The 126161-nt window shown below is 49.5% G+C and overlaps 3 protein-coding genes and 1 long non-coding RNA gene across 11 annotated transcripts; 2 read left to right on the top strand and 2 right to left on the bottom strand.

The window, feature by feature from the left end:
• The first annotated feature begins 49519 nt into the window (after positions 1-49519).
• EIF4B (eukaryotic translation initiation factor 4B) lies at positions 49520-82287 on the top strand. 2 transcript variants are annotated; one of them, XM_003252075.4, is made up of 15 exons: positions 49520-49858; positions 59853-59990; positions 62207-62415; positions 63335-63451; positions 65241-65295; positions 65926-66060; positions 71269-71394; positions 71488-71661; positions 74198-74426; positions 75004-75101; positions 77547-77760; positions 78499-78554; positions 79388-79493; positions 79784-79856; positions 80224-82287. In XM_003252075.4, exons 1-15 carry the CDS (start codon positions 49846-49848, stop codon positions 80302-80304), a joined length of 1824 nt encoding a protein of 607 aa, XP_003252123.1. In that variant the 5' UTR covers positions 49520-49845; the 3' UTR covers positions 80305-82287. The 2 variants fall into 2 exon arrangements, with proteins under 2 accessions (XP_003252123.1, XP_012365787.1); XM_012510333.2 differs by having other exon boundaries at positions 75004-75116.
• A 3562-nt stretch (positions 82288-85849) lies between these two features.
• TNS2 (tensin 2) lies at positions 85850-106065 on the top strand. 4 transcript variants are annotated; one of them, XM_030822599.1, is made up of 29 exons: positions 85850-86050; positions 93238-93346; positions 93838-93875; positions 94783-94821; positions 95141-95179; positions 95332-95381; positions 95637-95808; positions 96578-96628; positions 96957-97079; positions 97168-97232; positions 98711-98794; positions 99265-99377; positions 99471-99531; positions 99725-99800; positions 100014-100143; positions 100259-100324; positions 100401-100514; positions 100736-101947; positions 102094-102244; positions 102364-102953; positions 103069-103158; positions 103505-103630; positions 103845-103937; positions 104067-104144; positions 104311-104388; positions 104780-104948; positions 105040-105108; positions 105249-105278; positions 105430-106065. In XM_030822599.1, exons 1-29 carry the CDS (start codon positions 85976-85978, stop codon positions 105566-105568), a joined length of 4230 nt encoding a protein of 1409 aa, XP_030678459.1. In that variant the 5' UTR covers positions 85850-85975; the 3' UTR covers positions 105569-106065. The 4 variants fall into 4 exon arrangements, with proteins under 4 accessions (XP_030678459.1, XP_030678458.1, XP_030678456.1 ...); XM_030822598.1 differs by lacking the exon at positions 85850-86050 and adding an exon at positions 88614-88770; XM_030822596.1 differs by lacking the exon at positions 85850-86050 and adding an exon at positions 90041-90641 and having other exon boundaries at positions 105430-106058.
• LOC105740454 lies at positions 86098-95772 on the bottom strand. Of its 3 annotated transcripts, XR_004032310.1 has the most exons (4): positions 95688-95772; positions 94768-94946; positions 87358-87458; positions 86098-86584 (listed from the first exon to the last, which is right to left on the bottom strand). It is a non-coding gene; the product is annotated as an uncharacterized LOC105740454 (long non-coding RNA). The 3 variants fall into 3 exon arrangements; XR_004032309.1 differs by lacking the exon at positions 95688-95772 and having other exon boundaries at positions 94768-95177; XR_004032311.1 differs by lacking the exons at positions 94768-94946; positions 95688-95772 and adding an exon at positions 88071-88486.
• Positions 106066-121079, bottom strand: SPRYD3 (SPRY domain containing 3). 2 transcript variants are annotated; one of them, XM_030822600.1, is made up of 11 exons: positions 120976-121079; positions 118781-118927; positions 117432-117507; positions 116793-116917; positions 116346-116481; positions 115295-115480; positions 109865-110014; positions 109353-109410; positions 108263-108382; positions 108003-108175; positions 106066-107655 (listed from the first exon to the last, which is right to left on the bottom strand). In XM_030822600.1, the coding sequence occupies exons 1-11, from the start codon at positions 120996-120998 to the stop codon at positions 107521-107523; spliced, it is 1329 nt and encodes a 442-aa protein (XP_030678460.1). In that variant the 5' UTR covers positions 120999-121079; the 3' UTR covers positions 106066-107520. The 2 variants fall into 2 exon arrangements, with proteins under 2 accessions (XP_030678460.1, XP_030678461.1); XM_030822601.1 differs by lacking the exon at positions 115295-115480 and having other exon boundaries at positions 106305-107655.
• Positions 121080-126161: the final 5082 nt, after the last annotated feature.

The following is a 126161-nucleotide window of genomic DNA, read 5'->3' as shown; positions in this document are numbered from 1 at the left end:
TCTCAAAAAAAAAAATACATCTTGGACACCTTTCTGAATCAATATACATAGACCTGCCCCATTCATTTGAGTAGCTGCTTAGTACTCTACTGCGTGGAGTACAAATTAATTAACCTAACCTAGGTCTTCAAGTAATGGATGTCTTTCTTGATCTTTTTTTTTTTTTTTTTTTTTTTTTGAGACAGAATCTCACTCTGTCGCCCAGGCTGGAGTACAGTGGTACGATCTCAGCTCACTGCAACCTCTCCCTCCTGGGTTCAAGCAATTCTCCTGGCTCAGCCTCCCGAGTAGCTGGGACTACAGGTGCATGCCACCATGCCCAGCTAATTTTTAGTATTTTAGTAGAGACAGGGTTTCATCGTGTTGCCAAGGCTGGCCTCGGACTCCTGAGCTCAGGCAATCCACCAGCCTTGGCTCCCAAAGTGCTGGGATTACAGGCATGAGCAACCACGCCCAGCCTAAAAGCTTTTTCTTTTCTTTTCTTTTTTTTTTTTTTTTTTGACAGAGTCTTGCCCTGTCGCTCAGGCTGGAGTGCAATGGCATGATCTTGGCTCACTGCAACCTCTGCCTCCCGGGTTCAAGCGATTCTCCTGCCTTGGCCTCCTGAGTATTTGGGATTACATGCACCCTCCACCATGTCTGGCTAATTTTTTGTATCTTTTAATAGAGACGGGGTTTCACCATGTTGGTTAGGCTGGTCTTGAACTCCTGACCTCATGATCCACCTGCCTCGGCCTCCCAAAGTGCTTGGATTATAGGTGTGAGCCACCGTGCCCGGCCATCTTGATCTTTAGTAGTTTTGTTTTTGCAAAAAATAGACACCAGCCAACGTTATAGGATGCGCAGCTGACTGAAGGTAAAACAGGAAGTCCCTGGGGAGCCTGAGCAGTACTTGCAGCTGAGTCAAGTTGATCAGAGTAATCCAAGACGACGCACCTGATACGATTAGCCCTCCCATTAGACAATGTCTCACAGTTCCCAGGGTGCTTATGCATTTGATCCTCATTACAATCCTCTGAGGTATGCAAGGCAGTGGGTATTATTGGCTCTGGCTCTGAGAGTTGGATACTGAGGTCCACAGGCATCATGCGACTTGTCTGAGGTCACAGAGCTGGAAGTTTAAAGCAGGAACCGTATCTCCAGGTTCCCAGTCTGCAGGTCTTTCCTCTGTGTGCTATAACTGAATGGCGCGGGCTGCACATTAGACTCCCTGGGAAGCTTTACAAACAATACTGAGGCCCGGGTCCCAGCACCAGAGATTCTGATTCAGGTGTTTGGAGGGCAGGACTCAGGGCAAATGTTTGAAAAGCTCCCTAGGTGACTCCAATAAGCAGGCAAGGTTGGGGGCCAGACCCAAGCTGTACCTGGGGTTTGCAGCATAACATTCCTTCCTGATTCAGGTTATGGTTGTGTCTGATTTATTTATTTATTTATTTATTTATTTATTTATTTATTTATTTACTTATTTATGAAACAGAGTCTCGCTCTGTCACCCAGGCTGGAATGCAGTGGCGCGATCTTGGCTCACTGCAACCTCCGCCTCCTGGGTTCAAGTGATTCTCAAACCTCAGCCTCCCAAGTAGCTGGGATTACAGGTGCATGCCACCACGCCTGGCTAATTTTTGTATTTTTAGTAGAGACAGGGTTTCACCATGTTGGTCAGGCTGGTCTCGAACTCCTGACCTCATGATCCACTCGCCTCAGCCTCCCAAAGTGCTGAGATTACAGGTATGAGCCACTGTGCCAGGCTGGCTGTGCCTGTTTTAAACAGCGCACTGCTGGAAAATCCCGAGGCCTCTGGAACAATCCTACTCATTCCCCAGCATGGGAAGATGACTGAGGGGCAGCCTATTTTGTCCCCCAAGCACCAAAAGGAAAAATTATCAATCCCAAGGTTATAATATAGAGTAATCTGTTCCATATTATGTCAGTCCTATTTTATCCATTCCCTATCTAAGTGCAACCCAACCCAGATAAGAAAATTAATAAATGGTACTGGAAGATACAGAATGGCATATAGTGTCATTTGCGGGGAAAAAAGCAACTCATATGTATATACCCTTGTGCATACAAAGATCTCTACAAGGAGACAGGAAATTGGAATTCGTGATTGCCTCCGGGGAGAGAAATTGGTAGTGGGGAAGGGAGACTTACTTTACATTGTGTGTCCTTTTATACCTTCTGAATTACTTATTACTAATTACAAAGAAAGCAGGGAAGGATTGTTAACTTTTCAACGGTACAGGAATCTACAGCTTTCCAGGGAAGGAAATGTTGCTACTGTCTTTGTTCCATTCTTTTTTCTTTTTTCTCTTTTTTTTTTTTTTTTTTTTGAGACAAGTCTTGCTCTGTCACCCAGGCTGGAGTACAATAGCACGATCTCAGCTCACTGCAACCTCCACCTCCCAATTCTCATGCCTCAGCCTCCCAAGTAGCTGGGATTGCAGGTGTACACTACGCCTGGCTAATTTTTTGTATTTTTAGTAGAGGCGCCATGCCTGGCTCCACCATATTCTTTCAATCAGTCATTCGATAAGTATTTATTGAGCACCTACTGTGTACTAAGACCCGTTCTAAGTCCAGAGAATACAGTGGTGAATAAAACAGACCAAAAAAATCCCTGTTCTTGTGGAGTTTACATTCTAGCAGATAGAGACATAATAAATGATAATTTAGCAAGTAAATTATAGAGTATGTTAGAAAGAGTATGTGTTATGGGAAAAGATAGAGCAAGGTATGAGGACTCAGCAGTTGGTGGGGTGGGAGTATATTAGTTTCCTATTACTGCTCTAACAAATTACCATAAACTTAGTGACTTAAAACAATATACATGTTATCGGCGTGGTGGCTCACACCTGTAATCCCAGCACTTTGGGAGGCTGAGGTGGCAGGATCACAAGGTCAGGAGATCGAGACCATCCTGGCTAACACGGTGAAACCCCATCTCTACTAAAAATACAAAAAAATTAGCCGGGCATGGTGGCGGGCGCCTGTAGTCCCAGCTACTCAGGAGGCTGAGGCAGGAGAATGGAGTGAACCTGGGAGGCGGAGCTTGCAGTGAGCGGAGATTGCACCACTGCACTCCAGCCTGGGCGACAGAGTGAGACTCAAAAAACAACAACAACAACAAAAACAACGTACACGTTATCTTACAGTTTGTTATCTTACAGTTTGGTGTATCAGAAGCCCTATCAGGTTGTCTGCAGAGCTATTTTCCTTCTACAGGTTGTAGGTGGAACTGGTTTCCTCGTCTTTTCCAGCTTCTAGAGGTCACCTACATTCCTTGACTTGGTCCCATCTGCCATCTTTAAAGCCAGTATCTTCAAATCTCTCCCCACTTCCCTCTCTCCCGACTTCTGCTTCCATTATCCTCACATCTCCTTTCTCTGACCCTTCTGCCTCCTTCTTATAAGGATCCTTTGATGACATTACATTTACCCAGACAATGAGCATAATCTCCCCAACTTAAGATCCTTGATTTACATGGCAAGGTCTCTGTTGCTGTATAAGGAAACTCACAGGCAAAGAGAGGGGCAGTTAAGATACGGACATCTTGGGATGGGAGGGGACCATTATTTAGCCTACCATAGGAAGGGGGAAGCAGATTGCAGGTTTGTTTTTGTTTTTTTCTTTTGAGATGGAGTTTCATTCTTGTTGCTCGGGCTGGAGTGCAATGGCTCGATCTCGGCTCACTGCAACCTCCGCCTCCCCGGTTCAAGCGATTCTCATGCCTCAGCCTCCCAAGTAGCTGGGATTACAGGCATGCGCCACCATGCCTGGCTAATTTTGTATTTTTAGTAGAGATGGGGGTTTCTCCATGTTGATCAGGCTGGTCTCGAAATCCCGACCTCAGGTGATCTGCCTGCCTCAGCCTCCCAAAGTGCTGGGATTACAGGCGTGAGCCACCGCGCCTGGCCAGCAGATTGCAGTTTTAAGTAGGGCAGCCTGGGCAGGAAGTGACATTGGGCCAAGACTGAAGGAGATGAGGGACCTAGCCTGGCATATATTGGGGATCAGCAGTGAGGACGGGTCCTGGGCGTATGAGCAGCATCTCTCAGCCCCCCACCTGCACATTCAGGTTTGCCGTTGTATGTGCCCTTAGATCTCCTCGGGGCCCACAGGGCATTGGGAAAGGGTAGACTGCCAACGTACCTTACCCCAAAGCTCCTCCTCATCCCCCCTGCACCCTGCCACTGAAGACACTCACAGACCACCAGTCTGAGTCCAGCAGCCTCCCCTGTCTCCTCATCTTTTTCAGCCTCTGCAGCACTTGACCCTGATGCCCTTCTGCTCTTGACCTGCACACCACTGCGCTCCGCAGTCCTCTCACCTCTGCCTGCTGCGCTTCATCCATTTGCCCTTTAAACACGGGGCTTGCAGACTGTCCTCAGCGTTTTCTCTTCCTGGGATTTTTTTTTTTTTTTTTTGGAGATGGACTCTCACTCTGTCGCCCAGGCTAGAGTGCAGTGGCATGCACTGCAACCTCCACCTTCAGGGTTCAAGCGATTCTTCTACCTCAGCCTCCAAAGTAGCTGGCATTACAGGCGCCCACCACCAGGCCCAGCTAATTTTTTGTATTTTTAGTAGAGATGGGGATTCACCATGTTGGCCAGGCTGGTCTTGGATTCTTGACCTCAAGTGATCCAACCACCTCAGCCTCCCAAAGTGCTGGGATTACAAGTGTGAGCCACCATGCTGGCCACGGACAATCTTATTTTTATTCCCTGACTCTATTGCTACCTCTGAGCTGGTATCTCAATGTTTATCTCCAGCCCTAGCCTCTCTTGAGCTTCAGAACCATGCCATATTTTCCAACTGCCTTTGTTTCATTTCATCATGTGGCATACTTAGCTATTTATGTCATCTTCCCCATGAGACTGGAAATGCCTTGAAGACAGGTACCCTATTTTTCTGTTTGTTTGGTTTGTGTTATTGTTTTTTGTTTGTTTGCTTTGTTTTGTTTTGAGACAGAGTTTCACTCTTGTTGCCAAGGCCGGAGTGCAATGGCGTGATCTCAGCTCACTGCAACCTCTACCTACTGGGTTCAAGTGATTCCCCTGCCTCAGCCTCCCAAGTAGCTGGGACTACAGGCATGCGCCACCACGCCCAACCATTTTTGTATGTTTAGTAGAGATGGGGGTTTCACCATGTTGGCCAGACTGGTCTCAAACTCCAGGTGATCCACCCACCTTGGCCTCTGAAAGTGTTGGGATTCCAGGCGTGAGCCACATCACCCGGCCTACCCTGTTTTATTCATCCTGGTGTCATCCTGGATTGGTCATATAAAAATGGCAATTATCATAATAACCAGTATTTTTTTTTTTTGAGACAGAGTTTCACTCTTGTCACCCAGGCTGGAGTGCAATGGCAGGAACTCAGCTCACTGCAACCTCTGCCTCCCAGGTTCAAGCGATTCTCCTGCTTCAGCCTCCCAAGTAGGTGGGATTACAGGCATGCACCACCACGCCTGGCTAATTTTTGTATTTTTAGTAGAGATGGGGTTTCACCATGTTGGCCAAGCTAGTCTCAAACTCCTGACCTCAGGTGATCCACCCGCCTTGGCCTCCCAAATTGCTGGGATTACAGGCATGAGCCACCACACCCGGCCAGTAACCAGTATTTACTGAGCACTTTCTATGTGTCAGGCACTGTACTAAGCACATTACGTATATTAATTCACTTAATCCTAACAACAACCCTATGAGACGGATAGTATCCTCATTTTACAGGGGAAGAAACTGAGGCTCAGAAAGGTAAACTACCTTCCTTAAGGTCTCACAGCTAAATAATGGCAAAGCCAGAATTCAAACCCAGGCAGTATGGCTGCAAAATCCAAAGGCAGTAGTTGGAATGGATTGGCATTCAGCTCCATTCCAAATTGGTACCTTTCTGCTTCAGAAACCAAAGAGCTAAAAAGTGCATTTCCCAGATGTCCTTGCAGCTAGGAAGTGAATTATATTGCACTAATTAGATGCAGATGAATACGATTTGGAAAGTGGAAGTGAGGTGAAGACCCTCCTCTGCTGCTTTGATTGTTCCTGCTAGCACATCTGGTCATGAGGCTGTGGGATTTTTCTGGAGCAGTGTCCAGTGTCCAGTCATTTGCTTTGTAGGTATTGAGTATTGTGAGACAGTTGAACCACGAGGAGCAGTAGTGGTTTCCTGATCCATGGATCACAGCTGCAATTTGTGTTCATAGGTTCAGTCAGCTTTAGGATCCCCACCAGCTAGAGTAGTTTATTTCCTGCAACTAGAATTCAGGATGATACCTTCAAGGCAGGGATCTGAGAGTGGATATCTGAAGTCCCAGTTATCACATGTAATGACAAAATGAAAAATTAATTTACTACCTGGGGTCACCAGGAATGACTGGCCTATTGAAGGTAAGGCTTTGGCAGGCTACACACTGTTGAGATTAAATCGTTATGGTGGGGAAAGGAAATCAAAGGCCCTGGTGTGGTCTGGCTGCTTAACTGCACAGGTGAGCTTAAAGAAGAAAAAAAAAAGGCCGAGCGTGGTGGCTCACATCTGTAATCCCAGCACTTTGGGAGGCTGAGGTGGGCGGATCACCAGGTCAAGAGTTTGAGACCAGCCTGGCCAACATGGTGAAACCCTGTCTGTACTAAAAATACAAAAATTAGCTGGGTATGGTGGCACATGGTACTCGGGAAGCTGAGGCAGGAGGATCACTTGAACCCAGGAGGCAGAGGTTTCAGTGAGGTGAGATCATGCCACTGCACTCCAGCCTGGGTAACACAGTGAGACTCTGTCTCAAAAAAAAAAAAAAAAAAAAACCAAGAAAAAAAAAGAAGAAAAAAATGGCCAGGGGCTGGGCACGGTGGCTCACGCCTGTAATCCCAGCACTTTGGGAGGCCGAGGCGGGCGGATCACGAGGTCAGGAGATCGAGACCATCCTGGCTAACACAGTGAAACCCCGTCTCTACTAAAATTACAAAAAATTAGCCGGGCGAGGTAGCGGGCGCCTGTAGTCCCAGCTACTCGGGAGGCTGAGGCAGGAGAATGGCGTGAACCCCAGGGGGCAGAGCCTGCAGTGAGCTGAGATCGCGCCATTGCACTCCAGCCTGGGTGATAGCAAGACTCTGTCTCAAAAAAAAAAAAAAAAAAATGGCCAGGTGAGGTGGCTCACGCCTGTAATCCCAGCACTTTGGGAGACCAAAGTGGGCAGATCACGAGGTCAGGAGTTCAAGACCAGCCTGGCCAACATAGTGAAACCCCATCTCTACTAAAAATACAAAAATTAGGCAGGTGTGGTGGTGCACACCTGTAATCCCAGCTACTTAAGAAGCTGAGGCAGGAGAATCGCTTGCACTTAGGAGGTGGAGGTTAGAGTGAGTTGAGATCATGCCATTGCACTCCAGCCTGAGCAACAGAGAGAGACTCCGTCTCAAAAAAAATAAAAAATAAAAAATTCATTTAAGTTGGCCCAGGAATTTGGGTGGCTGAGGCAAGCAGATCACTGGAGGGCAGTTCAAGACCAGCCTGGCCAAAATGGCAAAACCCTGTCTCTCCTAAGAATACAATAAATGAGCCGAGGGAGGTGGTGCTCAGGAGGTGCTGAGGAGATACTCAGGAGGCTGAGGCACAAGAATCGCTTGAACCTGGGAGGCAGAGGTTGCAGTGAGTGGAGATGGTGCCACTGCACTCCAGCCTGGGTGAGACAGTGAGACCCTGTCTCCAAAAGTAAATACATAAATAAACAAAGATTCATCTGTGTTGTTGCATGTAACAGTAGTTCCTTCCTTTTTTTGTTGAGTTATATTCCATTGTGTGCATGTACTGCCATCTGTTTATCTATTCGCCAGCTGAAAAAATGTTTAGACTGTTTCCGATTTGAGGCATTTATGAATAAAGTTGCAAAAACACTCAATGTATGGATTTTTGTGTTTTCATTTCATTTTTCGTTGTTGTTGTTGTTGTTTTGAGACGGAGTCTCGCTCAGTTGCCCAGGCTGGAGTGCAGTGGCACGATCTCGGTTCACTGCAAGCTCTGCCTCCCTGGTTCACACCATTCTCCTGCCTGAGCCTCCCAAGTAGCTGGGATTACAGGCGCCCGCCACCACGCCCGGCTAATTTTTTGTACTTTTAGTAGAGACGGGGTTTCACCGTGTTAGCCAGGATGGTCTCGATCTCCTGACCTCATGATCCGTCTGCCTCGGCCTCCCAAAGTGCTGGGATTACAGGCGTGAGCCACCGCGCCCAGCTTCATTTCATTTTTCTTGAGTCGTTTTCATTTCTCTTGGGTCCTATGAGTGAGATTGCTGTGTCATGTGGTAAGTGGTTGTTTTTTGTTTGTTTGCTTGTTTGTTTGAGATGGAGTCTCGCTCTGTCACCCAGGCTGGAGTACAGTGGCTTGGTCTCAGCTCACTGCAACCTCCGCCTCCCGTGTTCAGGCAATTCTCCCACCTCAGCCTCCCGAGTAGCTGGGATTACAGGCATGCACCACCACGCCTGGCTAATTTTTTAGTGTTGGGATTACAGGCGTGAGCCACTGCGCCCGGCCAAGAGTATCTTTTATGTACAACTATTATGTACCCATAAAAATATTTTTAAAGGGCCGGGCGCGGTGGCTCACGCTTGTAATCCCAGCGCTTTGGGAGGCCGAGGCGGGCGGATCACGAGGTCAGGAGATCGAGACCACGGTGAAACCCTGTCTCTACTAAAAAATACAAAAAATTAGCCGGGCGTGGTGGCGGGCGCCTGTAGTCCCAGCTACTTGGAGAGGCTGAGGCAGGAGAATGGCGTGAACCCGGGAGGCGGAGCTTGCAGTGAGCCAAGATCGTGCCACTGCACTCCAGCCTAGGGGACAGAGTGAGACTCTGTCTCAAAAAAAATAATAATAATAATAATATTTTTAAAGGAATATATTTATTTTACTCGTAAAAAAACTGAGCCCAGAGGGTGACTGACTCAAGGTCACAGAGATAGTGACAGGGCTGGGATAAGGATTCAGACTGTAGAGCTTCTCAGCTTTTCTCACTCTGGTGGCTGACCCAGACCAGGTGCGATGGGAATGTTCCTGACTTCATCCTCCTTCATCAAGAGTTGCTGGGGCTTCCTCAAGGGCTGGGAGTGGAGAGAGGCCGCAGGCTAGGGCCAGGGACTGGGTGGAGCTAGGAGTGAGTGTCTGTGCACGACCCTTCTCATCTCTGGTGAGCATAACCAGATTGGGACAGGCCTTCAGAGAAGGAAGGGGCAGGGGCAGTCGTGGCACCTGGGAAGAGGACACTGGAATTCTGTGCTCAGCTTACAATAATATCAAACCTTATGTAGCACTTACCCTGGGCCAGATAGGGTCCTAAAAGCTTGACATATATTAATTCATTTAATCCTCCCAACAGTTCCAAGAATGCACTCTCTTTAGCCCTATTTTAGGAGCGAGGAAATGAAGGAGCTGTGAGGTTAACGGACTTGCCCAGGAATTTCAGTTCTCCAGTGGCTTGCCAGGGATTTGAGCCTGGAGAGTCTCACTCCCTGTCCTCATCTCAGACGCGCTGGTCTCGGCCACACGTGGGTCCATAGGCGGGTCCTCCCTCACGAGTGGTCTCCGCGAGCCCCTGGCCCCTGGAGCGCCCTCCTCCCAGCCACCAGACCCTCTGAGGCCTGACTCCCGGCTAGGCGGGGCTAAGGGGCGAGGAGAGCTGGGGGAGAAAGCCCCTTTATGTCGGGGTGGGATTCCCCTTAAAGCCACTGCCAAGGTGGAACAGGATGGGGGGCAGAGAGGGACTAGGGGAAGGCGCCAAAGCCCGGGACCGAGGGGGAGCGGGGAGGAGCTGGACTCTACTCCAGGGAGGATCCGAGGGCCGGCAGGCGGGACCCTCCTCCTTAAAGAACTCGCAGTGCGGTTAGGGAGCTGCTCCCCGGCTCTGGGAAGCCGCTATCCTGCCCGCACCCTCCTTTCTCTCCTCGCTCCCGCGCGCTCCCAATGGGTGGTGCCTCGGTGTCCCCGGCTCGGCAGCTGCGGCTGCTTCCCAGCCCCGGGGTCTCAGGGCCGTCCCGCCGGTCCCAGGGCACCGCTCCTGTGCCCCCCGCCGCCGCTTTCCCAGTCGCCCCCTGACTGCAAGAGTCTCCTGGTTTTCGGCTTGTCCTGGGACTCCTGGGAGAGCCCACCGAGAGTTCTGGGGCACCCGCAACCTCCCTTGTCTCCTAAGAGGGTGGGGGAGTTGTTTTCTAAATATCGTAAACCTCGAGGGGAAAAACCAAGGGGTGTATGCGTGCACGTTTGGGGTAATATTTGAGTATTAAAAAACAACCTTCCTACCAAAATAAATAAATGAATAGTAAAAAATTAGCCTGCCTTGGCCGGGCGCAGTGGCTCACGCCTGTAATCCCAGCACTTTGGGAGGCTGAGGTGGGCGGATCACGAGGTCAGAAGATGGAGACCATCCTGGCTAACACGGTGAAGCCCCGTCTCTACTAAAAATACAAAAATTTAGCCAGGCGTGGTGGCGGGCGCCTGTAGTCCCAGCTACTCAGGAGGCTGAGGCAGGAGAATGGCGTGAACCCGGCAGGCGGAGCTTGCAGTGAGCCGAGATAGCGCCACTGCACTTCAGCCTGGGCGACAGAGCGAGACTGCGTCTCAAAATAAATAAATTAATTAATTAAATTAAATTAAAAAATTTTTTAAAAATTAGCCTGCCTTGGTGGTGCGCACCTGTTATCCCAGCAACTCGGGAGGCTGAGGCAGAAGGACTGCTTGAGACCAGGGGTTGAAGAACAGGCTGGGCAACAAAGTGAGACTCCATCTCTACAAAATTTTTTAAAATTCACCTGGCAAGGTCGCGCGTGCCTTTGGTCCCAGCTACACAAGAGGCCCAGACGGGAGGATTGCCCGAGCCCCGGAGGTTGAGGCTGCAGTGAGCCATGTTTGCACCACTGCACTCCAGCCTGGGTGACAGAGTGAGATCCTGTCACAAAGATAAATAAATAAGTAGAATGCAGAGCAATGAAACCCTCATATGTTGCTGGTGGGAATACAAAACGTGTACAACTACTTTGGAAAACAGTTGGGCCGTTTTTTCTAAGTTTAAAAATACACCTCCCAGCGCAGTGGCTCACGCCTGTAATCCCAACACTTTGGGAGGCTGAGGCAGGCGGATCACGAGGTCACGAGTTCAAGACCAGCCTGGCCAATATGGTGAAACCCTGTCTCTACTAAAAATACAAAAAAAAAAAAAAATTAGCCAGGCGTGGTGGCATGTGCCTGTATTCCCAGCTACTTGGGAGGTTGAGGCAGAAGAATCGCTTGAACCCGGGAGGCGGAGTTTGCAGTGAGCTGAAATCATGCCATTGCACTCTAGCCTTGGGCAACAGAGCAAGACTCTGTCTCAAAAAAAAAAAAAGTAATAAAAATAAAAATACACTTACCAGCTGGGTGTGGTAGCTCACAACTGTGATCCCAGCACTTTGGGAGGCTGAGGTGGGTGGATCACCTGAGGTCAAGAGTTCGAGACCAGCCTGACCAACAGAGAAACCCCATCTCTACTAAAAATACAAAATTAGCCAGGCGTGGTGGTGCATGTGCCTGTAATCCTAGCTACTTGGGAGGCTGAGGCAAAAGAATCACTTGAACCCGGGAGGTGGAGGTTGCAGTGAGCCGAGTTTGTGCCATTGCACTCCAGCCTGGGTGACAAGAGTGAAACTCCGTTCTCAAAAAAATAAATAAATAAAATAAAATAAATAAACAGATGGTTCAAGTTTGGCCTCTCCCCGTAGGAATCCTCTTTGTGGCCTTCCTAACATCTGGCCTCTGTATGAAGAATTTATGACAGTATAGCCCCTGTTGGATAATAATTGTATAGTTACTGGAACATTATTGTTCCTTCTACTGGGCTGAAATCTGCCTCCTACTAACCTTCTAAACTCAGCTCTGCCCACGAGAGTTACACAGAACTCCCTCTTCCACTAGATTTCAGGCATAAGTGATTATTCTTCCCCTAACCTGTATAAAAGCAGCCCCAGTCACGGTGTAAGGATTTAGCTGCACTGCTGGCCTCAACCTCACCTGCCTGAATGACTTGGAAAATAATTATCTACACAGAAACAGCCCAAGGAATTAGAATGATAGTGATGCTCAGATCTGGGGAGGCTGTGTCCCCCTGAAGGCCCTGGTCAGATCCTGGTGAAGTGGATGGTGCTGCCACAGGAGGGATGTAGGGTAAACGTCTCAGAGACTCAGGGCACTCCAATGATCTGGGCCCAAAGCACACAGTTCTTTTTCCTCTCCCCACGATCCACGCTGGAGCAGCAGGCTCTAGTGGGCCCCTCCCAGTCTGGCAGAACTTTCCTTATCACCCACTCCTCAGAAGCAAAAAAAGTTTAAAAAGCACCAGCCTAGGGCAGGGCGCAGTGGCTCATGCCTGTAATCCCAGCACTTTGGGAGGCTGAGGCGGGCAGATCACAAGGTCAGGAGTTCAAGACATGCCTGACCAACATGGTAAAACCCCGTCTCCACTAAAAATACAAAAATTAGCCGGGCATGGTGGTGCATGCCTGTAATCCCAGCTACTCGGGAGGCTGAGGCAGGGCAATTGCTTGAACCCGAGAGGCAGAGGTTGCAGTGAGCCAAGATCATGCCATTGCACTCCAGCCTGGGCAACAGAGCAAGACTCCATCTCAAAAAAAATAAATTATTGTATATTTAAAAATAACTAAAAGATGCCAGGCGCAGTGGCTCACGCCTGTAATCCCAGCACTTTGGGAGGCCGAGGCGGGTGGATCACCTGAGGTCAGGAGTTCAAGACCAGCCTCAACATGGAGAAACCCTGTCTCTGCTAAAAATACAAAAATTAGCCGGGCGTGGTGGTGCATGCCTGTAATCCCAGCTACTTGGGAGGCTGAGGCAGGAGAATTGCTTCAACCTGGGAGGCGGAGGTTGTGGTGAGCTGAGATCGTGCCATTGCACTCCAGCCTGGGCAACAAGAGTGAAACTCTGTCTCAAAAAAAAAAAAAATAACTAAAAGAGTATAATTGGATTGTTTGTAACATAAAGGATAAATGCTTGAGGTGATGGATGCCCTGATGAGATTATTATGCATTGTATACCTGTATCAAAATATCTCATGTACCCTAAAATAGATACACATACTATGTGCCCACAAAAATTAAAAACTTTTTTTTGTTTTTTAGACGGAGTTTCACTCTTGTTGCCCAGGCTGGAGTGCACTGGCTCAATCTCAGCTCACTGCAACCTCCGCCTCCCAGGTTCAAGTGATTCTCCTGCCTCAGCTTTCTGAGTAGTTGGGATTACAGGCGCCCACCACCACACCTGGCTATTTTTTTTTTTTTTTTTTTGTATTTTTAGTAGAGACGGGGTTTTGCCATGTTGGCCAGGCTGGTCTCGAACTCCTAACCTCAGATGATCCACCTGTCTTGGCCTCCCAAAGTGCTGGGATTACAGGCGTGAGCCACCAGACTCAGCCAAAATTAAAAACTTTAAAAAATAAATTAATAACCACAGCAGTAGCTAGTAGCTAATGGCTACCAGATTGGACAGGACAGTGCAGCACCAGACTGTAAGCTCCCTTTGGGCAGAGACTGGACTATCTTGTTCACTCTTATGCCCTGATACATAACACAATTCCAACACATAAACAGCAGGTTGTTATTTTCTTTTTTAAACACAAAAATTTGAAATTGTAATTTTTATTAAATTGTAAATAAAATGTTATTTTATTTTATTTAATAACCTATAGCATTTGCCAATATCCAAGGTGTAAATACTGCCGCCATGGTTGATTTAAAATGGTTTAAATCTGGGAAGCAAAATTTTCAAATTTAACAATCTTCTCTTACTAGCTTTTGAACGAATAAGCAAATGAATGAACAAATAAATGAGCAAATAACCGACCAAGCGGAGTCTCTGCATGCCTCACCCAAGGAAAAGAGGACCAAGGAGAGTAGAAGAATATTTCAAGATGCCAGCAGTCCTCTCACTCTCTTTGCAGGTCCTCTTTGTTCCAGGAAAGAGAACCTAGTGGGAGAACTTCCTCAGCCTCACTTCACGTACACACCCAGCTTTAAGAAAGCCCAGGGAGAATTTTTTTTTTTTTTTTTGAGACAGAGTCTCGCTCTGTCACCCAGGCTGGTGTGCAGTGGCGTGGTCTCAGCTTCTCAGCTCACCGCAACCTCCACCTCCCAGATTCAAGTGATTCTCCCACCTCAGCCTCTCCAGTAGCTGGGATTACAGGCGTGCACAACCACACCCAGGTAATTTTCATATTAGTAGAGACAAGGATTTCACCACGTTGGCCAGGCTCGTCTCGAACGCCTGACCTCAAATGATCCACCCACCTCGGCCTCCCAAAGTTCTGGGATTACAGACATGAGCCACCTTGCCTAGCCTTTTTTTTCTTTTTAAGGAAAAAAAGAAAAATAAAATCTCATCTTAATCTGCTCCATTTTTTTTTTCTTTTTAAAGAAACTTTCCCAAGTCACTTAAACAGTCTTCATAAAGGGAAGGCACTCAAACTATAAATCTCCCTGTCATTTAGGAATGCTCGGTGCAAATGTTTATAGAACCCAGGCACCACTTTCAACCTCTCCTTTGAAGAAGGGCTTTGTAATCCTCCTCTGGGGTCACTCCTACATTCCAAAAATGTTCAGGAAAGGAGGGGAAGGTGCCCACTAGTGGGACAGCTTAGACCCAGGTCCCAACCCTCAGGTTCAGCCCTAAGTGATTCAAAACACAGAGCATTCAAATAGTAATTCAAGCAACAAAACATAAAGATACAAGAAAGGTCACGAGGTTAATTCAAAGCCAAGGAATGTCATGGCAGTAAATGCTGCAGGTGTTCACAGGGAGGATGATGGCCATGATTTGTGGCAGAAGTGAAACCTGAGGGATGCTAAGACTTGTGCAGTGGGAAAGGTGAAAAAATAATGAGATCAAAGTCCCCAAGGTTTGGCTGCATGCCTGGCAGCTAGTAGGTACTGCACAGATACAAGTTCATTGGCTTTCCTTGAGTTGTCTGGCTGGGGTCCCAGAGACTGAACCTTTGCTCTCAGCTGCAGCAGGGGCAAGATCGCAGGGGTGGGTACATGCCAAGCCCCAGGCAGCACATCACCAGGGAGATAACCTTGAGCTGGTGGGAGCAGCCAGGCATGCAGTGGGGCTGAGCTGAGCCAAAGCACAAAACAAAAAGGTCTCATCCCTGTGGCTATAATCAAGGATGCCAACCCTCCAGCTGCCCCAAGACCCCAAGCCTAGATAAGGAGATAGCATCCTGCCTGAAGAGTGTGGCTCTGTCCAGCCAGGGTCTCAAAGGCCTACTGCCCACTTTGGTGCTGTCTTTAGCCCTGTCCAGCACCAGACCCAGCCACAAGGAGCACCTCAGGACTATGGCATCCTTCTGTTGACCGGATGGTCACAGCCCTGGCCAAATCAAAGCCTTCTTGGGGTTCCCCGGAGCTGTCACTCATCTGCCACAACTTTCAGGCCTCTGTCACCCTAACCCAGCCCTTCAACACAAGTTCTCTGGCTTCTTCAAGCTCTTATCAGGTAATACAAAATCACCCTTAAAAGGCTCTATAGGATTGTTCAATTCCTTATCTAATACTTTCAAACCCCAAAAAACTCTGAAAACCAAAAGTTCTTCATAACTCGCTTACATGCAAAACCTAACATGAAGTTATTTATACTTTTTACTTTTTTTTTTTTTTTTTTGAGATGAAGTTTCACTCTTGTTGCCCAGGCTGGAGCACAATGGCACGATCTCTGCTCACCGCAACCTCCGCCTCCTGGGTTCAAGCAATTCTCCTGCCTCAGCCTCCCAAGTAGCTGGGATTACAGGCATGCACCACCGTGCCTAGCTAATTTTGTATTTTTAGTAGAGATGGGGTTTCTCCATGTTGGTCAGGCTGGTCTTGAACTCCCGACCTTAGGTGATCCGCCCACCCGGGCCTCCCAAAGTGCTGGGATTAGAGGCGTGAGCCACCGCACTCAGCCTATTTATACTTTTTATATATTCCATTTAGTGTGAATATTCATACGTTTCACTGCAGCAATATTGATAAGACTGAGTCCATGATTACACGTGCCACAGATCCCCCCCTCCCCACTGTGGTTTTCCTTAGTATACATTTTATGTACCACATTTCCTTTGTAAAATCTGAAAGATTCTGAATCCTGAGAGTCATCTGGACCTACAGGTTAGGTTAAGTGACTGTGGGCCTGCAGCATAAGCTCAAGTTTAGAGTGAAAGAATTCCAAGCTGAAATGCCTACTCCCCCAATAGATGCACAGGCCCCTGCCAGGCAGAACAGACAGGGCCTTAGAGCTGATGGTGGGAGGGCTCCCAGGAAGACAAGGCAGGGTAGGGGGCTTGGATAGCTCAGGGCAGTGCCTCTTCGCCAGCTGGGGCACAAGCGCAGTGTTTTAGGCTTTCACAACCACGCAGCAGCCCAGGGTGTGCCTGCTGCTCACCGAGGTGACTCCACTTCTTCCATCACCCAGAGCTTGAGCAACAACTTATCTCCCCACCTGGGCTTCTTCATCATTGCAAGGAACCCACCTGGGAGCCCTGGGTGGGGACGAAAGGAATTAAGGCATGCAGCACACTTAAGGAACTCAGCGGGGGTCGGCTACTTTGATTGTTCCTTTATTCAGTGTTTCTTGACCACCTTGTACCATGGTAGACCCCTGTGGGCAAGACAATGTATAAATTACCATGTTAACTCAAGGACGGACAGAAAGTACACAAATAATTAAAAGCAAAATAGAACTGAGCAGATTAAAGTGAGATTTCAGAAGAGAGTTTGGCCTGGAGAAAAGAAGCTTGGGAGGAAAGAATGCTGCCTGGAGCGTCAGGAGCCCTGGGTTAGGTCGGGCTGACTCATTTCGGTGACTTTCACAAGGTTCTTCTTCTCTGGGCTCAGTTTTCCTCATCAGCAAAATATAGATTTAGCCTTAGATCTCCTCTAAGATTCCTTCCATTTTCTTTCTTTCTTTTTTTTTTTTTTGAGACAGAGTTTCGCTCTTGTTGCCCAGGCTGGAGTGAAGTGGCACAATCTAGGCTCACCGAAACCTCTGCCTCCTGGGTTTAAGTGATTCTCCTGCCTCAGCCTCCTGAGTAGCTGGGATTACAGGCGCACACCACCACGCCCAGCTAATTTTTGTATTTTTAGTAGAGACGGGGTTTCTCCATGTTGGTCAGGTTAGTCTCAAACTCCTGACCTCAGGTGATCCACCCGCCTTGGCCTCCCAAAGTGCTGGGATTACAGGGGTGAGCCACTGTGCCCGGCACATTTTTTTTTTTTTTTTTTGAGACAGAGTCTTGCTTGATCACAGCTCACTGCAACCTTGACCTCCCATGCTCACGCAATCTCCTGCTTCAACTTCCCAAATAGCTGGGACTACAGACACGCACCACCACGCCCAGCTAATTTTTTTTTATTTTTAGTAGAGACTAGGTCTTATCGTGTTGCCCAGGCTGATCTCAAACTCTTGAGCTCAAGCGATCCTCCTGCCTTGGCCTCTCAAAATGCTGGGATTACAGGCATGAGCCACAGAACTTGGCCTCCCTTCCATGATGCCAGATATCGAAGGTCTGTCATTTAGGAGAAGATAAATTATACCTGCTTTCTGTGATTCCCAGGGGTACAACCGGACAGAAGTGTGGAAGCCAAAGGAGGCAGGCTTGCTGAGATGAAGGACTTTCTGAGGTGCTCTCCTGCACTCAGAAGGCCACCTCCTCCTCAACCCAGTGCAGCAGGCTGGGGTTTGTAAATTAGGTAGAGAGTCAGAGTGGGGGGCCACACAGTCCTCTCCCTCCACAAGTCCATAAACTCAACCTTAAGAACGGCTTTGGGTTTGCAGAGCATTTGCCAATTTACCAAGCAAGTCTGATTTCATCCTGGGAGCAGATCTAAAAGACAGCAGGGCAAGAACTCAAGGAGTCTTCAAGGAGGCAGGGGGGACGAGGACCCTGGGAATGGGCAAGGGAATAGCACCTGGATATGATGTGAGTTACACATTAAGGGAGATGTTGGCTTATGGCTGCAATTCCAGCACTTTGGGAGGCCTAAGTGGGCAGATTACCTAAGGTCAGGAGTTCAGCCTGGCCAACCTGGTGAAGCCCCATCTCTAGGCCTGGCGCGGTGGCTCACACCTGTAATCCTAGCACTTTGGGAGGCCGAGGAGGGCGGATCAAGAGGTCAGGAGTTCAAGACCAGTCTGGCCAACATAGTGAAACCCCATCTCTATTAAAAATACAAAAAATTAGCCAGGTGTTGTGATGTGTGCCTGTAATCCCAGCTACTCGGGAGGCTAAAGCAGGAGAATTCCATGAATCCAGGAGGTGGAGGTTGTACTGAGCCGAGATCATGCCATTGCACTCCAGCCCGGGTGACATTATGAGACTCCATCTCAAAAAGAAAGAAAGAGAGAAAGAAAGAGAGAGAGAGGGAGGGAGGGAGGGAGGGAGGGAGGGAGGAAGGAAGGAAGGAAGGAAGGAAGGAAGGAAGGAAGGAAGGAAGGAAGGAAGGAAACAAATCCTGTCTGTACTAAAAATACAAAAAAATTAGCCAGGCGTGGTTGCAGCCGCCTGTAGTCTCAGCTACTAGGGAAGCTGAGGCAGGAACCCGGCAGGCAGAAGTTGCAATGAGCCAAGATCGAGCCACTGCACTCCAGCCTGGGCAACAGAGCAAGACTCTGTCTCAAAAAAAAAAAAAAGTATTTTTTTATTTTAAAAATTTAAAAGGGAAGGGAAGGCCAGGCGCGGTGGCTCATGCCTGTACTTTGGGAGGCCAAGGTAGGTGGATCACCTGAGGTCAGGAGTTCGAGACCAGCCTGGCCAACATGGTGAAACCCCATCTCTACTAAAAGTACAAAAAAATGGCTGGGCGTAGTGGCAGGTGCCTGTAATCCCAGCTACTCAGGAGGCTGAGAATCGCTTGAACCTGGGAGGCAGAGGTTGCAGTGAGCCAAGATAGCACCACTGCACTCCAACCTGGGTGACAGAGCAGCAAGACTCTATCTCAAAAAAAAAAGGGGTCGGGGGAACCTACAGTCATCTATGCATATAATACACAAAATGCAAATTATACACCAAATAGCAGAATATAATCAGTATGGGGTTAGTGGCAACAAGGGCTGGCAGGGGCTGCGGGAGGAGTTTGTGTCCTCACTCTGCCCTCCCCTCTCCAGCTGGGTATTTCTGCCCCTGCCCCTGTTCTCTCTCTGTTTTCTCTCTGTCTCTCTCCCTCTCTCTCTATCTCTGTGTGTGTGTGTGTGTGTGTGTGTGTGTGTGTGTCTTTCTCTGTTTCTCTCTCTCTTTCTCTCTCTATTCCTCTTTCTCACTCCTCACACTGGCTCCCACCCTCCTCAACCATGGCCAGATGGCACCGAGGAGGAGACGCAGCCCCTGTCCTTGAAAGCTGTACGGTGCGGCTGGGCAAACACCAGGCCAACCCATCCACAGGAAACCCCGCGGGGCCAAGGCCCAGCAGAGTCCTCTCTGTTTTGGCACCAGAGACAAAGGATTGTTCCAAGGATTACAGAGAAGGAGCCAGGCTGGCTGGCTGGGAGGAGAAGGAGCAGGGAGAGGGGCTTCCTGAAGGGGTGGGCGTCACACTGGTAAACAAGAATGAATGGACTGTTCCTGAGCTGCAGAGGGGCCAGATGACCCCCCTCAAGACTGAAGGGCTCAGATAGCACTCCTACAGCAAGCTCAGAGACACATCCAGCGTCCTCCACCTTTCCAGTCCTGTCCAGCAGAAGTGGGGTGGGCGGGGATCCAGGACATGAAGAAAGGCACGTAGCCTGCCTGCAGGCAGAGAGGTGTGAAGAAAGCTCCAGGGGCTAGGATCCTAACACTCCTGCTGAATTTTATCTCCCCTCCTGTAATAGCTGCTCCAATGGCCCTGTCCCAGCTGCACAGAGAGATATCCCTGGACAGAAGTCAAACAGCCACAGTGGAATAATCCCAGAGAGGTCACTGCCCCTATCCTTCTGTCTGCGTTCTCTGAGACCCCCAGGAAGCAGTGCAGGACTGCACTCTGGTGCTTTTATCTTCCCAGGACATGACTTCTGTGGGGGAGAGGGGCCAAGGCAGTGAGGCCTGGGACTGGGGATCACAGGAGAGAAAGGAGACACTCTGGGGAACCTCTGTGGGTGGACTGAACCTCTGGGATGTCCCCATGGGCCCATAAGCTTCAGACCAGCCCCCTTGCTCTCGAATTATGGCCCACCCGCTTCTCCATTCCCCACACCCACTGTCCTGGGTTGGGCTGAGGTGCGAGCATGGAGAAGCCACATGGCACGCAGTGTACGGAATCCTTCCCTGGACTGTGCCAGGCCCTCTGGCCCAGAAAGGTTCATCTTGTCCTGTGCTACCTGGGAGGCAGGGAGGGACTGAGGTCCAAGCCCTACTGTGGACCGAGCCCCTGGCCAAGCATAGACACAGGGCCCCAAGAATCCCAGGAGAAGGAGGGTCTCATGGCTCCCCCATCCCACCCATCCTGCATCTTCATCAAGGTACTTCTGGGCCCCTTGGGACAGTGGCGGCAGCTGAAGGTGAGGAGTCGGGGGATAAGAGAGCATGAGACCTTCACCTCTCTACCCCGCACCTCTCTAATTTGCTTCCAGAAGTATCTTTAAATCCACATTGTTCCCATATCACCACTCCCCCCTGAAACACCTGTGATGGCCTCTCACTGTAGAAAGCATAAAATCTGATCTTCCCCCTGCATTCCATCTCCCATATCCACCTCCCTACTCAAGTGCCCCGTCTCCCCTTCACTAAACCTACTGTTCCACCTGAACTGATCTCAAACAACGTTTCCCAAACTGCCTCCTGCCAGGAGTTCTCCCCACCCTTCCTCGTCCTGCATCCCATGCTTTCCTCAAGGCTCAGTGCAAATCACGCCTCCTCCCTGAAGACTTCCCCGTAACTCGGCCGCCACCCTCTGGCTGCCTGCCAGTGCTGTCTCCTTCTCTGACACCTCTTATGAGCACCACTCATCAAGATGATCCCTTTAGTACTTGGGGTGCCTGGCCCCACATGTTGGCTGGCATTGTTTATTTGAATGAACATTGCCTTGATACAATGATGGAGCCTGCTCTACCCTCCTAGAAGAGATGGGAGAGAGAAGCCTATAGCAAGGGTCAAAAACTCCCAGCCTGAACCTGGGAGATGTCCATATACTGATGAAATGAGAGGTTCCCCTCTGGGTTCCGACGCACAGGCCCTGTACCAGATGAAGAAACTATAAGGGATGCAGAGAGAGACCCAAAGACAGAGACAAGGGCTGAGGGAGGGGGGAAGGAAAGAACTGGGGAGCCAAAGACAGCAGTGGGGAAAGAATGCAGTGTCCATCCTAAAAGAAGGAAAACGGAAGTTTCCTGGGGAGGAGGGTGCCTGATCTTATCCGCTGTTTACATTCCAGAGAGCCCCTGCTTCTGCTTCTCATCTTAATTAGAGAATACCTGAGAAGCCCTGCACCATGCAGGGAGAAAGGAATGCAGGCACCCCCAACCCCACCACAAAACCCCGGCCTGCCCCCCTCACCCCTGACCTCCTGCTGGCTATGTGGTGGGACTGACGGGAGCCTGAGTTCTGGATCCATTTTCTGTTTTCTATTTTTTTGTCTACAGTGGGCTGATTCATTAAGCTGGATTCCTTGAGAGATTGTGTGAGAGGGTCTGGGAACTGTCAGGGCTCCATTCCGGCAGGAAACAAACAAACAAACAAAAAAAAATTAAAAAGTATTAGAAAGAGCCACTGAGAGGAACAGCTGAGATTCTCTCAGTCAGTCTGCCACTCACCCCCTCAAACATCACCCTCACTCCACCACCATAATGTCCAGGCAGGGTGCTGACACTTCGCCATTCACTGCCCACCCTGCCCCGGCTGTCCTCCAAATGTGTGTGAGACACAGTGCTGGGGGACTTATACTTCTGTCATAGTCTCTGTCTTCAGTAGTATATGGTAAGAGCCAGGATCCGCTATTAAACATGCTGTGAGTGGGTAGAGACAAAGTCTTGTCTTGTAGGGTGAGCAGGCAGTGAGGTCAGGAAGGGCATCACAGGCAGAGGAAAAAGCATGGGCAGAGGTCTGGACCCCAGCCCCTCTTCATACCACCCACTGACCTTTTCCCCTCCCCCCTACATCAGATTTCTCTCCCTCTCTTCTCTCTTCTCTTCCTCAACAATTCCAGGGTTGCCCACCTGAAGACAAGCTCCCTGGACCACCTTCCCTTGCAGCTCTCTGTTCATTCTCTTTTTTTTTTTTTTTTTTTTTTTTTGAGACGGAGTCTCACTCTGTCAACCAGGCTGGAGTGCAATGGTGTGATCTCGGCTCACTGCAACTTCTGCCTCCTGGGTTCAAGTGATTCTCCTACCTCAGCCTCACAAGTAGCTGGAATTACAGGTGCCCACCACCACATCCAGCTAATTTTTGTATTTTTACTAGAGATGGGGTTTCACCACATTGGCCAGGCTGGTCTCGAACTCCCGACCTCAGGTGATCCACCTGCCTCAGCCTTCCAAAGTGCTGGGATTACAGGTATGAGCCACTGCGCCTGGCCAGCTCTCTGTTCCTTCTCACAGCTAAGCATCTTACATCATTCTCTCTCGTTTTGTTTTTGTTGTTTTTGTTGTTGTTGTTGTTGTTTGAGACAGAGTTTTGCTCTTGTTGTCCAGGCTGGAGTGCAATCGCACGATCTCGGCTCACTGCAAACTCCACCTCCAGGGTTCAAGTGATTCTCCTGCCTCAGCCTTCCAAGTAGCTGGGATTATAGGCATGCGCCACCACACCTGGCTAATTTTGTATTTTTAGTAGAGACGGGGTTTTATCATGTTGGTCAGGCTGGTCTCAAACTCCTGACCTCAGGTGATCCACCTGCCTCGGCTTCCCAAAGTGCTGAGATTACAGGTGTGAGTCATTGCATCTGGCCTTACATTATTCTCAAAAGAGGTCTACACACAGGCTTTCCTCTTCCTCACCCAGTTCACCCTTCAGCCCCTCTAGGCTGGCTCAGCTCCCATGGCTCCTCAGAAGCTGCACTAGCCAAGGTTCCCAGAGACCTCCATGTTGTCGAAATCGATGGACACTTGACATTCTTATTGTTCCTTGACCACTTAGCTTCCAGCAGCTGCATGCTCCCTCCTTCTTTTTTTTTTTCTTTTGAGACGGAGTTTCACTCTTGTTGCCCAAGCTGGAGTCCAGTGGCACGATCTTGGCTCACTACAACCTCCACCTCCCAGGTTCAAGCGATTCTCTTGCCTCAGCCTTCCAAGTAGCTAGGATTACAGGAGCCTGTCACCACGCCCAGCTAATTTTTTGTATTTTTAGTAGAGACGGGGTTTCACCATGTTAGCCAAGCTGGTCTCAAACTCCTGACCTCAGGTGATCCACCTGCTTCGGCCTCCCAAAGTGCTGGGATTACAGGCGTGAGCCACCGCGCCCGGCCTCTCCCTCCTTCTTGAAACACTCTCCTTCCTAGTCTCCCAGACACCTCGTGCCAGGCTTTTCCCTAGTTATAGTTTCTCGGTCCCTTTTCCCCACTCATCCTCCTTGGCATGGTCTGTAACTATAAATTGACCTGATATAAAGTTGATGTTCCTCAGGGCTGGGTCCTGGCCCCTATTCTCTTATTAATAGGGACTATTTTCCTGAATCATCTCATACCTTGCCCTGGTTCTAATTGCATCTTCTATAGACCAAAGACTTCCAGATTCTGATGTCCAACCAGACCTTTCTTGTGAGCTCCAGAGCAGCCTATGGAATATTCTACTTAATGCTTCCTTTTAGATGACTCTTAGGCATCTCAAATTTAACCTGTTCAATATTTAACCTTAGCTCCCACCAGCTGCTTCATAATTCTTGTTCATCTTAGTAAATGACACACCATCCGTCCAATTGCTTGTGCCAGAAACCTGGGAATCATATTGGACACCTCCTTCTCTCTTGGTCTACCCTATAGATCTAATAAATTAATAACCCTACTTCCACAATATGTCCAAATCTATTCCTTTCTCCCCATCCACACCCCGCATCCAGGCTGTAGGCATCTGTCCTCTGTACTATCACTGCAACATCTTCCTAACAGAAAGTCTTCTCATGGCCACCAGTAACCACTCAGCCTTCCTCCACACAGCAGCCAACATGGTCTTCTTTAAAAATAAATCTCGGCCAGGCTTGGTGGCTCACACCTGTAATCCCAGCACTTTGGGACGACAAAGTGGGAGGATCACCTGAGGTTAGGAGTTCAAAACCAGCCGGGCCAATGTGGCAAAACCCCATCTCTACCAAAAAAAAAAAAAAATTAGCCGGGCATGGTGGCAAGTGCCCATAGTCCCAGCTACTTAGGAGGCTGAGGCAGGAGAATCACTTGAACCCAAGAGGCGGAGGGTGCAGTGAACCAAGATGGTGCCACTACACTCCAGCCTGGGCGACAGAGCAAGACTCCATCATAAATAAATACATGAATAAATAAATAAATATAAAAATAAATCTGTGCCGGGCCCAGTGGTCCCAGCTACTTGAGAGGCTGAGGTGGGAGAATCACTTGAGCCCAGAAGTTTGAGACCAGCCTGGGCAACATAACAAGACCACTTCTAAAAAATATATAAATAAATAATAAATAGATAAAACTAGATCTCATAATATCCCTCACCTACTTAAAACCCTTCAGTGACCTAGGAAGTGCCCAGACTCCATGGCCAGTGCCGTGGCTCCCTCCAGCTCCTCCTTTTGCAGTCTCCCCTGCTGACCAGCATCCAGCCACACCATCCACTCCACACACACACCCCTCCCTTAGCTCCCTCCCACCTCCTCATCGGCGATCTCTTCCCTCACCTTCTGAGGCTCTGGCTAAATGCTCTGGTATACAGAAGGAGCTTGATGAGTATGGGGAAGGTACGGGGACAGAGGAAGGGAGGAAAAGGCATGGTGACAGGGTGACGCTTATAGCAACAAGTTGTATGGTGAGGGGGGCAGGTTAAGGGATGAGGCTGCAGAGCTCCCTTGAACTACCCCTTTAAGCATTTCATAATGACTCCTATCCCTTTAAGCATTTCATAGCAAGATCTGCACCTGTTTTTGAGTTATTCTGTTTTATTTCTGGCACTGCATCATTATAGCCATCTGTTTTATTAAATGACGCTGATGGCATTTTTTTTTTTGAGATGGAGTCTTGATCTGTCACCCAAGCTGGAGTGCAATGGCGCGATCTCAGCTCACTGCAACCTCCACCTCTTGAATTGAAGCTATTCTCCTGCCTCAGCCTCCCGAGGTATGCACCACCACGCCCCAGTAATTTCTTGTATTTTTAGTAGAGGCAGGCTTTCACCCAGTTGGCCAGGCTGGTCTTGAACTCCTGACCTCAAGCCTCGGCCTCCCAAAGTGCTGAGATTACACGTGTGAGCCACCGCGTCCGGCACTGATGGCCTTTTTGACTGGTGACTCCAGCTGGCCCTGAGAAAAGCAGTCTTGCCTCCCTCTGCCCCCTGGTGGCCCTCTAGGTACAGAGCCCATTGTTCCAGTCTAACCCTGGCTACTAGAATGTGCTTTGATTTTCTGGCTTATAGCACCACCATTTGGCCAAATTTGCTAATAGGCGGCTGTTCCATCCACATTCGCCTCCAATTTCTTTTCAACCTTCTCACTGGCAGAGTTCATGGAATCAGAGCCTCTTGGAGCTTAAACAACGTCAATGGATGTAAGTGCTCTCCAGAGCCTCAAGCAAGCTTGCAGTTCATTCTGGAGGGCCATGCTAGAGGCGCAGACAGAATGGCAGTGATCGTGGTGCAGGAGTTGAGGAACTGGCCCTGTGAATGTCAGGCATGTGTCCCCCTGGGTTTCCTGGTCCTTCCCTATTTGCCCTCACCCTGACACACCTCTCATCCTCCTTCATGCTGCCTCCTACACAATGCTTCTCCAGATTGGCTCAGTCCTATTTACACAGTCTTTGATCTGGTGTTTATGTCTTTTTTTTTTTTTTTTTTTTGAGACTGGTCTCGAACTCCTGACCTTGTGATCTGCCCGCCTCAGCCTCCCAAAATGCTGGGATTACAGGTGTGAGCCACTGTGCCCAACCTATGTCTTTATATTTTTTTTATTTTTTTTGAGACTGAGTCTTGCTCTGTCGCCCAGGTTGGAGTGCAGTGGCACGATGTTGGCTCACTGCAAGCTCTGCCTTCCGGGTTCATGCCATTCTCCTGCGTCAGCCTCCCAAAGTGCTAGGATTACATGCGTGAGCCACCGCGCCTGGCCTATGAACTATTTTATACAGAACTACCACTCTTCGAGTGCTTACTGTGTGCCAGGTACTGTGCTAAGAATTTGAAATAAATGATCCCTAAGCTTTCCAAGATAGGTAAGTATAAGTGGTCCCATGTTATGAAAAAGGAAACTGCCCAGCGTGGTGGCTCACGCCTGTAATCCCAGCACTTTGGGAGGCTGAGGAGGGTGGATCACCTGAGATCAGGAATTGGAGACCAGCCTGGCCAGCATGGCGAAACCCTATCTCTACTAAAAAAATACAAAAATTAGCCGGGCGTGGTGGCGGGTGCCTGTAATCCCAGCTTCTCAGGCGCTTGAGGCAGGAGAATTGCTTGAACCCGGGAGGTGGAGATTGCAGTGAGCCAAGATTGTGCCATTGCATTCCAGCCTGGGAGATAGAATGAGACTCCATCTCAAGGGAAAAAAAAAAAAAAAAAAGAGGCTGGGTACAGTGGCTCAGGCCTGTAATCCCAGCACTTTGGGAGGGCGAGGCAGGCGGATCACAAGGTCAGGAGTTCAAGACCAGCCTGGCCAACATAGTGAAACCCCCATCTCTACTAAAAATACAAAAATTTGCCGGGCATAGTGGTGCATGCCTGTAGTCCCAGCTACTCAGGAGACGAGGCGGGAGAACTGCTTGAACCCAGGAGGCGGAGGTTGCAGTGAGTTGAGATCGCACCACTGCACTCCCAGCCTGGGCAACAGAGTGAGACACTGTCTCAAAAAAAAGAAAAAGGGAACTGGGGTTTCGGACAAGACCAAATGACATAGTAGAAAAAGCTTTGAAGTCAGACCAGATCCAAGTTTGAATTATTTGTTTGTTGTGAGTATCACAAACTGTCAGTTCACTCCCTGGATAAAAATTGCATGTGAACACCTCTAGCCAGGGCATGCACTCCTCAATCTTCCATAGTCTGCTCCACTCCCAGTGACCTATACCACTTCGCACACTTGCCTATCTGAACCCTGACAGTATTTGAATTTGAGACCCTTAAAAATATTATTCCACTTGATCTTTAACAAGGGCTTTGTAAGGAAGGCAGTAGCATAACAAAGGTAGGAGGGTAGGAGGATTCCACCCTGAGTCAGGCAAGAACGGATGTTTAGTGCATAACAAATTTTATTTTATTTTATATTTTATTTATTTTATTTTATTTTTTGAGGCTGAGTCTCCCTCTGTCACCCAAGTTGGAGTGCAGTGGAGCAGTCTCGGCTCACTGTAACCTCTGCCTCCCCAGTTCAAGTGATTCTCCTGCCTCAGCCTCCTGACTAGCTGGGATTACAGGTACATGCCACCATGCCCAGCTAATTTTTTTTTTTTTTTTTGAGACAGAGTTTCACTCTTGTTGCCCCAGCTAGAGTACAATGGCACGATCTTGGGTCACCACAACCTCCACCTCCCGGGTTCAAGAGATTCTCCTGCCTCAGCCTCCGGAGTAGCTGGTATTACAGGCGTGAGCCACCACGCCTGGCTAATTTTGTATTTTTAGTAGAGATGGGGTTTCTCCATGTTGGTCAGGCTGGTCTTGAACTCCCAACCTCAGGTATTCTGCCTGCCTTGGCCCCCCAAAGTGCTGGGAATACAGGCGTGAGCCATTGCACCGGCAATTTTTGTATTTTAATTAGTATTATTAGTGAATTAATAATATCTGCCCTATGATTATAAAATTGAGCAGTATAAAGATATACAATGAAAAGAAAGTCTTCCTCCTACCCAGCACCCAGCCCGACAACCCACTCCAGAGGCAACCATTATTTACAGTTTTTTAATGTATAGGTGGATAACATTTTAACCTCATTTTACAAATGAGGAAACTGAGGCTTAGAGAGGTTGAGTGGCTGGCCTGAGATCACACGTCTGATGGAGCTAACAGAGATGATATCAGATCTTGTCCTTGACACTGCATTGCCACCCTGACGTCATCCTGCTTCACACGTACATCCTGGGTATGCATCCTGGACTGAGAGTCCTCAGAGGGCAGGAGTTGCCCATGGAACCTGCTAGGGGCAGTAGTCAGCACTGGGCCACTGGGTGCTAAAGCAGGAGGCCTGGGATCTGCCCCATGATTAAGCTGCTGTGTGATGTTGAGCAAATCTCTTGATTTCCTCACTTGCCTTTCTTACTCACTAGGCTATATTGAGATTTAAACAGGCCAAGTAGAAAGATGATTGGAGAGTAAAGATGTCATACAGGTTCAAGGAAGGGTGAAGACAGATATTTAGTATAGGGTTAACTTTGTACTTTCCTTGGAGCACACGTGTCCACCTTCAGATACTTTACAGATACTTTAACTTGAGCACATGTGTCCTTGTTCAGTTCCTTGAAAAGTTTTGCTTGTTCACTGCCTTTCTTCTTCTTCTTCTTCTTTTTTTTTTTTTTTTGAGACAGAGTCTTGCTCTGTCACTCAGGCTGGAGTGCAGTGGCGCGATCTCAGCTCACTGCAACCTCCACCTCCTGGGTTCAAGTGATTCTTCTGCCTCAGCCTCCCAAGTAGCTGGGACTGCAGGCTCGTGCCACCACACCCAGCTATTTTTTGTATTTTTAGTAGGGACAGGGTTTCACTGTGTTAGCCAGGATAGTCTTGATCTCATGACGTCATGATCCACCCACCTCGGCCTCCCAAAGTGCTGGGATTACAGGCGTGAGCCACCGTGCCCGGTGCCTTTCTTCTTTTTTTTAGACAGGATCTCGCTCTGTCACCCTTGCTGGAGTGCAGTGGCACAGTCACCACTCACTGCACACTTGACATCCTAGGGCCAAATGATCCTCCCACCTCAGCCTCCTGAGTAGCTGAGACTACAGGTGTGCACCACCATGCCAAACTAATTTTTTATTTTTTGTAGACATGGAGTCTCACCATATTTCCCAGGCTGGTCTCAAACTCCTGGGCTCAAGGGATCCTCCCCCTTGGCCTCCCAAAGCACCGGGACCACAGGCACATGCCACCATGCCTAGCTAATTTGTTTTTGTTCGTGGTTGGTTTCTGTAGAGATTGGGATCTCACTATGGTTGGTCTCAAATTCCTGAGTTCAAACCATACTCCTGCCTTGGCCTCCAAAAGCACTGGGACTACAGGTGTGAACCACTGTGCCCAGCCTTCTGCCTTTTTTCCTTTTTGTGTGTGTGACGGGGTTTCGCTCTTATTGCCCAAGCTGGAGTACAATGGTGTGATCTCAGTTCACTGCAACCTCGCCTCCCAGGTTCAAGTGATTCCCTGCCTCAGTCTCCCAAGTAGCTGGGATTACAGGCATGCACCACCATGCCCGGATAATTTTATATTTTTAGTATAGACAGGGTTTCACCATGTTGGCCAGGCTGGTCTCGAACTCCTGACCTCAGGTGATCCACCCGCCTCCGCCTCCTGAAGTGCTGGGATTACAGGTGTGAACCGCCGTGACTGGCCTTCTGCCTCTCTTCTTTGGAAGAGGGTTGACTTCCATTTCTCTATAAGCTTCAAGCCCAGTACAGGTAATAAGCCCATCAAATCGGCTGCACAGCCACCTAGAAGGTTTGGGGCCAAGCCACATACCCAAGTAGTGACACTTCTTTCAGGGAGCAGCACAGGGCTCCCAACCCAGTTGGGATGCAGGAGAGCTGAGACAGAAAATTCAATCGTGGTAGACAGCGTATCTCTCCAAAGAAGAAACACTTGTCTTCTGCCTCCAGCTGACATTCTGTGACTGCACAGATAGCACTTTGTCAATTTAGCTATTACCGCATAACAAACCACCTCAAGACTTAGAGGCTTAAAACAATAATTAGCTCACAACTCTGCAATTTTAGCTGGGCTCAGCTGAGCAGTTCTGTTCATCTCACTGTGAGTTGCTTAAGTGGCTGCAGTCATATGGACCAGGATGGTCTACAACGGCCTCACTCACATAACTGGCAGTTAGCTGGGATTGTCAGCCAAAGCACCTCACTTCTCCTGCATGTGGCTCTCCAGCAGAATAGCCTGGGTTCTTTGCCTGTTATCAGCAGGTTCCAAGAGAGTAAAAGTGGAAGTCACAAAATCTTCCAAAGTCTAGGCTCCAGAAGTCACATATTGTCACTTCTGACACATTTGTTAGCCAAAGCAAGTCACAAGGCAATGCCAAATTCAAAAAGTAGGAAAGAGTCTACCTTTTGATGAAGACACTGCAAAATATTTTGGTCATGCTTTTCAATCTATCACACGCTTTCTAAGCCATCATTCAATAATTCTCCAATCAACTAGCCTGTACTTATTGAATACCTAACATGCCTAACACCTAAATATTGTGCTAGATGGCAAAATACAGAAGAACACTAAGACCAAGTCTTTGCTGGAAAAATTTTAAAAGCTCTTAAAATGAGCTAAAGATTACTGGGTACCTTTTTGATGGAATGCTGGGCTTTGTATAGAGAACTTTCAGTGTTATTTGATTCTGTAGTGGTGTCTTTATGTTTTTTTGTTGTTGTTTCTTTCTAATTTTATAAAAATAGTTTGTTTCAAAGACTCAATAGTCCTTCGACTTCTTTTTTTTTTTCTTTTTTCTTTTTCAGACGGAGTTTTACTCTTGTTACCCAGGCTGCGGTGCAATGGCGTGGTCTAGACTCACTGCAACCTCCACCTCCCAGGTTCAAGCGATTCTCCTGCCTCAGCCTCCCTAGTAGCTGGGATTATAGGCGCCCACCACCACGCCCGGCTAATTTTTGTATTTTTAATAGAGATGGGGTTTCACCATGTTGGCCAGGCTAGTCTCGAACTCCTGATCTCAGGCAATCTGCTCACATCAGCCTCCCAAAGTGCTAGGATTACAGGCATGAGCCACTGCACCCAGCCCCTTCAACTTCTTATTTTTGGATATACCAAGAAGATAATCAATGTGCTCAATATAATTTTTGACTGCTTTTGACTACACTCTTATAGCTCTGTAAGTTAAAAAAAAAAAACTGATGGTAGGCCAGGTGCAGTGGCTCATGCCTATAATCCCAGCACTTTGGGAGGCCAAGGTGCGAGGATCACCTGAGGATAGGAGTTCAAGACCAGCCCGGCCAACATGGCAAAACCCCATCTCTACTAAAAATACAAAAATTAGCTGGGAGTGGTGATGCACGGCTGTAACCCCAGTTACTCAGGAGGCTGAGGCAGGAGAATCTCTTGAACCTGGCAGGCAGAGGGTGCAGTGAGCCAAGATTGCACCACTGCACTCCAGCCTGGGCGACAGAGCAAGACTTCATCTCAAACTAAAAAAAAAAAAAAAATTAGCCAGGCATGGTGGCAGGCACCTGTAATCCCAGCTACTCGGGAGGCTGAAGCAGGAGAGTTGCTTGAACCCGGGAGGTGGAGGTTGCAGTGAGCCGAGATCGTGCCCCTACACTCCAGCCTGGGTGACAGAGTGAGACTCCATCTCAGGAAAAAAAAAGAAAGAGAAGGAAAGAAGGAAGGAAGGAAGGAAGGAAGGAAGGAAGGAAGGAAGGAAGGAGGAGGGAGGGAGGGAGGGAGGGAGGGAGGGAGGGAGGGAGGGAGGGAGGGAGGGAAAGGAAGGAAGGAAGGAAAGAAAGAAATTGTAGGTCAGGCGCGGTGGCTCACGCCTGTAATCCTAGCACTTTGAGAGGCTGAGGTGGTGAGGTGGGTGGGTCATCTGAAGTCAGGAGTTCGAGACCAGCCTGGCCAACATGGTGAAACTCTATCTCTACTAAAACTACAAAAATTAGGCTGGGTGCGGTGGCTCACACCTGTAATCCCAGCACTTTAGGAGGCCGAGGTGGGTGGATCACCTGAGGTCAGGAGTTCAAGACTAGCCTGGCAAACCTGGTGAAACCCCGTCTAAAAATATAAAAATTAGCCAAGTGTGGTGGTGGATCCCTGTAGTCCCAGCTACTCTGGAGGGCTGAGGCAGGAGAATTGCTTAAACCTGGGAAGTAGAGGTTGCAGTGAGTTGAGATTGCACCAGCCACTGCATTCCAGCCTGGGCGACAGAGCGAGACTCCATCTCAAAAACAAAAAAGAAATATTTGTTGTTTAAGCCATCTCATCTATAGTAATTTGTACAGCAGAACTGACTAAGACAGACACAAGATCAAGGTGGGAAAAAGTGTAACTTGACCCAGCTCTGTGATGAGTTTATCCCTAGCTCCTTCCTCTATTACATTTACCTTTGATTTGTCTATTAGAGAATACTCCACTATTTATATATTCATTACTCATTTATCCACAGATATACAATAAAAACATTAATCAGGTGAATTACTTTCTTATCAATACCTGCCAAGAAAACACCACAACTAACTATAAATTTGTAATAAACTCCCGAGGGGCAGAGGTTGGGTTTTTAGTTGCTTCTCAAACACACCCCAGAAAATCTGAACTGGAAAGTAAGAAGGAAAAGAAGGAGAACTTTAGCTAGTGTCAAACAAGCCTGTCCTAAGAAGCAACCCCAAACTGCTCTCCTGTCTGGGTCCAGAATTGGGTTTGGTTTTGAAATACCACATGGGAAATCTCTAGCCAAAGTCCTCACCAGTTCCTCCTTTGACTAACAATCTCCAACCCAGGAAGTGGGAACTACAGCCTCTTTGGTAGAGGTGGTTGGATTTACTCAAGAAAAAGCCCCACCTGAACTCCCCAAGCAGAAATCTTCATTAGAAAAAAAAACAAAATGGCCAGGCGTGGTGGCTCATGCCTGTAATCCCAGCACCTTGGGAGGCCGAGGCAGACAGATCATGAGGTCAAGAGATCGAGACCATCCTGGCCAACATGGTGAAACCCCGTCTCCACCAAGAATACAAAAATTAGCTGGGCGTGGTGGTACACGCCTGTAGTTCCAGCTACTTGGGAAGCTGAGGCAGGAGAATCGCCTGAACCCGGGAGGCGGAGGTTGCAGTGAGCTGAGATCACACCACTGCACTCCAGCCCAGTGACAGAGCAAGACTCTGTCTCCAAAAAAAAAAAAAAAAAAAAAGTAGAAGAACATTAAAAAAAACAGGTTTAGGCTGGGTGCAGTGGCTCACACCTGTAATCCCAGTGCTCTGAGAGACCAAGGCAGAAGTATCACTTGAGGCCAGGAGCTTGAGATCAGCCTGGGCAACATAGCAAGACACCCATCTCTACAAAAATTTTAGAAGTTAACTGGGTGTGGTGGTGCACGCCTGTAGTCCAGCTACTCAGGAGGCTGAGGCAGGAAGATTGCTTGAGCCCAGGAGTTCAAGGTTGCAGTGAGCCATGATTGCACCACTGCACCCTAGTATGGGCAACAGAGAAAGACTCTGACTCTAAAAAACAACAACAACAGCTGGGCGTGGTGGCTCATGCCTGTAATCCCAGCACTTTGGGAGGCCGAGATAAGTGGATCACCTGAGGTCAGGAGTTCGAGACCAGCCTGACCAACATGGCGAAACCCCCTCTCTACTAAAAATACAAAAATTAGCCAGGCATGGTGGTACACGCCTGTAGTCTTAGCTACTTGGGAGGCTGAGGCAGGAGAATTGCTTGAACCCAGGAGGTGCAGGTTGCAGTGAGCCAAGGTCGCACCATTTCACCTCAGCCTGGGCAACAGAGCAAGACTCTGTCTCAAAAAAAAAACGCAAAAAACAAAAAACAAACAAACAAACAAAAAAAATAGAAATGAGGTTTATGGCCGGGCGCGGTGGCTCATGCCTATAATCCCAGCACTTTGGGAGGACGAGGCGGGCGGATCATGAGGTCAGGAGATTGAGACCATCCTGGATAACACGGTGAAACCCCATCTCTACTAAAAATACAAAAAAATAGCCGGGCGTGGTGGCGGGCGCCTGTAGTCCCAGCTACTTGGGAGGCTGAGGCAGGAGAATGGCGTGAACCCGGGAGGCGGAGCTTGCGGTGAGCCAAGATTGCGCCACTGCACTCCAGCCTGGGTGACAGAGCGAGACTCCGTCTCAAAAAAAAAAAAGAAACAAGGTTTACATGTTACAAGGCCCTGGAGAAGAGGAAAAAAAAGTGTATAAAATAAAAATACCACCTGGATAAAATAAGCCAGATACACAACTAAATAGGAGACCAGGCCAACAGGATGTCTTGGGAAGATGTCTTGAAGTAGGAGAGGCTTCTCCTGCAAAGGATTTGGCAAGACTAAGAGGGAGCAGGCATTCTAGATGAAGAGAATGATGAGTAACATGGGAAAACCCAGCGTCCACTCCGGGCCAGGCAGAAGTTGAGGTGACAGATATAGTAGGAAAAGCAAGCTGAGGGCAGTTCATGCAGAGCTTTCAATGCTGGAGAGTAGGGCCTCGGAAAGAGATGTGGTAACATGGTAAGAGCACTCTTTCAGGAAGATTTATCCAGGAACTATGTGCTAGGTGGATGGGTGGAGATGAACTCAAGTGGGACAATTCCTGAAGCAGCCCAGAGGGGAAAGGAAAGTCATAGTTAGAGCGGAGTTCATGGGGATGGAGGAGAAGGGAAGGATAGGAACCTCTACTACCTTCTCCCTTACTCACCAAGTTCCAGCTACAACAGTCTCCTTGGGCTGCAAACATGCCAGGCACCACCTCAGGGTCCTCGCCTGCCAAGAACACACTTTGCCTTTGCAACACTCTTCCCCAGATATCACTAGGCCTTGCTCTCACATCTCTACTTCCTTCACCTCTACTTCAGTCCCTCTGGCACCTGACCACTAAATATAAAATACAACTCTTCCCCCATGGCGTGTTCTCTAGCTCTCTGGCTTTCTATTTCTCCATGGCACTTATCGTCATCTGACCTATCATACATATATATATATAATTATTATTTTTTTTTTTTTGAGATGGAGTCTCACTCTGTCACCCAGGTTGGAGTACAATGGCGTGATCTCGGCTCACTGCAACCTCTACCTCCCAGGTTCAAGCAATTCTCCTGCCTCAGCCTCCCGAGTACTGGGATAACAGGCGCCCACCACCACGCCTGGCTAATTTTTGTATTTTAGTAGAGACAGGGTTTCACCACGTTGGCCAGGCTGGTCTCAAACTCCTGACCTCAGGTGATCCACCCGCCTTGGCCTCCCAAAGTGTTGGGATTACAGGCATGAGCCACCGTGCCCAGCCAACCTATTATATATTTGTTTGTCTGTTCATGCCCAATATAATGTAAGCTCCATGAGGATACAGACTTTTTTTAGTTTGTCATTGTCTATTCAGTGCCTAGAACAGGGCACATGGTAGGGAGTCAATGAATAATTGGCTTGGCTTTGGATGGAGAGATTAATATGATACCAAGGGTTTGAGACTATGACTTGGAAGATAGCAGTACCGTTAACAGCAATAGGGAAGCTGGAATAGAAAGATGAACCTTTCCACTTGAGACATGTTGAATGTGAAATGTGTAAGAGACGAACTGAAAACTCAGGACTAGTTCAGGGCAAACCCACAGGGCAGTGGAAGGCAGAATCCAAATCTCCAAAGAGTAAAAAACTGAGGGGAAAACATTTAATCAGAGGAGCAAGACTGAGTGTCAGGTCCAAAGGGCAATGTAAGGCCATAACTGGGAAAGTAAATTACTGGGTCAGAACCTAACAAAGAAATGTCAATGTTGAATAGGAAATGTGTGAAGAAAAGGAGATAGAGTCAAGCCATGAGAAAGAATCATTAGAGCCCAGCACAATGGCATATGCCTATTGTTCTAGCTACTTGGAAGGCTGAGGCTAGAGGATTGCTTGAGCCCAGGAGCTCCAGCCTGGGCAACATAGCAAGACCCATCTCTTAAAAAAGAAAAGAAAAGGCCAGGCGCGGTGGCTCACGCCTGTAATCCCAGCACTTTGGGAGGCCGAGGCGGGCAGATCACGAGGTCAAGAGATCAAGACCATCCTGGCCAACAAGGTGAAACCCCATCTCTACTAAAAATACAAAAATTACCTGGGCATACTGGCAGGCACCCATAATCCCAGCTACTTGGGAGGCTGAGGCAGGAGAATCGCTTGAACCCAGGAGGCAGAGGTTGCAGTGAGCTGAGATCGTGCCACTGCACTCTAGCCTGGCGACAGAGCAAGACTCCATCTAAAAAGAAAGAAAGAAAGAAAGAAAGAAAGAAAGAAAGAAAGAAAGAAAGAAAGAAAGAAAGAAAGAGAGAGAGAGAAAGAGAAAGAAAGAAAGAAAGAAAGAAAGAGAGGAAAAGAAAGAAAGAAAAAGAAAAAAGAAAGAAGGAAAGAAGGAGCCATTAGGCCCCTAACAGTGTGCACTTATGCTGTCGGGGGACAGGTAGGACTGACAGCTTAAAGAACATTCTGAGGCTGGGCACGGTGGCTCATGCCTGTAATCCCAGCACTTTAGGAGGCCGAGGCAGGCAGATCACCTTAGGTCAGGAGTTTGAGACCAGCCTGGTCAACATGGCAAAACCCTGTTTGTCTCTACTAAAAATACAAAAATTAGCCAGTCATGGTGGTGGGCACCTGTAATGCCAGCTGCTTGGGGGAGGCTGAGGTTTGAGAATCACTTGAACCCAGGAGGTGGAGGTTGCAGTGAGCCGAGATCATGCCACTGCACTCCAGCATGGGGGATGGAGCGAGACTGCCTCAAAAAAAAGAAAAAAAAAAGAACGTGCTGGGGCTACACTCCAGCATTTAAGCTAAAGCTAGAAATACATGGTTGAAGGGTTGAAGGCATTCACTGAGCTCACCAGGAGCTTTGACACATAGGGTCTTCGCCCCCACCTGAACAGGAGTGACGACAGAAGCTTTGGGAATTGATGAGTCGCTAAGGAAAACAGGGCAGGGCACAAGTTGCAACTGGTGGCCCATGGGCTAAATTGGCCCCAGGTGTGCTTTATTTGGGCTACACAGGGTCCTGATCTTTTGAATTAACTATTCACTTTTAAATGTTGGACTATTTCGCCAAAAAAAAATCTATATATCTAGTTTATCTTGAAAAACTGGAAGATCTGGTAACGTTGGGCCCTATTTCACTTGCCAATGAGAGTCAGGGTTGAGTTGTGACTGTCACCTTTAAAGAAAGTACATAGAGTAGGCTAGGCCACAGTGACAAAATACCAGCGACTTCACACAATGAAGACTTGTTTCTTGTTCAAGCAAAGTCCAGGGTTAATCAGGCAACTCTCCAGGGTAGCTTTCTTCCTTGCAATGACTCAGGGATCCAGGCTGCGCACATCTTATGACTCTGCTATTCCAATTTACACTCTAGATGATCCCATCAGGGAGCCGGAGCTGGAGGGCTGCTTTGTGGTGCTTACATGCTTCCAATACAAAGTGAAATGGTACTTGAACTAACTGTCCATGTGCCAAAACTAGTCCCAGGACCCTCACTGGGGGCCTGAGAAATGTGGGGCAGCTCATGGATATTGGGTGAACAATAAATGTCTCTGCCACATGGAACATGTGCTCTGCAGTTTGCCACGTTTGCCAGGCTGCTTAAATCATTCACATCATCTACCTGGCTCCTGGAGACACTGGCATTTGTAGCCTTTGGTACAAAAAGAGAGGAGTGCTGAGGAGAGAACCTTGTGGAATGCTACCAGGGAGCAGCCATCACAACAGAACCCTACACTAGCCCAGTGTTTCATGCCAAGGTTCTGTCTGTAAGTGACAGAACCTACCCCTGAGAGGTGACCTGGCCATATCTTTTATATCTCCTGGTCACACTGCTGAGGGGGTGCCTGCTGCTTCTCCACAGATGAAGATTCAAAATGTTCTTGTGTTACAACCTTTGCATATTTCAAATTCCTTATAGTCAAAAAGCCTCTTCTGAATTCTACCTACTTTCCTTCCCCCTATATTGCATTTCTTCTCTTTACTCTTGTTCTGCATAGCTCCTAAAGACTGAACTGGAGCAAAAACGTGCACACTAGGCTCTGGATAGTACCGGTTCCCATGTAAAATGTTCAGGAAGACCAATTTATGTGTTTTTCCTGAAAAGTGTTTGTTTTATTTTTATTTATTTATTTATTTATTTTTTGAGATGGAGTCTCGCTCTGTCGCCCAGGCTGGAGTGCAGTGGCGCGATCTCAGCTTACTGCAAGCTCCGCCTGCCGGGTTCACACCAGTCTCCTGCCTCAGCCTCCCGAGTAGCTGGGACTACAGGCAAGCACCACCACGCCCGGCTAATTTTTTGTATTTTTAGTAGAGACGGGGTTTCACTGTGTTAGCCAGGATGGTCTCGATCTCCTGACCTCGTGATCCGCCCGCCTTGGCCTCCCAAAGTGCTGGGGTTACAGGCGTGAGCCACCGCACCTGGCCTTAGTGAAGGAGATTTTCTCTGGTGGTATGATTTAATTTCTCAGTTTTTATTTTTTGTGTATCCATTATATATTTTTTGCTTTAAGGTTACCATGAGGTTCACAAACAATACCTTATAACCCATTATCTTAAGCTGATAATAACACTGCTTGCATAAACAAACAAGCAAAAAGAAAACAAATACACTTTATCCCTCTGCTTTTTAGATTTTTGTTGTTTCTTTTGTTGTTGTTGTTTGTTTTTGTTTTCAGAGTCTCACTCTGTTTCCCAGGCTGGAGTCCAATGGTGTGATCATAGCTCACTGCAGCCCCCTGCAATCCACCAGCCTCAGCATCCCAAGTAGGTAGAAGTATAGGCACACACCACTGCACCCAGCTTTTTTTTTTTTTTTTTTTTTTTTTTGAGACAGAGTCTTGCTCTGTCAACCAGACTGGAGTGCAATGGTGCCGTCTCGGCTCACTGCAACCTCTGCCTCCCGGGTTCAAGCGACTCTCCTGCTTTAGCCTCCTGAGTAGCTGGGACAACAGGTGCATGCCATCACACCCAGCTAATTTTTGTATTTTTTCAGTTGAGACAGAGTTTCACTATGTTGGCCAGGCTGGTCTCAAACTCCTGAGCTCAGGCAATCCACCTGCCTGGGCCTCCCAAAGTGCTGGGATTACAGGTGTGAGCCACCATGCCCAGCCCACTGCACCCAGCTTTAATTGACTGAAAAATTTTGAATTGACTATACCAAGTGTCAGCAAGTATGTGGGGCAACTAGAATTCTCACACATTGTTAGCAGGAATGTCAAACAACATAGAGACTGTATTCTTACAAAATCAAATATACACTTAACTACTGGACTAGAGCAATCCTCCCACCTCAGCCTTATGAGTAGTTGGAACTATATGTTGCCACCAGATTTCTTATCTTTTCATTCATTACAAGTATATTTTACTTTACTTCAATAAGCACAGTTATAATAGCTGCATTAAAGTCCTTGTCTGATAATTTCAGCATTGGGGTTATCTTGAGGTTGACCTCTGATGTCTTGTCCCTTGAGAATGGGTCACATTTTCCACATTCTTCATATGTTGAATAATTTTGATTGTATCCTGGACACTGTGGGTTTTTTGTTCGTTTGTTTTTTGTTTTTTTTGAGACGGAGTGTTGCTCTGTCGCCTGGGCTGGAGTGCAGTGGTGCGATCTCCGCTCACTGCAACCTCCGCCTTCCGGGTTCAAGTGATCCTCCTTGCCTCAGCCTCCCAAGTAGCTGGGATTACAGGTGCGCCCACCACCATGCCCAGCTAATTTATTTGTATCGTAAGTAGAGACGGGGTTTCACTATGTTGGCCAGGCTGGTCTCAAACTCCTGACCTCATGATCCACCCGCCTCAGCCTCCCAAAGTGCTAGGATTACAGGCATGAGCCACCGCGCCTGGCCCGTATCCTGGACATTGTGAATGCTACATTGTAGAGACTTTAGATTCTGTTATATCCTTTTGTGGTTATATCCTCCCAAAGATGTCCAAATCTAAATCCCTGGAACTTTTGAATACGTCATGTTACATGGCCAAGGGGAATTAAGGGTGTAAATGGAACTAAGTTTGCTAACCAGATTTTTTTTTTTTTTTTTGAGACGAAGTCTTGCTCTGTCACCCAGGCTGGAGTGCAGTGGCGTGATCTCAGCTCACTGCAACCTCTGCCTCCCGGGTTCATGCAACTCGCGTGCCTCAGCATCCGTAGCTGGGATTACAGGCACCTGCCACCACACCAGGCTAATTTTGTATTTTTAGTAGAGATGGGGTTTCGCCATGTTGGCCAGGCTGGTCTCAAACTCATGACCTCAGGCAATGCGCCCACCTTTGCATCCCAAAGTGTAGGGATTACAGGCGTAAACCACCGCACCTGGCCTGCTAACCAGATGATTTTAAGATAGAGAGATTGGCTGGGTGCAGTGGCTCATGCCTGTAATCCCAGCACTTTGGGAGGCCAAAGTGGGTGCATCTCCTGAGGTCATGAGTTCGAGACCAGCCTGCCCAACATGGCAAAATCCCGTCTCTACTAAAAATGCAAATATTAGCTAGGTGTGGTGGCAGGCACCTGTAATCCCAGCTACTCGGGAGGCTGAGGCAGGAGAATTGCTTGAACGCAGGAGGTGGAGGTTGCAGTGAGCCAAGATCGCACCATTGCACTTCAGCCTGGGCGACAAAGTGAGACTTCGTCTCAAAAAAATAAAAAATAAAAAAAAAGGAGATTATACTGGATTATCCAAGTGGGCCTGATGTATCACAGAGGTCCTTAAAAGTGAAAGAGGGGAAAAGCAGAAGAAAAGAGTCAAAGTGATTCAATGTAAGAAAGATTCAAACCTATCTTGCTGCCTTTGAATATGGAGGAAGGGGACCATGAGTCAAGGAACGTAGGCAGTCTATAAAAGCTGCAAAAGGCAAAAAACAAAACAAAAACCTTGGATTTTCCCCTAAAGCCTCCAGAAGGAACACAGTTTTTTTTTTTTGTTTTTTTTCTGAGACGAAGTTTCGCTCTTGTTGCCCAGGCTGGAGTCCAGTGACACGATCTCAGCTCACTGCAACCTCTGCCTCCCGGGTTCAAGTGATTCTCCTGTCTCAGCCTCCTGAGTAGCTGCGATTACAGGCATGCACCACCACACCCAGCTAATTTTGTATTTTTAGTAGAGACAGGGTTTCTCCATGTTGGTCAGACTGGTCTCGAACTCCCGACCTCAGGTGATCCACCCACTCTTGGCCTCCAAAAGTGCTGGGATTACAGGTATAAGCCACAGCGTTCGGCCAAAGGAACACAGTCTGTCAACACCTTTATTTTAGCCCAGTGAAACCCATTTCAGACTCTGACCTCCAGAATTGTAAAAGAATAAATCTGTGTGTTTTTTGTGGGTTTTTTTTGTTTTTTTTTGAGATGGAGTCTCACTCTGTCGCCCAGGCTGGAGTGCAATGGCGCGATCTCAGCTCATTGCAAGGTCTGCCTCCCAGGTTCACGCCATTCTCCTGCCTCAGCCTCCTGAGTAGCTGGGACTACAGGCACCCGCCGTGGCACCCGGCTAATTTTTTTTTTTCTTGTATTTTTAGTAGAGACAGGGTTTCACCGTGTTAGCCAGGATGGTCTCGATCTCCTGACCTCGTGATCCACCCGCCTCGGCCTCCCAAAGTGCTGGGATTACAAGCGTGAGCCACCGCGCCCGGCCACAATCTATGTTGTTGTTGTTGTTGTTTTTTTTTGGAGACGGAGTCTCGCTCTGTCACCCAGGCTGGAGTGCAGTGGCGCGATCTCGACTCACTGCAAGCTCTGCCTCCCGGGTTCACGCCATTCTCCTGCCTCAGCCTCTCTGAGTAGCTGGGACTACAGGCGCCCGCCACCACGCCCAGCTAATTTTTTGTATTTTTAGTAGAGACGGGTTTCACCGTGGTCTCGATCTCCTGACCTCGTGATCCGCCCGCCTCGGCCTCCCAAAGTGCTGGGATTACAAGCGTGAGCCACTGCGCCCGGCCAATCTATGTTGTTTTAAGCCACTAAATTTCTTTTTTTTTTGGGGGGGAATCTTTTTTTTTTTTTAATTTTTTTGCACACAAAAACAATAAACATTTTCTAAAAATACATACAAACAAAAAGATGTGTATCAAACATATTAGGAAGGTTACACATGGGAAGTCGGGGAATAGAAATGGGGGGTGGGAGTTAAAATAAATGAGAGAGGGACTTTATATGGATCAGTGATAATAACTCAATCCTCTATTTGACAAAGAAGAGGGAGAAGGAAGAGGAAGAAAAAGAAAGTGGGATAAAGGATCAGAAAGGGAGGAAAATAGAAAAAATTAGAGTATGACTCCAGGGTAGACCTGTTTTGTTGTCACTGAGTTGGTTGGTTGGTTTGTCTGTTGTATTTTTCATGTTTCGCCAAGTTGGCCAGACTGGTCTCGAACTCCTAGCCCGAAGTGATCAACCCGCCTCGCCCCCCCGAGTGCCGGGACCACAGGCGTGAGCCACCACGTCCAGCCCCCACATTGCTTCTGGCCTCCGTGGTAGACCTCCCAGACGGAGCGGCCGGGCAGAGGCGCTCCGCACTTCTTCCCAGACACGGGGCAGCCGGGCAGAGGCGCTCCTCACTTCCCAGACGGGGCGGCCAGGCAGAGACGCTCCTCACTTCTTCCCAGACGATAGGTGGCCGGGCAGAGGCGCTCCTCACTTCCCAGACGGGGCGGCCAGGCAGAGACGCTCCTCACTTCTTCCCAGACGATAGGTGGCCGGGCAGAGGCGCCCCTCATTTCCCAGACGATGGGTGGCCGGGCAGAGGCGCTCCTCACTTCCCAGACGGGGCGGCCGGGCAGAGGCGCTCCTCACTTCCCAGACGGGGTGGCCGGGCAGAGGCGCTCCTCACTTCCCAGACGATAGGTGGCCGGGCAGAGGCGCTCCTCACTTCCCAGACGATAGGTGGCCGGGCAGAGGCGCTCCTCACTTCCCAGACGATGGGTGGCCGGGAAGAGGCTCTCCTCATTTCCCAGACGGGGCGGCCGGGCAGAGGCGCTCCTCACTTCTTCCCGGATGGGGCGGCCGGGCAGAGGCGCTCCTCACTTCCCAGACGGGGCGGCCGGGCAAAGGCGCTCCTCACTTCCCAGATGATGGGTGGCCGGGCAGAGGCTCTCCTCACTTCCCAGACGGGGCGGCCGGGCAGAGGCGCTCCTCACTTCTTCCCGGACGGGGCGGCCGGGCAGAGGCGCTCCTCACTTCTTCCCGGACGGGGCGGCCGGGCAGAGGCGCTCCTCACTTCCTCCCGGACGGGGCGGCCGGGCAGAGGCGCTCCTCACTTCCTCCCAGACGGGGCGGCCGGGCAGAGGCACTCCTCACCTCCCAGACGATAGGTGGCCGGGCAGAGGCGCTCCTCACTTCCCAGACGATGGGTGGCCGGGCAGAGGCGCTCCTCACTTCCCAGACGGGGCGGCCGGACAGAGGCGCTCCTCACTTCCCAGACAGGGTGGCCGGGCAGAGGCGCTCCTCACTTCCCAGATGGTGGGTGGCCGGGCAGAGGCGCTCCTCACTTCCCAGATGGTGGGTGGCCGGGCAGAGGCGCTCCTCACTTCCCAGACGGGGCGGCCGGGCAGAGGCGCTCCTCATTTCCCAGACGGGGCGGCCGGGCAGAGGCGCTCCTCACTTCCCAGACGATGGGTGGCCGGGCAGAGGCGCTCCTCACTTCTTCCCGGACGGGGCGGCCGGGCAGAGGCGCTCCTCACTTCCTCCCGGACGGGGCGGCCGGGCAGAGGCGCTCCTCACCTCCCAGACGGGGCGGCCGGGCAGAGGCGCTCCTCACCTCCCAGACGATAGGTGGCCGGGCAGAGGCGCTCCTCATTTCCCAGATGGGGCAGCCGGGCAGAGGCGCTCCTCACTTCCCAGACGGGGCGGCCGGGCAGAGGCGCTCCTCACTTCCCAGACGATGGTAAGCCACTAAATTTCTGTTCATTTATTACTTCAAGAACAGGAAACTAATATGCCCTCCAAAGATGTTGATGTTTTTATTTTAGCAGGATATTAAATTGGTTAGACTCAAACTACAAACTCACTCACTTGAAATAGACAGCAGCTGGGATCTCAGTTCAAGTCTTTATTATTGTTTTCCTTAGCTGAACTGTTTGTACCCTGCTCTATGAATGCATGGTTCAAGGACCAGCCAGATTTGGGCAGTCTGAACATAGAACTCTGGCTCTCTTCTGTACAAGATTCCCCCCTCACTTTCTGGTAGTTGAGAATGTCTTGGGCAATGCCTTCCTCATGACACAAATGTGACACAGACTTCAGCCCGACACCCCACTATTCCACCCCAGTTCAGCACCTGCCTTCAAGTTTCAACTCCCCTCCAAAACTGCTTGCCTTTGTGCATTCTCCACAGCTTTCAGATAATTGTGGGTTTTCTCATTTTTGTTCAGAGATTATCATTATCTATGACAGGACTGATCTGCTGGGAACTTATTTACTAAACCAGAAACAGAACCCATACATAATACTCATATATATTTAAAATTAACCTCACACATTCGAAACTCAGCAATAAAAAATATTTTATTCTGCAGAAATACACATCTTTAAAGTAGTGATATATTTTGCTTGGATTGTGGGGAGAGAAAACAGAAAACAATAATATATCCATTATTTTAGCTACCTAACTTTAACAAAATAGAAGTGAGTGGAATAGGCCAGGCGCAGCTGCTCAAGCCTGTAATCCCAGAACTTTGGGAGGCCAAGGCAGGCAGATTGCCTGAGCTCAGGAGTTCAAGACCAGCCTGGGCAACATGATGAGACCTCGTCTCTACTAAAATACAAAAACTTGGCTGGGAGTGGCAGCGTGCGCCTGTAGTCCCAGCTACTCACGAGGCTGAGGCAGGAGAACTGCTTGAACCTGGGAGGCGGAGGTTGCAGTGAGCCAAGATCGCACCACTGCACTCCAGCCTGGTGACAGAGCGAGACTACATCTCATAAAAAAAAAAAAAAAAAAAAAAAAAATTTCCTCACCTGGCATAATGTCCTCCAGGTTCATTCATGCTATCAAAAATGGCAGGATTTTTTTTTCTTTTTCTTGAGATGGGAGTCTCACTCTGTCGTCCAGGATGGAGTACAGTGGCTTGATCTCGGTTCACTGCAACCTCTGCCTCCCCTCCAAAGTAGTTGGGATTACAGGTGCCTGCCACCACACCCGCCTAATTTTTGTATTTTATTTATTTATTTATCTATTTTTGAGATGGAGTTTCGCTCTTGTTGCCCAGGGTAGAGTGCAATGGTGCTATCTCAGCTCACCACAACCTCCACCTCCCAGGTTCAAGCAATTCTCCTGCCTCAGCCTCCCTAGTAGCTGGGATTACAGGCATGTGCCACCACCTCTGGCTACTTTTGTGTTTTTAGTACAGACAGTGTTTCTCCATGTTGATTAGGCTGGTCTCCAACTCCCAACCTCAGGTGATCCGCCCACCTCGGCCTCCCAAAGTGCTGAGATTACAGGGGTGAGCCACTGTGCCTGGCCTATTTTTTTTTTTTTTTTTTCAGTAGAGATGGGGTTTCACCATGTTGGCCAGGCTGGTCTCGAACTCCTGACCTCAAGTGATCCGCCCATCTCGGCCTCCCAAAGTGCTGGGATTACAGGCATGAGCCTCCGCGCCTGGTTGATACTTCTTGTTTCTGAATCTTGCTGTCATTAACTAAAAATGAGATTAATCTCATCAACCTTGTAGGGCCACTGTGAAGACTAAATAAGCTAATTCATTAAGTGCCATAACACTGGGATATTTTAAATGCTCAGTAACTAGAAGTCTCTCCCTACCCAACACATCCCTATTTTATTTGGCTTTTCTCTGAACCTTCTGAAATCTACTGCCTCCAACAGTCAACTTAATTCTTAAGTTAATGGTCTTAATTCTCAGATTTCATTCCATTTTAATGATCCAAACCACAAAAAATAGAGAATCTCAAGCTTCATCTCAGTCCCACTGAATTGGAATCTGACTTAAAAGTTAAAACAAATTCTCCAGGTGATTGGTAAACATTAAAATCTGAGAAGCACTCGACTAGTACATATCACAAACATAGCAGGGCCAAAACAGGGCCCACACGCCCTCTCCAAACCTGTTCCACCCAGGCTTTACCATCTAAGTAAAAGGCATCGCCCAGCAGCTCATGCCAAAATCTTAGGAGTTATCTTCGATAACTATTATAGTTATTTAGGCAAAAGTGCCTTCAGCCCATGAAAAGTTATGTGGCCTGGGCAGCAACAACCATTTTTTTCTCTAGGGATAGGGTCTGTCTCGCTCTATTGCCCAGGCTGGAGTGTAATGCTGTGATTATAGCTCACTGCAGCCTCAAACTCCTAGCCCGAAGCAATCCTTCCACCTCAGCCTCTCTAGTAGTTAGGGTTACAGGCAGGAGCCATAGCTCCTAGCTAGCAACATTTTTTTTTTTTTTTTTTTGAGACAGAGTCTCGCTCTGTCACCCAGGCTGAAGTGCAGTGGCACGACCTCGGCTCACTGCAACCTCTGCCTGCTAGGCTCAAGTAATTCTCCTGCCTCAGCCTCCCTGAGTAGGTGGGATTATAGGCATGAGCATTTAGGGAGGCCGAGGCGGGCGGATCACGAGGTCAGGAGATCGAGACCATCCTAGCCAACATGGTGAAACCCTGTCCCTACTAAAATACAAAAAATTCGCCAGGCATGGTGGCGCGTGTCTGTAGTTCCAGCTACTCAGGAGGCTGAGGCAGGAGAATCGCTTGAACCCAGGAGGTGGAGGTTGCAGTGAGCCGAGATAGCACCACTGCACTCCAGCCTGGTGAGAGAGCAAGACTCCATCTCAAAAAAAAAAAAAAAATTGTACTTTTAGTACAGACAGGGTTTCGCCATGTTGGCCTCGCTGGTCTTGAACTCCTGATCTCAGGTGATCTGCTAGCCTCGGCCTCCCAAAGTGCAGGTGTGAGCCACCACACCTAGCGGAGCAACAACCCTTTAACTGGACCTTCTCTTCCATTATTGTATTACCAGAAAGGGGTCCAGATCCAGGCCCTAAGAGAGGGTTCTTGGACCTCATGCAAGAAAGAATTCTGGGCAAGTCCATAAAGTGAAAGTAAGTTTATTCGGAAAGCAAAGGAATAAAAGAATTGGCCAGGCGTGGTGGCTCACATCCATGATCCCAGCACTTTGGGTGGCTGGGGCAGGCAGATCACTTGAGCTCAGGAGTTCAAGACCAGCCTGGGCAACATGGGGAAAACCCATCTCTACAAAAAAATACAAACACTAGCTGGGCATGATGGCACATGCCATTGGTCTGGGCTTCTCGGGAGGCTAAGGTAGGAGGACTGCTTTAGCCCGGGATGTGGAGGTTGCAGTGAGCCATGATCTCACCACTACACTCCAGCCTGGGTAACAAAGTGAGACCCTGTCTCAAAAAAAAAAAAAAAAAGAAAAAGAAAAAGGAATAAAAGAATGGCTACTCCATAGGCAGAGAGCAGCAGCATGGGCTGCTTGACTAAGCATACTTATAGTTATTTCTTGATTATATGCGAAACAAGGGGTGGATTATTCATGTTTTCTCCAGAAAGAGGAGGGCAATTCCCGAACTGAGGGTTCCTCCCCCTTCCTCACATTGCCATGGCATCTGTAAACTGTCATGGCCTGGTGGGAGTATCTTTTACCATGCTAACGCATTATATTTGGCATATAATCAGCAGTGAGGAGGGGTCAATTTAGTCGCCATCTTGGTTTTGATGGGATTTGGCTGGCTTCTTTACTGCATGCTGTTTTATCAGCAAGGTCTTCGTGACCCATAACTTGTGTTGACCTCCTATCTCATCCTGTGATTAAGAATGCCTAACCTTCTGGGAATGCAGCCCAGTAGGTCTCAGACTTATTTCACCCAGCCCTATTCAAGGAGTTGCTCTGGTTCAAACACCTCTGAAAATTGCACTCTCCATTCAGTAGCCTGAGTAATCTTTTTTTCTAATTAACGCATGACTTACATAAAGTACACAAATCTTAAGTATTCACAAATCTTAAGCATACGAATTCTAGATATACCCATTGTAACCACCACTCACATCAGGATACTAAGTAACCCTTTTTAAAATTTTATTTCAACTCATGACATTTCTCTGCTTTAAATCATTCCACACTTTCCCAATCCCCTCGAGATAAAATCCAAACACCTCCTAAACCTGGTTATACAGCCTCACATGATCCAGCCCCTATCTCTCAAGATTCATCCTGTACCACTCTTCCCTCCCCTGCCCTCACCATATTGCAGCAATCCCAACTGCGCATCCTGTCTTCTCCTAAACCGCCTCAGAAGACATTCCCAGGGCTGGCAGCTTGTAATTTAGACCTCCGTCTGAATGTCACTTCCTCAGAGGTCTCCTCTGACAGGCAATCTAAAGTTGCACCTAATAACTTTTTATTACACCACCTTGTTTTAATTACTCACAGAATACTTGTTGTAATATTTTATTTATTAGTTGCTTATTATCTGTCCTTCCCCCACTAGGATATAACCTCTTTTGGGACAGTTCTATTCCATGTTGTACCCACAAGTGTCTGTGCCTGGCACACGGTGGGCAACACAAATTTTCACTGAATGAATGAAATGGAACATCAGCTAGGGGAAGCATGAATAGCCCTAGTCTCAGAAATCCTAAAGGCCTAAGTTGGACTAAACCTAGTCAGTAAATTGGACCATTAAATGAGGTAAAAGCCCATGGCAATTAAGTGTTCAGCATTTGTTACCTTCTTATTCCGTCTAAACATGCCTCATTAAAACCATTCTTACACAAGACGTTCGATTTGTTTTGCCTTTACAAAAAGTAATTTGAAAACAAACAGTGACTCATGCCTGTAATTCCGGCACTGTGGGAGGCCTCGGAGGGAGGAATGCTTGAGCCCAGGAGTTCGAGACCAGCCCAGGCGACATAGGGAGACACACCGCCCCCCCAAGCCCGCCACTTCGTCTCCACACAAAGACTTTTTTTTAATTAGCTGGTCCTGGAGGCGCTCGCCTGTGGTCCCAGCTACTCGGGAGGCTGAGGTGGAAGAACTGCTTGAGCCCCGGAGGTTGAGGCTGCAGTGAGCCGAGATCGCGCCACTGCACTCCAGCATGGGCGACAGGGCGAGACCCCGTCTCAAAAAATAAAAATAAAAAAAATAAAATCAGTAATTTCTGATGTGGCTTTTAAAAACTAGGCCGGACGCAGTGGCTCACGCCTATAATCCCAGCACTTTGGGAGGCCGAGGCGGGTGGATAGCCTGAGGCCAGGAGTTCAAGACCAGCATGGCCAATATGGTGAAATATCCCGTTTCTACTAAAAATACAAAAAACTAGCAGTGAATGGTGGTGGGCGCCTGCAATCCCAGCTACTCCAGAGGCTGAGGCAGGAGAATCGCCTGAACTCTAGAGGCGGGGGTTGCAGTGAGCCGAGGTCGCGCGCGCCATTGCACTCCAGCCTGGGCAACAAGAGCGAAACTCCGCCTCAAAAAAAAAGTACATTAAACTCAGAATCTTCCCTCTCAGAACATCCACTTCGCCACATCCATCACCGGCTCCGCGCAGAGTAAGCGGAACCAGCAGCGAAGCCCCGCCCTTCCCGCCACTCTTCCGGCAGGAAGTCTGTGCGTCAGGAGGCCGGCCAGGACTCAGCTCCAGCCCCGCGCCCGCGTGTAGCCCTACGTAAAGCGTGAGGGGTTTCGCGACGACCCAGGCCCCACCCCTTTGGCCACATGTCGCGTATGTCTTCCCGTCGGACGCCGTGCCACCTCGCCGCGCAGCTTTACGAACCTAGAGCAGCTCCGCCCCGCCTCCTGTCTCCGTCCTCACCTCCCCGCCCCCTCCCAGCTTCGCGTCTCCTAGCTCGACGCGCCCGCTATAATCACGTGATTGCCTCATCCGGGTCCTTTGCGTTCTCTCTCCCTCTCCCAACATGGCGGCCTCAGGTGAGCGAGCAGCCGAGCGCGGCCAAGGACTGGTCTCTGAAACCCCCCTCCGAGCGTGATCCACTGATTTCCTGAAGTCGGGGAATTGCTGGCACCGGTTCCTTTCTGAATTGAGGGCTGCGGCAGGTTGGCGGCGGGGCCATGTTAGGTTACTGCCTCGGGATGTTTGGGGGGGAGGGGAAGGACACCTTCCCCTCCCCCTCACACTCTTTTCACCCTTTTTGCGCGAGATTGGAATAGGCAGTAATGGTGGACTCTGGCTTGAATTGGAGAAGGAGGCGCAGAAAGGTGTGCGGGTGGTGCGAGGCCTTTTCGTAGACGTGAAGCACCGTGCCTGCGTGAAGGCGTGGAGGAAGGAAGGAGGCGGTTGCTGCGCGGACGAGTGCACATTAGACTACGTCTCCAAGGCGCGAGGCTGTAGCGGACCAGAGTCGGGGGCAGGGGAATAAGTGTGGGGGGGGCGGGGGGGAGCAGTTGGAACGCGAGCGCGTGTCGGTGGAGGGGCGGGGGAAGGCAGCGGTGCGCGTGCGCGGTAGGAGACACGCGGGTAGTAGAGACGGGCGCGCCTTCACTGCGTGCGCTGGAACCCAGATGGGAAGCTTTTAAGGCGCCTGTGTTGCGCTCTTATGTCCTTTTAGGTTGTCTCTTCCCTTTCTAGAGTGTGGCCCTGTGCCTGTATTCTTCCAAGGGTGTGTGTGTTAGGCTTGGAGGTTGGTGCTGTTGGAGTTAGATGGGGGTGGGGAACCCAGTGTGGCGCGCCCACGTGTTGGAGAAGCACGGGTGTGCACCTAGATTTCTTTCTAGGCTTTTTTCTCATACTCAATTGGAGGCATTTTTTACTCAGCGCAGCTATATGCCAGGATCAAGTTTCTCTTTTGGCGCTTCCATGTTGGTTGAACTTGGATAGCTCCAATGGTAGATTTCAGCTTTTTTTTTTTTTTTTTTTAAGGTAACTGCAACTACCAGCAGGTACTTTTAAAATAGTGCTTACTAGTGGCTGGAGTTGCTTACTTCTTTAGACAACCTTGGAGGGGAATATCAGTGCCTTGCAAGTCTGCTTACATTTAGCATTGATTTTAGTTGGGGGAATATAGTTTGTTTTCTCTGGCATGACCTTGCATTCTTCAAAACATTATTTGAACTTCTATCTCTGGGTGCTCATTTCTTACCTAGTAATTCATCATCTCTATTACAAAGAAGCTAAGGGTTATGGTTGGCTTTGGAAAATTGAGGTGCGTTTGAACATCTTTCATTGGTGTAACGCTTGACAGTTGACCAAGCACTTTTGTGCACGTTGTCTCCTTCCATCCTGAGGTACTGCAGAAAGCTAGCGGTATTTCCCAGCTGAGGAATATTATTTAAGGCCATACTGCTCTCAGCTGACAGAGCAAGGTCATAATCTTTGAGACTCCTTAGCAACTTAAAAGTATCAAGGTAGTCATCATCAGTTTAGGACGCTGGCTGAAAGCATCTGAAGTTTACAAAAATGTTCATTTTTTTTCTTCAGTGGGCTAGTAAAAGTCCTAAATATATTTTAAACTAACTATTGCTTAAAGTACTTACTTGGTCTGGATTTGCCACCTTAACAGTTTAGTATCGTAATTTAGTGAAGAAAATCTGTGTTCTCTTTAACTTTTGTGTAATTTTTAGAGGCGGAAGATATGACAACAATTCATGTCCTTCGTTTTACCGAGTTGAGGGAAATCCAGACTAATAAAAGGGTTTTACTCTGACGTCCCATTCTCTTTTTCTTCCATATTTACTCTACCCCCTTGAAAACCCTCATCTCCTTTAATTCACTTCAGTAAATCTTTTTAGCTGGTACTGGTATCTGAGCACAAGTCACATCTTTCAGTCTGTTCTTGAGGAATCTGGGGTTTATCGGATTGTTTCCCCACTCCTCTTTTCGGTCACATTGGCTTTGTGAAGTAACCAGTATTCCCTGATGTGGGAAATGGATGTTAGGTATTCTGTGTGAAAATACGTAAAACAACTTCGTACGTCTCTTACTGTTAAATGAGACCAAAAAATTCTTTGCAGCAATACCAGTTTCCAGTGTGATCCATTATTGACCTTCAAGAACTAAGGTAGGTCTCAGAACTAACTATAGAATGAGGATAGTTTGAATTCCTAGAAACTTGATACATTGAGCCAGTACACTTAATTCCTTGCTTTAATTCTTAAAGGCCGGGCGCGGTGGCTCACGCCTGTAATCCCAGCACTTTGGGAGGCCGAGGCGGGCGGATCACTAGGTCAGGAGTTGGAGACCAACCTGACCAACATGGTGAAACTCTGTCTCTACTAAAAATATAAAAATTAGCCGGGCGTGGTGGCGCGTGCCTGTAATCCCAGCTACTCTGGAGGCTGAGGCAGGAGAATCGCCTCAATCTGGGAGGGGGAGGTTACAGTGAACCGAGGTTGTGCCATTGCACTCCAGCCTGGGCAAAAGAGCAAGACTCCATTTCAAAAAAAAAAAAAAAACTTAAAAATACGAAGTTTTTCATTTTTCTTAAATTTTCATTGTGACTACTTTAGTAGACTTGCCAGTAATAAGCCAGTTACCACTTGAATCTCAGTTTCTTTATCTGGAAAGTGGTCATTATTTATCTGCTGTCCCCTTACCTAGAGGGAATCAAATGTGTTTGATACAGGTTAACATTTAAAATGCTTTCAAATTGGGCAGGGTGCAGTGGCTCATGGCTGTAATCCCAGCACTTGGGGAAGCTGAGGTGGGTGAAACACCTGAGAACAGGAGTTCAAGACCAGTCTGGCCAACATGGTGAAACCCAGTCTCCACTAAAAATACAAAAATTAGCCAGGTGTTGGGCTGGGCGCGGTGGCTCCTGCCTGTAACCCAGGAGGCAGAGGTTGCAGTGAATTGAGATTGCACCATTGCCCTCCAGCCTGGGTGACAGAGCAAGACTCCGTCTCAAAAAAAAAAAAAACAGAAAACTTTAAAATTGGAAATAACATATGTAAGCTCATGCACAGGCCTTTCATTTCCATAATGCTTCAAAATGCCGTCCTGTGTGACATCTCATTTGATTATCTTTATAGGGAGAAGATGCTCTGCAGTGGTTGTTTTCATACACTGCTGACTCTCACAGTGAAATGGTTTTAAGGGTTGCCATTATATATTGCTTACAGATTCCCTAGTTTCAAATTCCATCCTCTATCATGTATATGTTATTCTGTGAGTAAGATACCCAGAAGGCCAAAACTAAAACTCTTTGAAAGTTTAAATACAAATACAGAATAGTGTCAATTAAGATAAAGCAGTGTTTCTAAGTAATGTCATTGAAAAAGAGGTATATTTCATCTCAAAACATTCCGGAATTCTCTTTTCGTGATGGTAGAGGAAATAACTGAACTTGAGTATGGTATTTTAAGTAATTATTTGTAATTAGGTTTGCCTTATGTACATTTATGAGCCAGGTTCTTAAATTTGTAATAGATACAGCTATGGTCCCGATGGTGGGAAGGTACCAAATCAAGAAGTTTAACTTGAATTTGTGTACCTCCTGTCTCCCATTTTGTGTAATGGTTAGCATGGCATGCATTGGGCACTTTTGTTTGATTATGTATATGATCAAATTGAGTATTCCTGGAGGGATAAGGAAAAGGTAGTATGGCATCTTCTTGTGTCAAAATGAAATAATTGGGCACAGAGAGGTCGTGTAACCGAACCCGTACGGGGGTCAAGATGGTGGAGCTTATGAGTTTTGAATCAGTCATTATCTCTACTATGCTAAACTTACCCAATCCCCAACTAAATCAAAGGGTGGCTTGCATTGGGATCTTTTTAACTTTACAATGGGTTTATCTGGATAGTAAATGCATTTTTTACTTGAGAAGGGTTTATCCTGACAGTCTCGTCATAAGTCAGGGAGCATCTATATAGTGCAGTAAAGGTGAAGGTGAAATATTACATTACATTGCATGAAATGTCTTTTCATGGCTGGGCTGTAAACACCATTGTAATTAGTCTAATTCTAGGCACTCTGGGTAGATTGATTGTGTTTATACAATGTTGTTGGTTTAGGGAAACATTTGTTAATCATTAATTCATTATTTAAAGTAGCTTTTTTTTGTTTGTTTGTTTTTGTTTTGAAACAGAGTCTCACTCTATGGCTCAGGCTGGAGTGCAGTGGCGTGGTCTTGGCTCACTGCAATCTCCACCTCCTGGGTTCAAGCGGTGCTTGTAGAGACGGAGTTTCACCGTGTTGGCCAGGCTGGTCTCGAGCTCCCGACCTCAGGTGATCCTCCCACCTTGGCCTCCCAGAGTGCTGGGATTACAGGCATGAGCCACCACACCTGGCCTAAAGTAGCTTTTAATTATGGAGAATGTGGCAGAACTCACTTTTAATAACAGCTTTATTCGATGTAATTTGTATACCGTAAAATTTACCCTTTTAAAGTATACAGTTTGGACCGTGTGCAGTGGCTCACACCTGTAATCCCAGCACTTTGGGATGCCAAGGCAGGAGGATCACTTAAGCTCAGGAATTCAAGACCAGCCTAAGTAACATGGTGAGACCACGTCTCTACAAAAAAAATTTTAAAAATGAGCCAGGGGTGGTGGCATGTACCTGTGGCCCCAGCTACTTGGGAGGCTGCGGTGGGAGGATTGCTTAAGCCGTGGAGGTCAAGGCTGCGGTGAGCCATTATCTCACTACTGTACTCCAGCCTGGGTGGCAGAGCAAGACCCTATATGATTTGGTGGGGTTTAGTATATTCAGAGATGTTCAGCCATCATTATTATCTAATTTCAGAACCTTTTTATCACCCCCAAAGAAAAGTCCTTTATATAGGACTAACATTTCCTTTTCATTTATCTTTTTATTTATTGAAGTGAAACATCACTTAGAACATGGTTCTCAACTAAGGGACAGTGTTTTCATCCCAAACCCCCATCCCACCCCAGAGCATTTGGCAGTGTCCAGAGACGCTTTTGGTTGTCACAGTGGAATGGGGGTCGGGGGTTGCTATTGGCATCTAATGAGCAGAGTCAGAGATAACTGCTAAAGATCCCCCCATGACAAGAAGTTACCTAAGCTAAAATATCAGCAGTGCTGAAATAGAGAAACTCTGAGTTAAGAAGTAGGCTGTATTTATTTTAGTATCTATTACAACAAATCCTGTTTATTAAGAAAACCATGGATGTGTTGTCTCTTGTTTAAGGGCTTCTGGACTTAGCAATATTTCCGTTTTTAAGATCTTTTATTAAACCTGTATGGGTATATAAAGAGCTGGAGGTGTGTGTTCCCCACTGTAGACCGTGTATAAATAATTGGGACACGTTTTGTTTTGTGAGGTGATTGATTTGTTAACTTTTTAACCAGTTCACATAAGATTTAGAGAAAACTAAAGAATTGGACCAGTTCATTGTTGAATTGCAAAGGATTGATAAACCTGGAGCATTAAACAGGGCTTTACTTATAAAGCAGAGGGAACACTGTTGAAATCTAAACACGTAATGGGCCTAGGTATTGAGGGAGCAAAGGGCATGGAGGATTTAGATAACATCTTTTCTCAGTTATTGGAATGAAATGGAGTGGAACAAACACGGGCACCTACTTTAGGTTTATTGATTTTGCTTTCCAAGGGCTAATTCCTTTAAACCTGCTGCTTATATTGTGACTGAGTCAGTGCTGCTGCTACAGTTAAATAAGTTAAAGATCTTGTAAGGAATTTTAGCCTGTTTTTTTTAAGACTCATCTAACAGGTGGGGCACAGTGGCTCACGCCTGTAATCCCAGCACTTTGGGAGACAGAGGCGGGCAGATGACCTGGGGTTGGGAGTTGGAGACCAGCCTGACCAACATGGAGAAACCCCATCTCTATTAAAAATACAAAATTAGCCAGGTGTGGTGGTGCATTCCTGTAATCCTAGCTACTTGGGAGGCTGAGGCAGGAGAATCCCTTGAACCTGGGAGGCTGAGGTTTCAGTGAGCCAAGATTCCACCATTGCACTCTAGCCTAGGCAATAAGAGCAAAACTGTCTCAAAAAGAAAAAAAAAAAAGACTCATCCAACAGTAATTTCTTTTTTTTTCCTTTTTTGGCGGGGGGGGGGGGGGGGGGGGGGCGGCGGAGTCTCACTTTGTAGCCCAGGCTGGAGTGCAGTGGCGCCATCTCAGCTCATTGCAAGCTCCACCTCCCGGGGTCACGCCATTCTCCTGCCTCAGCCTCCCGAGTAGCTAGGATCACAGGTGCCCGCCACCACGCCCGGCTAATTTTTTTTGTATTTTTAGTAGAGACAGGGTTTCACCATGTTATCCAGGATGGTCTCGATCTCCTGACCTCGTGATCCGCCCGCCTCGGCCTCCCAAAGTGCTGGGATTACAGGCGTGAGCCACCAGGCCCAACAGTAATTTCTTAATCAGAGGGCCTGGGAGTGGGTGGCAGTCAGAGGAGGGGGAGACTTGTGATTTGAAAAGACATTCTAAGATTTAAAAGTGCTTTTAATATTTTTTAGTCATGATATTTAATTTGTTTGGAAATTTCAAATAATGTTAAAGAAGAAACTTGTTTGTCAAAGGAGTCAAGGGGTGAGAGTTGAGAAACTGTGATCTACAAAGTTGATTTAAGCCAAATCGGACTAAAGGGCCGATTAATTCCACATTCTGCTGTTTTGGTAGAAGATACGTATGTAGAACAAAGAGGAAAGGGATACCTTATTCAGATTGTTATGTTCTTTTGTTGAACTGTACCTTATTGTACTGACCACCAGTTCTATTTTTATCCTCCCAGTGGAAGGACAGGTTAATAATTGGATATTAGCTGATGATACTAGATTAAGCCCCATGAGGGTAAGGATCTCTGGCTAGCATCCTATTAATCCCAGACAATATTTTTGAATTAAATGACACGAAAAAGCCTAAAATAAGCCTGTGCACTATAAGTGGTTTACCTCATGTCTTATTCATGTTAGCTTATTAAAATCTCCCATAGATCTTTGCATATGAGGCTGGGCACAGTGGCTCATGCCTGTAATCGCAGCATTTTGGGAGGCCAAGGTGGGTGGATCATTTGAGGTCAGGAGTTCAAGACCAGCCTGGCCAACATGGTGAAACCCCATCTCTACTAAAAATACAAAAATTAACCAGGCTTGGTGGCACATGCCTGTAATCCCAGCTACTCGGGAGGCTGAGGCAGGAGAATCACTTGAACCTGGGAAGCAGAGATTGCCATGAGCCAAGATGGCGCCACTGCACTCCAGCCTGGACAACAGAGTGAGACTCCCTCTCAAAAAAAAAAACAACAAAAAAAACCTTTGCATATGAGCTGCAGCAATAAAAGTGCTATGAGACCCAACATCTCCGTAACCGTATTCTTTGAAAGCTGTGGAATAAGGCCAAGTGCAGTGGCTCACATCTAATCCCAATACTTTGGAAGGCTGAGACGGGTGGACCACTTGAGGCCAGGAGTTGAAGACCAATCTGGGCTGTGTAGCAAGACCCCTGCCTCTACAAAAAATTTTAAAGTTAGCTGGGCATGGTGGTGCATGCCTATAGTCCCAGCTACTCGAGAGGCTACAGTGAGAGGATTGCTTGAGCCCAAAAGGTCAAAGCTGCAGTGAGCCATGATTGCACCACTGCAAAAAAAAAAAAAGAAAAAGCAGGCCGGGTGTGTTGGCTCACGTCTGTAATCCCAGCACTTTGGGAGGCCGATCATGAGGTGAGGAGATCGAGACCATCCTGACTAACACTGTAAAACCCTGTCTACTAAAACTAAAAAAAAAAAAAAAAATTAGCCTGGCGTGGGGCATGTGCTTGTTGTCCCAGCCACTTGGGAGGCTGAGGCAGGAGAAATTGCTTGAACCTGGGAGGTGGAGGTTGCAGTGAACTGAGATCGCGCCACTGCACTCCGGCCTGTATGACAAAGCGAGACTCCGTCTCAAAAAAAAAAAAAAAAAGCGTAGGATGGATTCAAAATGTGATCTGGTTGATCATAAACGATACTTTTGGAGCTGGATTAATATTAAGTCACTTGAGAGATACAGAAAATACCATGTTCGTGGTCAACTTTGATTATTTTAGCCGGGTTCATCTGGTTTGCACATTGAGACCATAATACTTCATGTTCTAATTGTGTCCAAAAGGCTATGTGTTAACATTCATAGCAAACTGGTTACCTTTATTTCCTGAAAGTTAAATTTTGAAAGAAAGGCAGATACCAAGTGAGAAAGCAACCTTCAGTTAAACAAAGGGGTACATCAAGTTTGATATTCTTGGATTAAAAATCAGGTGACAATTGGAACATGGAGGAGAAATTCATGATTATAAAAACCACGAAGCCGATCTTTTTTACAACAAAGCTGCTTGTTTTTTTCTTAATCATGTAGTGGCTGCTATCAGGCCAGTTCTGGAACTTTACTGAGTCCCTCTGCTCTTCTGAATCAGCTCTTGATTGATGGTGACTTCTCAGAAGTTCTGAGGACCACGAAGAAAGAGCAGTGTCAGTTCACTTAAGTTGAGCCATTTGGAGATTACTAAATATTCCATAACAGTGGGAAACACTTAAATGTGGTGGTTATTAGGGTTTTCTTGTGTTTTCCTTTTAGCATTACATCCTCATATACAGTGTTGTTATAGTAGAGGAGTACATTTTTTCTAGGGGACAGAGAGATCTAGGGAATATGACTGTTAACATTTGAACACTTTGAAATAGCAGTACGTTTTACCGTGGTTTTGATAACCTGACATAGAATAAGCTGCTGAGAGGCAAGGATACCTTGGTATATAGAAAGAGCCTTGGACTTCGTATTGAAAAAACTTGGGTTTTATCTTCAGCCTAGCCATCTAATGTCTCTGTAACTTTACAGACATCTAGTGTTTCACTTAACCTCTCTGAGACTTAGTTTCCTTTTCTGTAAATTGATAGTTGTGGCCAGGCACCATGGCTCATACCTGTAATCCCAGCATTTTGGGAGGCTGAGGCAGGAGGATCACTTGAGCCTAGGATCCTCCAGGATACTTGAGACCAGCCTGGGCAACACAGGGAATTAAAAAACTTCTTAAAAATCTGCTGGGCATGGTGCAGTGCCTCTGTGGTCCCAGCTATTGACCTCTGTGGTCCCAGCAATTGAGGAGGCTGAGGTGGGAGGATCGCATGAACATGGGAGGTTTGAGGCTGCAGATAGCCGTGGCCACACCACTGCACTGCAGCCTGGACAACAGAGCAAGACCCTGTCTCAAAGAAAAAAAAAATGGGGCCAGGTGTGGCAGTTCACACCATAATCCCAGCACTTTGGGAGGCCAAGGCAGGAGGATCACCTGAGGTTAGGAGTTCGAGACCAGCCTGGCCAACATGGTGAAACCCCGTCTCTACTAAAAACACACAAAAAAAAAATTAGCTGAGTGTGGTGACGGGTGCCTGTAATCCCAAGTACTCGGGAGGTTGAGGGAGGAGAATTGCTTGAACCCAGGAGGCAGAGGTTGCAGTGAGCCAAGATGGCACCATTGCACTCCAGCCTGGGCAACAAGAGCAAGACTCTGTCTCAAAAAAAAAAAAAAAAGGATAGTTGTGATTCCCTCCTTATATGGTTTGTTTATAAGTGTCAAACAATCTTCAAAACTGCCGTACGGAATGTGTTATATGAGATACGAATTTTTATTGATCTTTTTTATCCAAGGAGCAGTGAAAGTAGTAACTGAATAGAAGCAGTTACAAAATTAAAGGTCTCAAATGATAAGTGAATATAGTAAAAAATAAAAGGTTGCCCCCACACCACAAACATACTCTCCAGGGGGTATCTCAAATACTCAGACCCTTTTCCATACGTAAATATGTGTTTACACGTAATAGGTATTCTGCAACTTTTAAATTTCTTATTTATGTCTGCATAGTACCCCTTCATGGAAATGCCATAATTTAACCATTTGAGGAGTGTCCATGTTATTTCTTTCTAAATAATGTTTTACAATATTGCATTGTACAACTCTGTAAATACCTGAGTATTGGTGAATAATCTTTCTCTTGCCTTTTAAAACAGCAAAAAAGAAGAATAAGAAGGGGAAGACTATCTCCCTAACAGACTTCCTGGCTGAGGATGGGGGTACTGGTGGAGGAAGCACCTATGTTTCCAAACCAGTCAGCTGGGCTGATGAAACGGATGACCTGGAAGGAGATGGTAATTTTACTTTTGTCATCATGTTTGGAATGTTTATGATTTTCTAGACAAAACCTATTACATAATAATTCACATCGTTTGTAATCTGTAATCTGAAAAGAACTTACTCATTTTTTAGCACCTGAAATCTTACATATTTTATAGAATCTAAGGTTTAATCTGAGGTTTGGGCTATCAGACTTTGCAGTGAAGACTGAAGTGGTCATTTAAGAGAGCTTTGCTAGTTCTTGTTCTTGCATTAACAGACTTCTTAAGTTACTATTCTTTTGGGCCTCATTTTCTTCATTTTGAAAGTAAGAACTAGATCATCTAAAAATTCCTTTTAGATCTAAAATTATATGGGGTCCTCATAAAGTGATATTTCAGGCCGCTCGCGATGGTTACACCTGTAATCTCAGCACTTTAGGAGGCCAAGGTGGGCAGATCACGTGAGATCAGAAGTTCAAGACCAGCCTGGCCAACATGATGAAAACCTGTCTCTACTAAAAATACAAAAATTAGCTGGGCGTGGTGGCGTGTGCCTGTAACTTCAGCTACTCGGGAGCCTGGGGCAGGAGAATTGCTTGAATCTGGGAGGCGGAGAGTGCAGTGAGCTGAGATCATGCCACTGCACTCCAGCGTGGGTGACAGAGCGAGACTCCATCTCAAAAAAGTTAAAAAAAAAAAAAAAAAGTGATGTTTCAGTGTTATCTGTAAGTTATGTTTACTCAGAGCCAAGGAATAATTAGTTCCAGGAGTTATCAGTATAAAATCAGAGTGTCCTTGGGTATATGAAAATGGTCTGAGGAAAAGGAGTAAGAACAGTAATTATGGTGGGAAAATAACGAAGAGTCATTTGGTGTCATTTGGACAAGTTCTGTGCCTCCAGGGAGTCTCCAGGAATAATAAGGAGCTATGTTTTATAATTACCAGGTATGACATAAATCTCATTACCATTGTTTTTTTCCTAAAAATCTTTTATTGCATGCTGAAAGAATATTTTTTCTTGTGACCTGTTTTCATAATTCCTAAAAACAGGAAATTATTTTTGAGACAGAGTCTCACTCTATTGCCCAGGCTGGAGTGTAGGTGGCACGCTCTCTGCTCACTGCAACCTCTGCTCCCTGGGTTCAAGCGATTCTCCTGCCTCAGCCGCCTGAGTAGTTGGGATTACAGGTGCCTGCCACTGCACCCAGCTAATTTTTGTATTTTTAGTAGAGTCAGGGTTTTACCATTTTGGCCAGGCTGGTCTTGAACTCCTGACCTCATGATCCACCTGCCTCAGCCTCCCAGAGTGCTGGGATTACAGGCATGAGACACCGCACCCGGCCAAAACAGGAAATTTTATATAGGTCGTACTTCCCATAAGTGTTGGTATCTGAAGTACAAATTCATGGACAGTGCTGTAGGAAAAGATTTTTGTTGTTGTTGTTGTATTTTTTGTTTGTTTGTTTTCAGACGGAGTCTCACTCTGTCGCCCAGGTTGTAGTGCAGTGGCGCAATCTCTTGGCCTACTGCAACCTCCACCTCCTTGTTCAAGCGATTCTCCTGTCTCAGCCTCCCAAGTAGCTGGGATTACTGGCATGCGCCACCACGCCTTGCTAATTTTTGAATTTTTAGTAGAGACAGGGTTTCACCATAATGGTCAGGCTGGTCTCAAACTCCTGACCTCAGGTGATCCACCCACATTGGCCTCCCGAAGTGTTGGGATTATAGGCGTGAGCCACCGAGCCGGGCCTGTTGTTTTTAAGGGAAGATAGAACATGCAGAAAAATACTCAACTTCAACCTCACCACTAAGAATACGAGAGTTGCAGTAGTGGTTAAATACACCTGGAGTAAGAGGGACCCAGGTTTGAATCCTAGCTTTACCGTCTGTGACCTTGGGTAAATTACTGTCTGAAATCTGAGTTTGCTTTTCTGTAGAATGGGGGACAACCTCACAGGACTGTTAAAAAGATAAGATGGGATATAATGAATATAAAGTAGCTGGCACACAGTAATATTCCATAAAGAGTTGTATTTATGGAATAATATTTCTTTGCTACATAAGGATTAAGGTGTCATAATCTCAGAAGCTTCTCTTCGTAAAGTGCCCTTATTACTGAACCCCCACTTTTTTGTCTGTTTTTCTTGTATAGCATGTTTAATATTAGGCAGTTAACATGGGTCCTCTTGTTCTATGACAGTAGTGAGAGAAGTTTCTTCTAATTTCTTACATTCATTCCTCTATCCTAGTTTCAACAACTTGGCACAGTAACGATGACGATGTGTATAGGGCGCCTCCAATTGACCGTTCCATCCTTCCCACTGCTCCACGGGCTGCTCGGGAACCCAATATCGACCGGAGCCGTCTTCCCAAATCGCCACCCTACACTGCTTTTCTAGGAAACCTACCCTATGATGTTACAGAAGAGTCAATTAAGGAATTCTTTCGAGGATTAAATGTAAGTGTAAAAGTTGTAATAATTAACGAGATATTGAGGATAATGTCTAAAAAAGACTAATTGTGGAATGGGCAGTTGCTGTTAAAAAAAACAACTAGAAATATACTTTAAGGCCAGGAATGGTGGCTCACGCCTGTAATCCCAGCACTCTGGGAGTCCGAGGTGGGTGGATCATTTGAGGTCAGGAGTTCGAGTCCAGCCTGGCTAACGTGGTGAGACCCTGTCTCTACTAAGAATACAAAAATTAGCTGGGCATGGTGGCACACGTCTGTAATCCCAGCTACTTGGGAGGCTGAGGTAGGAGAATTGCTTGAACCTGGGAGACGGAGGTTGTGGTGAGCCGAGATTGCGCTGTTGCACTCCAGCCTGGGCAACAAGAGTGAAACACCATCTCAAAGAAAAAAAATCAAAATTTTATATGTGTGTGTGTGTGTGTGTCTATATATATAATATATATATATATATTTTTTTTTTTAATTTTTTTCTTTTTTTGAGACAGAGTCTCATTCTGTCATCCAGGCTGAAGTACAGTGGATTACATGCCCAGCTAATTTTTTGTATTTAGTAGAGAGAGGGTTTCACTATGTTGATCAGGCTGGTCTCGAACTCCTGACCTCAGATGATCCACCTGCTTTGGCCTCCCAAAGTGCTGGGACTACAGGCATGAGCCACTGTGCCTGGCCTGAATTCATCTTTATTTTTTTAAGAGTTAAATTCATATAGTTCAAAATTCAGAAGGTATAATAGGGCATTTAGTAAAGTTTCTACTATCCCTCTGCATCAGTTTTCCTCCTGAGACAACCATGTTCTTGTGTATTCAGAAAAATTCATGCACATACAGTAATGCTTTTGTAGTCCTCTCAAAAAATGACAAATGAAGAACGTTAGGAAACTTTGTTGTTGTTTCTTATTCCTTCAGATCAGTGCAGTGCGTTTACCACGTGAACCCAGCAATCCAGAGAGGTTGAAAGGTTTTGGTTATGCTGAATTTGAGGACCTGGATTCCCTGCTCAGTGCCCTGAGTCTCAATGAAGAGGTAAAGAAAATAAGAGTGGGGATATGAGGGGTGTAAGTTCACAAATCTCATGTTTATTGATCAAACTGGTATTTTTTAGGTTGAGTGAGTGGCTCACTTCAAAGATTCCCATATCTACAAATAAAGGCCTGTATTATTTAACAGTGTATCACTTAACATTCAACATCTAGCAAGTCACACTTCAGCAAATTCAGTAGGCCCCAATAATTTAGAGAGGTACTTAGGTAGAAAGTTGTGGAAGAAACCCACCACGCACCAGGTCTCTAAGTCTCACGCTGGTTTACCCACAGTGTTGCCTCAACTCTTATGGCGTTGCTTTTTCAAAGTAATCTGACCTGATAAAGGCAAATAGAAAAATCAAGTTTGTTTAGTATTGAAAGGCATATCTCATTTTCAGGGAAGTGTTGTAATGGTATTTTTGTTCATTTAAGAGGATTTGGAAACATTTCCTACAAAGGAATATTTTACAGGAGAGTGACAATAAATATCAGTCCTTCTGCTTGTCAACACTGCCCGCAAAGGTTTTCCTGTCCCAGGACTTGAGAGGCTTATATCTCAGAAGAAAAAAAGACTCTTTTCCTCCTTTAACTCCAAAAACACCTTAGTGTTTATTGATAAGGCAATTTCTAGTGCCATTTGTGCCATATTTCTGTAGTCCTGATTTGCCATATGACATGATTGAAATCAATACCTCTTAGAAATAGTTTTGCTGCCTCATAATTGATTACCATCATGATAATCTGTAGTCAGTGTGAAATAGAGATAAAAATTAATGTACTTAGTTAAATGCATATGAAGGTCTAATCTTGTTGCAGAGTTACTCTTACTGGATTATTTTTAGATTTTTATTAACATTACTGGTCTCTAACTTTACTCAGTCTGGATAAGAAAAAATACCATGCAATTGTTAACTATTTGATGTTTACTAGATTAACTGTTACTTAATACATTGTTGTGGTCCATATTTAAGAGTTATTTTGTTACTAGAGATTTCATTATAGTGGTGTTTAATATAGTTTTGGGTATTTTTAACTAAAAATCATTGTTATCCTTCTTCAACTGTAGATTCTACTATGAAATGAGGAAAAATCAGCAATAGAATTAATTGGGTTCAAAGTATATAAATAATGATGTGGGAAAGGGAAGTCAGAGGGTATCTCTGGAAGAACTGATTTATCCAAAGGTAATACTGAGTGAAAGAACCTAAGATTGTAGACAAAGCATGCTTTATGCAGTTTTGCTGGTACATAGTAGTAGTAGGGGCTATATAAATGTGTTGGGTGTTTTTGTTTTTAAGAGACAGGGTCTCGCTATATTGCCCAGGCTGGACTTGAACTCCTGGGCTTAAGTGATCCTCCTGTCTCAGCCTCCCAAATAGCGGAAACCGTAGGTACATGCCACTGCACCTGGCTTCTATAAATTTTGATAAATAATTGTTGTGGCACCAAATATGCCTTTTATTCAGCTAGTTATGTGAGAATTATTTTTAATTTACTACACTTGACAAATTACCTTGGATAGTTAAAAAGTTAATTCTAGTCTGTGAAATTAAGCTTTGTAAAAATAGTATGATAATTGACCTAATATTCAAGGCCAGCTTAAATTTGTTGAATTTTTAAGTCTTTATAAAGGACTCTTTAGCCCACAAATTGGAGTGTTAGCTAGATTACAGTGTTTTCCTTTATCTTCCTTCCCCTAGTGCTTCTGCTATGCCCAGACGTTCAAGGTCACTCAAGGGATTTGTGCATAATGGGGCAAAAGGTTGGTTAATATGGTCCTATGCTCTCAGTCTCTAGGTAACAGGAGAATTCGAGTGGACGTTGCTGATCAAGCACAGGATAAAGGTAAGGAAACTGGTAGAGATTTCTGTTTGGTAAGGGTCCTAGGATGACACCAAGCCATCCTTTCCCAGAAAATTTGAATAGGGGTAGTGGTGGACCTGCCTGAATCTACAGTAACAGTTTTCAATCAGTTTTGCCCCACAGGGGACTTCTGGCAATGTTTGAGGACATTGTAGGTTGTCAAAATTGGAGGGAGTGCTGCTGACATAAGTAGAATCCAGGGGTTAATTCTATAGGGAATAGGACAGTCCCCATCAACAAAGAATTATGCAGCCCAAAATGCATGTCAAGATTGAGAAGACTGATTGATCTAGATGAACATTAAATAGATGATAAATAGATTAGCTGCCTAACAGCACATTGGTCACAAAGGGGACCTAATTTGTATATGTTTAAGGGACTCCTGGCCCATATAGAATTTGAGATAGCTAAGCATTAAACCAATAGGAAAAAATGGGAGGAAAAGAGCCACCTGGGGTTGAATTGGAGCATGTACTTATGGGGCCTGAGGTAACTGGGATGACAGTGTGACATGAAAGTGAAAAATAGGGTAAAATGGGTTTCTATGTGTGAGAAATATTGGGCAAAGTTTTTATGAGCTAACTTATGGTTTTTGTTTAAATGTATCTGTAGACAGGGATGATCGTTCTTTTGGCCGTGATAGAAATCGGGATTCTGACAAAACAGATACAGACTGGAGGGCTCGTCCTGCTACAGACAGCTTTGATGACTACCCACCTAGAAGAGGTGATGATAGCTTTGGAGACAGTAAGTTTGTTTTTATGAAGTTAGCTTCTTCTGTGCTTTGGGAGGCTATTTAGTAATAGGACAAATGTGTTACAGATGATCAGATCATATTAACAGATAGAAGGGGGAAAGCAGATTAAGAAAAATTTTGGATAATATCTGAAAGAATTGATAGATGCAGAAAACAAATTTGGTAAATTAATAATTTTTTTTGGAAACTTAAAGGGACAGACATTTCTCTTTTTTTGGAGACAATTGTTTATAAAGAAACCCAAGCTGGGCATGGTGGCTATAATCCCAACACTTTGGGAGGTCAAGGCAGGTGGATTGCTTGAGGCCAGGAGTTTGAGGGCAGCCTGGGCAACAAAACAAGACCCTATCTACCAAAAAAAAAAAAAGCTGATGTGGTGGTGTGCACCTGCAGTCCTAGCTATTCAGCAATCTGAGGCAAGAGGACTCCTTGAGCCCAGGAGGTCTAGACTGGGTGACAGAGCAAGACCCTGTCTCAAAAAAAAAAAAAAAAACCCAACAGATTCCACAAAGTGAGCTGTTTGAAATAAGAGTTCAGCATGATTGCTGGGTGAAGAGCAGCATACAAAGATCAGTTGCATTACTTTTATATATATATATAGATTTTTTGAGACGGAGTCTCGCTCTGTCGCCCAGGCTGGGGTGCAATGGCAGGATCTCGGCTCACTGCAACCTCCATCTCCTGGGTTCAAGTGATTCTCCCGCCTCAGCCTCCCAAGTAGCTGGGACTACAGGCACGTGCCACCACACCCAGCTAATTTTTGTATTTTTAGTAGAGACGGGGTTTCACCATGTTGGCCAGGATGGTCTCGATCTCTTGACCTGATGATCCGCCCGCCTTGGCCTCCCAAAGTGCTGGGATTACAGGCGTGAGCCACTGCGCCCGGCTGATCAGTTGCATTATTATATGCTTGTAGCAAACAATTAAAATGTAATTTTTTTTTTTTTTTTTTTTTTGAGTTGGAGTTTCGCTCTTGTTGCCCAGGCTGGAGTCCAATGGCATGATCTCATGTCACCCCAACCTCTGCCTCCTAGGTTCAAGCGATTCTCCTGCCTCAGCCTCCCGAGTAGCTGGGATTACAGGCATGTGCCACCACGCCCGGCTAATTTTGTATTTTTAGTAGAGATGGGGTTTCTCCATGTTGGTCAGGCTGGTCTCGAACTCCTGACCTCAGATGATCCTCCTGCTTCAGCCTCCCAAAGTGCTGGGATTACAGGCATGAGCCAGCGCACCTGGCCTAAAATGTAACTTTTTAAAATAAAAATATTGATTGACTTTAAAAATACTCAAGATATAGCAGTGAACAAAGATATAGCAGTGTAATTTTTTTCTAATAAAAATTGATTCACTTAAATGCTCAAGATAGAGCAGTGAACGAAAACAAGAAAATCCTGTCTTTATTGGGCATACATTATTATAGTGGAGGGAAGTGACAGTGTGTGAATAATTAAACACTTGGGGTGCAGAAAGATAGGGGAGTAGGAAATATGGGGTAGGAGTAGAGATTAATTACATACATCACTTTAACAAAGACCTTTATGGGGAAAATTATGCAACTTTATTAAAATACACAAAAATAGACAACACTAATTATTTTTAAAATGGAAAGAAGCTACTACCTAGTAAAAATAAATAAGTAGTGGTTTGTCTGTAATCAAATACTTAATAGCATAACAACAGGGATAAAATTCAAAACCTGTTACATTAAGGGGGAAAAAAATTGTATATAAATTTGAAAACAATACCATGTAGTATTAATGCATAAGTTGTAAAAATATAAAGCTGTGCATGGTAATTTAACCACCCTTGTGATTGTTGGTGGGGGTAGGGAAAATTCTGTTGTTAAATTTGTAACATATTTCTTTTAAACAAAAAACTGAAATAAACATGGCAAAATATGACATTCACTAAACCTAAGTAATAGGTTCATAAGTTTGTTATAATGGCATCTTTGCTTTTCTGTATGTTTGAAATAGTTTAAGTAAAAACAGACCAACTTAAATTTACAAGCTCTTTGTTTTGTTTTGTTTTTTTTTGAGATAGTCTCGCTGTGTTGCCCAGACTGGAGTGCAGTGGCAATCTTGCTTGGCTCACTGCAACCTCTGCCTGCCAGGTTCAGGGTGTTCCTCATGCCTCAGCCTCCTGAGTAGCTGAGATTACAGATGCGCGCCACCACACCTGGCTAATTTTTGTGTTTTTTAGTAGAGATGGGGTTTCACCATGTTGGCCAGCTGGTCTCTAACTCCTTACCTCAGATGATTCGCCCACCTTGACCTCCCAAAATGCTGGGATTACAGGTGTGAGCCAATACTCCCAGCACAAGCATTTTAATTTTGTGAGGTACCTTTTGAGCTTTGTACTAAATATAATTGGGGAAGCAGTAAGGGATAGAATTCCTTTTAGAGGAGGGTCCTTAACCTTTTAAGATGTAGAAGGAAGAAGAATGGGTCATAGGTCTGAAAGAAGGATAAATCAGCAAGTTTATATCTGACTTTTTACATGGCTTTGTGACACAACAAAGCCTTGGGGAGAACTACGTGAGGTGATTAACTTCAGCATTTATGCAAGAGATTCTATTGTTAACAGGAAGAAATGGCTCTTGAAAGAAAAAGCAGACAATCAGACCAAGGGTCCTGTTTTGAGTCCAGGGGCATGACTTTTCTCACCTGAAACCTTGAATTTAGAGCAAGCAGGATGGATAACGAGTGAGTGTGCTGTTGTTATCCAAAGCTGCCCCAAAGTCAACTTAGTTAACCTGAATTAAAGATCCAGAGACTCCCGTCCCAAGCATTAGGCCAAAAAGAGAATCCCGAGGGATGTTGGGGGGTATTACACTCATTATTCCTATGAAATGTCAGTAACAGCATGTGCTGCTTTTCTCCAGTATGGATCTGTGCTTTCTCAGGAAATACAAGCTTATCATAATTTCAGTATTATCCAAATAAAATTAAGTGTAAATCGCATCTCCAGAAATTAAAACCACATTTCAAAATAAACACAGGGCTGATTTTCTTATAGGTGTCCTGTTTTAGATCGTTTCTATGATCATTTTACTAACATAGCATGTTCTTTAATATATAAAGTTTGTAATACCAGGAAATGTTATGTCTGGTCAGTAAAAATTACGTGGTTTCCAAAATGAAATCATTATTTAAAAGATAGCAGCCACAAGGAAAAGATCCCTGGCCAGGCATGGTGGCTCATGCCTGTAATCCCAGCACTTTGGGAGGCGGAGGCGGGCAGATCATGAGGTCAGGAGATTGAGACCATCCTGGCTAACACGGTGAAACCCTGTCCCTACTAAAAATACAAAAAAAAAAAATTAGCCGGGCGCCTGTAACCTCAGCTACTGGGGAGGCTGAGGCAGGAGAATCGCTTGGACCCAGGAGGCGGAGGTTGCAGTGAGCCTGCGATTGTGCCACTGCACTCCAGCTTGGGTGACAGAGTGAGACTCCATCTCAAAAAAAAAAGAAAAAGAAAAAGATCCCTGTTTGTCCCCCATACATAAATTATCAGCCCTTAAAACGTGTAGGTTGTTTTATTTAGTTAATTTATATTTAGAAATTCAGATTTTTTTTTTAACATTAAAATCTGGATTGCCAGCTTCTCTCAGAAGGTTGGAAGATCCTGGCAACAGTCAGCTGGAGCTAAATAGCAGCTGTCCCTTTTACAAACAACATAACGCTACCCACAGTTTGCTATCTGAGCTACTACATTTCTTTATACAGATTTCTAGTATTTAGGGTCCTCTGATACTGAAATGCACGTGTGTGTGTAAAATAACAGTTTATAACATAAACAACATTGCAATGAATGTCTTTGTATGTGTATCTTTATCACACATCCAGTTATTTCCTCAGGGTGAATTTCAAGAAATTACAGTGTTGGTCAAGAAGGGTATACATGAATCTTTTCATGCATAGTTCTAATACAACTTTCAGTATTTATACCAATTTATTGATTGATTTATTTATTTTGAGAGGAAGTCTCACTCTGTCGCCCAGGCTGGAGTATCTTGGCACAATCTTGGATCAGTGCAACCTCTGCCTCCCTGGCTCAAGTGATCCTTCCACCTCATCCTCCCAAGTAGCTGGGACCACAGGCCTGCACCACCATGCCTGGCTAATTTTTTGTATTTTTGATAGAGTTCTGGTTTCACCATGTTGCCCAGGCTGGTCTCAAACCCCTGAGCTCAGGCAGTCCACCAATCTCAGGCTCCCAAAGTGTATTTGTACCATTTAAAATTATGATCAGCAGTGCAGAAATTGATTTAAGCTCCTAAAATTCCATAGAAAATTATGTCCTGTTAGTCCTATGTTGCATGTATTGTTTCTCATTTTGTTTGCCTCTTAAAGTGATCTTTGAGGCTGGGTGTTATGGCTCAGGCCTATAATCCCAGCACTTTGGGAGACCAAGGCTGGAGGATTGCTTAAGCCCAGGAGTCCAAAACCAGCCTGGGCAGCATAGAGAGACTGTCTCTCAAAAAAAAAAAATAATAATTATATATATATATATATATATATATATATATATATATATATTTTTTTTTTTTTTTTTTTTTTTTTTTTTTTTTTTTGGAGACATAGTCTCACTCTCTCACCAGGCTGGAGTGCAGTGGCATGATCTCAGCGCAACCTCTGCCTCCCGGGTTCACACCATTCTTTTGTCTCAGCCTCCCGAGTAGCTGGGACTACAGGTGTGCGTCACCATGCCCAGCTAATTTTTGTATTCTTAGTAGAGACATGGTTTCACCATGTTGGCCAGGATGGTCTCGATCTCTTGACCTCGTGATCTGCCCGCCTCAGGCTCCCAAAGTGCTGCTGGGATTACAGGCGTGAGCCACTGGGACTGGCTAAAAAAATTTTTTTAATTAAAAAATCAGTGGTCTTTGGGATCAAACGTGGAAGATTCCAACTGTATTGTTGTAGTGTCTTGTGCTTTGTTTTGTTTTTTTGTTTTTGCATATAAACCTTTTCTCCTGGAAATTCATTATGGAATATTTAGGGATTTTTTTATTTCCAACCCACCCTTCCCAAATTATTAGCTGAGCAACATTTATTTCACCAGGGAAACTTTTTGAAGAAATCAGATAGAAAATTTAAATAAACAGATTCTTCCAAATTGGTCTGATAGCTTACCGTATTTCTATTAATGGTGTCAGAGAAAAGGGGATGGTGTTACTTGTCTCTTTCCTCTAGAGTATCGAGATCGTTATGATTCAGACCGGTATCGGGATGGGTATCGGGATGGCCCACGCCGGGATATGGATCGATACGGTGGCCGGGATCGCTATGATGACCGAGGCAGCAGAGACTATGATAGAGGTAATTGTAAAACATGTTGAATTGCTCTTTCAGTAACTTTGCCTTTTTTTCCCCCCTCCGCTGTGATGATTATAATTTGGGATATATTTACAGGCTATGATTCCCGGATAGGCAGTGGCAGAAGAGCATTTGGCAGTGGGTATCGCAGGGATGATGACTACAGAGGAGGCGGGGACCGCTATGAAGACCGATATGACAGACGAGATGATCGGTCGTGGAGCTCCAGAGATGATTACTCTCGGGATGATTATAGGCGTGATGATAGAGGTAATAGTTTTCTTTTTACTTACTTCATGGAGCAGAAACTGGGAAAACTACGGAAAACTTGTGATTGTGTTACAAACTACTGAGTTGGGCACACATATAATTTGCACATTGTACAGGAAGCAGCAAAGCATAGTAGAAAGCATTGGCTGGCCAGGCGTGGGCGGATCACGAGGTCAGGAGATCGAGACCGGTCTGGCTAATGGTGAAACCCCGTCTCTACCAGGCGTGGTGGCAGGTGCCTGTAGTCCCAGCTACTAGGGAGGCCGAGACAGGAGAATGGTGGGAACCCGGGAGGCGAAGCTTGCAGTGAGTGGAGATCGCGCCACTGCACTCCAGCCTGGGTGACAGAGTGAGACTCCCAGTCTCAAAAAAAAAAAAAAAAAGCATTGGCTAAGGATGTGGAAACACAGCAGTCGAATTGTTTTCATTTCATATGCCTTCACAGATAGATTTTTCAGTTAAAATTTATTGAATAAACAGTAGAAATGGAAAAAAAAAATTTCCCAGATACTGTTATGTTGTGATCTCAGTAAATTACACTTAAAACAGATGGTTTTAGCTCCATTTTTCAAGTGAGGGAAATGAAACTCAGATTTAACATAGTCCTGTAGCCCATAATTGGTACTACGGGGTTAAAAACTAAGCATTAAGACCAGGTGCAGTGGCTCACACCTGTAATCGCAGCACTTTGGGAGGCTGAAGCTGGTGGATCACCTGATGTCAGGAGTTCGAGACCAGCCTGGCCAACATGGTGAAACCCCGTCTGTACTAAAAATACAAAAATTAGGTGGCCATAGTGGTACATACCTATCATCCCAGCTACTTGGGAGGCTAAGGCAGGAGAATTGCTTGAGCCCAGAGGCAGAGGTTGCAGTGAGCTGAGATCGCACCACTGCACTCCAGCCTGAGCGACAGTGAGATGTCTCAAAAAAAAAAAAAAAAAAGCATTGCTTTCAGTACCATTATACCATAATAATTGATGTTCATTAATTATAAAGGTGAGATTTTGGTGCACCTATTCTAAAATTATGCCCCTAATACTATAAAATATAAAATGTAAACTGTGTTACAAATCTAACCTGTTAGAAAATACTAATAAATGGCCACCATTTGTGTTCTAACTTCAGTGATGTCATATAAAAGGTTATGGTATCTGGCCCAGAATTTTTTCTATCCTTTTTTATTTTTTTATTTTTTTTTGAGACAGAGTCTTGCTCTGTTTGTTACCAGGCTGGAATGCAGTGGCATGATCTCAGCTCACTGCAACCTCTGCCTCCTAGGTTCAAGCAATTCTCTTGCCTCAGCCTCCCAAGTAGCTGAGACTACAGGCACACGCCACCATGCCCAGCTAATTTTTGTATTTTTAGTAGAGACAGGGTTTCACCATGTTGGCCAGGATGGTCTCGATCTCTTGACCTCATGATCCGCCTGCCTTGGCCTCCCAAAGTGTTGGGATTACAGGCATGAGCCACCGTGCCCGGCCGAATTTTTCCTATCTTTAACATCTTTATATTAGTCCTAAACTTTGTGCCAGTGGCTTTATATCCATCATCTCCTGTGATTCCCCAAGAAAGGAAAATCGATCTGGACAACTAATAAAACACAGCGAGATGACAAAATTCATCAGAGCCATATGGCAATTCTATTGCAGTGAAGTCTTTCCTTCTCCCTCAGAAAATGGTGAAGTCTTTACTCCTTCCTCAAAATAATAATAATAATGATAATAATAATAATAATAATAATTCATTGTTTGTTTAAAAAAAAAAAAAACCTTAGGCCATCCATGGTGGCTCACATTTGTGATTCCAGCACTTTGAGAGGCCAAGGCAGGAGGATCACTTGAGCCCAGGAGTTCAAGATAAGCCCTGTCAACATAGTGAGACCCCATCTCTGCAAAAAATATAAAAGTTAGCTGAGCGTGGTAGCATGTGCCTGTAGTCCCAGTGTCTTAGGAGGCTGAGGTGGGAGGGTCGCTTGAGCCTGGGAGGTCAAGGCTCTAGTAAGCCAAGGTCTCATTTCAGCTTGCGCAACATAGACCCCATCTAAAAAATAATAAAATAGGAAATAGGTTTTAAAAAATTATTATTATTATTTTGAGACGGAGTCTCTCTCTGTAGTTGCCCAGGCTAGAGTGCAATGGCGTGATCTCAGCTCACTGCAACCTCTGCCCCCTGGGTTCAAATGATTCTCCTGCTTCAGCTTCCCGAGTAGCTGGGCTTGCCACCCGCCTGGCTAATTTTTGTATTTTTAGTAGAGATGGAGTTTCACCATGTTGGCCAGGATGGTCTGGATCTCTTGACCTCGTGATCCGCCCGCCTCGGCCTCCCAAAGTGCTGGGATTACAGGCGTGAGCCATCACGCCCAGCCTAAGCTACCTGTTTTCTAATGATCTCCTATTTGCCTTCTGTGGATTGGTTAGGCCACTAACTTGAATCTCATGTAGTATTTCATAGGAGTTATATCTGAGAAATCTGGCTTTCAGCCATCAGCCTCTGGTGATTTGGAAAACTATTACTTAAAGTTTAATTTAACTTAGGTCCCCCCCAAAGACCCAAACTGAATCTAAAGCCTCGGAGTACTCCTAAGGAAGATGATTCCTCTGCCAGTACCTCCCAGTCCACTCGAGCTGCTTCTATCTTTGGAGGGGCAAAGCCCGTTGACACAGCTGCTAGAGAAAGAGAAGTAGAAGAACGGCTACAGAAGGAACAAGAGAAGTTGCAGCGTCAGCTGGATGAGCCAAAACTAGAACGACGGCCTCGGGAGAGGTGTGTTGTCTTCTTGATGGATATCCCATCTAGGAATCCGGTGGTTCATAATGGGGGCATTACATCCCCAGGGGCATTTGGGAAATTTGTGTCGTTATCACATCAGTGGTTGTCACTGATGGGCATTTAGTGGGCTGTGGCCAGGGGTGTTAGGCAGTATGGAGTGTTAGGGACAGTTTTACACAATGAAGAATTGTTCCCTGTCCATTACAAAAATGTTTACTATTAAAAGCTGGTATTGTATCTAGAAGGCTAGAGACCTCCTATAATAAGTAATTGCCCTGAAAAACTAGGCCTGGTAATGAGTGACTTGTAGAACTGTGTTAATAGTAAAGAAGGGCAGTATTGTAGATTATGTAGGATACTGTTCTTAACTGTATTAGTTGATTCTTGCTGAAGTGTTTAGGGCCATAGTGTGTCTTAATGTCTGTAGCTTTCAAATAGTTTGAGGGAAAGATAAATTTATATGCATATACACCTATAGATGAAGTAAGTGATGGTTCTGGAGGGGTCAGCATGGGTCTAAGGTGGCCTTCATTGAGACAGGCATAATGTGTATTTTGTGAATCTCGTACAGACACCCAAGCTGGCGAAGTGAAGAAACTCAGGAACGGGAACGGTCGAGGACAGGAAGTGAGTCATCGCAGACTGGGACCTCCACCACATCTGGCAGAAGTAAGTCAGACCAGGGTGGGTATCGTGTTATTGCCGTTTTCCATAAACTGTCCATAACCAAATTATGCAGAGACTTTGCAGTATTTAAATTCAGTCATGAACTCTTTATTTGGGTTGCATGGGCCGATTGGAGTTTCATATCTTCTGCTCCAAAGAATCTGAGGAATGGGTACCAGAGTAGACCTAGATGATCTGCTTAATAATCTGCCACTGAAGTGGATACTTGACTGTTAGGTTTGTCTCTTTTTTTTTTTTTTTTTTTTTTTTGGTATATTTTCATTTTATGTCTTGACATCTTAGAGTTTTGTTTATTCAGAACAGTCAAAGGCTTGGAGTTTCATGTGAGCTGTCCCAAGACCAGCCTTTTTTGATGTTATCATCACCAGAGCAGTGTTCTCAAGCAGTGTTATTACTGGTTGATCAAGCACTTTTAGTGTTTTGGAAACCTTAATGGTTCAATTGTAATACTTCCCTTCCCTTACCATGGTGTGTTTTTTTGTTTTGAGACAGGGTCTTACTCTGTCACACAGGCTGGAGTGCAGTGGCATGATGATGGCTCACTGCAGCCTCACCTCCCTCAGCCTCCCGAGTAGCTGGAACTAGTTAGGCATGCACCACTACACCCAGCTACATTTTTTTTTTTTTTTTTGAGACGGAGTCTTGCTCTGTCACCCAGGCTGGAGTGCAGTGGCGCGATCTCGGCTCACTGCAAGCTCCGCCTCCCAGGTTCATGCCATTCTCCTGCCTCAGCCTCCCGAGTAGCTGGGACTACAGGTGCCCACCACCATGCCTGGCTAATTTTTTGTATTTTTAGTAGAGACGGGTTTTCACCATGTTAGCCAGGATGGTCTCGATCTCCTGACCTCATGATCCACCCGCCTCGGCCTCCCAAAGCACTGGGATTACAGGCGTGAGCCACCGCGCCCAGCCTACACAGCTAAAATCTTGTAGAGATGGTTTCCCCATGTTGCCCAGGCTGGTGTTGGCCTCATAAAGTGCTGGGATTCCAAGGGCCAGCCACGGTGATATTTTTAAGGTCTTTCCTCCCACCTCTAGATTGATTTGTACTTGCATTTCTTTTATTTATTTATTTATTTGTTTATGGGATTACAGACGTGAGCCACCATGCCTGGCCTTCTATTTTTTTATTTTATTTATTTACTTTGAGATGGAGTTTCACTCTTTTTGCCCAGGCTAGAGTGCAATAGCGTGATCTCGGCCCACTGCAACCTCCGCCTCCCAGGTTCAAGTGATTCTCCTGCCCCAGCCTCCCGAGTAGCTGGGATTACAGGAGCCTGCTACCAGGCCTGGCTAATTTTTTGTGTTTTTAGTAAAGATGGGGTTTCACCATGTTGGCCAGGATTGTCTCCATCTCTTGACCTCGTGATCTGCCCGCCCTGGCCTCCCAAAGTGCTGGGGTTGGGATTACGGGCGTGAGCCACCGCGCCCAGCCTAGTTTTTTATTTTTAAGACAGGGTCTCATTCTCACCCAGGCTGGAGTGCAGTGGTGCGATCGTAGCTCACTGCAGCCTCAAACTCCTGGCCTCAAGCAATCCTCTTGCCCCAATATCCCACGTAGTTGTTACGACGGGTGCACGCAACCATGCCTGGCTAAATTAAAAAAATTTGTGTTTTTAGAGATGGGGTCTCACTACACTCCCCAGGCTGGTCTCAAACTCCTGGCCTCAAGCAATCCTGCCTCAGCCTCCCAATGGAGGCTCCTTGTTTTGAAAAGACACTTACTGCATTTTTAAAAAAACTCACTTGTAGGTTGTTGTTTTTTGAGATGGGGTCTCACTCTATCAGCCAGGCTGGAGTGCAGCGACACGATCACAGCTCACCTCATCATTTCTAGTAGCTGGGACGGCAGGCACATGCCGCATCCAGCTAATTTGTCTATTTTTGTAGAGCTGGGGTTTCACCATGTTGTCCAGGCTGGTCTGAAACTCTTAGGCTCAAAGGATCCGCCCCCCACAGCCTCCCAATGTCCTAAGATTACAGGCTTGAGCCACTGCACCCAGCCAGTAGGTTGTTTTTCATAAATACGATTGCATCATAGTCCATGTGTGTTGAGTTTTAAGTTGAAGTTGAGCAGTGGTTACTAGAGTTTGGGGTTTCATCATAGGTCCTCTTCACATATGTATATTCTCCAGGTCAAGACACTTTAACATTGAGAATGCAGAAAGGCTGTAAAGGATACTCATTCCTAAAAAGGTCACATGGCTGGGTGTCCCTTAAGTTGTATATGTGGTCATTATTTTTCCTATTTCTCTGTGCATCGGTAAGACATTGTTCTGGAAATACTTGTAAACAACTGGTTTAGGGATAAATCCATCTTTGAGAGCCAAAACTTGGATGTGGACCATTTTCCACACTGTTGAGATCCTGGTAGATGCATGAGCATCTGCAGCCTGATAATTTGATTTTTTCACTCTGGCTTCACAGATGCACGAAGGAGAGAGAGTGAGAAGTCTCTAGAAAATGAAACACTCAATAAGGAGGAAGATTGCCACTCTCCAACTTCTAAACCTCCCAAACCTGATCAGCCCCTAAAGGTAATGCCAGCCCCTCCACCAAAGGAGAATGCTTGGGTGAAGCGAAGTTCTAACCCTCCTGCTCGATCTCAGAGCTCAGACACAGAGCAGCAATCCCCTACAAGGTGAGTCAGCTTGGAAACAGTAGTTGGTTAACTGCAGATTCTAAAATACTGTGATGTAATGACGGAAGATCTCCTACGGGATGCCAGCGTTGTGTATCACCTTATAAGTTATGCTGGCTTTAGTCTCTTAGTGTGCTGGAACTGGCTCATAAGACCTAGTTGTTCCATTTTCTGGAGTTTTGATAGCCAGTTGACATCACTTTGATAGCTTGAAATCAGCTATGATGGGAGTACTAATGCCGCACAAATCTGCAAATACTGTAAGTCAGAGGCTTCTCTTTTGCCACATATTGGCAGTATGGTGGGGGGTAACTTCATTTCTCTTAAGTCTTCTCATTTGTAAGGAAAATAGCAATACTATTAGCCTGGCGTGGTGGCAGGCACCTGTAATCCCAGCTACTCGGGAGGCTGAGGCAGGAGAATTGCTTGAACTTGGGAGGCGGAGGTTGCAGTGAGCCGAGATGTGCCATTGCACTCCAGCCTGGGCGACAGAGTTAAGATTCCAAAAGAAAATAGCAATACTAATCCTGCATGATGTGATGATTAGAAAGCATATGACACTTTAGTGTTCAAATTACTGCTTTCATCGTTATCTTTCCCATATTTTAATGTTCCATAACATTGAATATGATTTTGTTTTCTATAAAGCTTACCTACTGCATTTGGAGGATGATAATGTTTCTTGGCTGTTTTCTCCCTGAAACAACTGATGAATGTGATTACCTATTTTCCTTCTAGTGGTGGGGGAAAAGTAGCTCCAGCTCAACCATCTGAGGAAGGACCAGCAAGGAAAGGTGAGCTCATAGTATGGGAAATTAGGTTTTTCACCTAGAAGCCTAAATAAAAAGGCCTCCAAAATTAGATTTTGAAGAGCAGTGTGTCTTGCACCTGATACCATGTTAAGAGTTCTTGGGTTGGCCAGGCGCGGTAACCTGTAATCCCAGCACTTTGGGAGGCCAAGGCGGGCAGATCACAGGGCAGGAGTTTGAGACCAGCCTGACCAACATGGCGAAACCCCGTCTCTATTAAAAACACACAAAAAATTAGCCGGGTGTGGTGGCACATGCCTGTAATCCCAGCTACTCGGGAGACACTGAGGCAGGAGAATTGCTTGAACCCGGGAGACGGAGGTTGCAGTAAGCCAAGATGGCCCCACTGCACTCCAGCCTGGGCGACAGAGCAGGACTCTGTCTCAAAAAAAAAAAAAAAAAAAAAAATTATTGGGTTATCTACCTTTTCTTGCCAGTAGAGGGAGGAGTGCTCTCTTTGGAGAAAGTATGAAACCCTGCCCTTTCCTGGTAGAACATTTCTTTGACAGGAGGAGAAAAAAATCGGAAGGAAATTAACCAAGGTCACTACAGAGTGTCATAGTCTTTATTTCCAGCTTGCTTTTCATGATGGCATATCCCTACATGGAACTTTTCAGTGGATTTTGTTTGTTTTTTGTATTTTTGTGTGCTATAGAGGATGTGGAAGGAAGGCTTCAGGAAGGAAGTCTGGGTTGGGGTGAGGTTAGTTTCCCTCAGTACATGTGGGCACAGTTTTCTTCAGCTTAAGGGAAATCTTAGGAGAGGGACATTGATAACTTTTACTTGCCTTTAATTTGTTTACATTACTGCCCAAGCAGATGAAAATAAAGTAGATGGGATGAATGTCCCAAAAGGCCAAACTGGGAACTCTAGCCGTGGTCCAGGAGACGGAGGGAACAAAGACCACTGGAAGGAGTCAGATAGGTATGCTTGTTCTCTTTCTCATTATCATCATTCCTCTGATCCACATTCGTGTAATTAAGAAATTAAGTTCTTGGTTCTCAGAGCACTGCCAGATCTCTCATTGTGAGCAAACTAAAGTCAGCCAACGTAGACAGTTAAGATTCTGAAAATCTAGAAGTAATATATCATCCAGACAACAAGGAATGTTGACTAGAGGTGCCTGTTCAGTGCCTTGAAACTGCGTGCATGCACATGTTTGTATTAGGCGAGTCCTTTCCTAAAGACATGGTTTTATGCTTACGTCTCTGCAGGAAAGATGGCAAAAAGGATCAAGACTACAGATCTGCACCTGAGCCAAAGAAACCTGAGGAAAATCCAGCTTCCGTAAGTGTTGAAGGCTGCTCCCAATTTTTCTTAGAATACTTTTTGCCGTTGGACTTCTTTCCATTTGGAATACAAAGTGTTTGGAAATAAGACGTTGGTCTTTATCTGAAATAGTGAAAGAAGTTTAGCTTTTTCCTTTGTTCTTATCCCTTCTGCAAGGTGTAGAGGTGGTATGAGACTACAGTAAGACCACATGTGCCTCTGACCCTCTTCCCTAGCTCCTCTCCAGTGGACAATGCTGATGAGCAAGCAAGTGGGTGTCATCTGACTGTCATCCCCCATTGCCAAAGGATCAGTATCCTGTGTCTTGGTTTTTGATGTGATAATTCAGGGCCTTCATTATCCTGTCACTCTCGTTGTGTTACAGAAGTTCAGTTCTGCAAGCAAGTATGCTGCTCTCTCTGTTGATGGTGAAGATGAAAATGAGGGAGAAGATTATGCCGAATAGACCTCTACATCCTGTGCTTTCTCCTAGTTTCTCTCCACCCTGGAACATTCGAGAGCAAATCAAAACTTCTATCCAGACAAGACAAAATAAAACTCACCATCTCCTGAAGACCTTTCTTACCTTTTTTTTAAAACAAAAAATGAAATTATTTTGCATGCTGCTGCAGCCTTTAAAGTATTGAAGTAACTGGAGAATCGCCAATATAGCCAGAGAGAGAGGGACTACAGCTTTTTAGAGGAAAAGTTGTGGTGCATTATGTCACCATGCAGTTGGCAGTGTGATTAGTGCCTAGGGGTCTCCATTTAGCAGAAATGGTAATGACAGTGATATAACGCCTGGAACCTGGTTGGGCAGTAGGGGAGGGAGGTAGAAGGAAAAGTGTGAGATTTCTACCTTTTAGTTTTTATCCTATTGTGGCATATATGAATTCTCAAACATCTGAATAAATTTTCCACTCTTGGAAAGGTAGATTTAGCCTCAAGTTGTTTTAGTCTCCAGGAGGCTGCCAGCCCCTTCTCTTATTTAATTCTGAGTTTTGGGGGCCAGCCTAGAGGGAATTCCTTTTTTTTTTTTACGCCCCCCTCCCCCCCGGGGGGGGTAGTTGGGAGTGAGACTATAGGCCATAAAGAATGGGACTGCATTGGACCAAAATAAATGAGAAAATCGTGGTTTGAAAAGAAGCTTTTGGGAAGTGATGAGTCATTTTGTACCAGGTAATAGGGGAAAATTGTGTGACCTCCAGCAAACACATGAATGGTTATTTCCTGGAGCCGGAAGCACTTGGGGGTCGTGGTAATTCCCAATGTTTTCTGTGTCCTAGTTTTACCCTTTCTAAACACTGTCCTTTTTGAAAGTTTGAATATATCCACATTCTACTGAAACCTTGAAACTAAAAAATTTAGACTCTTAACGTCATCTCAAGTTCTTCATGCTACTCTTTACCTCCCAAAAAGCACTATCTAGGTCACATACATGATGTCTTGGGCATTTTCTCTCTCAGCCGTGGAGAGCTGTGAAAGGAAGAATCGCTGCTTTTCTCAAGCAAATCGGTTTCTCGATGTCTTTTGGTTCTCACTCCTTGCCTGCTCCTGATGCTTTGACCCCTTTTATAGATCAGAGTGCTCCAGAATAATGGATGGTCTTGGATGGTGGATAAATAGGGACAGGGACAGTTAAATTGGGAGCCTTTCTTACAACCTTGATGGGTTTTTTTCCCAAGTTTCCTTCTCCACTGAAATGCCACACCAATGCTTGTTGGATTCATGAGGTGGCCAGACCAATGTGTTGTTTTTTTTTTAAGCTTCCCTTGAGAGAATAAATGGTAATGGAGAGAACTATTTAACAAGGTCCTGGTTTCTCTTGCAACACAGTAGCTAAACTTGCCTGCTTTTATATGCATTTTTGTAGGGATCAGCTTGGTAGACAGTATTAGCAGAGAAACGACACCTTGATCTTGGTTTGCAAGCCCTTCTCCCATCAGTCCTAGATTAGGCCCTGTTCAGCCATGCAGGGGTGTTGGTTTATGCGTGCTGCAGCAGTGGGCATAATGAATATAATTTACCCAGTGGACAAAGGTGTGTACCAAGTGAATTTAAATAATTGGTGTGGATTGGCCAGTAGCTAAGAAGTGGGCTTTTAAAGAGTGTTGAAGATTGAAAGGTTTTTTTTTTTTTAAGAAAAAAAAAACGATTGTAGATAATGAAAAGCTAGGGTTTGCCCTCTTCATGTTTACTCTCCTTCCAAATAGTTATATCCAAAACTGTTTTTCCCTCTTCCCCTACCTTGTCCCCACTATTAAAATAGAAACAGGGATTGATTAATGTCCCGCTCCTGAATACATGTAAAATTTGTACAAAAATATCTTCTATGAAAATGATTTGTAATCTGTAGACTTATTACCTGGGAGATGTCTTGATGTAAAATCCCATCCTTTGGGTTGTGGGTTTTTTGTTTTCTCCAAATAAATCTGATCTTTAAAGTTCATTGTAATGTTGAAATTCTTAGACATATACTCTGCACTCCCAGTGGTTTTTACTGGAGTCATTGACCACCTGCTCCTCCTTCCCCTATCATCTCTGAAGTTTTCATTCAGCATTGGATACCATATTGTCCAAGATCAGAGGGTGGGGTTACAAGGGAATCTATTTCAGTCTTTATTGAGGCCCAATAATAGAGTTTGCATCCTCGCTCCCCTCTGGCTTTTTTTTTTTTTTTTTTTTTTTTGCCTGGTGTTAAATTTTTTAATTACCTGGATGTATCTGCAGTCTATTTCCTGTACTGTTTATTTTAGTCAAGATGTGGGAACTCTAAGAATGAATCCTTGTGTCCTTGGGGCAGTTCCCTCATAATCTCCCTACCTCACTTCAGCAATCTGGAGAGATGCTGCTCCCTTGAGTCACACCGCACTGGTGGACCAGAGATACTGGTGACAGGCTGGTCGAGGTTACCAGAACAGAGGCTCACAGACTCAGTGGGAATTTTCCAAACAGCTAGGAACAGACTGGTCGTTGTCGCAAGGCAGGAAAGTGGTTAGGACAGTGGCAGAGAATCCCTAAGGTCACAAGGAGGTGGAGCGTAGAAAGGAGCCCGAGAAACCTCAGTCAACAATTTTGGGGATTTAAGAGCCAAGAGGAGGAGCCAGTTAACACAAATGACATTTCCCAGCCAATTGGAGCAGCTGCTTTTCTAGTTTCTGGCCAGTGCATTTATCTCTGTTCTCCAAAACTGGTGAAGTTGAGGGCTGTGAGACTCAGCTGTGATGATGTGAAGGCTTTTCAATGTTGGTTTAGGTGCCCCTATTGAGAGGTGACAGCGTGCTGGCAGTCCTCACAGCCCTCGCTCGCTCTCGGCGCCTCCTCTGCCTGTGCTCCCACTTGGGCGGCACTTGAGGAGCCCTTCAGCCCCCCACTGGGCTGGCCAAGGCCGGAGCCGGCTCCTTCAGCTTGCGGGGATGTGTGGAGGGAGAGGCGCGGGCGGGAACCGAGGCTGCGCGCGGCTCTTGCGGGCCAGCGCGAGTTCTGGGTGGGCGTGGGCTCGGCAGGCCCCGCACTCGGAGCAGCCGGCCGGCCCTGCCGGCCCCGGGCAATGAGGGGCTTAGCACCCGGGCTAGCGGCTGAGGAGGGTGTACTGGGTCCCCCAGCAGTGCCGGCCCACCAGCGCTGCGCCCGATTTCTCGCAGGGCCTTAGCTGCCTTCCCGCGGGGCAGGGCTCGGGACGTGCAGCCCGCCATGCCTGAGCCTCCCAGCCCCTCCGTGGGCTCCTGTGCGGCCCGAGCCTCCCAGACGAGCGCCACCCCCTGCTCCACGGCCCCCAGTCCCATCAACCACCCAAGGGCTAAGGAGTGCAGGCGCACGGCGCGGGACTGGCAGGCAGCTCCACCTGCAGCCCCGGTGTGGGATCCACTGGGTGAAGCCAGCTGGGCTCCTGACTGGTGGGGACTTGGAGAACCTTTATGTCTAGCTAGGGGATTGTAAATACACCAATCGGCACTCTGTATCTAGCTCAAGGTTTGTAAACACACCAATCAGCACCCTGTGTCTAGCTCAGGGTTTGTGAATGCACCAATCGACACTCTGTATCTAGCTACTCTGGTGGGGCCTTGGAGAACCTTTGTGTCCACACTCTGTATCTAGCTAATCTGGTGGGGACATGGAGAACCTTTGTGTCTAGCTCAGGGATTGTAAACGCACCAATCAGCGCCCTGTCAAAATAGACCACTCAGCTCTACCAATCAGCAGGATATGGGTGGGGCCAGATAAGAGAATAAAAGCAGGCTGCTGGAGCCAGCAGTGGCAACCCGCTCGGGTCCCCTTCCACATTGTGGAAGCTTTGTTCTTTCTCTCTTTGGATCCACACTGCCTTTATGAGCTGTAACACTCACCTCGAAGGTCTGCAGCTTCACTCCTGAGCCAGCGAGACCATGAACCCACCTTCCGAACACATCCCAACATCAGAAGGAACAAACTCCAGACACGCCACCTTTAAGAACTGTAACACTCACCACGAGGGTCCGCGGCTTCATTCTTGAAGTCAGTGAGACCAAGAACCCACCAATTCCGGACACACTATTGTCCAGGCTGCCTGGGAACCTACAAGGTAATGCTTTTTCACTGCCTCTCCACCACAGGAATCAGTTTCACTCACATTCTCCAAGCCTTTGTTTCAAGCAACTCTCAGCTGTGCAATAATGAGGTCTAGGTAAATGATGGAAAGAAGGAACATAAAAATAGGTAAGGCTTGTTGAAAGAGGTTTATGATGGCTGTGTACAGAAAGGGTAGAGAGGAAGGCCCTATGTCCCAAAAGGTACTCTAAAGTCAGAGAAAACCTGGGCTCTAATATAGCCACATCCTCATTTAAATTTAAAAAGATGTGTGTGGCCAGGTGCCATGGCTCACAGCTATAATCCCAGTACTTTGGGAAGCCAAGGCAGGCAGATCATGTGGTCAGGAGTTCTAGACCAGCCTGGCCAATATGGTGAAACCCCGTCTCTACTAAAAATACAAAAATTAGCCAGGCATAGTAGTGCACACCTGTAGTCCCAGCTACTCAGGAGGCTGAGGCAGAAGAATCGCTTGAACCCGGGAAGTGGAGGTTGCAGTGGACCGGGATCGCACCACTGCACTCCAGCCTGGGTGACAGAGCGAGACTCTATCTCAAAAAAAAAAAAAAAAAAAAAAAAAAGGTGTGTTAGCCGTGCATGGTTGCTCACACCTGTAATCCCAGCCCTTTGGGAGGATGAGGCAGGAGGATCGCTTGAGCCTAGGAGTTTGAGACCAGTCAGGGCAACATGGCAAGACCCTGTCTCTATAAAAAAAATAGAAAAATTATCCAGGTATGGTGGTGTATGCCCATAGTCACAGCTACTTGGGAGGAAGGATCACTTGAACCCAGGAGGTCAAGGCTGGAGTGAGCTGTGATCACACCACTACACTCCATCCTGGGCAACAGAGCAAGACCCTGTCTCAGAAAAAAAAGTGTGGGTCCACCCAGAAGCCCCCAGCTGCAGAAATGGACCCAGGACTGGTCAGCCCTCATTGCCAACGTCTTGTAAATCTTCAACTACTGGACAAGTAGGGGGAAAGTGCAGGTGCAGCATCCTACTTCAAAAGGGCTAACTTGAGGCTGGTTAGGTCTCGTGTGTCTCCCAGTCCACATTAGCCTGTTTCTTCTCAATAGAATCAAGCACTATACCCTGGATCCCAAGGCACTAGGGTCCCAGTTCGTGCTGAGGGCATCGCCTTAAGTGCTAAGCGAGCTCACAGCATCTGGTTTCTCAGGAAGTCAGAGAGCTACACATCTGCTCCTGGGAAGCATTATTTGTCAAATAAGCCTTGTTTCTCAGCAACCATTGTAGCCCCCAGGGCCACAAGTAAAGGGGGGCTTGCCTTCCCTTACCCTCCCCCAAAAGAAATTTGGAAGAGACGAGCTGAGCTGCTCCCCGCCCAGCTGCAGCAACCTCCTGCTTGGACAATACACCCTCTGTCCTCAGCCAGGAGATCCGCCTCTGGAGTTGGCTCTGCCCCTTCCCCCACTCTTCCTGGTTCCCAGCACCCAAACTCTCTACTGGAGTTCTCCTGACCCAGTGGTCTCCAGCCAGGACAGTCCCACACCTTCAAATCCTCCCCCTACAGTCCCTGCACCCCAAGGATCTGAGCACATTCAGTTACAGGCATGGGGTCACCCCAGACCATGGAAGAGGGGGTTCCACCTTCAGTGCCAAGATGGACCACCCTCTGCATAGTCAAGGTAAGAAAACCTGTGTGGAGGGAGGTCAGAAGTGCTCCTGAAATTGTTTGACTTTTATTAACATCAACCTGGCCTTCTCCTCCTCCCCTTCTCCTTCCTCTCTGAAGCTCCTGCTGCTGTGAGCTGGAAATCAGGATGCCTAGCTGGCCCATGAACCATTCATTTTTGTTTCTCTCCCACCAAGCTACCTCCTGTATAACTTCTCATTCTCAGCCTTTCTCATCAGCTTCCTTCTTGCAGCCCCCTTGCCCACTATCCCCATATTGAGAGTAGGAATCAAGCCTGAGCTGGGAGTTTGGCCACCCATCTTGTGACCCTTTTCCAATTCCTTGGAACCTCTAAAGTTCTTCTCATGGGCCTGCCAGGCAGCAGCAAAACCAGCATGTGTGAGGTTCTAGCCCTTACCCCTCACCTCTCTGGGATCCAATCAAGTTCCTCTTTGAGTCCCAGTCTCTCCATTGGTAACTTTAGAGCTTAGGTAAAGGTACTCCCATGGCATCCATCCCAGAGCCCAGCCAAAGACCCTAAGGAATGCTGGGAAGAGCAAGATGTTAAAAGAGCTGCTTGAAGGCTCCAAAGACATGAACACATTTAATTATCTCGTGTATCTCGATTACATAATCAAATCTGGCCAAAATACATGGGACAATCTTCAGCCTTGCCCTTTCTCCAGGAACCTCCAATCCCTGCCACTCTCCTTGGTATTCCCCTAACTCTTGCCTCTCCCCTCCTCCCAGTGCCTCCCTACTCTTTCCCGCCTGGCTTCCCCCGCCCCCACCTCTCCCGTCCCCAGTCCCCAGTGACTCCCACTGCTCTAACCTCTGAAACTGTCTATTGGACACCAACTCAACCAAGAGCAGTAAGATCAAGGCTCCCCAGTCCCAACCATATCCACCCCTCCAAAATGCCAATTTCTGGGTGGGGGGGACACACAGTCATCATGCAGTTCTTCACAGACTCCTCTTCCCTGCGGCAAGATTGGAATCAGGTGCTCTACCCCCAGGAAATGAGAACCACACTTCTCAGCCTTTGCCAAAGACAAGGGACCCAGTTGAGATGAGACAGGGAGGGAAAGAAGGCCTTAGAGCCAGTGGTACTGGCTGCTTTGGGCAAGCACTGGGCATTGAGCCCTGGGCACTGGGTTCTCAGAATTCCAACCTCCCTTCACCCCGCCCCTTTTCATCATGGAAAATCCAGCAGGGAGGGTGAAGGAGGGATAAAGTTTCAGGAAGTGCTCACTGCTAAAGGACGTTGGGGGAATGTAGGAATGGCAACAGGTTCAGAACTTCTAGGAAGATGTCCCCTACCTTATCACTACCCTCCACCTTCCGCTCCAGGGTGGCACGACTCAAACCTGCCCTACGGCCCATTAGCTCCATTCCATGAAGTTCCTATCCAGTACCAGGCACTGCAAAAGAAGGGAATGAGGTCAGACCATAGAAAGAACTTCCATCTCCATTTGGAAAGGCTGGACTCAAGTTAAATGTAAGGAAGACCTTCTCAGAGGTCTGCGGAGTGGGAATGACGGTCCAGTTCTTTAAAATAGGGCAACGGGCCGGGCATGGTGGCTCACGTCTGTAACCCCAGCACTTTGGGAGGCCAAGGAGGGGAAATCGCTTGAGCTCAAGAATTGGAGACCAGCCTGGTCAACATGGCGAAACCCCATCTCTACAAAAAATCAGCTGGGCGTGATGGCGCCCATCTGTAGTCCCAGCTACTCGGGAGGCTGAGGTGGGAGGATCGCTTGAGCCTGGGAGGCAGAGGTTGCAGTGAGCCGAGATGGCGCCACTGCACTCCAGCCTGGGCGACAGAGACAGACTCCGTCGCAATGAATAAAGCAGGGCAGTGGATGGGATGGCTGGAGCTGCTTGCGGGTGGAGGTGGGGGCTTGAGCCTGATGGAGAGGTCCTCAGCTGTGAATCCTTTGAGAATACTAGCCCAGGAGAAGTATCTTGTGGGGCAGAGGACCAGGGAAGGGTGTCCAGCGACTTGGGCCAAAAGTAACACCACGTGTCTTCACCTGATTCAGGCGCCTGCCTGGGTAGGGGACGCTAGCACCACCAGGCTAGGCCACGGGTGGTCCTCTCAGGTCAGGCCCAAGCCCAGGCACACTCCTGTGAGGAAGGTGAGAGGCTGAGGCTGCGCGGCAGTTCCCTGTCCCCTTGTTCCTAGTCCCTTCTGGACCCCTACGCCCACCGTTTCTTCTGCGTCTGTCTGGCTCGCGTGTTTCTTTTTGCCTGTGTCCCGCCGGGTCAGGCTCTCCCCGTCTCTCAGACTTTCCCGTCCCCGTGTCCTCCGCGGCCGTCTCTCTCCAACTCTCTCTCCCACTCTCAGCCACTTCCTGTCTCCAATATGTCCCTGGCGCGGCCCCGCTGGCCGTCTGCGCACCCTCTCTCCCCTCGGCTCTTTGTGAGTGTGGGTTCACGGGAGAAGGTGGGGAGGAGAGGAGGCCGAGGGGTGGGGAGCTGGCGGAACGTGGGGATTGGAGCCGGGAGGGAGGAGGAGGAGGAGCGGGCTGCCACGGGCGCGGGGCGCAGGGCGCGGCGGGGGCGGGAGGGAGCCCAGCCGAGCGCGGCCGCCCGCTCCCGCCACTGCCGCCGCCGCCGCCGCCTCCTCCGCGTCCGCTCGGCGCGGGCACGGGCGGGATGGGCTGGCCCGGCGGCTCCCCCTGCTGCTGCCCCGCCCCGCCGCGCCCCCGCCCCGCCGGGCGCCCCCCGCAGGTGAGTGGCCGCGCCGCGCTGGGCGGGCGGCGGCCTCTGCGTCACGGCCGCGAGGGCAGTGCCAGGGGCGGGCGCCAGGGGGCGCGGGGCCCCCGGAGGTCGAGAGGGCGCGGGGCGCGGCCCTGGGCTGAGGCCGGGGGTCTGGCTGGCCGCGGACAGCTGGGAGCAGCGGGAGGCCGGGACAGTGACTAGGGGGCGGGGCGCGGCCGCGGCCCTACTCGATCAGGCCGCCACGCCTTCCAGCACCCGGGGCGCACGGGGCCGCACGCCGTGCCACACACGCAGGCCCGGGACACGGCAGCAGCTGGCAGAGGCGCTCGGGCACCGGCCTGGCAGGGTGCGGGCGAACGTTTCCTTTCCTGCTTCATATGTGGGACACTGAGGCCGTAAGCGGGCACAGATGAAGCTGATTCGACTCGCCAGCCCCGCTCTGCGGCCCCCTTCCGTCTCTGTCCCCATTCTCCAGACTCTTCTGGGAACACCCCCAGAGCCGCCGCCCTCCCTTGCTCCTTCCCTGGGCCTTACCCCTCCTCCGTGGCGGCCGGGCTCCCAGCCTCCCTTCCAACCACAGCTATTTCCAGGAAGGGGGGTGTGGGTGGAGGGGTTTCTCCAAACAAACCCAAGACTTCGGAGAAAGCGGGGGCCCAGCTGGGGGAGAGGTTGACAGGCTCTGGAATGTTACAGGCGGGAGGAGGGTGAGGGTCCAAGAGGGTCTAGTGATGCCGTCCCAGCCTTCCTCAAGTAAGCTACTTTTCCCCTCGGGACTGGCTCATAGGGATCCCATCCCTGCTTCCCTTCCGAGGTGCGAGTGCCACAGGATGGGAGGGACTCAACAGCCACAGTGGATGCTGACCACCCCACCCCTCACCGCGCTCACTGCTTGGGCACCTCCTTGCTGGGTCTGGGTGGGGAGTGTGAGACCAGTGAAGGTGAGAGGATGTCTGGGGACCTGTTCCAGGTGAGGGGACTTTCAGCCCCTATGGAGGCAGCAGGAGGGCGAAGCATGTAGAGGAATCCTCGTCAGGGCCATGTGCCATAGGGGCAGAAGCTGGGACTGGACAGAAAAAAGCCACCCCCACCGCCCACGTTGTCACACTGCCCCGTCTCCCCCAAGCAGGGCTGGGGGCTGGACAAGGCCAGGCCCGGTTGCCCACACTGGCCAGGGTCCTGGAATGTGCTGGGACACAGCCAGGCTGGCAGGATGGGGGTGGGTCACAGAGCCCGTGCTCCTCTCCAGTTACAGGCAGGGGGCCCAGGCCTGCCACACAGATGCCACCTTCTGGCCAGGATATCCTGGGGATACACTTCTTGGCCTGGAAAATTGGAGCTGCAAGGGAGAGGTCTCAGGCTAGGCCCAGTCCAGTCAGGTCCTCACAAGGGTCTCAAGTGGGCACCCACAGCAGGCCTCACCCCAGAGAATGCAGGATTCTCCATCCCAGACAACCCATCCTGATGGGTATGAAGGAGCAGGAGGCAAGTAGAAGGGACTCCATGGGAGAAGCCAGGGCTGGGGGAGTTGCCTGAGTACTGGGACATTCAATAAAAACCATGCAAATGAGAGGGGCACATTTGCATATTCTTTCAAGTGACAGCTGTAGCCTGTCCCAGGGGCTGCTGTCCACAACTTGGGGCTGAAGACTCCCAGGCCATTAACCCCTTAGCTTTTAGGAAGATTACTCCCCCTTTTCCAAGGCCCCATCTACCTCCCTCCCTTGACTCCCAGGACGGGAAGTTGGCCATGTTCCCAGGAGGGAGGCGGGAGGCCCATGGATAGGGGTGGAGTATGTGTTGGGAGGGGGGACCTCCTGTCCAGTCCTCAGGCCCTGGGACAGCTGCTGAGGAAGGAGAGCAGACCCAGGAGAACCATGAAGGTAGTACTCAGGCTTTGGGGTTGCGGCGGGGGGAGGGTGCAGCCCTTGGGTGGAGAACCCAAGTTGCAGGGCTGGAAAGAGGGCTAGGGATCTGTGAGAATCATGTCTGAAACAAAGCCAGGGAATGGGTGAGTGGGGGGCACTGTGTCAGCAGCAGAAACCTGGGGGCTTTCAGGAGAAGGGCCTCATATGCCTTAGGCTGTGGCAGGAGAATGGATTACTCCCCAAACCTGAGCAAAGCAGTCTTGTGGCTGGAACTTGGCCTTGCAAGGTGTATTGAGGGTAAAGGTGGGCGGTACATGCTTTCCTTTTCCTACTTCATAATGAGTCAAACTGAGACAGGAAGGGGGCCCCTAGTCCCATTTTTACCTGACTCTCAGGACACACTCGGGATCCTGGGCCTGCCTGCTGGTAGTAGTTCCCAGCTCCACTCCCTCCCCAGCGGAAGTCCCTTGAGAGCTTGAGAGTTCAGGCTGGAGCCTGGCTGGGACACACTGTTCCCCACTTGCCCTTTAGCCCTGCCCTGAGACCAAAATTTTCACCCGGCCCCACCGGGGGCAGGATCTCAAGACCATGGATCCCTGCAGATCCCTGGAGAGTGTGGTGTCCCAGGTGTGGGACAACTCCAGAGTTGGGGGAGTAGGGGGAGCAAAAGATCACAGGCTGACACTCCCAGCAGGGTAGATCCTGGGAATCTGATCTCCTGGCCTCCCCCACATCCTCCCCCCTCCACTTCCTGGAGCAGCGACCTGCCCCCTTCCCGCCTGCACTTCCCTCCACTTCCAGGGCCGGGCTTCTCCTCACACCAGCCAGACAGCCTACCCTCCGCCCAGGGGAAGCGGCTGCCTCCGCCAGGCCGCTTCCAGGAAGCCCCGGGCCAGGCCCCAGCATTGTTCAGGCCCTGGGGCCGGCACCCCAGCTAGCCGAACACCATGAAGTCCAGCGGCCCCGTGGAGAGGCTGCTCAGAGCCCTGGGGAGGAGGGACAGCAGCCGGGCCACAAGCAGGGTAGGAGTGCCCACTAGCTGGGCAAAAGAGGGGCAGGGGTGGAGGTGCGGGCAGTGGGGGAGGGGACCAGGAATCAGGCCAGGCCCTCTTCCCAATTTCAGCTTCCTCAGCCTTCTCCCCTGGCCCAGCATCCCCTCCGGAGTGGCCAGGGCTGTGGTGTGAGGGGATGTTTGGGTTAGAGTAGGTCCCGCTGTCTGTTTTGGCTCCTCTCAACCTTCCCTGCTCTAGCCTGGGCCAACCCCAGGAGGTCCTGGCCCCCCAATCTAAGCCCCAGGTGCCTCACTGCAGGACTTTGCCACGCACTATCCAGGTATCCTAGAGCAGGCTCAGAGATCATCAGGCCCCTTCCCTGGCCCAGGGAAGTTTGAGGGAAATGGGGTGGCAGGGTGGAAAAAGAGAGGACAGGGGGTCAGGAGTGCTTTGGAACAGGAGGTTTGCTTTCCACTGAAAACATCCATATCTGCTGCTAATGCCAACATGCTCCCAAGTGTCCTAGTGGGTCCCACAAAGTTGGTCCAGCCCAACTTTGAGCTGCAGGGACAGTCAAGAAACCAGAGGTGCTGCCCACATCCCCATCACTCCCTTTCCCAACTTCCCAGCCTTGCCCCAAAAGCAGCAGCTCAGGACAACCTGAGATACTACTGTGATGGGTCCCCGGGAGGAGGACAGCAGGAGTCTGAACTCCAGAGGAGGGGGAATATGGGTAAAACAGAGAGGTGGCAAGGAGACAAGCTGTCCCCAGACAGAGGACGGGATGAGTGAACCCACAGTGGGAGGGGAAGGGACTGAGATAGGCTTGGGCCGCAAGGGGGCATCCCAGGCTCCGCCTTACTGCATCTCTGGGTCAGGAGGGGCTGAACAGGGAATCTGGTCCACTCCTTCCTCATTCAATGCGTGAATCCCAAGTGCTGGGGGGAGGGGGTTGGTGGAGAACTCACAGCATCCAAAGCCAGCTAAACATCTCTCCCCAGTGACAGGCCTCTGTCTGTTTCCCTCCAGCATGACCACCCCCGTTACACAATTGCTGTCTGCTGCCTCAATGCACAATGAGTAAACATGTTGTTCTGACCGTGGGGGAGGAGGGCATGTCAGCTGCTTGGAGCGTGGGGACAGCAGGAGCTAAAGGAGCAGGACTGGCTGAGGCCACTCCTGCCGGCTCAGTCTGGTGCTGCAGGACTGACATACAACACGTATGTCTGGAACCTCCCTGCTCACTCTGCACACAGGTCTCCATGCGGGGAGGACAAGATGGGAAGAGTCAGGGAGTACCCCTACCACACCAGGGGGAAAGCCTGAGCATGGGGGCTTTCCACAAGGGCATCACACACCAGGGCCACTTGAGGGGCCCAAGTGATCCCCTGGGGAGGAGCTGACCCAGCAAAGGTGACGCAAGGGGTCAGATTCCATGCACAGTTGACAGGCCCCATGACTGCCCTGAAGCAGCTGTGGCCAAGTGCGTCCTACAAGTTTGAGGGCTTGATCTGGACAGAGGAAACCAGTGCAGTGCTAAGGCAAGGCTCCTGCCCAGTCCCGGAGATGGAGATGGGCCCACTGGGAACTCACACCTCTGTTTGTCCCTCCACCCTCAGCCTAGGAAAGCTGAGCCTCATAGCTTCCGGGAGAAGGTTTTCCGGAAGAAACCTCCAGTCTGTGCAGTATGTAAGGTGACCATCGATGGGACAGGCGTTTCGTGCAGAGGTGAGGCGCTCTGTCCTGTGACTTTGAGACCCTCCACCCAGTGCCACTGTGTTGCACAACTCCAGCAGGCCAGCTCACACAATCTCAAATGTAATATGCTCCTCCTGGATTAGGCACAATGGCAGCTAAGAAGCAGCTGCCTCCCCCATCAGATGGCCCTGGCTCCCCATGACAGACACCCCCCACAACCCAGGAGAGCCAGTACTCTCCACCACCTTCCCATCCTGACTTGTGACTGTAGTCTTCCTTCCCTCTCTTCCTCCTCACCTCCACCCACCCTGGTACGTTACCCCTGGCCTGGGCAATAGTACCCCACTGCCACACTCTTCCCTCAAAACCTAGCCCTGCTCCTCCGCCCCAGCCAGCCCAGTCCAGGTGGGATCCTGGAAGTCCCAGGGTCTCGTTCCAGGGTGTGGGAGATGAGGGAAGGCCATTCCTTCCACTGTCCCACAGGCCCCTGCTAACCCCTCTCCTCCCCCTACCTTCCCTAGTCTGCAAGGTGGCGACGCACAGAAAATGTGAAGCAAAGGTGGGTATCTGATTCTACCTGATGGGGGAGAGGGTCTGGAGTCCCCCAAACAGGCTTCTGCAACCACAGTGGCATCAACCCTCCACCTCCACCCCTCTCACCACTGGGGAACCCCTCCTGGGTGGGAGGAGTGCTGTACTGGGCCCTTTAAGAACCACTCTACTCCGCCTTCTGGAGGGCTGGCCAGCCCAGGCGGGTGGACAGCAAGACAGCGTTTGTCTTGGTGCTGTGCCCAGGCTGCAGCTGGCGAGAGGATGGGGGTGGGGAAGAGGAGGAGAATGAGGAGGAGGAAGGGTGGGGTGGGTGGGGAGTGGGGGAGCAGGATTTCAGAGACTGGGCAGCCGGATGGGCTGTGCCTTCCCTCTGGGGAAGGGTCCTCAAAATGCCTGGGCGGGTCTTGTCCTGGGCCCTGGAAAAACTGGGCCTTTCCAGGTATAAGCTGTAGATGGCACCCACTGTCCACTGGGGACCCGAGACAGCCCTATCTCTGAGGAGGTTCCCTGGTCCTCTTCCTTCAGGGCAGGGGGAGGAGGGTCCCAGGGCCCTGGAGCTGGCTTGGGGGAGCTGTGTGCCCAGGGGCGGGGTCTCCCGGTGAAAGAGGCCAGTGTCCGTCCCTGGCCGTGGCCTGCCTGCGTGGCTCTATATATAACTCCTGCCTTGCAGCTGGATGAATGGGGGTCTGTGTGGGCTGGGGGCCGAGCGCCAAGAGCAACAAGTGGGGAGCCTGGGGGTGGGGGACCAAGAGGCCAGAGGGGAGGCACCCTTAAATAGCACAACCTCAGCTGGAGCCTGTGCCCATCCGCTGAAGGCCCCTCCACCTTCCTCCTGAAGCTGAGGGGCTGCCCCATCCTCAAGCCCACGAGAGCCCTTCACCAGGAGCTCAGTTCCTTACTCGGTCCCCTTCCAGGTGACTTCAGCCTGTCAGGCCTTGCCTCCCGCGGAGTTGGTGAGTGCGCTCTGGGATGGGGTGGGGAGGGCAAGGAACCTGGCCATGGTGTCCAGAGGTCTGGTGGCTCCAGAGAGGGCCCCCAGGAGATGACCTTGAACGGAGTGCTGTGGGTATTGCTCATCCTACGAGGAAAGAAAAAACTATCTGAGTCCTCTGCTGATCTTGTGCCCTTGGGCCTGCTGGGGGTAGGACTCCTCTCCCCTTGTCCAGTACAGCCTTCACAAGGACACTGACATTCCCTTCCCCTGTCCCCAGGCCCACGCTAGTCCTTGCCCCTGCTGTAACCACTCCCTTTTCCTCCCCCATCTCCCTCTAGCGGCGAAACACGGCCCCAGTCAGGCGCATAGAGCACCTGGTAAGGTGATACTGGAGGAGGAGGGGGAAGCAGGTAGCTTTGGGAGTAAGGATCTAGATTTTCTGAAGACAAAAGTGCATGGCTCTGGAGTGGGCAGTCTAGAGTAAGGGGGTACCCAAAGAGATGTCTAGACACTCTCTGTTAACCACCAGGGATCCACCAAATCTCTGAACCACTCAAAGCAGCGCAGCACTCTGCCCAGGTAAGCGAGGGTGCTGGGGTGGTCCCACGTGACCCCCTTTCCGCCGGCCCCACACCTCAGCCCAGGGCACTGCCCGGCAACAAAGCTCCCCGGGACAGCCCCCCACCCCCAAAGCGGTATGCTCCCTCCGGACCAACCCACCCACCCTCAGGACCCAGCAGGCTTCACCTGCTGCCCAACAGACAGCCTTCTCATTACACTAGCCACCTCCGGGTGCCCCGCCCCTGCGTTCATGCGTAGGCTCCCCCTCCCCAGGAGCTTCAGCCTGGACCCGCTCATGGAGCGGCGCTGGGACTTAGACCTCACCTACGTGACTGAGCGCATCTTGGCCGCCGCCTTCCCCGCGCGGCCCGATGAACAGCGGCACCGGGGCCACCTGCGCGAGCTGGCCCACGTGCTGCAATCCAAGCACCGTGACAAGTACCTGGTGAGGGGCGGGGCCATCAGGAGTCAGCCAATGAGAGGGATGTGGGGTCCAGATGGGCGAGGCTAATCACTGACGTCACCAGTGGAGGCGAGGCCGCCAGGGGGCGGGACAAGAGCGGTGGGGGCGGGGGCGGGGCCCGGGGCGGGGTCGGGACCCGGAGCTCGGCCTGGAGCGGAGCGGAGAATCCTGGAACGCTGGTGACTTGGCTGTGACTGGCTAGGCCGGGCCTTAGCTACCTTCTTATTTTCTTTATTTATTTACTTTTTTTTTGAGACGGGGTTTCACTTTGTTGCCCAGGCTGGAGTGCAGTGGCACGATCTCACCTCACTGCAACCTCCTCCTCCCGGGCTCAAGCGATTCTCCCATCTCAGCCTTAGCAGCTAGGATTACAGGCGTGCGTCACCCACGCCCAGCTAATTTTTTTTCTTTTTCTTTTTTTTTTTTTTTTTTGGTATTTTTTGTAGAGACGGGGTTTCGCCATGTTGGCCAGGCTGGCCTCGGACTCCAGGGCTCAAACGATGCACAACCGGCAAATTTTTGTATTTTTAGTAGAGATGAGGTTTCACCATGTTGGCCAGGCTGGTCTCGAACTCCTGACCTCAGGTGATCCGCCCGCCTCGGTCTCCCAAAGTGCTGGAGTTATAGGTGTGAGCCACTGCGACCGGCCTGCACCTTATTTTAGAGGAAGATTCTTACTTAGGATCCACCTCCACCTCGTGCCTCATTGCCGGAGATCATTTCTGTCTAAAGCCCTCCCCCTTTATTTCAGCTCTTCAACCTTTCAGAGAAAAGGCATGACCTGACCCGCTTAAACCCCAAGGTATGAAGGAAATGGCCTGCCCAACCATTAAACCAAGCCACCCCTACCCCAGAAGCCGCCAGCTTCCTCATTATTAATAGTAGCAATTGGCATCTACTTCACTCTTAAGCACTTTCCCACTCTCCCATGATATATTACTGGAGACACCCCAAAACGTGATGCAGCAGGTATCAGCCCATTGTATGGATAAGGAAAGTGCTGAGGCTATCATGGACAACCAGCAGACCCCCAACCTTGCCCCCGGACCCCTATGCCCTGTCCCCTTTCCACCCTGCCCATTTCTCTCTGTTGGCCCCCAGCCCCAGTTGCACCCCTACATTCTCCCCAGGTTCAAGACTTCGGCTGGCCTGAGCTGCATGCTCCACCCCTGGACAAGCTGTGCTCCATCTGCAAAGCCATGGAGACATGGCTCAGTGCTGACCCACAGCACGTGGTCGTACTATATTGCAAGGTGGGCCGGGACCTCGGGTTCCCTGGTGCCTGGGGGCTCCAGGTGAGCCTGGAGCCCCCAGACCCTCATCCCTGTCTCTGTCTGTCAGGGAAACAAGGGCAAGCTTGGGGTCATCGTTTCTGCCTACATGCACTACAGCAAGATCTCTGCAGGGTGAGGCTCCCAGCGCCTGAGTAGCCGCTTCCCCAGTGGCCCTTTCTCCAGCTGGCCCCTTAGGAACCCATCTCCCCTGGAGCCCACCTCTTCGTTGAGAGTCCTTTGCTGTCAACTTAGCATTTCACCTCCCTTTTATCACTAGTACTGCAACACAGTCTGCAGCAGATGGTCTGTAGAGTTTCCTGGGGCAGCCACAAACAGGATGGTGTAAAACAGTGGAAATGGGCGGGGTGTGGTGGCTCACGCCTATAATCCCAGCACTTTGGGAGGCTGAGGTGGGCGGATCACCTGAGGTCAGGAGTTTGAGACTAGCCTGGACAGGTGAAACCCCGTCTCTACTAAAAATATAAAAATATAAAAATTAGCTGGGCATGGTGGTGGGTGCCTGTAATCCCAGCTACTCAGGAGGCTGAGGCAGGAGAATTGCTTGAACCCAGGAGACGGAGGTTGCAGTGTGTCCACGTGGTGCCACTGCACTCCAGCCTGGGTGACAGAGTCAGACTCCGTCTCAAAAAAAACAAAGCAAAACAAAACAAAAAACAGTGGAAATGTACTCTCTCACAGTTCTGGAGGCCAGAAGCCCCAAACCAAGCTGTCAGCAGGCCCTTGCTCCGTCTGAGACTCGGGAGAGAATCCTTCCTTGTCTCTTTCTAGCTTCCAGTGGTGGCCGGCAAGCCTTGGCATTCCTTGGTTTGGAGACACATCACTGTAATCGCTGCCTCTGTCATCACATGGTGTTCTCCCTGTGCGTCTCTGTCTGTGTCTCTTCCTCTCTTCTTTTTTTTTTTTTTTTTTTTGAGACGGAGTCTCGCTCTGTCGCCCAGGCTGGAGTGCAGAGGCGCAATCTCGACTCACTGCAAGCTCCGCCTCCTGGGTTCACGCCATTCTCCTGCCTCAGCCTCCCAAGTAGCTGAGACTACAGGTGCCCGCCACCACGCCCGGCTACTTTTTTTGCATTTTTAGTAGAGACAGGGTTTCACCATGTTAGCCAGGATGGTCTCGATCTGCTGACCTTGTGATCCGCCCGCCTCGGCCTCCCAAAGTGCTGGTATTACAGGCATGAGCCACAGCGCCCGGCCCTCCTCTCTTCTTACAAGGACACCAATCATATTGGATTCAGGGTCTACCCTCCTTCAGTATGATCTCATCTTAACTAATTATGTCTGCAACGGCCCTATTTCCAAATAAGGTCACATTCTGAAGTACATGTCTTTTGGGGGGATATCATTCAACCCATAAGATGGTTTTGTTGCCCCATTTTACAGATGAAAAAACTAAAGTTCAGGGAACGATTGCCTGAGGCCCAACAACTAGTAAAGTGACTGTACGTGGTGCTTCTCATTCTCATTACCACCACTCTGGGCTTCCTCTAGACTTAGGGGATCATATTTCTCCCCCATCCCCTGGGGCTTAGGGATGGGAGGCCAGGATGAAGACTAATCCCTAATCCCCAACACTGGCCTTGCTGTCCCCAGGGCGGACCAGGCACTGGCCACTCTTACCATGCGGAAATTCTGCGAGGACAAGGTGGCCACAGAACTGCAGCCCTCCCAGCGTCGGTGAGCAGCCTGGGTGGGGTTGGGCCAGAGGAGCAGCTCCCTTCATGGCTACCAAGGCCAAGACTCTCTTATTCATGCAGCACACCTTCACTGAGTGTGCCAAGCGCTGTGCCAGGTGCTGAGAATTCAAAGTGGACAAAGCCCCTGCCCTCATGGAGCTTTCATGCTAGTAGGGTGGAAGGCAGTAGACCTGGGAATAAATAGACGAGGAGATCCGTCATAAAGAGAACCTGAAGGACAGTCAGGGCCTGCCACTATAAAGTGAAGCAGAGCTCTGGGGAAAGAGCTTTGAGGCAGAGGGGAGCAGGAGGGATTGAGGTTAGATGCAAGGAAGAACTTTCTGGTGACCTGGAAGATGGGAAGGAAGTGCTGAGCAGAAGGGCCAGCCTTCTAAGGGTGGATGGTTGAAATGATACAAGGTGACCTCCAGAGGAAAAGGCTTATGTTCTCCTTGACACGCCCTCCACCAGATACATCAGCTACTTCAGCGGGCTGCTATCCGGCTCCATCAGAATGAACAGCAGCCCTCTCTTCCTGCACTATGTGCTCATCCCCACGCTGCCAGCCTTTGAACCTGGCACAGGTGAGTCTGCCTGAGATGTGCTCCCTAGGGAGAGCCACCTTCAGGCCCTCTCCACTCAGCACCCTTCCTGTGCCTTCTCCTCTGCCCCTCCAGGCTTCCAGCCCTTCCTTAAAATCTACCAGTCCATGCAGCTTGTCTACACGTCTGGAGTCTAGTGAGTGCTCTATTCCCAGGCCCCTGACACTTCATGACCAGGGCCCCTCTTGCTCCTGCATTCCTGCTTCTCCAGCCTCCCCAGACACCTGGGCAGGGCTCAGACTCTGGTCTCCTGGCTCCCCTTGACTGCATAGCCGCCTCTGCACGCAGGAGCTTCTGGTTCATCTCTGCCTTCTCCTCTCTCCCCACAGTCACATTGCAGGCCCTGGTCCCCAGCAGCTTTGCATCAGCCTGGAGCCAGCCCTCCTCCTCAAAGGCGATGTCATGGTGAGGGGGGTCCTGTCAACAAGAAGAATCCTGGAGATGGGGCAGGGGTTGGTGGCGTAGCGGCACAGTCACCAATTTGAGACCGATGGGAGGGCGAGTAGGGAGATCACCTTGAGATCAAGGCAGGGCAGAAGCTGTGACCAGGCAGTCCCCAGGGTGGAAGCACAGAAGAGGACATGAGGCCTGATCCCCAGCCTCCTGCTTTTCCCCTAGGTAACATGCTATCACAAGGGTGGCCAGGGCACAGACCGGACCCTCGTGTTCCGAGTCCAGTTCCACACCTGCACCATCCATGGACCACAGCTCACTTTCCCTAAGGACCAGCTGGACGAGGCCTGGACTGGTGAGTCTGAGACAAGTGGCCTGGGGCCGGAGCCCAGGTGGCAGGCAGGTGGCAGGCAGGCAGGAGAGTGTGGTATGGGCCAGGGGCCTGGCTCTTCACTGTCCACTCCCCACAGATGAGAGGTTCCCCTTCCAAGCCTCCGTGGAGTTTGTCTTCTCCTCCAGCCCCGAGAAGATCAAAGGTAAGAGCAGGGACATGGGCTGGGGACTGAGGGCCGCCTCTCCCCTACTCCCCAACACCCGAGTGGCCTTCCACAGGCAGCACTCCACGGAATGACCCCTCGGTCTCTGTCAACTACAACACCACTGAGCCAGCCGTGCGCTGGGACTCCTATGAGAACTTCAACCAGCACCACGAGGACAGTGTGGATGGTGCGTAGGGCAGCCTGCAGGGTGGGAGGTACAGGGTTGTGGTGGGACCCTGGGGGGGTGGTGCCAGGGAGAAGCACACTCCCTCCTCCCCAGGCAGAGCCCACTCCCGAGAGACACCCCCGGCCCCACAGCTGTCTCCAGTGCCATCCCCTCTCATGAATTTTCTCTCTCCCTCCCTATTCCCCGCTTGCCCTCCCTCCCTGATCCTCTTCCTCACTCAGGCTCCTTGACCCATACCCGGGGTCCCCTGGATGGCAGTCCTTATGCCCAGGTGCAGCGGCCCCCCCGGCAGAACCCCCCAGCGCCCTCTCCAGAGCCTCCACCACCGCCCATGCTCTCTGTCAGCAGCGACTCAGGCCATTCCTCCACGCTGACCACAGAGCCGGTTGCTGAGTCCCCTGGCCGGCCGCCCCCTACGGCTGCTGAACGGCAGGAGCTGGATCGCCTCCTAGGAGGCTGTGGAGTGGCCGGTGGGGGCCGGGGAGCTGGGCGCGAGACGGCCATCCTAGATGACGAAGAGCAGCCCCCTGTGGGCGGAGGCCCCCACCTCGGAGTGTATCCAGGCCACAGGCCTGGCCTCAGCCGCCACTGCTCCTGCCGCCAGGGCTACCGGGAGCCCTGCGGGGTCCCCAATGGGGGCTACTACCGGCCAGAGGGAACCCTGGAGAGGAGGCGACTGGCCTACGGGGGCTATGAGGGATCACCCCAGGGCTACACCGAGGCCTCGGTGGAGAAGAGGCGCCTCTGCCGATCGCTGTCAGAGGGGCCATACCCTTACCCACCTGAGATGGGGAAACCAGCCACTGGGGACTTTGGCTACCGCGCCCCAGGCTACCGGGAGGTGGTCATCCTGGAGGACCCTGGGCTGCCTGCCCTATATCCATGCCCAGCCTGCGAGGAGAAGCTGGCGCTGCCTACAGCAGCCTTGTATGGACTGCGGCTGGAGAGGGAGGCTGGAGAAGGGTGGGCAAGTGAGGCTGGCAAGTCTCTCCTGCACCCAGTGCGGCCTGGGCACCCGCTGCCTCTGCTCTTACCTGCCTGTGGGCATCACCATGCCCCGATACCTGACTACAGCTGCCTGAAGCCACCCAAGGCAGGCGAGGAAGGGCACGAGGGCTGCTCCTACACCATGTGCCCCGAAGGCAGGTATGGGCATCCAGGATACCCTGCCCTGGTGACATACAGCTATGGAGGAGCAGTTCCCAGTTACTGCCCAGCATATGGCCGCGTGCCTCATAGCTGTGGCTCTCCAGGAGAGGGCAGAGGGTATCCCAGCCCTGGTGCCCACTCCCCAAGGGCTGGCTCCATTTCCCCGGGCAGCCCGCCCTATCCACAATCTAGGAAGCTGAGCTACGAGATCCCTACGGAGGAGGGAGGGGACAGGTACCCATTGCCTGGGCACTCGGCCTCAGCAGGACCCTTGGCATCTGCAGGTGAGGGGCACCAGAGTGCGGAGCGCCCAGGGCAGAGGAGGTTCTGGAAGATGGTGGGGAAGTCAAGGGGGAACAGGGTGAGAAACAGCTAAGCCAGACAGAAGAGCCCCATCCTGCTCACAGCCCACCTCTCCCCTTCACTGCAGAGTCACTGGAGCCGGTGTCCTGGAGGGAGGGCCCCAGTGGGCACAGCACACTGCCTCGGTCTCCCCGAGATGCCCCATGCAGTGCTTCGTCAGAGTTGTCTGGTCCCTCCATGCCCCTGCACACCAGCAGCCCAGTCCAGTGCAAGGAAAGGTATGCAGAGGGGCCGGGGATGCTCGAGTGCTTTCTTGTCCAAGCAGTTGGTGAAGGCGGGTGGGGTGGGAGCAGCCACAATGGGGGCTCCACTGACCATCTGCCCTTCCACCCTACAGCACCCGGCGACAGGACACCAGGTCCCCCACCTCAGCACCCACTCAGAGACTGAGTCCTGGCGAGGCGTTGCCCCCTGTTTCCCAGGCAGGCACCGGAAAGGCCCCTGAGCTGCCGTCGGGAAGTGGGCCTGAGCCTCCGGCCCCTAGCCCAGTCTCTCCGACCTTCCCTCCCAGCTCGCCCAGTGACTGGCCTCAGGAAAGGAGTCCAGTGGGCCACTCAGATGGCGCCAGTCCTCGGAGCCCTGTGCCTACCACACTTCCTGGCCTCCGCCACACCCCCTGGCAAGGCTCTCGAGGCCCCCCAGACAGCCCAGATGGGTCTCCCCTTACTCCTGTGCCTTCCCAGATGCCCTGGCTTGTGGCCAGCCCAGAGCCGCCTCAGAGCTCACCTACACCTGCTTTCCCCCTGGCTGCCTCCTATGACACCAATGGCCTTACCCAGCCCCCACTTCCTGAGAAACGCCACCTGCCTGGGCCGGGGCAACAGCCAGGACCCTGGGGCCCAGAGCAGGCATCATCGCCAGCCAGAGGCATCAGTCACCATGTCACCTTCGCACCTCTGCTCTCGGATAATGTCCCCCAACCCCCAGGTATAAAGGCCTTGAGAGGGTTGGGGCCACCTTGAGAGAACCCTTTCTCCTGGGATGTGGCATGGATGGGGACCCAGGTACCCTGGGGTCTGAACCTACTCTCTCCCTGTCCTAGAGCCTCCTACACAAGAGAGCCAAAGCAATGTCAAGTTTGTCCAGGATACATCCAAGTTCTGGTACAAGCCACACCTGTCCCGTGACCAAGGTGAGAAGCCAGCCTGCCCCCACCCCACTCCACCCGACCCTCCAGGGTGTCCGTCTTGGCTTTAAGTCCCATCCTGTTGAAGCTCTTGGTTCTTCCTGTCTCAGCTGTGTTTACTCTTGGCTGAGTGCTTACCAGCAGGTGATTCTGGACTTTGGGCCAAGGCGGTGAGATCCAACATGGTCAAAACCCCTGTGAACTCTAGAGCCCTGGCCTCAGACTCTTACCACCACCACAGCTGTCAGGGCAGAGACCCATGGAGCTTGGCAGCAGAGGAGGGGGGCTGCATGGGGCTCAGTCCACCCCTGTGAAAACTCCTCCCCACTGCCTGCTACCCCTCACCCTGCAGCCATTGCCCTGCTGAAGGACAAGGACCCTGGGGCCTTCCTGATCAGGGACAGTCATTCATTCCAAGGAGCTTATGGGCTGGCCCTCAAGGTGGCCACACCACCACCCAGTGCCCAGCCCTGGAAAGGTACAGAACACCCAAACCTGGGTGGGGTGGGGACGAAGTTGGGGGGCGGTGCCAGAGGCAAGGTAACAGGGCAGGTGGGGGTGCTGTGCTGCTGGCCATGCCACTATGGAGGGGAGAGGTAGGAAAAGACCCCAGCTGCTCGGGAAAGAATCCCATTAGGGAAGAAGCTGGAACCTGGAATCCTAAAGCTGCAATCTTCCCCTCCTCCTCTCAGGGGACCCCGTGGAACAGCTGGTCCGTCATTTCCTCATCGAGACTGGGCCCAAAGGGGTGAAGATTAAGGGCTGCCCCAGTGAGCCCTACTTTGGTGAGAAGCAGGAGCCTGGGGAAGGCTACGTTGGGTCGGTTTAGGGAGATGCCAAGGATCTCAGGAAGGTGGAAGGGAAAGGCGGGGCACCCTGGGCACCTCAGGACTTTCCTACCTCCTCTCCCATAGGCAGCCTGTCCGCCTTGGTCTCCCAGCACTCCATCTCCCCCATCTCCCTGCCCTGCTGCCTGCGCATTCCCAGCAAAGGTGAGTGTCTGGTCATCTGTCCTCCTCATCTCTCCCCACCCCCTGTAGCCAAAGCAGGATCCAGAGGTCTTGGCTCCCCACCTTCCCTTGGGGAAGCAGAGGGAGTGCTCCAGCCTGGGGAACGCTCTGCCTTATGAGCTTCTCTGTCGGTTCTCATTGCCCTCAGATCCTCTGGAAGAGACCCCAGAGGCTCCAGTGCCCACAAACATGAGCACAGCGGCAGACCTTCTGCGTCAGGGTGCTGGTAGAGACTTCCCCTCCGCTCCCCTCCCTCTCCCTGGGCACCAAGGGGGCATTGTGGATACAGGGCATGGGGCACTGAAAGGCCTTGAGGTGGGTGAGCCCTGGCTAACCCATGAGGGCAGGGGAGCCCCATACTGTTGGGGATGAGGAATTGGGTCCTCAGCCTAGGTTCTCAAAGTCTCATGAACAAGAGGATCATGGGGTGGTAGCAGGGAGGCTTCTCTGCCTCGCTTCTGACTGTAGATCCAGTAGAGTCGTGGAATCTGCCTTTTTAACAAGTCACCTATGTGATTGTAAAGCATGTGACAGCAGTAGCTGGGGAATGTGCAAGAGCTGGTGGGGGTGGCTAGGGGATGGGCACTCCCTCCCTGATCCACTCCCTGCCCCTGTAGCCTGCAGCGTGCTCTACTTGACCTCAGTGGAGACAGAGTCACTGACGGGCCCCCAAGCTGTGGCCCGGGCCAGCTCTGCAGCTCTGAGCTGTAGCCCCCGCCCAACACCAGCTGTTGTCCACTTCAAGGTGTCAGCCCAGGGCATTACACTGACCGACAACCAAAGGAAGTATGTGTACTCAGCCCTGTGGAACCCCATGCTTAAGGCCCCTGGGGGCCCCTGTTTCTGAGTGTGACCTTCCTCACCCTCCTCCTTGCAGGCTATTCTTTCGCCGCCATTATCCAGTGAACAGCATCACCTTCTCCAGCACTGACCCTCAAGACCGGAGGTGACCCTCCCTCCAAACCCTTTGCCCCAAATCCCCATGGTCCCACCAGGTCCCAGCTCGCAGCCCCAGCCCCAGCCCCGGCCCCCCTTCAGCAGCTGTCCCCTGGGGTGTGCATCTTCATACTTCTTCTCCTTCTGCAGATGGACCAACCCAGACGGGACCACCTCCAAGTAAGCCTCCCCACGAATTCAGCCTCTTCCTTCCAAGGGACCAGGGCACCGCCGTCCTCTCAACGCTGGCATTTGATTCGTCTCACCAAGGCCAGCTACATTCCCTTGTGGAAGGAATGTTAAGCCCCTTCCCCACCCTTTATCCCCCTAGGGTCTTTGGTTTCGTGGCCAAGAAGCCGGGAAGCCCCTGGGAGAATGTGTGTCACCTCTTTGCAGAGCTTGACCCAGATCAGCCTGCTGGCGCCATTGTCACCTTCATCACCAAAGTTCTACTGGGCCAGAGAAAATGAAGGAAGGCCACAAGCTCAGAGCCCACATCAACACTGCACCCCTCCCAGCAACCCACAGCCCTCACATCCCCTGGCCTGGACCCAGGAGACCCAGGAGAAATCACCCTCCCTTAGGAATGAGGAGTGGGCATCAGGCCTGGGACACTGCTCTCCTTCCCCACCCCCAGCCTGCTAAGTTAAGTGGACGGGCCCACAAGATGACCTTGCATGTGAGCAGATGGCAGAGATGGGTGTGTGAGGGGTGAGGAGGCATCAGCAGTTGAGCCCCGAAGGAGATCAGGCAGCCCCACCTGCAGGAGAACGTCAGCCCTCCAGGGGATCAGCCCCTGCCAGTTCCACCCAGCTGCAGGTCCCAGCACGGCAGGGATGGGAAAGGGGTGGGGAGCAAGTCACTGCCTCCTCTGAGCAGAGATTCAGAGTAGGATCACATGAATAGGGGAAAAAAGAGAGTCTATTTTTGTCTAATAATAAAGAATTTCTATAAACTTTAGCCGAAATTGGAGTCAACACTTATTCACAGGAAGGTCAAAGCCTCATCTCCCAGGGGACGTATCTGTGCTTCCTGGGGGCATCCCAGGGCCCAGGCCTATAGCCAGGCCCATGGAACATGATTCCCATCGCTGGCCCAATATTGGTTCACATCTCCCCATGAGCAAGCTGCCCTCGGCTGCCCCCATCCAGCAGTCCTGTTCCTAACCCTGTGGACTGGAAAGGCTCCTGGTTCCGGCCATACTGATAAATACGGAAACTCCATCTTTATTGGCTGTATAAACATTTCTGGTCTGTACATACATTTCATACATCGTAGGGCGGGAAGCGAGGGCCAAAGGAGGCCCAGCAGCACAACAGCTCACCCGCTTTCCCTACAGCCCTACCCGCTCTGTGCAAACCAAGGCCAACAGCTCCTGCACCCTCTTCCTCCCTGGAAAAGTCACTGTTATGGGGAGGGGGTCAGGGGTTGAAAGATTAGAAGGAGATAGAGGGCTTGGTGGGGAGGACATATGTAAGTGCTAGAATCAAACACTGAAGCAAAACAGGCAACTGGCACAAGCAGCAAGCTGAGGCATGGGACGGAGCAGGAAAAGGGGAGGGAGGGGCCATGCTGCCCCTCTGGGCTTGCTCAGCTAAGGCTCTGGGGTCTTGCCCTCACGCTGGCAGGGAGACAGGCGCCAGAGCCTCAGCCCCAGTACCCAGGAGCTAGGGACATGGGTGGCACAGGTAAAGAAAGGATGGAAGGGGAGAAAGGAGTGAAGGCCCTAGTGCCCTGTCACCTCACAGCCCCCCTCTCTTAAACATGCAACAGGCACCCACCCATGTGGGTCCAGGTATGGGGAGCCAGAGACGCAGATCCTCTGTGGTGCCTGAGCAGGTTGGGGTGGGGAGCCAGCTCTCAAGGGAAAGATGGAGAGCCTAGAGGAGTCTTCCTGGGGCAGCAGCCAGTGAAAGGACAGAGATGACCAAAGAGAGGTCCCCTGGCCCTGCCAGGGGTATGACAGCAGCAACTGGTTCACACAACGAGGAAAGAAAACAAGAAAGAGGAATTCAAGGAGTAGGGGAGGGGGCTGTCTACTCCACCCTCTACAAAGCGTCATGCCCAAATAGCAGCTGAGATAGGGTGCTCACGCCTCTCCACCCACACAGGGCCAGTGAGGGAAAGGGGGACCCAGAAGCCCACTGACCGAAGCGAATGAGACCACCCACATACCAACATCATTCTTTGGGTCCATTCCTGTCCAACCAGGGACTCAGGCCCAGGGACTGACAGCAGTGGCAGCACCAGGTCAGAAACGTGGGCACAGAGAAGCGTGACAGGGGCCCGAGCCAGTGGGGGCAGAGTGACTACACACCTCCAGGGGCCTGCTGGGTAAACGAAGCCTCTGGGAAGTCAGGAACTGGGTGCCTGGCCCAGCAGAGGGTGAGCAGGGAGAAGGAGCAGGTCTGGAGGGGAGGCCCTAGCCACTCAAGGGGTGCAGATCTACTTTGACTTTCTCCCCGCAGCTCAGCATTCCAATGGTAGGGAAGAAGCCTCCAGAAGGAACAACAGCATCCTTCTTCCCAATGATCTTGCCATTCCGAGTGAAGAAAACCTGGGGAGGAGGTGGGGAGAAGAATGGAGCAAGCAGACTGTGGCCTCCTCCCTGAGGATGCTGGAGCTCCACAGGCCTGAACCCCAATCACCCCAACTTCCAGCGGGGCTGGAGAGGGGCAGTTAAGGTGATATAGGAAGTGACCACCAGAGGGCGTGCTGAAGCCGGAAAACAGCCTCCCAAGACCGTCTCCCCATACCAGCAACCCCTGGAGCTCGGAACAGCCCTTGGGCAACGCCAGAGCTTCCCGTCTTTCCCACCCTGGTTGTGAGTTCTGTTCCCCACTAATACCCACCCTTTGCCCAGACTCAAGAACCGTGGTCCCACCCCAAACTCTCCCTACTCACCACCACCTTCCTGCCCTCATGCTCCGGCTCTATCTCTTCCCCATCCTCTTCCTCTTCCTCTTCCTCCTCTTCTTCTTCCCCTTCCTGGTGCAGGTACATGACATTCCGCACGTTCCGGACGGCCCGGGCAGTCGGAGACAGGATCACTGTGTCACAACTGTCATCACTGTCCCCTAGGAGACCAGGAAACCTGAGCTCCTGTGGTGCCTTTCCACCCTCTGCCCCAAGCAGCCCCGGCTGGCCACCCCCACCCCACTCACCCTCACTGTCCAAAATGTAGTCCCGGGGGAACATGATTCCACAGCCCATGATGTCCCCTTTGTAACAGCGTGGCCCAAAGGGGTCCCCCACGCCGCTGCCATGGAAGATCTTCCCATCGTCTGTTGGAGGGAGGGAAGAAGACACACACTTGAGGAAGGAGGGCTGACACCACACCTCCAGAGTAGCTCGTGAAGCTGAACACTTCCCACCCCTCAGAGGAAGGGAAGGGTCAGGGCGGAAACAAAGATGGAGAGAGAGGCCCGGCGTGGTGGCTCACGCCTGGAATCCCAGGACTTTGGGAGGCCGAGGCGGGTGGATCACCTGAAGTCAGGAGTTTGAGACCAGCATGGCCAGCATGGCGAAACATCTCTACTAAAAATACAAAAATTAGCTGGGCGTGGTGGCGCCCGTCTGTAGTCCCAGCTACTGGGGAGGCTGAGGTGGGAAGATCACTTGAGCCTGGGAGGCAGAGGTTGCAGTGAGCCGAGATCGTGCCACTGCACTCCAGTCTAGGCGACAGAGTGAGACTCCATCTCAAAAAAAAAAAAAAAAAAATTGGAGAGAGAGATGTGGGAAGGGGGCACCAAATAAAATAAAGAGACGTAGTATCCATCTGCTCAAGGTAAGGGTAAGGGGGAACCCTTAGGAAAGGAGTCAGAGGAGGGCGCCCTAGGGAAGGAATGAACACCCAGGGAGGGCAGGCGGGGGCAGGTGGGTCGGGGAACTCTGGGCTCAGTTTTCTTCTAAAGAAAGCCCTAAAGCCCTGAAGGAAACCAAGCAGAAAAAAAAAGAAAGAAAAGAAAAAAGAAAATGAGGATCTGCAGGAAGGGCACAGGGGGGACCAGCTCAGAGGCCTGGAATGTCCCATCTGGGCCCAGATCTCCCTCTCCTGTCCTGCTCCCCTGGTTTCCAGAGCTGGGAGGAAAACATAGATGAGGAGGAAGCACTAGCGATTTGGGAAGGGGAGGTCAGCCAGCAGCAGGGCAAAGAGCAAGGCCATTTGTGAGGGGCCAGGAGAGGGGAAAGTGGATGTCTCTATGCCTCCACATCTCCCACTATCCCACCTTTCCCAGGCAGCCCGCTATTCACCTGCATGATAAGCCACAGACCCTCTGCTCCAGCCAGGGTGCCTGTTCTTGGGATAGTCCTGCACCAAGAAGAGAAAAGAAAATCTATGGTCCCATGCATAAACAAGAAGACAGGAGAGAGTGGCGAGTGGCATCTGAACCTCTGGGACAGACCACAACCCAGAGAGTGCCAACCCCGCACACTCTCATACCCTGCAGGCACTGGGGCTTCAGGGGAACCAGGGAGGGTGAGGAAAGTGTTAGTTAAGCTTTTAAGGCCAGAGCCATGGCATGTCCCACCCCCACCCCCCAGGCCTTAGTGTGTGGTGCAGTCACGACCTGTCTCAGGTCCCTGGTCACATGGGGTGTATACTCTTACACAGCAGACACATACAACTGTGTTCCATCTCAGCTTAGCACCCTCCCTCCAAAGCCTGGGCTCCCCTGGTTTCTCCTAAGAGCTTCCTGGCGCTGCCCCAACAGCCCCAGACCTGAGCAGCTCCATGGGCAAAAAAGCTCAGCCTTTGTGCCCACCTTCCGTGCCAGCCCCAGGGCGATGTAGCATTTCTCTCCAGGGTCCACGATCTCCACCTCGAAGTAGTGGCTGCGGGTGCTGAGTGGGTGCCGGGCCTGGGCCAGCCCCACATCCACGATGCTTTTGCCCTTCCCTAAGTACTCCAGCAGCTGTGGGGGAAGAGCCAGATAGGGGTCAGGGGACAGGCTGACACTCACCCTGGAAACCTGGGCCCAAGGCAGTCTGGGTCCCACTTTCCCAGGTCTGACAAAAACTCCTGGCTGAAAGGGAAAGAATCCTAGAGACACAATGTGGCCCCAAAGTTCTAGGCCAGCATGGAAGAGCAGGACGGGGTGGGAGGCAAAGGGGAGAGCACCCCTTGCTGAATGCCCACCTTCCCCTCCCCCACACACTTTCTGGGAGGCTGGGGAAAGCAGCACAGCTAGGGGAGCGGCACACCAGGGGGCTCTAGATGCATCCTCGCCCGCTGAAGAACCCTGCAGCCTTTCCTGCTGGGAAAGGTCCGCCCAGGGTCCCAAACACAGGGGAAAGGAGAAGCAAGACTAGCTGAGAGGAAACTTGATGACTTTCTCAGGGGGCCTAATGAGGACAGGGAGGATGCAGAAGTTAGGTGCCAACCCCAGATATTCAGGGGAAGGGGGTGAGTTCAGAAGCCAATTCTGCCTGGGATGGGCCTGACATAATTTCTCAAGGTCCTTGTTTTACTTGGCTGTGAACACAGCTGTTCTTAGCTGGGTCAGGGAGGTGCTGAGGGGAGCCCAGGGACCCAGAACGCCCAGCTCTACTCCCTCATTTCATGTGAGGGAGGGGAGAGGTCAAAATGAAGACAGAGGCAGGCTTAGCTGTTCCCAGCCCCTCATTGCTCATTCAAGCTGGAGTAGGGGCGTGGAGGTAGGAGAGGGGAGATGACTGATGGCTTCTTGGGGCTCTTCAGTCCCACAATGGTCCTGCCTGGGCACGACGGGGCGGCAACCCCCAATCTGGGAGGATTTATTTGTCAGTTGTCATGGTAATAGTGGGGTGATGACTCAACCCCATCCCCTCTTTCCCCCACCTTCAGCCTCACCTGGGATTCCTTAATCTCCTTTTAATTAGCCCAACTGCCCCTCAAGACTTTCTTCTACCCTCCCGCCCCTGCAGCCCTGAAGGAAACATTTTGCCTGGGGACCTCCTCCATGTCTCCCTGGCAAGCTTTGGGATGCCGGCCTCTCACCTCTCACAGATTCCTGCCTGAACAGGAAAGGAATTATGCCCACCTGCATCAGCACAGAAGCCTGTGCGTGTCTCCAGCAGAGGCTGCTCCCGCATCCCCACTCCCAGCCTCAGATGGCCGGCTGCTTAGCTCAGGTGCTTCGAGCGGGGTGCTACTAACCCCTTCTGAGAGTAGGACTAGAGGGGCTTGGTGCCTTTCTCAGCCCTGGATCTCAGCCCCACCACCTCAAGTCCATCCTTCCCTCCTCTCCAAAGATAACTGGGGATAGATGAGGGGGAAAGCAACATGCACGGGAGACCACCTAAGCCCATTCCCAAGGCCACACTGTTTGACTTCTGTTCATGGTGTATTCTCTGCTCAGCCTGGGTTCCTCCTCTGCCTCTCTCCCCAGCAAGCCATGAGGGGTGTGGCTTGATCCACATTAACTAGTTTAGACTCCACCCAGGCAGAGCAGCCCCCAGCCCACCCTCTCCACCCAGCATTGCAGAACTGGGTGGGGGACCCCACAGCTGCCTTTGACCCATTCTATCCAACTGGCCTCGGTGTAGGAAACACAGTGTTCTCCATTTCCAGAGCCAAAAGACAGCCGATCCAGACCCTGATCTTTGAGAAATACCCGCCCAGCCCTTCCCTTTGCCTCAGCTCAGAAGAGGGTAGCTGCTACATTTCTGTCTCCGGATAGGGTGGAGGTGCTTTCTCACGCTAAAAGCCAGGATGGACTACCCCAACATGGGTCTCTAAAACCCACTCTCCACCTGCCAACCACAGAGCACTTCGGACAGAATGCTGATGTCCTGGACGACTAGGTACTTGTACAGTGTACAGGTGAGGCTTGTACAGCGTGCCCTCCTCAGAGGGGACCGCCCAGCCCTCACGGTGAAAACCATCAGAAACCTCCTGATCCACTCTCCTGCTCCTGGACAAAGTTCCCCCAACCCCTCCTGAGCCTTCCCAGAGAACTCAGAGGGGTGGAAGTGGGGGGAATATTTGGCCTCCCTGACAGATTCTTTTTTGAGTACATTCCTCTGCCTCCTTGGTCTATAGCTGTTAGGAACCTAGAGGAGGAGTGAAGGTTAACGCTTAGAGTCTGAACTGTTAGGATCTTGATGCTGGTCCCTCAATCTGTACCTCAGAATCCGACAGACCTGGGTTCAAATCCTAACTTCTATTACTTAACAGCCGCTAACCTCAGGCAAATGACATTCACCTCCTTAAGCCTTGGTTTCTTCAACAGTAAACTCAAGATAAGATTACCTGGATTTCCGGCCGGGCGCGGTGGCTCACGCCTGTAATCCCAGCACTTTGGGAGGCCGAGGCGGGCGGATCACGAGGTCAGGAGATCGAGACCATCCTGGCTAACACAGTGAAACCCTGTCTCTACTAAAAATACAAAAAAATTAGCCGGGCGCGGTGGCGGGTGCCTGTAGTCCCAGCTATTCGGGAGGCTGAGGCAGGAGAATGGCATGAACCTGGGAGGCAGAGCTTGCAGTGAGCAGACATCGAGCCACTGCACTCCAGCCTGGGTGACAGAGCCAGACTCCGTCTCCAAAAAAAAAAAGATTACCTGGATTTCCAGAAACAGGTGGGAAGACTTAATGAAGTGACCAATACACATTGCTGCCTCTCCCTAAATCAGGAAATGGGGTTACACTGGAATTGCCAATCACAAACAAGGAAATGATCTTTCATCTTAGCCCTTACTTCGAATTGCAATGGTCCCTTAGGCCAACCAGGACGATGGCCACTCCCCAGACAACTGTACCCTATGTGTCTCCTCTCAAACAATGTCCAATCAACAGAAATGTTTCTCTGCATTTTTGGTGGGGGAAGAGGGAGCCCTTTCTTTGGGTCTCTCCCCAATACATACACACCACCAAAGCCCCAAGAAGCCAAGGCGGCTGCGGACCAGAGTGTGGACAGTCTCGTGCACTCCACACCCTCCCTCTACCAGTAGCACCTTCCCAGCCTCTTCTCCACTGCTGGTATCTGCCCTCCTCCCCTTGCCAGCAGAGACCCTAATCCCTCTTGACAGGAGCAAGGAAGGGCTCAGTGCCCTGAGGGCCCAGAAGCAACTGAAACAGGAACTGAGTACACACTCTCCACTGGCCAGCTCAGGCCCCAACACGGCCTCTCTCTGGGCTGGGTCTGGGGAGGACCCCTGGGAGGGTGGGGCCTCCTTCACCACCCTGTGTGTACCAAAGCTGTTGCCCCTGTCACTAAGGAGTTGTCAGAGGAGCTGTGAACAGGGCACAAACACAGAATGAGTCTAATCCCCCAGCTGTTACCCACTGCCCCCAGCTCCCCTCCACGACATTACCTCACTTTGCGAGGCCTGGAGGCAGGAATGATGCAAGAGGCAATACTCACCCCTGAGCAAGTGCCCCAGCAATTCCTCAACCCCTCAGAGCTCTGGGGAGGTGGACTCTTTAGGAGGGGGAAACAGGCCACACGAGGCAGGGGAAGAATTCCACTCAAAAAAGAGCCAGGTCTGTCTATATCCAAAGACTCAAATCTAACAACTGTTGAGGCCCAGTGCAGTGGCTCATGCCTCTAATCCCAGCAATTTGGGAGGCCAAGGTGGGAGGATCCCTTGAGCCTGGGAGGTGGAGGCTGAAGTGAACCAGCACTCCAGTCTGGGTGACAGAGTGAGAGCCTGTCTTTAAAAAAAAAAGAAAGGAAAGTGGGCATGACTGGAAAAAGGCACATGTCCCTCAGGAGGCTCACGTCCAAGTCAGCCCCAGAGGAACGGGTGCTCCAGGAGTAGTGCTCCCACCCTGCCGCCTGGCCCAAGCTGGGGTGAGGGTCTGAGAGAAGGGCCCAACTCAACAGCTTATGTCTAAAAAAGAAAAAAACTCTTAAATAAGTGGCTGAAGGTGTTGGGCGGAGGGTGGGGAGGAAGGAAGGCTATTTATAAATGTCTACAGGATTCTGCATCAATTAGAAAAGATTGCCTGGGAGGAGCTGATAGCAGAGTGGGGACAGGTCCAGGCAGAGAAAGGATGCCAGGAAAAAACTCTTGAGGAGAGGTCAGAGATGAGAGCTGGAACATCGCCCTGGCTCAGCCCCAAGTTTAACTCTGTAGATATTGTCAGAATGATGGTAGATTGAGGGGAAAAAAGGAAAGACATGAGAGTCACGGAGTGGGCATCTGAGGCCTCTTAGCTCTTGGTCACTGCAGCCTGGGACCCTGATGCCAGAAGGGGGTGCAGAGTGTCAGAAGCAGCGGGAGGGCACATTTCCTGTCATTTTCCCTGAGTTCCACTTCACCGGGGGAGGCCTGGCTCCTAATCCACTCCCACCCCCCACTGCTTCTGTTTTGTTATCAAAGACTGAGTTGAAAACAGCCTGGGTAGGGGTGGAAAGGCCAGAGGGTGGAGAAAAAGGCCAGGCCAGGAGCAAGGGGGTAGGAGAGGGACAACTCAAAGTGGGAGGGCTGAGCAGCCCACTAGAGGTCAGGGCCAGATCCTGGACTTGGCGTCCATTCACTCCCAATGCAGCACAGTGTACTGAGGCAGATAGGAAGAATTTCCCTTTCTCAAGGTTCATGAATTTTCCAACAAAACTTAAAATCCGGGGAGGAAGAATTTCCCTTTCTCAAGCTCCACATGCTTCCCAACGAAGCTTAAAATCCATACTAAAGCAGGTATGAGGAAAAGATAAATGAAGCAAGTTTGGAGGTGCAAGGATGCTCACCGAATCTTTACCTGCCTCCATTCTAATCCTCTATCATATGCAAGGATAAGACAACAGAAACTGACATTGACGCTTCCTCAAAAAAGGTGGCTAAGAACCTTCCACCACATGTGTGGGACTTCTGACCACACCTGCCCCACAACACTTTGAATGAAAAGCCTGGGCCAGGCATTTTGCCTCCAGATCAACCCCCAGCCCCTCAAAGGCAGGTGTGCAGGGCTGTAGAAGACACCAGAAGCTGAAGGAACCAAAAAAGGCAAAGCAGAACTACTTGCTCCCAGGGTCAAACTATGAACCTGAGTTCCCCGAAGACGAGGAAGTGAAGAAAAGAGAATACGTGCTAAAGAAAACACAGATCTGTACTCAAGGACTCATGTCAAGAGCCTAGGCTATCTTGCCGAACCCCACACGGACACTGTCCCGACTCCCCATTCCCAGCAATTCAGACATGACCATGTGCCCACAGGTGTTCTGCCCAGCCTCCTCTGACCCAGCCCCTCCCACCCTCCCATCCGCTACTTACAGTCCCACAGACTCTGACATCATGTAGCCGGCCCCATTCGTCCTCGTAACTGTCCACCATCATGACGCTGTCGTCCTCGCGGCCCAGCTCAGCGTTGAGGTGCAGCCGCACTTCCTCACCCAGGGAGTGCATGCCCACTGCTGGGAACAGTCCATCTGGGGACATGGGCATGATGGTAGAGCCCACCTGCAGTGGGGGGAAAGAGGGAGCTGCCACCTGGCCTGCTTTTCCATAGCTCACCTAATTCTCACAAGGGTACTTTTAAGATGATGCAACCAATAATTATCACACACACTGACAGATTTTAAAAAAAAAAAGCAACCCAGAGGTGCAGAAAAGTTTACAAATGTGCTAAGTACCCCTGGCTGAGCAAGGTATCTACAGAGCTAGAAGACAAACACAAGTCTCCTAACTTGCTGCCAAACACTTTCAGTACGTGTGCTGGACAGGAGAGTGCCAAAGCGCAGACGCTAAGGCAGCAGGACCCCTTGGCCAAGGCCTGAGAAACCAATTTCCCAATGTGGGAGATGGAGTTGGATAGAAGGGAGAGAGCTGCATGTCTCTACTATTGGCTCCTGTCCCATCTCCTCACCATGCCTAGTCTCTCTATGAAGAGGATAGTGAAAGAGATGTGCAACAAGGAAAACAGGACACAGAAAGGACATATCCCCAAAAGTACTCAAGTCAAAACCCAAAGAGGACCTCCAGCTTACATGGCCAGGCCATAATCTTCCCCTCTCTTTTATCTGCTCAAAACTTTCCCCCAAATCACCCAATTCTGTTCCCCACAATTCCTGCTCATCCTCTGCTCCACTAACTTGCCTCTCTCTGCCTGTCATCTGGGCAATGTCCCAGCTTCCTCTGGCCACGGGAAGTATCTTCTCCTACACACAGGAGACTTCAGGAGAATCTGAGGCTGGACTGGAGGAGATGGGAACTCAGTGCAAGGGTCCCTGGGCAAGCCCCAGCCAGCAGACTCTTCCTAATCACTCCCCACAAATCCTTGGGCAGATTTCAGCCATGTAAATCCCACTCACGATTTCCCACTCACCCGCTTCCCATTTTTGGTAAAGAAGATCTGGGCGGTCTGCACATCAAAGGACACAGGCTCAATGCCACAGCCAATCCGGTCCCCGGAGTTGCACTTTGACCCAAACTGGCGGCCCTTGGCTCGGCCATTGTACAGCCTGCAGACAGAGTAGTACAGACACAGGACCCGAGCCTGGCCTCCCAACTTCTCCCCAGCCCTGACAGCAGAAGCCTCATCCTCATCTTGCTGCTCCTGGTCACTCTGTGATGGTACCCACTTACGTCCTGGCGTGAGCATCACCCTCCTCTAGTCTGTAAGCCTTTAAGGGTAGCTGCCAGGCCACTTCCCTGTCCTGACCAGAAATGTCTATGAAACACCCAATGGGAAAAGCCAACCCAAGGTACTTCCTCAGATCTAAGATTCCCAAATCCATAGGAAAAGGGCCGGATTCCACAGGAGGCAACTCACTTGCCATCATCAGCATGGTAGGCTACAGAGTCAGGCAACCAGCCAGGCTGGTGATCCAAGCTGTAGTACTGAGGGACCAGCCCCACAGCAATGGTGCCCCGGACTCCACTGTCCACAATAGACACCTGGAGAGAAGAAAGCAGGGCACAGTCAGCGGGGCTGGGAAATGGGATGAATTGCTAGGGGTGGGGGAAGGGGACTTAGAGATTAAAGGGGGCTGAGGCTCATAGAGAAAAGGACATGGGAATCAGGAAAAAAGATAAGATACTCAGAGGGGGGAACTGGTGAGAGCGGGTGCCTATTTCACTTAGAAAATCACTCCCAAGCTTTGGAGAAAGATAGGACTCACGTCCCTGTATGGTGGGTTTGGGTTAGGGGACATGAGTCAAGTCTGGGATATGGGTCAAAGTCTACCTAGGTAAGGGGTAGGACAGCAGAAGGGACAGGGTGACAGGTTTCCAGGGCACCTATCTCTCAGATGAGGGCCATGCTATCCTGCACCTATTTCCTAGCCAACAGGACGGCCCTGATGGAAAATTAAAAGGCCCAGGTCATACATCTAGTAAAGGAGCTCCTTGGGGCTTAATGATCTCACCCCCAAGCTCACCCCCTGCTCTGCCCACCCACTGCCTTGATCACCTCAAAATAATTGCTGTCCTTGGTCAGGGGTCGAGAAGCCACATAGCAGCCAACTTCACCAGAGTTTCCGTGATAACTGAAGGAGGAATGAAGGGGGAATTCCATTAGCAGCCTAGCCCAAGAGTAGGGGGAGGGCCTCAGCTTCTCCCACCCTTACCCTGCAAGGGCCAGCACACAGGAGAATCCATCAGGCTGCACTTCAGTACATCAGCAGACATCATAACCAGATACTTAAGGTCACCTCACCCTACTCCTCTCGCAGCCTCCAGCTGGAATCCAACCCGTACCAGACCAGTGCAAGCCTGGTTTCTTCATTTCCAGGAGGAAAAGAATGTAGAGCCTCCCTTACTTGCCTAAGAGAGGTCTCACAACCCTGTGTAACCTCGATCTCTCATGCTGCAGCTTCGGCCCTTTTCCTTTGGCTCTGTCCTCAGTGGAGCTGGAGAATAATGGCTGGTCTCTATCCTCTTTGTACCAAAGCCCTTCATTGATTGGAAGACAGTGATCCAGTTCCCACTCCTCAGCTTTCTTGCCTCTAGTTAAACAGTACTACTTTCTTCCCCCTTCAGTGGAACTTTGTGAGAGCATGGGCTCAGAAGGAGTCAGGGAAAGGGTTCAAGCCAGAAAAGAGGGAGGAAACACACACATAAGCCAAGGGGCTGGAAATACAGGAGTTGGTGGACAGGGTACACTATAGAATGGCCCTTCCCCAAACAGGAAATCAACTATCTCTGAAACAGCCACTCTTCACTAGACCTAATCCCTGAGACAGTGGCAGGAGACTCAGGTACCCCACCGGAGTCTTCTCAACAAAGCACCTAGGAAGCTTCTGAGACCCCAGCAGCCTCCTGTGTCTGACGTGATCCCTTCCCCTACCCAGCTGGATCCCCTCCTTACTGGATGAGGACAGAACCACCCAGTGACAGAGACAGAGGTGAGTGCAGGGTGAGGCAGCACACACTGCTCCACTCAGAAAGGCCTCTGGGCGAGTGGATCACTTGAGGTCAGGAGTTTGAGACCTGCCTGGCCAACATGGTGAAACCCTGTCTCTACCAAAAATACAAAAAATCAGCCATATGTGGTGGTGCACGCCTGTAATCCCAGCTACTTGGGAAGCTGAGGCAGGAGAATCGCTTGAACCCAGGAGGCGGAGGTTGCAGTGAGTTGAGATCATGCCACTGCACTGTAGCCTGGGTGACAGAGCGAGACTCTGTCTTAAAAAAAAAAAAAAGAAAAAGAAAGGCCTCTGGAGTCAAGAGCATCCCCCTTTCCCTGTGCAGGAAAAAAACCCTTTCCTCTCCAAGATCTGGAACAGAGAAGAAAATGTGGAGGCATTCCCCTGAACTCACCTCAAAGTATCTCCATCTACAAGGATATGTTTGAACCTCTCCTGATATCGGAAAGCTCGGACCTCTCGAATCTCCCGGATCCGCCGGCGCCAATTCAGAAACCGGTAGTGCAGGTTGAGGTCATCCATCTTGTTCATGAGAACAAACCTGCCAAGGGGAGAAGGGGATTGAGGAGAAAGCAGGGCCCTAGGTAAAGCACCTCAGCCTCTGTAACCCAGAATGTAGAGAAGGCACTGGCCTTGAGGCCAGCTGCCCAGATTGACCTCAACAACCTCCATCTTCTTTCTTCCATTCAACAAACATTTACCAAGTTCCTACTATGTGCGCTCTTCTCTGTGCTAGGGATGGAGCTGTGAACAAGATGGACAGGATTCCCATTCTCACAGGCTGGGAGCTGGACATGACAGGCAATAAACAGACATAATTTCAGGCAGTGGAGAAAAGAACAGGGTGATATGATAAAGAATCTGGAGGCAGTGGACAGAGTGGACAGAGGCGGTCTCTCTAAGGAGGTGACATTTGAGTTGAAAAGGAGCTAGGCATATGACAAGCCAGGCATATTCTAGGCAGGAAGGGCAGCCACAGGTCCTTGGGTGGAAGAGAGCTGGCATGGTAGAGAAACAGAAAAAGGCATGGACAGCTGGTGTATAGGGAATGTGAGGGAGAATGTACAAGATGAGAATAAGGCAGGAGTCAGATCATGGCCCTACAGACAATGGTAAGGACTTTGGATTTTATTCCAAGATGGAAACTTCTGGAGGGTTGTAAGCAAGGAAATGCCATGATTGGCCGGGTATGATGGCTCATGCCTGCAATCCCAGCACCTTGGGAGGCTGAGGCAGGAGGATCGCTTGAGGCCAGGACTTCCAGACCAGCCTGGGCAACATAGTGAGACCTCATCTCTACTAAAAATTAAAACAATGAGCCACGTGTGGCAGCGTGCACCTGTAGTCCCAGCTACTAAGGAGACTGAGGACGGCTTGAGTCTGGCAGGTCAAGGGTGCAGTCAGTTCTGACTCTGCCACTACACTCCAGCCTGGCTGACGGAGCCCTGTCTCAAAAAAAAAAGAAAAAAAAAATGCCACGATCCTGGGCCTGGTGGCTCACGCCTGTGATCCCAGCACTTTGGGAGGCCGAGGTGGGAGGATCACGAGATCAGGAGTTGAAGACCAGCCTGACCAACATGGTGAAACCCCGTCTCTACTAAAAATACAAAAAAATTAGCCAGGCGTGGTGGTACGCGCCTGTAATCCCAGCTACTCAGGAGGCTGAGGCAAAAGAATTGCTTGAACCTGGGAGGTGGAGTTTGCAGTGAGCCGAGATCGTCCCACTGCACTCCAGCCTGGGCGACAGAAACTCCATCTCAAAAAAAAAAAAAAAAAAAAGCCACGATCTTAATCAATTCCTAAAGATCATTCCAGCTGCTGGTTGGAGAACTGATCACAAGAGGATCAAGAACAGATGTGGGCAAACAATTCAGAGGTTGTTGCAGCAGTTCGCATGAGAAATGACATCCACTAAGTCGGTAGCAGCGCCGATGGATGGGAGTGGGATGATCCAGGTATTTAAACAACCATCAGTGCCTACATATAAATGAATGAATGACTTTTCCTGGGAGCCAAAAGTGAGTAAGAGGTGAAGTACTCTTCTCTCCCCATTCCCCAAACCCTGGGACAGGGGTTTTCTTAAGGCCTGACATTGCTTTGCACACGGTAGGTGCTTAGTAAGCCTTGGCTGGGCTGAATTTGATCCCAATGCGCAAATTCCGACTCTTATGCAGTAGCTACAGCCCACCACGTGGCCCAGAAGAGTAGGCACCTGTGGGACAGACAGCCCTAAGATTCCGCTCCCGGGCACTCAGCCAGGACTCGACCCCAGGTAGATGCTGGTTGCCTAGACCCCACAGTCTTGGCACCGGCGAGTGGCGGCCCTACTGGGCCCTGTCTCCTCCCCGGGCACGGCCTGATCACTGAGATGAGACCCGGGGGCAGCGGGGCCCCAGCCCATCCGTGTGCCTACGCCCAGTCTCCCCAGGCCCTGCACTGGGCCGAGGGTGCACCGACAGAAGAAGCCCAGTGACCAGAGCGCAGGGCCCCGCCCCTGGCCCCGGAGCCCCCGCCCAGGACCCCCGCCTTCCGCTTCAGACTCCGGGGAGATACGAGGCCTCCGGGACCCCGCCCCCGATCCCCGCCTACCGGGGCCGCCGCGTCCTCCTCATCCATAGGCCTCTCAGCTCCGCACACAAGCTCTTCGGCCGCCGCCACCACACACATCCGGGTCCCCGCCTTTCCTTCACTCCTAGAGGCCCGCCCCGTCCCCCACCTAAGCCAATCAGCAACGGCCTCTGACGACGGGCACCTGCAGGAGCCAATCGGAGGGCGCAGGCAGGGTGTGGGGCGCGGCCCGGTGCCCTGGGTACCCAGCTCAGGGCCCAATCTGGTCAACCCGGCTGTTGCTGGGGTGAGCGAAGGCGACGTGGCACCGCGGACGCTGCTGGGTGCCTGGGCGCCGCTGAGGGGGACAGGGGGCGGCTCTTGAGCGGCGCCAGGCGGGACGGGACGGGACGGGCGGAGAAGGTGGTCACGCTCGCACGAACGTTGCGACTATTACTTGAGCCCTCGTTCCGCGCCAGACTAAAAGCTTTACCGGAATGTCCATTTAATCCACGGTGCAGCCTTATGAAATAAATCTTACTATGTCCTTTTTACGGATGGGCCGGAGGCTGGCCTCGATAGCCTGCGCGCTTAACTGTTACTGTATGCTGTGTACCCTCCCGAGCTCCGTTTCATGGCACCGCTCGCTCATTATTGGCAAGAACATTCCATTCCAGGAGGAGAGAACTTGGGATGCAGAAGGCACAGTGGCACGAAGCGGCGTTCTGTGGGGGAACACAGGGCTTTGGTAGGCTGAAGGAAAGTTAGACTGGGGTCAGAATGTGAAGGGACGAAGACACGAATATTTATTGAACACCTACTAAGGAGTGTCTACCTGCCATTCTGGGGGGTTGGGCTCCTAGATGAGGACTTCCTTGCTCCCTTCCCATCACCATATCTCTCTTTTCTGGACGGAAAAGATTCCCCTCCTCTGTAGCACCTCATTTATAACACTTTTTTTTTTTTTTTTGAGACGGAGTCTCACTCTGTCGCCCAGGCTGGAGTGCAGTGGCGCGATCTCGGCTCACTGCAAGCTCTGCCTCCCGGGTTCACGCCATTCTCCTGCCTCAGCCTCCCAAGTAGCTGGGACTACAGGCGCCCGCCACCACGCCTGGCTAATTTTTTTGTGTGTGTTTTTAGTAGAGACGGGGTTTCACCGTGTTAGCCAGGATGGTCTCGATCTCCTGACCTCTTGATCCGCCCACCTCGGCCTCCCAAAGTGCTGGGATTACAGGCGTGAGCCACCGCGCCCGGCTATTTATAACACTTATTACTATCTTGCTTTCGTTATTGGAGTCACTTGTGTGTGTAGACCCGTCTCTGCTAGACTGTGAGCTCCTTCAGACCCCAGACTATTCTATTCTTATTACACTAGGTACTTTAATGTATTGAGTGCCAGGAAAGCCATCAGCTCGCATACCGTGAATAGTTCCCACTCGGCATAACGGCAATGGGTGATAGGAATAGATGAGATGGGAAACAGGGAAACCCGGATTAGCGCCTCAATTCTGTGTGACTAAAAGGTCAAGGTCTCGGTGTTCTCATCCCTAAACAAGAATTATTGAAGTATGTGGTCTCTTAGCTCCCTTCCAGCCCCTGGATGACTCAGTTCTGAATAGCTACCCTTCCAACTCATCTCCACCTCCTTTTGATTCCCTCATTGCTTCTCCTCCTCTCCTCTTCTTGTGTTATGAAAATACCTCAACACTGAGCTCAGCTCTTCCCAAAGGCAGCCAGAGAGGGACAATCTTAGGAGGCTGCCAGAGTCATGTTCATCCCAGACCAGGGCTCCTTCCAGAAACTAACTAGCTAGCTGGCTAGGGTCAGACATGGAAAGAAATGGCAGAAGAAGGCATTTCCAAACTGTTACTGATTAGCCAGCTCAAATTAGCTGTTGGTGATTCCACTCGGGATTTCCTCATCTTCAAGTTCCAGGTGTGGGGCTGACCTTTTTGGTGAATTCTCCATCCATTGGCATGCTCAGGACCCAGTTGGTAATTTGTGCTTGGTGTCTACATGTATTTGAATAAACAACTTTATTGCCATATAACCGACATACAATAAACCATATATATTTAAGGTGTACAATTTATTCCTTTCTTTTTTTAATTGGAGACGAAGTCTCACTGTGTTGCCCAGGCTAGTCTCAAACTCCTGAGCTCAAGCAACCCTCCCACCTCAGCCTCCCAAAGTGCGAGGATTACAGGTATGAGCCACTGCACCTAGCCAAGGTATACAATTTGATAAGCTACTTACACACCTATGAAAATGAAAATGTCACCACACCCAAGATAGTGACCATATCATCATCATCCCTAAAAATTTCCTCATGCTCCTTTATAATCCCTCTCTCTCACTCTTTCATCCCAATGCGCAAATTCCGACTCTTATGCAGTAGCTACAACCCACCACGTGGCCCAGAAGAGTAGGCACCTGTGGGACAGACAGCCCTAAGATTCCACTCCCAGGCACAGATTAGGAACCACTAATCTGCTTTTTAAAACTTTTTTTTTTGAGACAGAGTCTCACTCTGTCACCCAGGCTGGAGAGCAATGGGGCAATCTTGGCTCACTACAACCTCCACCTCCCGGGTTGAAGGGATTCTCCTGCCTCAGTTTCCCAAGTAGCTGGGATTATAGATGCCCACCACCATGTCTGACTAATTTTTGTATTTTTAGTAGAGACAGAGTTTCACTGTGTTGGCCAGGCTGGTCTCGAACTCCTGCCTCAGCCTCCCAAAGTGCTGGGATTACAGGCATGAGCCACCGCGACCAGCCCACTAATCTGCCTTTTTGTCACTAGCTTAGTTAGCATTTCCTCGAATTTTATGTAAGTGGAATCATACAGTAAATCCTCTTTGAGGAGGGATGTGTCTGGCTTCTTTTGTTCAGCGAAATTACCTTGAGAGATTCATCCATATTGTTGTTTGTGTTAATAGTTTTTATTTATTTATTTATTTGGGGCAGGGTCTTGCTCTGTTGCCCAGGCTGGAGAGCAGTGGCGTGATCAAGGCTTATTGCAACCTCAAACTCCTGGCCTCAAGTGATCCTCCCACCTTGGCCTCTCGATTGTTCCTTTTTATTGCTGAAGAGTATGCTATTGTTCAAATATATTACAATGTATTTGTTCACTTGTTGATGGATTTTTGGATTTTTTCAGTTTTTGGCTATTACAAATAAAGCTATGATGAATATTCATGTACAAGTCTTTGTATGGACATATTTCATCTTCTTATTTTTTATTGAGATGAAGTCTCACCCTGTCACCCAGGCTGGAGTGCAGTGGCATGATCTTGGCTCACTGCAACCTCCACCATCCAGGTTCAAGTGATTCTCATGCCTCAGCCTCTCAAGTAGCTGGGACTACAGGCGTGTGCCACCACGCCTGGCTAATTTTTTTTTTTTTTGTATTTTTAGTAGAGTTGGGGTTTCACCATATTGGCCAGGCTGGTCCAGAACTCCTGACCTCAGGTGATCTGCCCACCTTGGCCTCCCAAAGTGTCATTTTCTCTTAAGTAAATATCTAGGAGTGAATGGCTCAGTCACATGGTAGATGTGTGGTTCTTAATTTGTTAAAAAGCATCACACTGTTTTCAGAAGTGGTTGTATCATTTTACATTCCTATCAGCAGTGTGTGAGTGTTCTAGTTGTTCTACATCCTTGCCATCACTTGGTATCGTTATTCTTTTTACTTTTAGCCTTCCTAATAGGTAGGTATCACAGTGTGTGAGGGTTCCAATTTGTCTACATACTCACCAACACTTGTTATTATCTCTTTTTGATTATAGCCACTTAGTGTGAAGTGGTATCTCACTTCACTTTTGATATGCATTTCCCTAATGGCTAACAAGGTTGAGCATCTTTTCACATGCTTATTTGTCATCCATATATCTTCTCTGGTGAAGTGTCTGATTAAATCACTTGCTCATTTCAAAAAGTTGTTTCTTATTGCATTTTGAAAGTCTTTATATGTTCTGGATTCAAATTCTTTAACAGATATGTGCTTTACAAATATTTTCTTCTAGTCTGCAGCTTGTCTTATGTTTTTAACAGAGTTGTTCAGGCTGGGCATGGTGGCTCACACCTGTAATTCCAGTGCTTTGGGAGGCCAAGGCAGGGAGAATTGCTTGAGCCCAGGAGTTCAAGACCATCCCTGGCAATATAGTGAGACCCGGTCTCTACAGAAAATTTAAAAATTAGCCAGTGTGGTGGCACACACTTGTAATCCTAGCTTCTTGGGAGGCTAAGATAGGAGGATCACTTGAGCCCAGGAGGCAGAGGTTGCAGTGAGCCATGGTTGTGCTGTCACTGCACTCCAGCCTGGGCAACAGAGTGAGACCCTGCCTCAAAAAAAAAAGTTCTGCCAGGTGTGGTGGCTCACACCTGTAATCCCAGCATTTTGGGAGGCCGAGGTGGGCAGATCACTTGAGGTCGGGAGTTCAACACCAGCTTGACCAACATGGAGAAACCCTATCTCTACTAAAAATACAAAATTATCCAGGCGAGGTGGTGAATGCCTGTAATCCCAGCTGCTCAGGAGGCTGAGGCAGGAGAATCACTTGAACCAGGGTGGCTGAGGTTGCGGTGAGCCAAGATTGCACCATTGCACTCCAGCCTGGGCAACAACGGCGAAATTCTCTCTAAAAAAAAAAAAGGGCTGGGCACGGTGGCTCACACCTGTAATCCTAGCACTCTGGGAGGCCGAGGCGGGTGGATTGCTTGAGCTCAGGAGTTCGAGACCAGCCTGAGTAACATGGTGAAACCCCGTCTCTACTAAAACATAAAAAATTAGCCAGGCGTGATGGCACACGCCTGTAATCCCAGCTATTAGGGAGGCTGAGACAGGAGAATCGCTTGAACATGGGAGACAGAGGTTGCAGTGAGCCAAGATTGTGACACTGTACTTCAGCCTGGGTGACAGAGCAAGACTCCATCTCAAAAAAAAAAAAAAAAGTTCTATGTGTTAGGTTTGCATTTAAGTCTATAATTATATAATTTAGGGTCTCATTCTGTTGCCCAGACTGAAGTGCACTGTTGCGATCTCAGCTCACTGCAACCTCCACCTCCTAGGCTCAAGCAGTCCTCTCACCTCAGCCTCCTGAGTAGCTGGGACTACAGGCGGACATCACCACAGCTGGCTAATTTTTATATTTTTTGCAGAGACAGGGTTTCACCATGTTGTTCAGACCTGATCTTAAACTCCTGGGCTCAGTGATCCACCTCCCTTAG

The sequence above is a fragment of the Nomascus leucogenys genome, chromosome 11 (assembly GCF_006542625.1).
Source record: "Nomascus leucogenys isolate Asia chromosome 11, Asia_NLE_v1, whole genome shotgun sequence".
In the NCBI taxonomy this organism is placed as follows: domain Eukaryota; kingdom Metazoa; phylum Chordata; class Mammalia; order Primates; family Hylobatidae; genus Nomascus; species Nomascus leucogenys.
The sequence above is the reverse complement of the archived record's forward strand: the minus strand, read 5'-3'. Positions and strand labels throughout refer to the sequence as shown.

Excerpts from the sequence above, each read along its gene's own strand:
- EIF4B (XM_012510333.2), top strand. Across the intron at positions 62,416-63,334 it reads AATTCTTTCGAGGATTAAAT|ATCAGTGCAGTGCGTTTACC; the intron begins GTAAGTGTAAAA and ends TTATTCCTTCAG. Across the intron at positions 63,452-65,240 it reads CCCTGAGTCTCAATGAAGAG|TCTCTAGGTAACAGGAGAAT; the intron begins GTAAAGAAAATA and ends CTATGCTCTCAG.
- TNS2 (XM_030822596.1), top strand. The coding sequence starts at position 90,537 with ATGGATAGGGGTGGAGTATGTGTTGGGAGGGGGGACCTCCTGTCCAGT. Across the intron at positions 90,642-93,237 it reads GACCCAGGAGAACCATGAAG|CCTAGGAAAGCTGAGCCTCA; the intron begins GTAGTACTCAGG and ends CTCCACCCTCAG. Across the intron at positions 93,347-93,837 it reads GACAGGCGTTTCGTGCAGAG|TCTGCAAGGTGGCGACGCAC; the intron begins GTGAGGCGCTCT and ends TACCTTCCCTAG.
- SPRYD3 (XM_030822600.1), bottom strand. The coding sequence starts at position 120,998 with ATGAGGAGGACGCGGCGGCCCCG. Across the intron at positions 110,015-115,294 it reads ATGTCAGAGTCTGTGGGACT|CTGCTGGAGTACTTAGGGAA; the intron begins GTAAGTAGCGGA and ends CTTCCCCCACAG. Across the intron at positions 108,176-108,262 it reads CTACATTTTGGACAGTGAGG|GGGACAGTGATGACAGTTGT; the intron begins GTGAGTGGGGTG and ends CTGGTCTCCTAG.